The sequence below is a fragment of the Simochromis diagramma genome, unplaced genomic scaffold (assembly GCF_900408965.1).
Source record: "Simochromis diagramma unplaced genomic scaffold, fSimDia1.1 OVJJ01000630.1, whole genome shotgun sequence".
NCBI lineage: Eukaryota > Metazoa > Chordata > Actinopteri > Cichliformes > Cichlidae > Simochromis > Simochromis diagramma.
The window spans coordinates 258,749-388,537 of NW_024386927.1; the positions used below are offsets into that span (position 1 = coordinate 258,749).

At 42.6% G+C, this 129,789-nt stretch overlaps 5 protein-coding genes and 1 long non-coding RNA gene across 11 annotated transcripts in view; 2 read left to right on the top strand and 4 right to left on the bottom strand.

Annotated features, from left to right (window-relative positions):
• Positions 1 to 6,805, top strand: part of LOC120736685 (cadherin-6-like) — a 54,088-nt gene extending 47,283 nt beyond the window's left edge. The window contains exon 11 of the mRNA XM_040036949.1: positions 3,726 to 6,805. Within this exon, the coding sequence (XP_039892883.1) occupies positions 3,726 to 4,270 (545 nt within the window). The 3' untranslated portion in view covers positions 4,271 to 6,805. The remainder of the gene's footprint in view (positions 1 to 3,725) is intronic.
• A 9,001-nt stretch (positions 6,806 to 15,806) lies between these two features.
• Positions 15,807 to 31,827, top strand: cunh5orf22 (chromosome unknown C5orf22 homolog). Of its 2 annotated transcripts, none has more exons than XM_040036961.1 (10): positions 15,807 to 16,062; positions 18,079 to 18,224; positions 21,941 to 22,090; positions 22,175 to 22,308; positions 22,833 to 23,146; positions 25,676 to 25,738; positions 28,694 to 28,815; positions 31,019 to 31,085; positions 31,208 to 31,347; positions 31,435 to 31,827. In XM_040036961.1, the coding sequence occupies exons 1-10, from the start codon at positions 15,994 to 15,996 to the stop codon at positions 31,589 to 31,591; spliced, it is 1,362 nt and encodes a 453-aa protein (XP_039892895.1). In that variant the 5' UTR covers positions 15,807 to 15,993; the 3' UTR covers positions 31,592 to 31,827. The 2 variants fall into 2 exon arrangements, with proteins under 2 accessions (XP_039892895.1, XP_039892896.1); XM_040036962.1 differs by lacking the exon at positions 15,807 to 16,062 and adding an exon at positions 18,503 to 18,613 and having other exon boundaries at positions 18,107 to 18,224.
• A 6,875-nt stretch (positions 31,828 to 38,702) lies between these two features.
• On the bottom strand, positions 38,703 to 42,184 carry tmem70 (transmembrane protein 70). Of its 3 annotated transcripts, none has more exons than XM_040037012.1 (3): positions 41,885 to 42,184; positions 40,074 to 40,173; positions 38,703 to 39,299 (listed from the first exon to the last, which is right to left on the bottom strand). In XM_040037012.1, the coding sequence occupies exons 1-3, from the start codon at positions 42,065 to 42,067 to the stop codon at positions 38,854 to 38,856; spliced, it is 729 nt and encodes a 242-aa protein (XP_039892946.1). In that variant the 5' UTR covers positions 42,068 to 42,184; the 3' UTR covers positions 38,703 to 38,853. The 3 variants fall into 3 exon arrangements, with proteins under 3 accessions (XP_039892946.1, XP_039892947.1, XP_039892948.1); XM_040037013.1 differs by having other exon boundaries at positions 41,900 to 42,181; XM_040037014.1 differs by having other exon boundaries at positions 42,007 to 42,129.
• A 17,415-nt stretch (positions 42,185 to 59,599) lies between these two features.
• LOC120736680 (gastrula zinc finger protein XlCGF57.1-like) lies at positions 59,600 to 82,963 on the bottom strand. 2 transcript variants are annotated; one of them, XM_040036941.1, is made up of 4 exons: positions 82,687 to 82,801; positions 68,167 to 68,242; positions 66,869 to 67,219; positions 59,600 to 65,496 (listed from the first exon to the last, which is right to left on the bottom strand). In XM_040036941.1, exons 3-4 carry the CDS (start codon positions 67,035 to 67,037, stop codon positions 63,971 to 63,973), a joined length of 1,695 nt encoding a protein of 564 aa, XP_039892875.1. In that variant the 5' UTR covers positions 67,038 to 67,219; positions 68,167 to 68,242; positions 82,687 to 82,801; the 3' UTR covers positions 59,600 to 63,970. The 2 variants fall into 2 exon arrangements, with proteins under 2 accessions (XP_039892875.1, XP_039892874.1); XM_040036940.1 differs by lacking the exon at positions 68,167 to 68,242 and having other exon boundaries at positions 82,687 to 82,963.
• Positions 82,964 to 91,123: 8,160 nt separating this feature from the next.
• LOC120736682 (zinc finger protein OZF-like) lies at positions 91,124 to 102,435 on the bottom strand. Of its 2 annotated transcripts, XM_040036942.1 has the most exons (5): positions 102,425 to 102,435; positions 99,246 to 99,510; positions 97,032 to 97,178; positions 96,765 to 96,914; positions 91,124 to 93,004 (listed from the first exon to the last, which is right to left on the bottom strand). In XM_040036942.1, the coding sequence occupies exons 2-5, from the start codon at positions 99,415 to 99,417 to the stop codon at positions 91,908 to 91,910; spliced, it is 1,566 nt and encodes a 521-aa protein (XP_039892876.1). In that variant the 5' UTR covers positions 99,418 to 99,510; positions 102,425 to 102,435; the 3' UTR covers positions 91,124 to 91,907. The 2 variants fall into 2 exon arrangements, with proteins under 2 accessions (XP_039892876.1, XP_039892877.1); XM_040036943.1 differs by lacking the exons at positions 99,246 to 99,510; positions 102,425 to 102,435 and adding an exon at positions 98,834 to 99,239.
• A 22,379-nt stretch (positions 102,436 to 124,814) lies between these two features.
• Positions 124,815 to 126,331, bottom strand: LOC120736738. Its single transcript, XR_005696598.1, has 3 exons — positions 125,786 to 126,331; positions 125,476 to 125,641; positions 124,815 to 125,323 (listed from the first exon to the last, which is right to left on the bottom strand). It is a non-coding gene; the product is annotated as an uncharacterized LOC120736738 (long non-coding RNA).
• Between the last annotated feature and the right edge of the window lie 3,458 nt (positions 126,332 to 129,789).

Sequence of the window (129,789 nt, forward strand, 5' to 3'; positions counted from 1 at the left end):
CCTCTCTCCGATCTCTTCTCTCTCGCTCTTCTCTCTATGCTCTCTCTCTCTCTCTCTCTCTCTCTCTTCGCTCTCTCTCTTCTCTCTCTCTCTTCTCCTCTCTTATCTTCTCTATCTTCCCCCTTTCTCTCTCTCTCTTCTCCTCTTCTCTCTCTCCCCCTCTCTCTCCCCCTCTCTCTCTCTGTACTTCAACAACAGTTTCCCGTCTAAAAATCTGTTTTCTGCATTATTCGCTTGCTTGTTACGCACAAGTCTACCGTTGTTTACAGCGCTGTCGGCCGACGGTTTTTTATTTTATTTTATATACTTCCGAAAAGAAAACCTAATTTCTGCCGTTCAACACTGAACAAATTTAAACTTTTTAAAATTATGCAAAATGCAAAACGCTGTGTCTGTAATAAAACCGCTGTAACTTCAGAGGTGATGTTCATATGCTGATTAATGGTTGTCTTTCATTTTTGATGTACTGCAGAATATTTTTATAAAATCCAGGCCAGGAAAATCTCCTTCATGTTTTTCTGTGTTTTATCTTCAGCTGCTTTGACACAAAGGCCTCGCTGTGATGCTCACACCTTTGATAAAGTCGCACAGCACCGGCGCTCCATCTGTTGTAAGTCCAACAAGTTTGTCCCAGGACAGTTTCATGTCGTTACACTTTGACATACGTTTTAAAAAATGTCTTTTCCTGTCGTTGTCCCGTGCATCGATTTAATGTTCAATATTTCCTCTCCACGGATGAAGATGGTCAGCTGTGCAATGTCCATCATGTCTACTTTCATCCACAGCAAGAGAGCATGCAGTGAAGTTTTTGCTTCTTTCACACAACTGTGTTCTTAAATCAGTGGCCATCTCACAAACCCGATCAGCAATCGTATTTCTGCTCAGGCTCACATTTGCCTAAATCTGGGTTTTGTCTGGACGGAAGACGTCGCACAGCTTCATCCTGCAGCTCTTCAGAGTGGTACCGGGCTGATTTGGCTCCTCTGCTACAATAAAACTTGCTTTCACAACAGCTTCACTTTGTGATTTTGCTCTGGTGACAAACGTCTGCTGAAATGTTAGATTCTTCTTTAGCTCTTCTACTTCCTGTAGTTTCTGCATTTAGGTTTTTCAGCTTATCCTGACGTTTTGTCTCGTAGTGCCGTCTTAAACTAAATTCCTTAACTACAGCCACATTAGCTCCACTAATAAGACACACGGGTTTACCAGCATGTCTGTAAACACATATTCAGTCACCCACTGGCGCTGAAAGGCTCTGCTTTCAGAATCAACTTTTCTCTCCACCATTGTGAGCCGCTAGCTTCGCAATCCGGTCGTTAAGTGATGACGTGACGAATCCTGCTTCCGGGCCTAAAGTAGTCTGCGTTTAATATGGCTTTTGTGTTGTTAACATGTTTAATGTTTTGTATTTTCTTCTATTTGATCTCAAAAAGCTCCTAAAAACAGTCAGTGATCACTGTTGACCTCCCTCGGCTTTTATTACCGCTAATCATTTATTTAAGCTCAGTTTTTAAAACCTTAGGATGTAGCTACAGCCCAGCCCATGCAGCAGTATATGAATGACTAACCTCGTATTGTGGATGGATTATCTCAGTTGTTCTCCTGGCTGAAGTTTGGTCCTTTTACAGCATCATGCCATGCGATTACATTTGTTCCTGACCACCGAGAACACTCACGTTAACTTTTATCGAGTGGAAAAAAAGTTAGCTTGTTTATATTATGCTAACATAGCTGTGTCGCTAGCGGTCACGTAGCACATCATTATATACCAGCTAGCCAAACTTCAGTAACCCTACAAACGTCACTGCTGTTTAGTTTTCTGTCTTCATTTATGCTGGAAGTGATAACAGAGCTGTACGTTTTAATTTGTTTGCAAAACCCCGCAGTCAGGACATGCTATATTGTATTTAGATAGAAGCTAGCGAGCTAACTTCCTGCTAACTTCTAACTCCGTTAAATGTCATAAATTCCGTTTTCATGGATGCCTGGATGTTAAACTCAATTGTTACACCTGGTAGAGCAGAACGCTGATCATTTTATTAAAGATGAAAGACTTTAGACAGTTTTTCAACTCTCAGTAATGCCATAGTGATCGTTTGATATATGGACCTGCAGCGGAGTTTAGGCCCAGACACGGCTAGTGACGTCAGACTTAACGACCGGATAACAGAAGTTTGACTTGACTGAGGTGGGAATGTTCCCAGTTAGCCTAGCGGTCAGCAAGGAGGCTGCAGTGCTGCATTATGGGATCTGTAGTTTGTATATTATTAGCGCCTCATATCGCCGGGCCATGCATAACAATAATAGTACATCTATATAAAATGATCTCGCGGGCCGGATATAAATGTACGCCGGGCTTGGATGTGGCCCACGGGCCTTGACTTTGACACATGTGTTCTAGCCCATTTTAACTCTGTGTGAATGATGACAGGTATATCCTGTTTAACTGCTCACTTCCTTGTTTAAATCACACCCAGCGTTGGGAAGGTTACTTTTAAAATGTATTCCATTACAGAATACAGAATACATGCCCCAAAATGTATTCTGTAACGTATTCCGTTACGTTACTCAATGACAGTAACGTATTCTGAATACTTTGGATTACTTAATATATTATCATGCTTTTTACAACAACGTGAATGTACTATTGCTGTGTGATTTATTACTGTTACTGAAGGTCCACGGCTCCGAACTATAGTAAAGGGACCTCTGACTAATACGGCGGGGTCCCTGTCGGCTCATAGCCGAAAAATAGCTTTACTTTGTTGTGTGGGTCAACTTTTCTTGCAAGAGACAGAGACAGGCGTTGAAAGACTGCTCCAACGGAACTTATTGTTTTCGGAGGAAAACATGAACACGGTGTACAGTCGAGTCTTAATAGCTTACTTACAACTGGGCTCGTCAGGCACTCTTCTTGGCTGCAGTGGTTATTATTATATTTACATGCTTCCAGCTCCCGTTTTTCCTCGCTGACAACTCGTACCTTTCCACTCCCCTTTTTCTCCCTCCTCGCTCACAGACCCATAACGTGTATGGCAGTCCATTCTCCCTGCAGCACGGACTACACTGCCCATGATGCTACATTCTTTAGAGCTATGCTTGTAGCATTCTGCCTGTTAGCTTAGCACAACAACAACAACAACAACGAAACACACAGTCGCAGAGAGAGAGAGAGCGTCGCCCTGTAACCATGGCAACCGTAACGCTGCCGCCTGGAACAACAGAACGTAGCTGTCAAACAAAACCAAACAGTCCTGACCCGCGACAAAATGAAACAGGAAAGTACCGCAGTGTAATCCATTTATTTCAGCAAAGTAACTGTATTCTGAATACCACCTTTTTAAACGGTAACTGTAACGGAATACAGTTACTCGTATTTTGTATTTTAAATACGTAACGGCGGTACATGTATTCCGTTACTCCCCAACACTGATCACACCCAACTGCTTTAGGACTGTGAGAGGCAACAGGGTGCCTACCACATAACAGAGTCTGATTTTACCAGTAGATAAAGGGCTTCATTTGTTCCCAGATCTCAGCAACTATTGTGAACCATGTTCATCATAGGGCATAACAAAGAAACACAAAGTGACCAAAAATGAGATCGTTTAATTAAGCAGCAGTGGTCCTTATATCTGTTATCTATGGTGGCTGGTTGTTTAAATTCATGCTCCACTGGGACACGATTATAATCTAATCCTGCATCGTTGTTCTCTTTTCTACAGTGGTTGTGGTTCTATTCACAGCATTAAGACACCAAAGGAAGCAGGAACCTCTTATTATCTCCAAAGAAGATGTCAGGGACAACGTGGTTAGCTACAATGATGAGGGTGGTGGCGAGGAGGACACCCAGGCTTTTGATATTGGTGCCCTGCGACACCCAGCTGCTGCAGCTGCCTCTGATGAGGGTGCTAAACAGAGGCGTGACATCATCCCTACTGATACTCTGCTGTATCCAACAACTCGCCACCCTGCCCCAGCTCCCTCCAGCCTGCTTATGCCTCCAATACGCATGGCTGCACGTGATAATGGGGATGTATGCGAGTTCATCAACCAGAGAGTGATGGAGAATGACTATAGCCCCACAGCGCCACCGTACGACTCACTGGCCACGTATGCCTATGAAGGAGTGGGGTCAGTGGCCGAGTCGCTCAGTTCGCTGGGCTCGGCTTCATCTGAGGCTGAACAGGACTACAACTACCTGAGTGACTGGGGGCCCCGTTTCAGGAAACTAGCTGACCTGTACGAGGCTGAGGACAGTGACTTCTAACAGCTACATCGTCTGTGTCAAAGATGAGTTCAGGTGACATTTAGACCATTGCAGATCTGAGGATAGCAACATTCAAGCTACTAAACTGAGAGAGTTGCCTCTTAAAATTGCTTTAAGAAAATGTGAGCACTTGAGCACACATAGACTTCATATAGGACCCAACAGATGTGCTGGTAGGTGCGAATGCCTATAAATAAAATTTGAGATCACCAGCTAAGCTTTGATCTGTCCTCACTGCACACCCGTCCAGAAACAGTTTACCAAGTCATTTTCAAAGGTGATAAAAGTCTTAAATCTCTATTTTTGGAATCTTATGTAGAAATGTTAATCAACTATCACAACGGTGAAGCCCAAATATCTTCAGCTCTAATCATAGGAAACTTTCAAAGACTCGTGGGAGGCCTAAATGAGGTTTGAGTTCTTTTGCCTTCATTCTTTCTTTCAGCTAAGTGCCCTTCTGCTGCCCTGCAAACAGAACAGTGGACGCCTGTTGGCTGGCTGAGAATGGAGGGGTCGACTTACTCCTACATGATTGTTTGTCTTTTTTGCTTTCTTGTTCTGGTGGCAGAACTGTGGTTGAACTCATTATACTGGAACTATAATCAGTTGCGTCTTTAATTTCTCCAGAGTCTTTTCCTATTACAAAATACAAGTTTATATAACAAAAACAGTTGTCGAGTAATGTTTTCTTTGACAGTATGCTTTATAGTTTCCATCATGTACATGGAGAGTCCATGCCTTCACAGCAGGGGTGTCACTCTTCATGCCACGATGGAGAGAATGATTGAAATCAAACAAAGCTGCATTCACCATATTTTACATGTAATGTTAAACATCAAATCTCCAGGAAAATAATCATAAAGTATGGCTACAGACAGGCGCGTTCAGCAGTCCTGTACATCTCTCTCAGGAGCTGGTGAAGACTCGGACACTCTTAACATCAAGACACAGTTGAACATAAACCCTGCGTTACCAACTGTATGCTAACACATCCACAGCACCATAGTGCCGGAGTTACTAATACATGCTCATACGAGTAACCCCGGCACTATGGTGCTGTAACCCAGAACTCTTCAGCGTTTTTTTCCTGGAGACTTCCATCACGTTTCGATCAACGACTGTAGAAGGTTTCGATATTCACTGGTGATCACAGCGACAGCAGCCGCTCCTCTGCAGCCTGTATTTGGATTTTAGCCACAAAGCAAACAATGGTAGAAAATCTATGTAGCGTGGTATAAGCCACCAAGTAACCACTGTGGGCCTCTCTTATGACTAGTACGAACTTTCAGACCAAAAAAACTCTCACAGGATCGAATCCAGAATAAACAGGACAAGAGGGTCAATATCAGTAAAAGATGTTCAACAATTTATTAACATGACAAGACACCAAAGTTTTGAGAAAAAGAAAAAAAAACCTAAAACATCGCTACAACAAAAAAACATAGTAGCGGTGCAACCTTGCCAGCAACGAAGCTATCACCTGAGGGTTTGTTCCTCCTTGGCGGTCCCAGGTGCTCGTCACTCTAAAAGAGACAAATCCACCTCAAACATAAAAAGGCCCAACCGAACACTTATAGCATGCACTAAGTGCTAGTTCAGGCAATAGACGGTGGTAATACAAAAGCACTCTTAATAAACCTTAATCACGGCAAATCCACACACAGAGCACCACTAAAAAATCCTCATTCCCCCGAGGTATGAGCCCCACTCAGGGATTGCACGTTGCCCGCTTAGTATTGCACCAACCCAATAAAAATAAACAAAACCCGAAATAAAACAACAAAAATAATTAAAAACGGTGACCTGCTAAAACCAAAAAACACAACCATACAGAGAAGGAGGAAAAAAAACAGTGACAAGTTCGCATGTGCAGCCTGCCCTCGAGTAGGCAACTGTATTTGCTGCACACCTGATTTGTCTTGGCCTTTTCTTCCACAGAAATCACTTGAACCTCATCTATAGAGGTTTAAAACCACAGTTTGCGTCGTAGGCGATTAAACTTCTCGGCTCTTCACCTACTCACGCATCCATTACTCACAGCCGCTTGTCAGTAGGAATCATCAGCACCTGTTACTACGCCCTCTTTTATGCCCTCCATTGAGTCCCCTGGGTCCTAAAGCCTTCCCCATTACATCTATAACAGCAGCCTCCTGCAAGCTTCACCTTTAACCACCTCAACCAGATGGAAGTATCCGACTAACATCTAGTTACCATTTGAAAGCATGCACCAGAAGGAAGCGTGTTGATGTAAATTCTTAACGAACCCATTAGCATGCATTAGCAGAATGCTATTGATTTTGAGCAAAAATCACTTATAAGAGTAATGAAAGTACGTGAGTCATTCTGATGTGAACAGAGAATTTAAAATGGGGGCTAATATTTAGAATCAGAGGTAAATAACAAATTATGCTCCAATTAGCTTCAGTGAGAACCATGTTGGGAGCTCCTGCTTCTGTACCCTGACTGAGCTGAAAGCCAGTTTCTGTAAAGAGGAACAACCAGGAACTCAAGACTCCAACTTTTCTTTACATGGGCCAAAACAGCAGGGAAACAGCCTTACAGTAACATCAAGAAATTCAACGTAAGCATTTAGCTTGTCACCAAAGTGTCAGTGAGACAGCACAAATGAACGAATTTCACTTTACGGGGTTTGTTAGACTTGTATTCAAATCAATGGTAACAAACTGTTCCAGGTGAATTTGGTTCAAAGGTGAAAAGCAGCCCTGCTTCAGTCAACAAAGCCCTCGTGGGTTTTTTGGTGACTGGTTACCTTGTTTTCAGTTTCATATCTGTTGTCGTCTCCTCTGTAGTTCATAGTTTGATTATGATCAAAATGTTTTTGCCCAAAAGTCTTGTGGCACAGATTTCACCCACTGGTTTTTGTGGATGAGAAAAAGGAAACCAGTTTGCCTCCTTCACTGGTTTATCTGCTTGCTTCTTCAGCTTTTGTTTTTAAATGCTGTAATTAATAGGGGTGCAACGATACACAAAATTCACGGTTCGATACAAAAAAATGTTCATGCCTTTTTAATTTGTCATTTATTAAAATTATAAATATATATTTTAACTCAAAAGTACAGTTTTTAAATTTAATGTTGCTGAAACAACAAAATAATTTAAAAAAAATAAATCTATCTGATGGAGAAATCACTCATCTTTGGAAAAGAGAGTTTATTACAGAGAAATGGCTCTTTTCAAAATAAAAGCTATACTATACGCTTCTTCTGGGCTATATTCTCAGCAGCATATTAAACATATCAGGTCCCCATAAGGAGAATCATGTGCTAACGGCTGTCTAAATGACTCGGGTAAAGTTTGTAGCATGCGTGCTTGTTGTTTTTGTCTGCTTCCACTTGTCTTTGCACTAGGATGATGTCGGAGTAAATGTGCAGTCATATTCGTTGTGTTCCTACTAGTGCTGTCAGCGTTAATCTGAAATGACGTTAACGCCACAACACGGCAAATCTCCGTTAACGAGCTACCGCGGATCGCCCCGTACGTGGGGCTGGACGGCCAACACGTTAACGAGCTAACTGCGCTAACGCACTAGTTCCCACCCATGTAATTGAGCATTGCGTGGCACATCCAACATACTGTTTTACTTTAGTCCATGATGCGCTTACCTTCAGGGTCATACCTCACATGAAAACCAAAATTAGTTCCAAACACCAGATCTGAATGAGGGTGGGGGAGGTTCAGTTTGCCATGTTGCAAGGAGAGCTTAACTTCTGTCTTGCTAGCTTGCGCTGCACTCAGTGGATCTGCACTCAACAGTGCAGCCTAGGCGGATAAGTCGAACGCAGATCCACTGAGCGCTCAACACAGACAGCATCGTCAGAAGGTAAGTTGATAAAATAAATTTAAAAATTTGTATTGTTCGATACATATGCGTACCGAACCGAAAGCACTGTATCGAACGGTTCAATATCGATACGAGTATCGTTGCACCCCTAGTAATTAAGTAAAACTGGGGCAGTGAATTTGTCATTAGCTTTAGTCACACTAATTAATGAAGCTGAAGGTGAAATCACAACCGCCAACCTCAGTGATACATGTCATGATTTTATATCAGGGGTTTTGTATTGTGTGTCTCACTAAAAGTATCAGTTTGTTCCAGCTGTGTTTCGTGACCCTGCTCTGCTCTGAAGGCTTAAAACGAAAATGTCCACTTGTTTTTCCTTTGGCTCCGTATATTTACAGGACACGATGATGATATTCTGAGAAGGGAAAAACCTCAAACGCCACCCAGCTTCACTGTCTGAAACTCACTGAGGGCAGTCTCTCTATATACGATGATGTATTACTGCTTTTTTAATTTGATGAAAATAAACTTTTGTATTGAAGCTTTGGTCTCTGTCTTACACTCCAGTAATTTCGATGCATGATTACTACAGTCGTTTTACTAAACACTGCTCTAATGCAACAGGAAAGTCCTGCCGCAGACATTTCTTCCAAAACATTTCTTCTGGAAAGCAGGACAGCCGCCGTAAGCGGAGAGTCACACCTCAGTGTTTGGACAATTATGACATTTTTGTATTGAGATTTTGAATAAAAGTGGCTGTAACTCCTGAACAGTTTATGCAATACTTTTGTTAGACTTCCTAAATTTAAGTTGAAAGTCTGTACTTTATATATTCTTTAAAATCCACTGAGGTTATCATCAACTTATGGACGGACTCTGCAATGTTTATAAAAAGTGATTCTAATGAGCATGGATATCAGGAAAGTGATCAGACTCGGATGTAGTGATGGGAGATTTGCTACAGTTTAATGGTGCACAGAGCGCTGTTTCAGGAAGGATGTTCAACAGAGTGGCTTTATTTTAAGCTCTGAGCTGATGAACTCTGAGGACAGCTGGGCTCTGTACGATGAGGCAAGTTCAACCCACCCAGGTTATCTGTTAGCTGCTTCCACAGGAAAAGGAGGCATGGAAACTTTGGGATGTTTCTGGAACTTTTAATTAACTTTTTCTTGTCGCTTCTACAGGCGGTTAAAATGTTCTTGCAACCTGAAGTGTAAACCGCGGTAAAACCCAAACGTCCCACGAACGCACAACACAATCACTTTACCCTCCTGACAGGGAAACAGAATGGCACATACCACCTAAATAAATCTGCCATTTCTAAAAGCATATTGAAAAAAGCAGTTACCTTCTTTTAACAGCTGAGTGTAACAGAGAGCTTGTGCTACGTCTTTGACCTTTTCACTTTCGCAGAAACAAGAGCAAGCTGGGCTCCTGTGGCCAGATTTGGAGAAAGTGGAGTAGTGTGCTCTGCCAGCCCCTAATGGTTGTACCAGCACTGACCTCAGAGGCTGCTGACAACATTACCCAGTCCCCAAGGCCACTCACACCGTCCTCATGAAAAACATACACCGTCTGTGAAGACCACTCCGCCTCTCCATCAGTGCAGGACAGATGGGTGCCTGCAAACCTACCTGTCATCCCACAACAAAAGACACTGGACCTGGCAGCCACTGTGAGCCACTGTTAAAGTTTTTGACATTCACAAAGTCTCTGGCATGAAGGTCACATCCAGTGTTGGTCAAGTTACTTGAAAAAAGTAATCAGTAACTAATTACTTCCCCCAAAAAGTAATCCCGTTACGTTACTGATTACTTATTTTCAAAAGTAATTAATTACTTAGTTACTTTTTAAAAACACGATTTACAACCTGAAGAGGTGATAAAGTGATAGATCTTTCAGCCCAATTTTACTTTTTCTGCATAATCCATCATACAAAATGTAATCAAATGGAAAAGTCTCTTTTTAAAACTTGTTTTATTAGTTTTAATCTTTTAACTTTATGCATCGAGCAAACGAATTATTTGCAACATTCTCTGACTGGAAGAAATTTGTTTAACATTTAAACTTTCCAGCACATAAAATATTTTTTTTTTTTTTGTGTTTACACTCAGTCTTTCAAATAGATGCAAGTAAAACACAGCAGAAAATAAATAAAGTCACAGACTAGCGGTCCTGTTGCTCTATTTTCACCTGTATAGCAGGCGGTGTCACGGTTTGTGGAGATAGACCGTGCGGAGATGTGTGTGGTGGACCCAGGTGCGAACACAAGTGAGGATACGGGAGTGAACTTAAACAAAAGGGAGCCTTTTATTGTGGCTGATGATCACGAAAGAAACAAACAAGAATGAGGGCAGCACAAGAGCAGTAACTAAACAAACCTAAACTGGGAACAAACTATGCTATGGCTGGGGATACAAAAGACTGGGCATGGAAACACGGAGGGTGGGCACCCAGACGACGCGACACAGACTGTATGAAACACAGAGACTAAATACAGATGAGGGATGATCAGGGGAAGTGGCCACACATGGGAGCACAGCTGACACAAATGAACCTAACGACAGGACAGGAGAAGTGAAACTGAATACACTGACAATGAATACAGACTTTCAAAGTAAAACAGGAAACATGGAGATTAGACATGACATGAACTAAACACAACCACGCAGACCTGACGCATGAACCAGGGAGACTTAGTACAGGGGGAGATGACATAAACAACTAAGGAACAAGGACTAAACAGCAATCTCAAAATAAACTAGATGAGCTAAACTAAACACAAATGAATACAAAAGATACATAAAACTCAAACACTGGGTCACAGACCCAGCCCATGACAGGCGGAGGTTTACCCTGGTGCAGGTGTGCTGCGGTCAGTGGAAGAATCCGCGAGTGTCTCTGTGAGTTTCCCATTACGTCGTAGCTACTCGGTGCTTGTTTGGAAGTTTAGGGGGGTTTTTCGCTGTAAAAAGAAGTTTTCTTCCCACGCACAGCGGACACTAATGTTTTTGTCACTTTTTATGGAATCAAACTCAAAGTAAGGTCAGTACTTCCACGCTTTAAACGCCGCACGCTCATACTCTCTCCTGCACTCGATATATGATCCACTGTTGATCTGCACACAGCCGTTGTCACGAACGTCGCACTCGCTTACGTCACTGTCGTGAGACATTCTCGCAAAAAAAATCACGGCTTTAGTAATGCAGTAACGCAGCGTTCCTACAGGAAAGTAACGGTAATCTAATTACCGTTTTTGCAATAGTAATCCCTTACTTTACTCGTTATCTGAAAAAAGTAATCAGATTACAGTAACGCGTTACAAGTAACGTGTTACTGCCCATCTCTGGTCACATCTCACTTTGTGACTGGGCTCCCACATCTGGGTAAAGGAGGTCCCCATCAGCAGCTCAGCTGGGGTCAGACCTGTGGCTGCATGATGTCTAATCTGATACTCAAAGGAAAACAGTAAAGTTTCTGTTCTAGTGAAAACGTTCCTCCACCTTTTTTCACAGTGTCTCCACTGCATCATTCTGCCATTGGAAGCAGGCAGGATGTGCTACATCAGTTGGACATCAGTCGTGCCTGGACTGTGATCTTTGGCACGATGTGATCTTCCAGACATTTTGAATGTCAGTCCACAAACAGGAGGAACATGTGTGTCATGTGTAGAAGGTGAGGACCCAGAGCAGACAGTCAGGCAGGTTTGGCTTAAACAGAGAATGAGCCGATTTAATGAAGCTGATGACCAGTACACAAACAACACAGAATAAAAAAGGAAAACTGAAAACTTGATACTGTGAGACATGAGGCCAGTTAAAAAATTCCTGATCCATTTATACATTTTTCCTTTAATACCAATCTGATGCAGCTTGATCAGGAGTCCTTCTTTCCACATCATCACTCTGAGTTACTCTTACTATCAGGATTGTTTGTTAATATGGGTCCTGGGCCCTCGATTTTATTCTATTTTATTGTTTTTCTTAGGTTTTGCTGCTCGTAACTTTGTGCTGTCCACTTTCTGCCATGGCCAAACTCTTTTCCATGTGTGGGACTCATAAAGGTTCATCTTATCTTATGCTGTGAATCAAGTCAGTTCAATTCAATTCAAATGTTATTTTTAAAATGCCAAACCACAACGAGTTGCCTCCAGGTGCTTTATTTTGTACGATAAAGCTCCGAGAATAATGCAGAGAAAACCCCAACAATCAGACCAAGCACGTGACGACAATAAACTCTGTTTAACAGGAAAAACCTCCACCAGGATCATCTGCTGCGGCCAGTTTGTGGGTGATGGGAGGAACACAAGATAAAAGACTCACTGTGGAAGAGAGACAGAGGTTAATAATAAATGATTTAATGCACAGTGTTGTATAAACACAGAGTGAGTAAAAACAGTGAGGCTTTGATGCTGTGCCATTTCATGACGTTGGAACAGCTGGATTTCCAGTTTTTACCATGGATGTGTTATTGTAAACTCATGACAGCACCATAAAACAAACAGCATCTCTTACTGGTCTTGCCATTTTGTCATTGTAAAGACCGAAAAAGTAAACACTGGTGTTTTTAATTTTACTGAGGAAAATCCTCGGCATAGTCTTTGCACCAGGTGATACAAGTGCACTTGCAGTATTCTCACTAGAACTCAAAATAGAGTACCGTAACATCATGTTATCATTAGAGATGGCCAGATACCACTTTATGTCTGATACTGATACCGATAAATTTGGATATCTGCCGATACCGATATGAATCTGATATAGTGTATTCTTTGATCAATAAAATCGTTTTTTAAATATCTTGCTGCATTTTGTATAAGTTCATACTCAAGTTAAAAAAACAAAAACAAAAAAAACTAAAGCTATTCTGTTAAACCTGTATGCAAAAAATACACTGCACCTAAAATATTTCATAGTTCAACAAAACTGATCAATCTAATAAATTTAAACCTGCTCCATCCTCCCTATTCTGGTATTTTAAAGAGTACTTAGCAGAAATATTAAGCAGCCTAACTAACAGGGTTGCAAACTCCCAGCAAAAAGAAAAAAAGGGAACCACGCCCCGCCCTCCACCTCATGATGCTTAATCGACGTAATCAACTTTAATTTAATGTATGTGCAAAAAAATGCACAGAAATCAATTATTTTTCTACAATAATTAAATAGATTCAACATCTTCCTTCAACAGAATTGCAGACTGCACAGATGGTACCCAAAGGAAAAAGTATGATAGCTTACTAAGTTAAAAATTTGACTTAATAGTTCCGATATATAATAATGGACTTCTATACATTTTATATCAGATGAAAACTTTGGTTGTAAGATTCAGATAATTATTTATTAAAAGCTCGACATTTTAAATGAGAATAAGAAAGAAAAGTATGTCTTTGTGCCCCCTTTTCCCTGTTAATGCCCTATCGGCCCCCCTGGCTAAACTTTGCTAGATCCGCCCCTGCACAGTTACCAGCCGTCAGCTGCGTAGAAAAAGATCCTGGTGTAGAAAGTAATATTAAATAAATTCTAACAACAGATTATCAAGCTTAAACGTGCTGCTGTTGTTTATCTGCTGGGATAGTGAAAACTTCTGTTTACGTTTGTTAGTCACTTGGTTATGATAGTAAACAGTAGACACTGATGTAGCTTACTGGATCTTCTGGACTGTGTTCAGCACAATATTAATTAGTCATTGTCAGTTGTTGATTTGTCCTGTTCTCATTGTATGACAAATTATGATGGCAGTTTGTTAGCCGTTTGCATACTATGCATACTCTCTCTCTCTTCATATATATGTGTACCGGGGTGGCGGGGGCGCCAGAGGGAGTGTTTCCCCGAGGGGCACCAAACAGGCTAGGACCTCCACTGGCAAAGGGCCTTTGTGACATTCATTAGTGCCCTCACTGACACACAAAACAAAACAACAACTACACGACAGGCTAACTGTACACTCCACGCCAAACGTCACAAATCTCCCACATCTAAAAACTCTCTCTCTCGCTCTGTCTCGCTGTCTTTACCGTCACTCCCAAAACTTTCCCCTCTTCCTAAACAACCAAATCCCACGTGTTGACTTTTTTAAAAATTGGTTGACATGGTCCACTTTTCCACCGATAGAAGACAGGTGGCATTTTTTCTTTCTTTACTGTTGTCGAGCTGTCCTTAGAAAACGCTTTAAAAAAAAAATCAAAAGTATTTTTTAAAAAAAGCGTGGCTTATATATATATATATATATTTTTTAATCATAACTCTGGATTTACTGGCCTGTAATTAAAATTTAAAAACTTTCAACACGGGTTGAAAGACTCTGTGTGGCTGCAGCTTGTTGCCATGTCAGCTTAAATCAATCATGTGATTTGGAGGTGCAGCGTGTCCGTGGACCCCAGAGGGTTAATAACACTCACCTTCCTTCCATTTCCAGAGTGCAACAACTAACCACCTGTGTGAAATCTGAAATTCCTATGGTGTTGTTCAAAATGTGCTCTGGCACAGTCATAGGAATCGCTGGCTACTGAAAACAGGAAAAAAGCCGGTCCTGCTATGGGCTGAACCATTTGTTAATGGTAGAGGGGGGAACACTATGCAATATTTTCAGTTTTAGCATTTATATTCATCATTCACATATATTCATTTATATTTATATTACAGTGTGTATGTGTGTGTGAATGGGTGGATGACTGAATGTGTAAAGTGCTTTGGGGTCCTTAGGGACTAATTAAAGCGCTATACAAATACAGACCATTTACCATTTATATTCACTGTTAACAGTAACTCCGCTCAAAGTGTTAATGCTATCTTATTTTAATAAACAACACTGTCATATACAAAACTAGGGTGGCACGTGGGGTGGCAAGAGATCATTTTAGGGGGGCACTTGCCACCCCATGCCACCCTTCTAGATCTGCCCCTGCTGCGATAGCTTCCTTGGAGATGAAATGCTGGTTTGGTAGCGCCCCAGATGCTCAACTAGACCACCGACAGGCACTCCACAGCCACTCTATCACGTGATGCATACTGCTCCGACGTGCTAAGGTCATGAGCTGGCCAGCTTTTGTGATATTTAATGGATCGGATTACATTCTTTTAATCAGAAAATGATGGTTTTGTTTAGAGCTCTGTCTAAACTTTGGTGCATGCAGTTTGAAGCCAAGCACAATTTATTTTAAAGACACATTCAGTTTGTCACTTAAAAAAATGTGTCAAAATTATGAGCTTTTAAATAAAAGGTTCAAAGTGACACTAAGGACATGCTCAGTCCTCCACTCTTGTTAGTGTGGGGTCATTGAAAAGCAGATGTCCTGTAGGACAACTTGAGGTAGCTTTGAACATGACTTTCACTCATCCCACTTCTGTGTCTCACAGTGTGGATGTGTGTGTCCAGACTTTGCTACGTTTGTAAGGAAAAGTCACATTATTTCTTTGAAAGTCGTGTACTTTGATTACCATTTTTATGCCTAAGCAATATTTAAAAAAACAGCAAAATAATATAAACTGATTACAGTGGCTGACTCTTCTGTTTTATGACAAGCTTTGAGACTAGTGAGCTGTATTTGAGCCCACGGTACAACAACGTGGATGATGTGTTCAGTAAACTGTAAGGCAGGCATTTTGTGAACTGATCCTCTTGCGTTTGTGTTTCTGGGAGTTCCTTTTCAATAAAAACAAACTTTTAATGTTTTCTCCTCCGTTCGTCGCTGAATTTCTATATGCCGACTGGAATCGTTGCTCTATTGACTTGTTTCTACACGGACATATAAACAGTGCTGGTACGAGTTCCGCTGGTTCTGAGTCATAACTTGTTACTCGGTGGGAATTTCATACATTTCAAACCACCGTTTTCAGACTATGTGCTGGAAACTAACGCAGTGCTAGCGACCTCCAATGAACCTACATACCGAGGGTTCAGACGTTAGCTCCCCGCGGCCAGAATGAGCTCTGTGCCGCTGAAGAGGACCTACAAGCAGCTGCCTGTTTGTGTTGTGGAGGACCACCACGACGTAAGCCTTCTCCGTGTGAACACAGCAGCGAAACACAACCACATAGTTCTGCTAAAGCTAACGAACGAGACGTTAGCGTTAGCCGGCGTCTCGTTCTTATAACAGTGGACCTCCGTTTGTATATGAACGAGATAAATCCTCCCAGTGTTCAGAAACAGATTAATGTTGATTATATCATATTACAGTCAGACAAATGGTGAGCTGATGAACTCAGTGATAGATTTGTGTTTCTTATCAGACTTTTAGTCACTGTCAGGTCCGTCCACGTGACACTCATGACGTCACTGGAGTAAAAACTGAAGTTGTTATAGAGAATTTTTATTATTGTGTATTTTATAACTTTACACAAGTTTATCTAGTTTACTTTGTCTTAACTGCTAAAACACTGAATCCCATTCTATGAACGAAATAGTGATTTGTCCATTTATTGAGCTGGTTACTCCTTTGGCAAAACCTTAAATATATTTTTTGGAGTTGAGCACAGTCTCATCTGCTCTTGTAGCAAACGTCCGAGCTCGCTCACTCAGATTCCGGGTGAAGCACTTTGTCATCTGCAGGAAATAGGATTGTTCAACATAACAGGTTACTGCAAACCCATCACACCATCTGCAGACGCAGGTTTCTCACTGAAGCTCGATCAGCAGTCGTAACAGCATGTCTCCACATTGCTGCACATCACTACCAGTATGAAGGAATCCACTCAGTGACATAATGTGGGATATGAATGTCTAAACCAAAACAAAGAATAAGGGCTGTTTTTTGTAGTTGTTGGTTGTTTGTTGTGTTCTGGTCCTTCACACAGACACAGTCTGTTTTTTACGCTGGGTTCTCCTCTCCTTAACAGACTCATGGTGAACATGGACGGTATATCCTTGGTTTTTAACATAGCCATAGCAACAACAGCTTGACACCTCCTCCTCACACTGTTCAGCCAGTGTGGTCTAAATCTACTGCCCAGGTTTATGTTTTGTACTCCTTGTTGAAAAACACACACAAGGAAACTGTAACATATAGCTGAGTGAGCCGAACACTTTTTCACTGATCTCACACTGGAATGTTTTTACAGTTAGTATATTGGCATCGGTTATCATCATTGACAACAATAATCTCGTGACTGCTTGTAGACAAAGCTAAGCAGAGTGCGTATGGGAATTTCTTGCATATTCAAGAAGAAACAGATTTTATCTGTTTTGATTTTATATACTGTTTTGTTTGTTTGTTTGTTTGTTAAGTGGGTTTAGAGCTCTGGGTAGCTCCCCAGCTGGGTCTAGAGAGTATTTTAAATTCAGGGAATTTAAAATAGAAAGTAGCTCGTCCACAGAAGGACTGGTAGCTCCCCTTACGATAAGGGTTCAGATCGCGCGAACAGGTGTGAAATGTGTGTGTTTAGTTAGTTTGTTTGTTTGCTTGTTTTAATCAATTTTAAATCATGCTTTTTATTTGTTTTTGTTTCTAATGTCTCTGTAAAGCACTTTGAATCACCTTGTTGTTGAATTGTGCTATACAAATAAATTTGCCTTGCCTTGCCTTCAGTCAGCTTTGAAATGATCACAGTGGTTCTTACTGACTCACACTGCGCCAAGAATGTGAAGCAGTCGTGTAGTGAGTCAGGTTTGTCCATTGGCTGGCATCAGTCAGCGAGGGCTAGAACAGAAAAGGAAACATCCTGTAATCAGCCCAGGCTCATTATATGAACCTCTGTAATAATCCTACGTTACTTATTTGACTACATTTTCATCTCATTGTGCTTGAAGCAGGATAAGTTCGGCCACAGCAGGACTGACCCGAGGCACATCATTTTGAGGGGTTGCAAAGTTAAACGTGTAAATGATTCCATGCTTTGCTAATGTTTCTCATGTTCAGCAGTGTAATCTGATCCTGTAACGTAGAAATGTTCACGATTGATGTCAGTCATGTTGAAATCCTTTCCAAAGAAGATTTTGTGCTTTTAATGATAATATTAAAATTATCGTTCACATTAGCTTCACAATGCTAATCTTACTGTTTCTCAACCAGGTGGTGTGTCACATCTACCGGGCCATAGCTTCGAGGCATCTCCCAATGAAGAACATAAAGATGATTCATTTGGACTCCCACCCTGACCTCCTCATCCCTGTCAACATGTCTGCTGACACAGTGTTTGAGAAGGAGAAGCTGTTCGGGTACGTTATGGGTCAAACTGTGGCTTGTGTTGGTCAAAGCTCCTCGTAGGTGAGAGCTGGAAGAAAGTATGAGACGTAAACATTAACTCAGTAAAATGTGTTTATAGTAACACACACTGTTACGACGTGCTTCAGGTGATGACGTGATATTAGTCTCTGCACATGTTACAACAAGATGTGAAGGAAGGCGACTTCTAAAAGAGGCGCAGTCGTGTTCTCAGCACTTGACTAATGTTGGCTGTGAGTGTGACTAAGTGACGGCTACGATCTACCTACAGTTTCCTCCCACAAGGAGTCCAGAGTCCCTCAGATGGGGACTGAAAATGCTCCAAACATGGAAACAAACCAACCGGACCACAGAAGGCGCGACAATCTGCTCGTTCTTTCAGGTCAGCATTGTGGAAGTGTTCAGGGTGAGGGTCCAGGATTAGACTGATGCAGATATATAACTACATGCAGCCTTTCAGTAGGAAGTACATCTGTGTGAGTTGGGCCATGTTTATATGTATAAAGCACAAAGTCTTGGTTAATATTGTAGCGGTTTGATCCATATGCTGAGCTCTGACAGCCAATGAAAGGTCCCTGTTAGGTGGTGTGGAGGAGTGTTTGCCTCCTCATCTCCTCTGCTGGTGCCTCATGACAATAGTCACACTTAGCATTGTGAGGTATGTCATTACCAGTGTTGGGTAAGTTACTTTAAAATAGTAACTTAGTTACATTACTAGTTACTTCTCTCAAAAGTAACTCAGTTACTTCAAGTTACTCGTTACTTTCAAAGTAACTAGTTACTAGGGAAAGTAACTTTGGTTTTACTCAGAATTCTCTTGTTAATGTGTTGCTTCCATAACTTTGCCAGTCTTCTAGCTTGCTTACTTGCCACAGTGCACTGTGCCACCTACCAATAGAAAGGAAAAGATAATGTGCATATTTCCACGAGAGAAATCCCACGCCTGGATCGTCGTTGACTGCTGCCATGATTCTAGCCTACGTCACAGTGTCATGTGTGCTTTTTACATCCAACACAAAAACTGCAGTCGTGGTGCTTTGATTGTACTCAGAACTCGGAAATTCTGCCTTCTGAATAGGAAGATGTAGGTAACACCAGACTGCAGATGAGCTGCATTACAGGGCTGGACTGGGACAGAAAAATCGTCCCGGGCATTTTGACTAGAGACCGGCCCACCATTATAGGAAAAATCATAAAGCCTTTGAATGAAAATAAACACTGTTGTGACAGTGATGTTCACTGTTCTGATGGTATATACGCATCAATCGTTTGTTGTAAGATTCAGATAATTATTTAATAAAAGCGAGACATTTTAAATGAGAATAAGAAAGTATTTCTTTGTGCCCCACCTCTCCCTGTTAATACCCTACCTGCCCCCTGGCCACACTTTGCTAGACCCGCCCCTGCACAGTTACCAGCTGTCAGCTACTTAGAAAAGGATCCTGGTGTTATTTGTCTCTCAGAAACAGTTCATAACTTCAACTCATTCATGTCACCTAAAAGGTAAACCAGTTTCTCCATCACCAGTTCAGCTCTGATGATCCAGTAAGGACATCTCCTGGTTTCATCTTCATGTTTCCCTCTCACCACATAACCAAACCATATCATGACCAGCAGCTTTACAGCTGTGGCTCCAGCAAACATCAGCTGATACTAGAAATTACTATTAAATAAATTCTAACAACAGCTGATCAAGCTTAAACGTGCTGCTGCTGTTTAGCGCGACATCCGCTGGTTTCCTCTTTCTGGCACAAAGTGAGCGATAAACAAACAAGAGAGCCGATCAGCTGATCATGGATCAGTTTCATGATTGAAGTAGAAACAGGAGAGGGAGGGGGGAGAATGTAAGAAGAGGCAGCTGTGCAGCGTAAACACAGAATAACTCCAGCTTTGTGTCTTTTTCATTGTAGCTGAATTACGGGACAAACTGTTCCTTTTCACCTCAATAAGAAACGCGTAATATTTTCTCTGAATACCAGACGGGACGGTTGACAACTCTAATAACTTATGAACAAAATAAAGTTCAACATCATTAACTTCATAGCACCACCCAGCTGTATAGAAACTCCGTCATGCTAGCTAGCACGCAGTACGGAAAAAGTCAGCATAACGAAAATAAACTCCACCTAAACTTGGTTCATATCTGACCCAGAGAGACTGCAGGTCATAACTTCTTACCTGAAGTTCACACTTGGACCGGCGGCCGCCTCGGGTCTCTTTTCCTTCTGCGTCCCTTTTCCTTCATCCACCTGCTGGCCTCCACCACTTGCTAATGTTACTGAATCTGTGGAAGCTCCGCGATAGCCACCACACGAAGTAACGAGTAACGAGCCTATCTAAATCCCAGTAACGAGTAACGCGTTCCTGATTTTGGCATAATAACTAGTTACCGTGCTCGTTACCACAATAATAACGTAGTTACTGTAACGCGTTACTTAATAACGCGTTAGTCCCAACACTGGTCATTACTGCCAACAGCTCCTGGAAAAGGATGGAAAATACCAGTAAATGCCTGCACATGTAAGTGTGACTGTGGGTATATGTGCAGGCACGGGGGGTTAAATTCAGGTGTTTGAACAGAAAACAAGACGCTTCCTCTGGTCACCAGTCTGTCACTGGGACAACCACCAGTGACCTTAGTCTTTGACTGTGGGACAGAACCACCACAGCACGAGTCACGGCCAGCACCTTGTTGCAGTGAGGCAGTAGTGCGAACCACTGCACCACTTGTTCTCTGTGTTTTTGCAGCAGGAGTGTTGGTGGGAGCTCTTCAAACAACACGTCACACGTCGTGGTGGTGAATGAATGAGCCTGATATGCATGTAAAATGATTTAATCAATAAATTAGTCAATCATTCGTAATGAACAATCTTATTTATTGTTCTGTTAAAACAAAGTGAAATCGACTTTTTGCCTGGATATAAACTTGTAAGACTCGCTTCCACAGACAGTTTTGCAGTGAAAAGTTCAGCTTACAAATGCTCACATTACAGATGTGTTGCTCAAATTCATTGTTGGAAATAGAAGCTACAGACGTTTGGAAACCAGGTTAGGAATAGGAGAGACGATCAGTCTGCAGCAGTATGGAGCGCAGTCGTGATGACGTGTAGAGAAGGTCTTCTTTGGATAAGCAGTAAACGTATCATATGGTGCCAAGAGAGGAGCCGTTGTACTGTATGAGGTGGTCAGGAGTGAGGGTGGTGTGGGACGTGTATGAGGACAACCTCCGTGGAGCCGCTGCGAGGTGTCAAGGATGATCTGTGACAGCAGGGTAGCAACAAGAGTGACAGGGAAGCTTCACAACACGCTATGATGCTATGTGATGGAGGAGGATGTTGGGTGTAGAGCAGGGGTAGGCAACTCCAGGCCTGGAGGCCCGGTGTCCTGCAGGTTTTAGATCGCACCCTGGGTCAACACACCTGAATCACATGATTAGTTCATTACCAGGCCTCTGGAGAACTTCAGATATGCCGAGGAGTCATTTAGCCCTTTAAATCAGCTGTGATGGATCACGGACACATCTAAAACCTGCAGGACACCGGCACTCGAGGCCTGGAGTTGCCCACCCCTGGTATAGAGTATGAGCTACAGCGACACCTGCAGGGAGCAGCTGAGAGACGTGAGCCCACTGCAGCCGTGGACTGTGTGGGTGGATGTGGGTGAACTGATATTTATGTCACCCCAATCTTGCATGTTTTCCTTTTTTCAGTGAACTGAGTATAGAAAACTGGATAATGCCGATGGTGTACGCCGGTCACGTGTCCTCTGTGGTGTGGCTGCATCCATACTGGGCCCAGCAGATTAGAGAGGGAGAACACAGCATGACTGTGGGCAGAGACTCATCCACCACCACCATCAGGTAGGACAGGAAGAAGGACGGTACAGCAAGAGACATCTCTGTCCCTCGTTGATCTCCTGTCTTCGTCCTCTCCTGTCTCTGCAGAGTGACCAGTACAGACAACTACTTCCTCAGCGATGGTCTTTATGTGTGCGAGGAGCAGCTGGAGAACCCAAAGCATTTCAGCCTGAGCGTGATCCGAGTCGATCCCGTCAGACCAGGTCACGGCTCGCTGACAGGTACTGAGTGTGATGGCGGCGACACATCTCAAAAAAGTTGCAACAGAGGCAGCAAAAGGCTGGAAAATGAAGTAGTACTAAAACGATGCAGCTGGAGGTGCTGGGTGACACGACCGGGGAGAGCAGAGGTTCACCAGTCTGGGAGAAACTGTTTGGAATAATGTTCGTCTACATAAAATCACAAAGACTGTCTTATAATACTGTCGAAATACTGTGAGGATCTGCAGAAGTGGCTGATCTTTGGGCCTTCAGGCACCTCTGCATTAAACCAGGCCTGATTCAGAAATGTCTCCTCTGGGCTGCCGCTCATTTATAATGGGATGAGACAAATCAAACTGTGTCATTCTGACTGGAAAACCCTGCATTCCTTAAACTAAACATCAAAGAGACCATCTGAGCTCGTGTTTGGATATGTTTACTTTGCTCTTGATGAGATTTGGAGTTTGCATGAGGTAACAGCAGAGGGCGCTGCTATTGTCCATTTGAACCTTTCTTCTACTTTTTGATCTGACATTTAATTTCAGAGCAGAGAACAGAAAAGGACACAGAGGAATGTTCAGTCAAAAGAGCGAGAGCAGAGCGGAGGAAGTCCGGAGAATCCAGCAGCTCACAGCCTCCGTCAGCAAACACTGACTCGCTGCAACCAGCAGAGGGCAGCACAGCCGAGGATGGAGCTGACGGCGATGGCGCAGGAGGAGACGGTGTCGACGATGAAGGATCAACCAGCTACATCGTGAAGAGAATATCTTCATTTGTAAGTGAGACGGAGCCGTACATTCTGGACGTCGACCTGGATTTCTTCTCCTGTAAGAACCCGTTCAAAGAACTGTACACACAGGTACGCTTCCACTCTGCTGCTTCCTCGGGGACTGAATGAAACGCTGTTTCAGCTTCTGCTCATAAGCTCGTTTTACTGTGAAACATTGTTATTAGTCTGTTGAATTAAATTCGTCTCTTAAACAACAACATCAGTTTAAACAATAGCAAATATGAAACGAGCTCATGGGTTAAGATTGTAAACAACAATAATGATGATAAAAGATTTTACAGGGGGAAAGGTATGTTCTGGCCTCCAGTTTGGATTCCAGTAAGATTAGACTATGTGAGACAGATGAGAGTGTGCCGGGCGTCTATGACGCGTGTCTGTATCTGAGTGGATTGAACTACAGTGGAACCCGACTTACGAAATAAATTCGTTCCAGAGGGTCTTTCATAAGTCAGAATTTTTGTAAGTCGAGGCACCTTTTCCCATCGCCTTTTGAGTGAGGCGATGCTGGCTGAAGACGAAGTTCTTGGTGGAGGAGGACCTCGCTCACATTTATCAATTTCTCTTTGTTTCCATCGAGAGCACTTCACGCTTCTTCTTTTCACTCCAATCACTTGATGAAGTTTTTTCAGCCCCATTATGAATGAACGATAGGCTAATTGCAAACGTAAAGCACACGAAATAGCGCTGCAACAACAATACGTCTTTCACGTGGAACAGCAAGTACGAAAGCCACGGGGTTATCACATGATTTGGAAGGCATCGTGGGCATTGTGCTGCACCACGGGCAGCAATATTGCCGTTAGGTGCCTTCGTAACTTGAATTTTTCGTTAAATGGGGTCTTTGTAAGCCGGGGTTCCACTGCATTAGACGTTTGTCCGGCTTTAGAATCACTGTCATTGCTGTCGATTGGCACGCCTTCTGCTGTTTTCCAGAGCACAGACAGAGTTAGCCTCTGAAGAAGTGCTTTTTTGGCTTTTTGGTTCTTAGTGTAAATCTTTAAGGCGTGATAAATGTACGGTATTTATCCCCAAAGCTGGAAAACATAGTGTCACACGCCTACGGTAACAAACATAAGTCAGCCTGAGTAAAGCAGAATCGTTCAATAAAATAAATAGAACCTGAAAAAGTTCAGTGAGATGAAGCTGAGGCAGAATCAGGAGTACAGTTAAATAAAAGAATAAAATTGCATAGTTAACAGAATAAAGAGTTATAGATGCAGGTGTTCTGATTTTCTGTCTTCGTATCAGTGGAGGTGAAACATGTTTTAGAGTTGAGCTGCATGTAGGCGGTGCAGACGGAGCAATATATCCATCCATGTGATGGGTCACATGTTGCTAGCACCACCCTCTGTAACTTAACTCAGCGTCTCAGTGTGGTGTGATTGTCCTGACTGAGTACTCCCAGAGTGTTTTAGTTGGTTTAATATCAGTTACTGATGTCCCTGTATCGATATCTGCATACAGAATATCACAGTGCTGTCCGGACTTACTGCCTCAGGGTTTCATGGAGCAGCTGATCTAGGGGGCGCTGTGTTCCCGACGCTCCGTGCTTCGTCCTGGATCCTCACCCTCGTTCTTTCTGTGGCTCGTACAGCTTCAGGCTGCTGGGTGTCAGGTGGACATCCGTCCATCTCCTCTTGTGGTCAGCTATGGAGGCCGTAGTTTTAAACCCCACAGCAGACCGAGTCCAATAGTAGCAACAATCCCACTGCTGAGGCATTTTTAGAATGATCTCTCTTCTAGCCAAGCAGCTACTGGTAGCAGGAGAAAGCTTTGTGAATACAGGCCAGACGTTAGCACTGAACTAATACTGAAAGAAGCTGTTTTAGTGGGAGACGTCCTCATCTTGTGTCTGTTGGTGAAAAAAACAAATGGTCCTGATGTTGATTCTGGGCAGGATGAGGCAGAAGTGTCTGATTTTTATTTTCTTGTTTTTATTTGTGTGGTTCGCACTGCTGCCCCAGAGCAAGAAGGTCCTGAGCTTCTCCTGTTGTCCGTGTTTGTGTGGGTTCTCTCCGGCTTCCTCCCAGAGAGCAGAGACATGCAGTTAGTGGGGTTGGGTTAACTGGTGATTGTAGATCATGAATGGTCGTCTGTGTCGTAGCCCTGTGACAGACTGTACCCGTTTATGCTCCATCCGAGTTAAGACTTCTTCATGGGGCTGCATGAAAACCATTTCTAAATATATAGATTTAATGAATGCAACCTGGAGCCAGAAGAAGCAGCAGAAGAGTTCATTAATTAACCAATAAAAATGAACGTGTGGTACAAACCCTGTTAATGCGTTAAGCAGCCTCCTGCAGCACAGTCCACACACACTGGATCCATTCTGTCATGTAATGTGTTACACTGGCTGGGGCGGCTGTAGCTCAGGAGGTAGAGCCCACCTACTGATCGCAAGGTCGGTGGTTCGATCCCTGGCTCCTCCAGTCTGCATATCCTTGGGTAAGATACTAACCCCAAGTTGCTCTCCGATGCATCCATCGAGTGTGAGAATGGGTGTGATGGGTGAATGTGTATATAAGAATCAGTCCATTTAAAATATCTGTTCATCTTCATTACACAGTCACCTCAGCTACATGCTGTCTGTTTGTCCAGGAGGAGTACGCCATCCTCCAGGAGCTCTACAGCTTCAGAGGGCCCCGCCTGGATGCTGATGAGGTGAAAAATCCTTTGAGTCACAACATTTCTCCACCAAGCATCCATACAGTCCATAGATATTTGTGAATGACACAGAAGAGAGTGAAACACAGACTTTAAACTTTAATTTAAGGGAATTAATAATAGTGTTAAAGAGGAATGTAAATTAGTACAGAACACACGTGTGAGTGAGGAAGACACCAGAGCTGATTCCAAAAGTGTGTTTGTTAGCTGTTGCTGTGGAGGAGTGGAGTGTGACGCTCCACTCATGTACAAATACACTTAACATCATCAACGACAGCACCGCGATGAATCCTGACCTGCTGCAGCTGATGCACGGCCGTAATGATGTCCCCACCTGTGACATGGACGATGCAACCATGAGTAAAAAGGTCCCTAAGAGACACTTAGGAGAAGCAGTAGCAATGTCTGCTGTATCCAGCAGGGGGAGCAGTGTGGAGGCGCATTCATTTACAGGCTTGCTGCGTTGTATAGTTCTAACTTTAACTTTGTTCAGGGATTCTGATTATGACAGCTATTGGTGTAGAAATGTTTGCAGCAAATAAAACACAGCGTGCGCACTGAAAGTGATGACGTCCTCTGATCATTGCTGACTCGTGTTTCTGAGCTTGCAAAGATTCAGCTGTAGCTGTCGACACTTTCTAATGATCGAAGAGTCGTACAGACAAGCATGAAGCCCGTCTCTGCCTGCCTGGAACACGTCCTCAGCCATCGATGTGTTTTACACTTTAATAAAATGAATCACAAAATTAAATTTTTGCGTTACTGTTAAAATCCCATTTTTAAAAGAATGCAGTACAAGTTATCACAGTTTGCTGCTTCAGTGCAAACAGTCGGTATTTGCAGTGTTGGCCCCACCTCTGCAGTCTGCCCTGTCGATCAGCGTCTGACTCCTGACTGAGGTGATCCGTTCTTTAATCGAGGCTTGGAGTTCGTCACAGTTAGTGGGTCTTCGTTGTCTACCTGCCTCTGGAGGACTGGCCCAAAGTTTTCCGTTGGATTAAGGTCTGGGGAGTTTCCTGGGCCTGGACCAAACATTCAGTGTTTTATTCCCCGAGCCACTTGGTTATCACGTTGGCCTCACGGCCCCGCCATGTTTAAACAGGCTGTGTGTTCTTCGGCAGACTGTTCTTGGAAGAAGTTGCTGTGGGAGGATGTTTTGGTCCCGTTCTTTATTCATGGCTGTGTTTTTTGGCAAAATTGTGAGCGAGCCCACACATGAACGGTCTCAGGATGCTTTACTGTTGGCATGAGACAGGACTGATGGTGGCGCTCACCTCTTCTTCTCCAGACAATCCTTTTTCCAGCTGCCCCGAACAATCAGAAAGCTGCGTCATCTGAGAAAAGGACTTTAGCCCAGTCCTCAGCAGCCCACTCGCTGGACCTTTTGCAGACTGTCAGTCTGTCCCTGATGGGCTTTTGGAGAGAAGTGGCTTCTTTGCTGCCCTCCTTGACACCAGGCATCCTCCAAAAGTCTTCACCTCACTGTGCGTGCAGATGCACTCACACCTGCCTGCTGCCATTCCTGAGCAAGCTCTGCACTGGTGGCACTCTCATCCCATCTTTAGGAGACGGTCCTGGCGCCTGCTGGACTTTCTTGGGCTCTTTTTATGCAACACAGTGATGGCTGCACATGTTTATTTGCAGGTAACCATGGTTAACAGGAAGAACAATGATTTTGAGCATCACCCTCATTTTAGTGATAGCAGTCAGCATGACATAAGGATCTCCAGCCTGGTGCTCGTTAGTCTCAGCAGGTCCTTTTATGCAGTGCAGTGGAGATGGCTTTGTTGGTTCATTTTCATGGCAAAGAAAGACTTTGTGTTTCTCTGACCTCTCTTCATCACATTCTGCAGGATATGCAAATTGCATCATAAAGACTGAAGCAGCAAACTGAAAACTCATTTTTGCGTCATTCTCAAAACTTCTGACCACGACTGTCGTAGAGACTCGTTTTTAGTTTCTTTTTTTAATCTTCTAATGTCCCGTTTTCCTGAAGGCACCATGAGGTTTGCTCACATTTCCAAACACCCAGCCTGCCCACATGAAACGCAGTGCACATCTATCAAGCTAACGCTGCTGAAAGAACATTACCTCTAAGGTTCGAGGACAGGACTGAATGATTTAAAAAGCAGTCAGTGTCCGTAGAACGACTGTGAGATGCCTCCATAAAGCCCAGACAGAAGGTTTGTATGCAAAACACAGAGAATTATGGGTCGCTGAAGACTTTTGCACAGTGTGCACAATAAAATCTAAAGAATAATGAAGGATGTGTTTATAATTCAAACAGAGGCCTGAAGAAGTAACGACCCAGCAAACATCTGACATGAAAATGAAATTCTACCAGGCTCAGAAATAACTTCCACATCTGGTTTGGCATCTACGAGGAATATTATTATTAAACTGTAAATAGTTTTGGTGATCTGAGCTGTAACTGTCTGAACGGTCAAACTGACAGTAAAGTTTGATCCATTTATTTCACATTTTCAAAACGTAACTGGAAGTTTTGATGGGCGACGAGGTTTACGGTGAACGCTATCCAAATTCAGTGCAGGTTTGTTTACATAGCACCAAATCACAGCAGCACTCATTGCACTTTATATTACAAGACAGCGCGTACAGTTATACTGAGAAAATCATCTATAGCTGACTCTTGGTGACACTCTGCAAAGCAGATGTGCCCCAAGGCAACTCCAGCAGCTGGCGGCTGCAGCTTTGAGCGGCTGTATCTGTACAAAGACATCCGAATACTTCAGCTAATTGTAGAAATGCAGAGTAGAAGGAGAAACGGAGAACGTACCTGAACACTGACCAGCACAGGTAACGCTGCGTTCCTTAAAGATGTTGTGCTTTTAGTAAAGTCTCTTGTGTTGTTATTGAACAGAAATCTTAAAGCTGTGCTTTCATTAAAGGCAAAACAAATAAACACTGAATGTGTGTTTGTGTGCTTTTAAGGAGGAGCTCGGTGAGTGTGTAGATCATCGTATACGCCAGTTAGAAGACCTGGAAGCAGCATTTGCTGATCTACTGGATGATGATGGAGAAGAGACGGTTACACGCTGGGCCACAAACCCTGGGTAAATCAATCTTCTGTAACAGAGACTTGAAAGTTAGAGGCGTAACAAAGGAGGAATGAAAGCTGGGAAACTTTGTGCGTTGGTCAAACACTGAGCTGTTTGAAGGTAAAGCTGAAAAGCTGTGAATGTGTTTTTTATAATGTCCCAGCTGGCTGTCCCTGTGCTTTATGCTCATGAGAATAAGAAGTACTTTCTTTATCCCTGATTTTGTTCCAGCGGGTGAAACGTTCATAAAATACTAATCTGATAATCCGACAGACGTCTCTGTGCCAGCAGAGGATGAGTCGTGTTGAAGGTTTTCTCTGTCTGTGAGACGGGGCTGGAACCGTCTGTTAGAGAAGCTGCTGGGGTCGTGTCCATGGTGGAAACAGAGAGGAACAGAAGTGTCCTCATAACCACAGATCAGCCTTATGGCTTATTTAATCTGTTGGTCTCATGAGTTTCATGGCTGCGCCCCACCAGACCACACTTACCTCTGCTGATGGGACATGATTCTGCTGCAGACACTGAAGGACCTCACGCTCCCTCATAAACAGCCTTTTTTGTATGTAGCATCTTTGCTGTTGAGGAACATGTTCATCCATGTTCATCCATGTTCATCCATGCTCTCCAAAAACGGTATAAAAATTTAAATTAATGTGACCATAGAGCAGTTTTCTAGTTTGCTGCAGACCATCTTATATAACCTTTTTTCCACATGTGATGGCATTTGTAGTTCACATGTGGCCTTTTCTTTGCATGATAACCTGTATTTGTATGTGACACAGTGAACTCTGTGCACAGGCACTAAGTATAAGCACGCAGTGATTTCCATAATAGAATCAGGCCTGTGTTAGTTTAGGGTTGTTGCCACTTTGGAGAGTAGAAATCACCATGAAACAGAATCAGTCCATTTCCCATTAAATACCATCATTTTTACTGTTTACACCAGGGGTCGGCTCTTTAGTCCTTATACTGCGGCTCCGCGTGGTTTGGGAAAATAAATTAAAGTATTTAGCTGAAGTGTATTTTATTTATATTAGTTCTTTTTTAACTTGTAGTTCTAAACTGGAAGATTATTGTGATATTGAAATATAAAAATAAAATTATATATATATATATTTTTTTCATCGCTCAAAATAAGCGTCACACTCGCAGAAGCCGGTGTGCCCGCCGAAACGGCGTGCATTTATCGAGACTTTCAACCCCAGGTAGGCCAATTATGGATCTTCTGATCCACATTATGTCAGCAGCTCCACCGTGAACTATGTTAAAGACGAACACGCTGACGCCTCACAGACGACAGCTTACAGTCCTGCGTGAAGATGAAAGTGACTCGTACAGCCCCGACCTGCAGACGCTGTGCGCAGAGGTTCAGGAGCAGAAGTCTCATTGTAAACATATCACGGCAGACCTGATGATGTTTGCATGAACACGCTTTACAGCTTCTCTTTATTGACCACTTTTCACACACGGTTGCTGTGCGCACACAGCCGGCTGTAGCTTTGCAGCTCACAGCCCGACACACACCAACACAACAGCACAGACGTAAAGGCGGCGAGGCGTGTTTTCTTTTGCGTGGAAACCGGCTCCAAATGGCTCTTTGGGTGTTAAAGGTTGCAGACCCCTGGTCTACACAGATTAAATCATGGTTGTATTTAAGCTGAACACTGAGTCAGATACAAAGTCTGAGAAATTAGTTAGAAACTGTGAGTGAGGAGTAAAGAGATGATAGATGACAGAAAAGTGAAGTTTTGCAGCTGTGATGGACGCGGCGTGAGGCAGGAGCAGACACGGCCTCTAAGGGGGCGGGGTATGGGGCTGCAGAGAGGCGTGGAAATGTTTGCATCGCTATCCCGAACAGATCTGGTCTGTGTGTTTGTTCTACAGCTGTGCCAACATTTCCACGCGCTGTGTGTTGGCATTCGCTCTGAAGCTCGTCCTCTCCACAAATTCAGAACGAATCTTCAGAGGAGCGCGGCTCTGTCCTGATTATTGTCGGCACAAGCTTCGATCATCACAGCCCCACCTGTGTCACCCATTCGAATGTAGACCAGCCTTTTGAAAGCTTTTGAGCCAGCTCCACCTTAAATTTCTTTGACGCAACAAACACCCCTGTGATCAGTTGTTTAACCAGTGAGTGAAAGAATCTGTTTGCCTGGGATGAGCTAGTGTGCCTCTATGAGCAGCCCTCACATCGTCTTACTGTTTCTGTGTTTTTCAGCATGGATTCACTACCTCAACTGGTTTCCAGTCTAAAGGCAAGAAATTCATGCCCTGACTATGAAATGGTAATAATAATTGTATATAATAATCAGAAATAATAGCAATAAAGTTATATTTAGTGAATGGGAACATATAAATGAATATGAATAAAGTCTGTTCCCGTCCCGCCTCATCACTCCTCCCTCAGGTTCACCAGGCAGGGTTAACCTGCGACACAGTCGAGCTTCCTCATCACATCAGCTCTGATGAAGAGATTGGCAGACTTATCTCAGCTGTGCAGCTCTTCCTGAAGGTCCTTCCCAAACCCACACTGGTGACATTGTCCAGGTAAATCCGCTCCACAGATGGTTAAATGTCCTTTAACAGTGTAGTGACACAGAATGAGGGTCTAACTATCTTCATGTGTGTTTTCAGGTCCAGTTTGGATGAATACTGCCCAGTGGAGCAGGTGGATTCAATCCAGAGGAGAGTACTGGCTATGCTGGAGGGCCTGTATGGAGCACTGGACGTACACAAAGACTATGACAACAGCAGCACAGAGACTGGAGAGCAGTTGCCACAAGGATCCTAACAGATACACAAAACCACATCTCTCATTGGGATGATTTTATCAAGATAAACACAGCAGATAAAAACTAACACATCAGCATGTTAGTGTTGGAAACAGGACAAATAGTTTGGAGATTTCCTCCCACATTGTTTATAAGTAGGGTCTGGATCCTTTGGGAATTCCCCGGGACAGTGCAGGAGAGCCTTGTTGTGACTGAATTCCTTCTTGCAAGAATAAACTCTCAAATATAACTCTAACAGCGTGACTTCTTTTATTTAATGCACTGAATTTCCACAACAGTTTGGTGCCAGGAAGTAAGAGTGACCAGCAGATCACACAGGGCGGAGTGAATGGGTGATCGTTACAGAAGCTGATTCTGGCTTTGGAGAGAAACGGGGATCGCCGCGCTGTCCTGAGCCGTCGCTGTGTGACTGTTGCTTATCTTCGGCATCACTTGTCTGAGGACTGATACAGCTTATCATGACCGTCCAACTGTGCTGAATACAAGTGATTCTTATACCCAGATTGTGTGCATGGACGTGACTCGTTTTCGATCTTGGCAGATTAGTGAAAGATGAGGAATGTGTCACCAACTCAACATTATACATGATTCTGAATAAGAGTAATGTTACCAAACGCTCAGAAAGAAAAAGGTTTTCTTTGCACTTGAAGTAATACAGGTCTGTTACAGTGAAGGTTCATGTGAAAGTGTGCTAAAGACAAACTGAAGTAGAAAGAAACATGTTTCCTACATTAGAGATAACAAGGAAAACCCAGTGAAGTGATTTTAAAGTTTCAACTTGGTGTTGAATCATGTAAATCAGATGGAGAGATGGATAAGGTGAGGGTGGACAGTGGACGATAAGACAACTTGTGAGACTTGGGGTTCTTCCCTTTTGTCTTCTTCGAGATGAGCAGTCCAGATTTGATCCAAGACGTTCACAGTTAAAAACTGCAGCCCAACCTGTGGCTGTGCAAACTGGTTTGGTAATTTTGGGCTTTTCATCTGCTCATGTTAGAGGCTTCATTCAGAAGGATTTCCATCATACTTCCACTGAATGTGGCGCAGAGATAAGTGCATCTTCATATTTGGTCGTGCCGTCCTTTCTCCAACATCACCAAAGATGGAAACAAAGTCAACATCAGGTCAGAGGGATTTAAGTAATGTTTGCAGATTATTTGATTCGCTCTTACTTTGGACCTGCCTAAATGTTTTAATAAAACTTCCTGAAATTAAAGTCTAAATTATGGACATTCAATGTGAATGCATGTGTTTCGTGGACTTGGAGAAGGTATTCGACGGTGTCCCTCAAAGTGTTCTGTGGAAGGTGTTTCAGGAGTACGGGGTCAGTTACGAGCCACAGCTGTTGCAAGAGCTTGGCCCACCTAGCAGGCAATAAGTTGGACTGTGCCAGGGCTGCCTTTCGTCACTGATTCTATTCATGATTGTTATGAACAGAATCTCCAGACACAGTTAGGTGGCAGAAGGCTTCCACTGAGGCGGTCCCAGGATCTCTCAATGATGTGGTTCTGTTGGCTTCATCAGGTGGTAACCTCCAGCTCGATACGGAGGGGTTCACAGCCGAGTGTGAAGCAGCAGGAATGAGAATCAGCACCGCCATGGTCCTCACCCAGAAAGGGGGAGGAGTGCCCAGTCTGGGTCAGGGACGAGTTCCTGCCCCAAGTATCTCAGGTTCATGGGTGAAGGGAGATCGACAGACGGATCGGTGCTGCGGCTGCAGTGATGTGGAAGCTGCACCACTCCGTCGTGGTGAAGAGGGAGCTGAAGCGCTCCATTTACCGGCTGATCTACATCCCTGCCCTGCAGAAACGTTTTGCCTGCCACAGCCTTGTGTGCACTCAGAAGCTCAAGTTATTGCAGCACATCCAACATCTGCAACAGGTTTTTTCATGTTAATGTGATGTTAATTTATATACAACAATAATGTTAAAGACATTATTATTTAAAATGCTACAAATAATTCATTTTTAGGTGTCCTAATAAGGTATTGGAACCCCATTCTTTCAAAAAATATAAACTTTTTTGATGGGGAAGTGTTTCTGTATATATTTTTGGCTGCTGGGAAATGAATGAGGTGAGCTGATGTGAGTAGTCAGCCTTGTGTGCATACACCTGCCATGTTTACTCTAACTAAAAACAAAACCACAAATCGTGTATTTGCTCCAAGGAAAGAAAAGAAACAGCAGTTTTGTGTGCCAGACTGTAAATATGGTGTTAATGGTTCTTTATTAGACAGTGACAGTGAATAAGATCACAGGGGGTTAGCTCAGTGTTGGAGCCAACAGAGAACATCTCCACAGTTTTTGGCATTTTTACTTTCAAGCTTATTTTTTCAGCCCCAGCTGGTCAACTGGGATTCATTTGCTCCCTCCTCCCTCGCTCTAAGGCAGAAGAAAACAAAGTCACCCAAATCCCCGACAACCATGTACAGCATAACACGGCTAGCAGGTGGTCTGTAGGTGACGTGCATTCAGGTTTCCCTTAATGTTGTCAGCTATCTGTATCTCTTTTAAAGCCTTTCAAGAATCCTGTCACTCCCAAGGTCTCAAAGACTTTGGAGTCAGACCTGTTACAGATCGTCAACTTTTCTTTAATGTCAGGTGTGTTTCCAGAACCACTAAAAACTGCTGTAATAAAACCTGTACTGAAAAAGGACAATCTTCACAAGACACAAATGAACAACTACAGGCTGATCTCAAATGTCCCATTTTTAAGTAAGATCATTGAAAAAGCAGTTTCTCAACAGCTCAGTTACTTCTTAAAACAGAATAACTGCTACGATGCCTTCCAGTCAGGTTTTAGACAGAACCACAGCACTGAAACCGCTCTGACCAAAGTGTTTAATGACATATGTCTGAACACAGACAGTGGAACAATGTCAGTCTTAGTTTTACTGGATCTCAGTGCAGCATTTGACACAGTCGACCACAACATATTACTCAAACGACTGGAGAACTGGGCAGGTCTTTCAGGAACTGTGCTAAACTTGTGGGCGACCGTGGCTCAGGGGGTTGGGAATCGCATCTGTAACTGGAAGGTCGCCGGTTCGATCACTGGGCTCTCTGTCCTGGTCGTTGTGTCCCTGGGCAAGACACTTTACTCTACTTGCCTACTGGTGTTGGCCAGAGGGGCCGATGGTGCGATATGGCAGCCTCGCTTCTGTCAGTCTGCCCCAGGGCAGCTGTGGCTACAACTGTAGCTGCCTCCACCAGTGTATGAATGTGAGAGTGAATGAATAGTGGTATTGTAAAGCGCTTTGGGTGCCTTGAAAAGCGCTATATAAATCCAATCCATTATTATTATTATAAACTGGTTCAAAACATACTTAGAAAACAGGAAATACTTTGTATCAATAGGTAACTTCACATCCGAGCAGACAAGTATCACATGTGGAGTTCCCCAAGGTTCCATCTTGGGACCCCCTCTGTTTAACATTTACATGCTCCCACTGGCACAGATGATAAAGAACAACAAAATAAACTATCACAGCTATGCAGATGACACACAAATATATATCACAATGGCACCAGGAGCCCGAGGCCCTGTACAGGCTCTTGGTAAATGCATTGAGGAAATTAATGACTGGTTGTGCCACAATTTTCTCCAGCTAAACAAAAACAAAACTGAGGTAATAGTCTTTGGCGCCAAAGAAAAACGATTACAGGTCACCAGAGAACTTCAATCTATACACCTAAAAACCACAAACCAGGCGAGAAATTTGGGTGTAGTGATGGATGCAGACCTAAACTTAGAAAAACACATTAAGACAATAACAAAGTCAGCTTACTATCACCTCAAGAATATCTCAAGGATAAAAGATCTGGGGCCCGTTCTCCGTACATCGCTTACTACATCCAAGATCAAATGACACATCCAAGACCAAATCATCGCGCTAACCGTGAGCTCGCTAATCCGGTTCTCCGAACACACCTGCTGTTGACGATCAGTACAGCTGGATGAAGTAATGTGAGATCACTGGGTGTCGTAAAAGGGGCTACGCATCGATAGTAGAAACATTGATCGGCAACCCTCTGATTGGTCGGCGAAAATGTCGAAGGAGCGCGCTCGGTATTTTTCGGCAGCAGAGCAAGAACTCTTGATTGAGGGATTTCAGGAGTTTCAGAGTTTAATCAGAACGCAAGGGAACACTGCAAAGGCTGCAAAAGCAAGGAGAGAGGGCTGGCAGAAAGTTGCTGACAAATTAAACTCGTAAGTAATTTAATAATAACAATAATAATGGAGTGGATTGATATAGCGCTTTTCAAGGCACCCAAAGCGCATGACAATGCCACTATTCAGTCACTCTCACATCCACACACTGGTGGAGGCAGCTACAGGTGTAGCCACAGCTGCCCTGGGACAGACTGACAGAAGCCAGGCTGCCATATCGCGCCATCGGCCCCTCTGGCCAACACCAGTAGGTGGTAGGGTAAATTTATCATATCACACTATATTATCCAATATTATATTACATTATATTATATTATGTTATATTATATCCCCTTTCACATTAGAGCCACAACAGGACCCACTAGAACATGGGAACAAGTAAAAGTGGAATATAAGAATATTCTACAGAATGGTAATATTTATCACTTATATTGCTTTTCGTCTCTTGGAAAGAGACCCTGAAATAATCTGTTTGTTTGTTTATAACAGCAACCAAGAAAAGGGCAGAGCACAAAAAGACAGGTGGTGGTCCTGCACCCCCTTGTCAACAAGTTGGTTAAGTGAATAATACCCTCACGGGAATATCGATATCTCTCAATGAGCACACTGTCGCGCTGAGCTAAAGGATCCTGTCTGTCCCGCAATATACGCTGGATTCTGAAAACTCTCCTTATCAATCTTGCACCTTCCACAATGGGCTGCTCGCGTAAACGGACAGGACATGGCTGCAACAGGCTTCCCAAATCCACCTTCCCTTTTATAGCCGTGGTCTCCCATCTTGATTACACGAAGTAATTTGCAATTACTACTCTGAAATATGAATTACATTTGTAATAATCACATACATGTAATAGAATGTTAATAGTACATTTCCCTTTTTTAGGAAATGACCTGTATGTATCTGTGTGACATCAATAACAAGATCAAGTGCTGCATTATCTTTAGTTACATTGATAATATTTATTTATGGTGAAACAGTGGTGGAATATCGCTGTTGCTTTCGTATAACTGAAGCGGACATACCTGCGTGGCCGCGATCTAATCCTGTTTACATAAAGTAAACCTGCTCCCGAGCAGGTTTACGCTTACGGATCTGTTACTATGACAGCAAGTCCCGGATGAGCTTCGGAGAACCGAACGATCCAAGATCACGCGAAATCGTCAACAATCAAATCCAGCTAACTTACTTAGCGAGGTACGAAGAACGGGCCCCTGATGTCTCAACAGGACCTGGTAAAACTAGTCCATGCATTCATTTTTAGTAGGCTTGATTACTGTAACAGCATCTTTACAGGTCTACCTAAAAACATCAGTCAGACAACTACAGCTCATTCAGAACTCTGCTGCTCGAGTCCTCACTAAGACCAAAAAAGTGGACCACATCAGTCCAGCTCTGAGGTCTTTACACTGGCTGCCTGTCCGTCACAGGATAGACATTAAAGTCCTGATGCTGGTCTATAAAGCTCTGAATGGTTTAGGACCAAAATACATCAATGACCTCCTGACCCAGTATGAACCTTCCAGATCCCTCAGGTCATCTGGATCCGGTCTTTTATCAGTTCCCAGAGTCAGAACCAGACACGGAGAAGCTGCATTCAGCTTTTATGCTCCATATATCTGGAACAAACTCCCAGAAAGCCTCAGATCAGCTGAAACACTCCGTTTATTTAAATCCAGGTTGAAGACTCACCTGTTCTCAGCTGCATTTGAATAAAGCACCAAATCCACACTTTTAAGCTTAAACTTCAAAACTAACATTTTAACTACTGATTTTATCTGTTTTGATTTTATATACTGTTTTGTTTGTTTGTTAATTAGTTAGTTTGCTTGTTTTAATCAATTTTAAATCATGCTTTTTATTTGTTTTTGTTTCTAATGTCTCTGTAAAGCACTTTGAATCACCTTGTTGTTGAATTGTGCTATACAAATAAACTTGCCTTGCCTATCAGATCCTAATTCTTTTTGTCCTGCACAGGTGAGAGAATTATCCTGCAGACATAAATCTCCTGAAAAAAGTCATATCAATTCACAAATTGAACTGTGAGTAAAAACAAACAACCTGTGCTCGGGACTGTTTGAAGATTTTGGAGAGTCCTGGATTCTGCCTGGACTTTGTGGAAGCCTCGAGGAAACTGGACCATCACAGCTGTTTGTGAACTGTGTTTAATATGGACTGCAGACACATGCACTGTTGTCACTTGGTCCTGCGTTTGAGTCCTGCTTTTACATCGGTCACTTGGAAAGCTGATGACAGTGATGTAGTGAGTAGAAGAGGCTCTAGTGATAACACGAGCAGCTGAATTCTGGACAGGAGAGGCAGACAGTATCTAGCGATGCTAACGAGCTCTAGATTTATTTTTGCAATACTTATATATAAAACTATGTTAGTTTGTCCAATTAATTTTAATCCTCTGAAAATATAAGACTAGGTAATAAAAAAGGTGTAATTCTTAAACAGTTAATGCAGTGGTCTTGTTTAACCCTTTGATTAAGTCTGCACACATGGACCTGACAGTACAGAGTACATACTGGAGAGTAGCAAACCAGTACAATATGATAGAAGACCCAAACTTGAAGGCCATTAAATGTTCTGCATTTGTATATTGATGTTGTCCCAGTCCTGTTCTAGGACACACAGCTTGACAGCAAGCGTGAGCCCAACCCAGCAGACACAGAGGACGGCCCCCAGGTAAAGCCTGAGAGAACGAGAAACCGTTCTCAACCAAACATGATAAAAGAAACTAAAACAAAAACGAATCTGACAATGTTCAAACAATCAAACTGGTGGTAGAAACAAACGAAAATTAAACGTGAGCTAACATGATGATAGCTGTGGATGTAAGTCTGGTCTCAGCCCTGGAACAGAGCATCCAGCTCTATGACTTTACTCTTGATAACTGACATCATTGCTCACAGCTTCAGAAAGGCAACACACACAAGTCAGGATAATAAAGTTAGAATTTTATTTTATTAGCACTTATTATAGTGAAGACAAACGTGGGAGCATTTTGTCCGTGGATGTTTGTCTCTGGCAGAGTCTGAGCTGTGCACTCAGGTTTACTCGGTCAACAACATTCTGCCTCCTTAAGTCTCAGCTCTTGTCAGGTTGCTCCATGTCATCTGCTCTGAAACTGAACGGTTTATCGTAGCCCATCAGATGATTGTAGTCGTGCGGGACGGGGAAAATGTCCGGGTTTACCAGGAACCCCACCTTCCCGGCGTAGAAAGTCGTGAACATCTTACTGACAGCCGGGATCCTCACCTGGCTCTGGTGGAACACGCTCTTTTTCTCGGTGAGGAACACGCTGTAGGTGACTGCTGTGTAGACATCTTTGTCTGGGTTGTGGTACAGGCGGATTATGTAACCCTTGGTGATGATGTGAAGAAGGATGGGGGTAAGGAAGGTAAAAACGCCAATGACTCCACAGAAAGCTGCCTGCAAGGCAAAACTCTGGACTCCGAGTCCAGTTTTCAGGAGTATTTGTGGCATGAGGAAGAGACTGGCTGCACTAGTGCTGTACGAGAACATCTTCACCCCTGCCAAAAAACAAGAGTCACACAACCCGTGTTACTTCCAACAACAGTCCACACGTCAATGTCTAAGTAAAGCATGCCCCACTATCAGAGCCATGTTACATAGTTACTTTCACAATTCAGTTTTATTAGTGTGCTACTATTGTGAATTACTGTAAAGACCCTACAGAAGACAGACGGCAGACAGACAGCCCAATCTGGACAAGCATTCAGACACAGCGGGCAGAAAGAACTCCCTGATAGGAGTCTTGTTCAATGCGTCCCCTCTTTGTCAGCATCTGTGCCAACACTTCCAACACAACAAACAATAGTGCGTATGCACTGTGTATACAACAGAATCAAGGCGTGCTCAGCAAAGGTCCTGTAGGAGCTGACCAATCAGAGCAGAGTGGACTTTTTAGTAGGTGTCCACCTGGTTTGTTTCTTTTTTTAAAGAAAACATCTGGATTAAGATTTTAAAATAAATCTCAAGCTCTTCACCAGCAAACTCACAGGCATCCAGTTACCTGTGAGTTTGTTGCAACAGCTTATATAACTCGATGTCATGGTTTCCTGGAGTAAATGAGGAAAAGTCAGTCTTATTATCCTTTCTGACATTAGTCACAATGATGAAACATCCACACCAAGACTCAAACTTTGCCTAATGAGGGCTTGAAGTTTAACTGTGTTTGCTTTTGTCTACAGGCTTACAGTTATTGGACGCACTGTCACTGAGACCTGTGGTGAACAACAGCTGTTGTTGTTATGATATTTCACAACAAGATGCAAGTGACTGACCCCGAACAGCTAAACCCAGGCTGCCAGCATAAATGAGGTTTCCGTGCTCGGAGGGCGGTGTTGTGGAGATGACACGGGTGGACGGACCGTGGGACTGCATCTGGTCAAAAACAACAAAAGGAACAAAATGTGTTTGGCACTGGGAGACGACTTTACAACTACAATTCCTCCAAAAACGGGACGTCGTGCAAGATGTAAATAAAACCAGAATGCAATGTTTTGCAAAACTCATAGCCACATATCACATCCACAATAGTACATAAAATGTTTAAGATTAGAGAAATGTTTCATTTTATGAATAAAAAGTCATTTTGAATTTGAGGACAGTAACACATCTCAGAAAAGAAGTCGGCCGGTCCCTTACACACAGGTCTGTGCAGACCGTCAGAACCATCTGAGCTCTTTGTCCAACTTTACTTCTGAGAAACTCATTTTATAGGTTTATTTTTTTTTTAATATATTAAAATATATATATATATATATATGTACACTGCCAGTCAAAAGGTTGGACACACCTTCTCATTTAATGTTTTTCTTTATTTTTACAACTTTCTACATTGTAGATACAAACTGAAGACTTAAACATATTTAGAGTTACTTACCATTGTTTTCTTTGCTCCATAGTTCCATATATACTTACTTACTTCATATATTTGATGATTCCACCCTTTGCTTTGTTGACAGCGCTGCAAACCGTCGGCCTTCTCTCAGTGAGCTTCCTGACACAGTCACCTGAAATGGTTTCACCTCACAGGTGTGCCTGTCAGGGTTCATCTGTGGACCCCAAACACACCTCCAGGCTGTGTCAGGGCTAACTGACCAAGAAGGAGAGTGATGCAGTGCTGCGCCTCCACAGTCACCTGACCTAATCCCAGTGGAGATGGTTTGGGATGAGATGGAGCGCAGAGTGAAGGCAAAGGACCAACAAGTGCTCAGCATCTCTGAACTCCTTCAAGACTGTTGGAAACCGTTTCAGGTGACGACCTCATGAAGCTCATGGAGAGAACGCATATATATATACACACACATGAAAATACACATAATATATCTTGCTTGATATATTTGATGTCTTCAGGTTGTATCTACAATGTACAAAGTAGTGAAAATAAAGAAAAACCATTAAATAGAAAGGTGTGTCCAAACATTTGACTGATCGTGTACACACACACACACTCTCCATTTAAACGTCTGATATATTTTCTATGTTGTACTGTCAATAAAACATTTATGACGTATCGAAACCGCCACTTGTCTTTCTGTCCATTTTTTATTCGAGCCTGGATTATACTTGTGTGTAAATGTTTGCACTTCATTAAAGAGCCAAAACACATCAAAGTATTTTCTACAGGCGACGGTCAAATACGATGATCTTCAAGAACAACACAACTCTGCAGTTCCAACCAACGAACGAAGGATCCTAACATGTATCAGCTGAGTCTGTAAATCTGTAACGACGTGGTTACGGATGCTCAGACATGTTCATGTCACCGTTTATCTATTTATTGATGAGTGGAGTATCCACGTGCTTTTGTCTGTTATGACCTCTGTAAATGTTCACGTCAGACAATCTGTCACATGCTTCTGTTACCATCCAGCTGACATTACCCTCCCTGGGACCGCCCACGTCACTGTTCGGCTCAGCTGACACATTTACGTCACTCACTCAAAATGACGCTTAAACTTTCAGAACAGCAGTGCGCATGTCACTGTAGAAACGCCGGTTAGCTGTTAGCTGGAGCAGTGCAGCATTGTTACTCATGACATCATCAGCGTATGCAGTAAAGCGTCGCGATGCTGACGCTCATGTGTACCTGACGGTTAAATACCTCGTTGAGAGCCAGGAGCGAGTGCCTGAGAGTTAGCTGCTTCCTCCTCACTGCGCTCACACAGCACACGGAGAATGGCGCGCGATGCTGCGCGAAATTAAACTGACCGTTACTGAAAATCCGGGGAAGAGCTCGAGACCGTAACCGCAGGAAACGCGCAGACAGCATCTTTGACTTTTTCTTTACTTTCTTTGTTATTACTGCTGAAAGCGGCTCTGACTCTCTGACCTACTAACTCCACACACGCTGCAAATCTCGCCTCGCGTTTCTTCTTTGTGTTTAACGGCGGTTGGCAACCAACGTAAAGGAGCATTACCGCCTCCTACTGTTCCGGAGTATGGGTCAGACAGTGAGTTTACAATTTGTATAAAAAAAAACCCTACACTCTTTCATAAACACCTGTATCCTTCAGAAACCCCACCAGTTCCCTCACCTGTGCCCTACTACCCTCCAACACACTCTTCAGATTAAATTCCCTGCTCTGTCAACCTATTCTGCAGAACTGACCTCTCCACATCATAACCCTTGCACCGCAGTATTACATGCTCTACTGTCTCCACCTCCTCCTGGCACACTCCACAAAGCCCCGTCTCATGGGTCGTGTCCAAATTCATGGGCTGCATCCTCCTGAGGACCCGGCCTTCGCGGTCTAAGTGGGCCGGGTCCTCAGAAGGTCGGGTAGGCCGGAAGTAAACGGCCGTGAAATTGGACGGTCTCGCCTTCAGATTAGCGTCACTGCTGTCTCGGTGGAGTTTAATAAACTTGGCCGTCTGCTCCTTGCTATCTAAAATATAACAAGTCACTGGCGTAAATTCTCGACTGTCTCATACTTCTGTTTAATCAGTTTTCTGTTTGACGTTTAGTCAGCTGTGTAAAAACCAAGGAGGAACCCACCCGGGGGATTAATAAAGTTTTATTTTATCTAATCTAATCTAATAACTTTAATCTCAGCCAAACCGATTTACTCACGAACAAACAAAACACTGAAAAAAGCCAAACAATGACATTTTTAGGTTGTCTAAGTCAGCGGTCCCCAACCCCCGGGCCTCGGACCGGTACCGGTCCGTGAGTCGTTTGGTACCGGGCCGCGAGAGTTGAGGCTCAGGTGTGAAATGTCTGGTTTTCAGGGTTTTTATCGGTTTTCAGCGTTATTTTGTTATCGTTTTTATCGTTTACTCGGTTTTCCTGGGTCTTTTCACGTGTGTTATGAATAAATCTTCTTTTTTCCGGTACCGGTACTAGTTTTATTTTGTTGTATTTATCCGCGACACCTTAAAGGCCGGTCCGTGAAAATATTGTCAGGCATAAACCGGTCCGTGGCGCAAAAAAGGTTGGGGACCGCTGGTCTAAGTGACTTATATATTACTTTTAACATGAGTAGCGAAAGTCCGCGGTGATCTGAAAATGATGTGCCGGGAGTTGTGCCGTTCTCGGCCGCATCAGTAACCCTCGAGCTCCCGGCTAGCTATCGAGCTGGTGGGTAACAGCCGTCTCCGAAAACGTCGAAGCACTTTTGCAAATATGCGATATCTTGATAAACCGAGCAGATATTTGAGGTTTACACACCCACATTCTCGCCTGAAAATATGTTAAAAGTTTATTTTGTGACCCAGAAAGATTAGTATGAGTAATTTTAAAACTTAGTAGCGGCCGCCATTGTTGGAAACTGGAGTTTGGCTGGGCCGCGCTATGAATTCTGGGATATGGTAGGCCACGAAGGACACACCCGACCCATCCTTCAAATTCGGGGAAAAGGAGGACGCATTTGTCGGCTGCATTCGGAGGAGTCTACGAATTTGGACAGCCTTCGGCGCGTCGCTGTGACGTAATCGGTCTACAAATGCGGCCTCAGGAGGATGCAGCCCATGAATTTGGACACGACCATGGCTGTATCCCAATTCAGGGTCTGCAGCCTTAAAGTACGCAGCCTCAACGATCCTCAAGGGCCACGTACTTAAAGACCGCTAAGGCCAGAAGTGCGAGGCTGGTGAAATGGGACGGTCTAGCCTCCGTTGCGCTGCCCAGGTTGCCTAGCAACCATGATACTAACAGCTGGAAACGTGTCATACAGCTTTGTTTGACAGAAATGAAGGAGAAAATCATTTGTTTGTTTGTTTCTACATGAGCTTTGATCATTCTCTGTAAGATTAAGCTCAGCTATTGAACGGCGTATATTTTAAAGTAAAGGCTTTAAAACCAAGTTAGTACAAACGTCACTAATGTCACATAACTTTGCCGACATGTGGCCAACAGTAATGTTTTCATGTTCTTCGTTAGTAAACATTTGCACATAAATAAGTGACATCATATTCAGTACTTACTTAAAGTTTACTCTTCGGCCGCCCCTCATCCGCCGTTTTTTTTCGGCAAAATTATCCACACCCACCGCCGCGCTATGCATTCTGGGATATGTTGGGCCACGAAGTCTACACTGCCACGTCCTTAAAATTCAGGGAAATGAAGGACGCATTTGAGGACTGCATTTCGAGCAGCCTTCGTCGCGTCGCTGTGACGTAATCGGCCTTAAAATGCGGCCTTTAAGGCTGCAGACCCTGGATTGGGATACAGCCTATGTCTCCTTCTTTGTGGTTATCACAGTAAACACAGAAGCCTTTTCTCGATATATTTTCTTTCATAAATTGGTTTGTTGTTCAAATACAGATTTACTAACAAACTGAAGCAGCTTCATGTGTGTTAACACAACACTTCATCACATTCACAGCTTGTTGTCTAACATTCTCAAACTTTTCTCAAAGATGCTCTCAGATGTAATTAGCAGTTCTCAATATGCTGATTTGGGTTCAAGTGGTCCCCTTTCTTATAAGTTTGATACTAATTACTAACATGTGAAAGTGATACACAGCAAGAAGAATGGTTAATTGATTCAGGAGCATCAAAACATATGACATGGAATAAAGAAGCTCTACAAAACTACCAAGAGTTTTCAGAACCACGAACAGTGAAACTCGGTGATGGCAGAGTAGTTGAGGCTTTAGGTCTGGGCAACATAACAATGAAAATGTCATTCAGAGTTAGTGATGGAAAAGATGTCACAATGTATGATGTGCTGTATGTTCCCAAATTATCAATGAACTTTTTCTCAGTGGGAGCTGCTGCCAAGAAGGGAAACAGTGAAGTTCAAAAGGACTCATTGCTACATAAGAGGAAAGAATGGAGCTCTCCATGGAATGGGAACACAGAGATCTGACGGCTTGTATCAGCTGGATATTGAGGGAAACTGCACAACTTGTCATGGAGCGTCAACTGCATCAGTTCCAGCAAGTATGTGGCATCAGCGCCTAGATCACACTACAAATCTGAAAAAAGTCAAAAACTTGGTAAAAGGAGTTAGCTTTACAAAAGAAGAGGAGGACATTTTTTGTGAAGCTTGTGTTGAGGGCAAATTATCAAGAAAGCCTTACAAATCAGTGGAAATACGATCGAAACGCAAGTTGCAATTAGTGCATAGTGACGTTTGTGGTCCTTTTCAAACTGAGTCACTACACCGTTAAAAAAAAATCCTAGAAAAACAGTAATAGCTGGGACGCCAAAATAACACCAGAAAATAACAGAAAATAACTTTCTCACAAAACTACGGTTATTTTCAGTAATGACAATACAGTTTGTTGCCCTAATTTTACATGGGATTTTGCCTTTTTCAAGTGCTTTTAAACATTAAATTAGGAACATGTTAATGTGATTAAACAATGAAATTACCTATAAACAAGGTCAATGAATGCGGCAATATGAATAATAATACTTAAATGTACAGAAATATTCAGTTAACAGTTGGTTTAAATAATAATAATGGATTACATTTATATAGCGCTTTTCGGGACCCCCAAAGCACTTTACAGTTCCACTATTCATTCACTCTCACATTCACACACTGGTGGAGGCAGCTACAGTTGTAGCCACAGCTGCCCTGGGGCAGACTGACAGAGGCGAGGCTGCCATATCGCACCATCGGCCCCTCTGGCCAACACCAGTAGGTGAAGTGTCTTGCCCAAGGACACAACGACCGAGACTGGCCGAGCCGGGGCTCAAACCGGCAACCTTCTAATTACAAGGCGAACTCCCAACTCTTGAGCCACGATCGCCCTAAGTAACAACGATAATAATAATTATTTGATGTAAAAAAAGTTTATGAGAATCATTTTATATATTTTTCCATTGCATTACATTTGAATTTAACAGTTCAATCTTTCAAATAACGGACAAATATTTGTGCAATTATGATACATTTGTGAATGTACAGACAAATACATTTAAAAAACAAGAAAATTATGTTTTATTACATTTACAGAGATTTTACGTTAATTTACACTTGAAATGTAAAATCACAGTCTATTTATGTAAATTTAATGATATTCTAGAAAAACAGTACAAAACTTTAAAATACACAGTAAAATACTTTTATATTGCAATTTTTTTGTACAGTGTAGGAGGAAAAAAGTACTTTGTAACTTTCATTGATGACTACTCCAGATGTTGTAAAGTCTATTTCATAAGAGAAAAAACGGAAGTCCTGAGCAAGTTCAAAGAGTTTGAAAGAACCTTCTCAAATGAATGTGGACAGGAAGTAATAAGACTCAGAACTGACAATGGTGGGGAATACACATCTAAAGAGTTTCAAGAATATTAGAAAGCTCAAGGCATCCACCATGAAATGACTGAAATGACACCACAGCAAAACGGTGTTGCAGAGAGAAAAAACAGAACTCTAGTGCAATCAGCTAGAAGTATGCTGTCACATGCAAAGTTGCCAAACACATACTGGGCAGAATAGAATAGAATAGAATTCAACTTTATTGTCATTGCACATGCACAGGTACAGGGCAACGAAATGCAGTTTGCATCCATCCAGAAGTGCTTTAGTGATATAGATATATTACAATATATATTAGCAATAATATAGATATGTGAGTATATTACAGAAATGGGTCTATTATGTTATAATGTACACGGTATGAAGTATGTTGTGAATATTCTATAACTATAAGTATGTACAGGCTGTAGTGAGTACAAAGCTATGTACAGGCTATGAACAGGATATAAATATGAAAAACTATACAGAATATGAAATAAATAACTTTACAGAATCTGAGATATACAGCTATACAGAAATGGGAACTATGCAAGTTGTAAACAGTTGTAGGATTAAAGATTATCGAATGTACAGAATGATTATTTACACAGAGCTATACAGTAGTGCAGTTAAGATAAGTGAGGGTGTAGATAGTTTCTACAGAGGCTATATAAAGTGCTAGTGGTTGTGAGTGGTGGTTCAGTCCATGTTATTATTGTGTGTTTGAGGGTACAGTTGTCCATTGTGGGTGTGTGTATGTTCAGTTCAGTCCAAGCTGTTGCTACTGCAGCTTACATACAGAATAGGCTCCCAACATCTGCTTTAAAGAACGAAACACCCTATCAGAGATGGTATGGAAAAAAAACAGACATTAGCCATATGAAAGTATTTGGATGTGTTGCTTATGCTCATGTTCCAGACACAGAGAGAAAGAAGCTGGACAAAAAGGCAGTGAAAGTTCCTGGGATATGCAACCAATGCAAAAGGCTACCGACTGTGGGATGAGGAGAAAAGAAAAATACTGATTCGACGAGATGTGGTCTTCAATGAAACAGATTTTCAATACAAACAAAGTGAAAATGATCTCTGTTTGGGGAATGAGGTGACACTACACACGGGTTAAAGACAAACAAGTACTGAGGAGACTGTCGCCAGTGAGGCTGCAAAAGGAGATCAGCGGATCAGAAGACCTCCAAACAGATATGGATTTGAGGAATTTGCTGACGTAGTTACAGTTGACCATTATGCAAACATCTGTTGTGTCACAGAACCAAATACACTGGAAGAGGCAATGTCAAGTCCAAATGCAAAGGAGTGGAAAGAAGCAGCTGGTTTGCAATATGATTCACTGCTGGAAAATGCCACATGGGATTTAGTGGATCTACCAAACGATCGCAAAGCAGTTGGATCAAAATGGGTCTTTAAAGTTAAGTAGCACAGTGATGGACAAGTGGAAAGGTACAAGTGCAGACTTGTTGCCAAAGCCTATTCACAGATTTATGGTGCAGACTATGATGAAACATTCTCTCCAGTCGTACGATTTGGTTCAATTGAATTGAATTGAATTGAATTGAATTGAATGAATGCTTTATTGGCCATATGCAGGTTGCCCCGCAGAGGAATAGGACCCCCCCAGACTTACACACACATCAAAGACATCACATGGGAATACAGTCGGAGATCGGCAGCGTTGCAGAGAAAACACTGAAAAATTACACAACAATGGGAAAAAGTACAAGAGGAAAAAAAGAGACCTCTTCTCAGGCTGGGCACCTATGGGAGGACAGCATGAGAACAGGAAACCAAAAAAACTCCTCTGCACAGAGAGCACATTAATGTCCACATCACAACATTAGAGCACGTGACAAGCCACAGGGGTGGATAGGGGGGTGGGGGGTAATCCGAAGGAACACAGCAGTCGTCCTGCACAGCGCTACCATTTCAGCGCGGCACGCAGACCCACCGTCTTCCCCCGCAGGAAACAAGCATCGAAGGCGTTTGGAAAGGGAGGGGGATGAGTGCGTGCTTATCAGTGTAAGTGTGTGTGTATGCGTGTCCAGAGTTCAGCGGAGACAGTGTCCTTCGCCCTATCAGGCTAAGTAAACAGTCTGCCAGCCAACCCAGGTGGCCTTGTATGGGATGGGAAGAATAGTCATCACACAGTCGTTATCAGGGAGTTGTTTTGGTGGGCTCCAGCCTTGGGCCTGAACAGCTGGCGCCGTGGTGTCCATATGTTGAATATTGTTGATTTCTCCTTTATGCGAGCAGCTCCGAATTTAGCCCTCCGACACTGGTCCCTCGATCTCCCGTTGGAGAGCCGCGAGCCTCCCCATGATGGTATCAAACTTCTGTTCCGTGGTGTTGTCATTCTTTTGATTCTGAGACCCCACAGCTGCAGTGAGCCGTTCTGCGATGTGATCCAACTTTCGCTCAAGGGTGTCATTGTGAGCAGGCCCCTCTCTGATGTATCCCATCATACGCTCAATGGTGTTAGTTTGAGTCTTCACGGCAGCTGTAAGCGTCTCCAAGGTGTTAACCATGCTGCGTTTGTTGTGAGAGGTCGCGCCTCGTCCCGTCGCTTCAATTCCAGCGGTCAGCCTTGGGGGGGTTTGAACAGCTGGTTCCGCTCTCTTATTTCTCCGATAAGTCAGGGCCAAGCCAGCTCCGATCAGCAAGAACCCTGTTATCATGGTTCCGAATAGGTAGATGTCTTCAGCGTCCTCGATAGACAGTCCCGCCAGGCACAAGATCCTCCAGGTCTGCCACCCATCCATCGTGTATCCGGCAGGGAAAGTCCCTCCAGGGCACTCAGGCTCTCCCGAGCCCAGATTTCTCGTTGAGAAGAGGGTGTCAATAGCATTCAGAGACCAGTTGATCAAATCCATAATTCTCTTTTAGGTTTTAGAGAACGACAGTGAGAGACTGTTCCAGGGAAAGTAATGCACACGAGACAAGACAAGGACACAAGAGGCTAAGCAGGGAAGATAAGGGGAAGGAGGAGAGGAGAAAAAGTTCGTACACTGTTGTCATTTGCTGTGCAAAACAATCTAAATGTGCATCAAATGGATGTTGTGACTGCATTCTTGAATGGACACCTGGAAGAGGAAATCTACATGGAGCAGCCAGAGGGTTACATCAAACCTGGGCAGGAACATCTAGTGTGCAAACTAAACAAGTCAATATATGGACTGAAGCAGTCTCCACGTTGCTGGAGCAAAGCTTTTACAGAGTTCATGAAAAGCATTGGTTTTACACAGAGTACTTCAGATCAGTGTGTGTTTGTTAGAACAGGTCAGGAGTTGGAAATATTGGCTGTGTATGTTGATGATCTGATTTTGATTACAGAATCAGCAGAGAGCACGAAGAACTTAAAGGGCACTCTGAAGAAACACTACAAAATGAAGGACATGGGTGAGCTATCCTACATTCTGGGCATCTCACTGGTCCAAGACAAGGACAAAAACCATGTTGTGCTTCATCAGAGACAGTATATTGAAAACATACTACAAACGTATGGAATGGACAGTGCCAATCCAGTAGCAACTCCAGCTGACACAAATGTCAAATTAAGAAAGAGTGATGATGTCAGTCAACCTGTAAACCCAAGCATGCATCAGTACATGGTTGGACGTTTATTGTATGCAGCCATGGCCACACGACCAGATATTGCACAAGCAGTGAGTGTGGTGTCAAGGTTCAATGCAAACCCAAACACTACACACCTGACAGCTGTGAAAAGAATCCTGAGATATTTGAAAGAAACTCTAAACCTGGGACTCAAATATCAAAGGACAGAAACAGGAACCTTGGTTGGGTATTCAGATGCTGATCCGGCAGGTGATCAGGACGATCGACGTTCTACAACTGGAAACATCTTTCTACTTGCAGGAGGTGCGGTCAGTTGGCTTAGCAAGAAACAAGCAACAGTTGCACTTTTAACTGCAGAGGCTGAGTATATTGCTTTGAGCCAAGCTGCACAAGAAGGAATTTGGTTAAGACGACTACTAACTGAGCTTGGACTGGAGACCACAGCAACAGTGATCCTGGAGGACAATCAAGGAGCAGTTGCAATCGCAAAAAATCCAGTTGATCATGCAAGAACAAAGCACATAGACATTCATTACCACTACTTTCGTGAATGTGTGCAAAATGGACAAATCCAGCTGAAGTATTGCTGTACAGAAAACATGAAGGCTGACATCTTAACCAAACCACTGTCTAGACAAAAGTTTGAGTATCTCAGAGAGAAGATTGGACTGTGTTCAGTTTAAAAAGGGCTATCATATGCTTAAGCATATGCCTATATTATGCTTATGCTTATGTTAAGATGTCAAGCATATCTACACCGCATTCATTACTCCAAGGCAAGACTGGCCAAAATATTTCGAAACATAGATGCAAGCTGTGAGAGATGTAGAAATCCCTCTGCAGATTTAACACATATGTTTTGGTCATGTCCAACTTTAAAAGCCTACTGGTCAACAATTTTCAAAACATTGTCTGAAGCATTGAATGTTGAGCTTCAACCCAATGCAGCTATGGGTATATTTAGTGTCACAGATAGACGACATAGAACATTAAGGAAGAGTCATAAAAACATAATCGCTTTCACTACACTGCTTGCACTCAAGAAGGATATTATTGCATTGGAAGTCAAAAAAGCCACCCAAAGTGGCTTTGTTGTTTAGTGACCTGACACAATTTATACAGTTGGAAAAGATAAAGTACGCTCTCAAGGGTTCGAAGGAGAGATTCTTTGCCGTTTGGGATACATTGCTAAAACATTTAGAGAAAATTAAAACCATACCCACCTGATAGATGCTTGACAGCTGCCGTACATCCTTTTTCTGTATGATTGTGATTAATTTTGTGCAAATTATTGCCCTTTAAGTGCACATCTTCAAATATGGTGAATTTCCTTGTACGTCGTTTAAATTCACTTTATTCATTTATTTATTTTAATTTGTTTCCCTTCTGGATCGGCGTCCAACATGTTCTTGGGGTGGGGTAAATATATAAAAAGGAGCATTGTGGCCTTGCTACATGTATATCTTTGTACTACCATTGTTGATGCTCAATAAAAAAAATGTCAGGCATATTGTAATGCAGAATAATAGTTTTGTCTAAGATGGACACAGTACATTTTTTTCTTTTGTGTGAGTTCAAAACAAAAGAGAAAATGTTTTATTTTCTAGTAACACTGTGATATAGGTGCATATTTTTTGGGGGAAAGAAATAAACAATGCCAGTGAAGTAAGTGAACTCCATGGTAAAATTAAGTGGGAGTGTTGTAATAGTAATTTTACAATGTATGTTGAAGGGATATTACTGCCCTCTGTTGGTGTGTCTGTGCATTACATGCAATAAAAGGTGTTCGTTAAAAACATCAAACGCAACCATCGTCGGCCTGATCACTGCTGGAGAGGAGACGGCTTACAGGGAAGAGATGGCTCAGCTGGTGTCCTGGAGCCTGGAAAATAATCTCTCCTTAAATGCTGAGAGGACTAAGGAGATGATTATTGACACAAGAATGAGGAAAGACCAGCACGCCCCACTATGCATTAACGGGACTCAGGTGGGTGAAGACATTCAAACTCCTCGGCACCCACATCAGTGAGGATTTCACCTGGACTCATAACACACGGTAGATCATCAAATAGGCTCAACAACGACTCTTCTTCCTAAGGAAGCTGAGAAAATTTGGACTCACCTCAAAACTTCTCAGTAACTTTTACAGATGCACAGTGGAGAGTATCCTGACAAACTCCATCATAGTGTGGTACAGGAACAGCATCACTCAGGACAGGAAGGCTCTCTTAGCGTGTTGGCAAAACTCATCTGTGGAGTACCACTCCCACCACTACAGGACATTTACAACACTCCTACCATCTAGCAGACGCTACAGGAGTGTGAAAGCAAGGACAACCAGACTAAAAAACAGTTTCTATCCACAGGCCATCAGGCTACTGAATCACTGACTATGTCAAACTGTTTATCCATAACTGTAAATTTGCACTTTTGCACACTTATACACAACATAATACAACTGTAATTACCCCTAACCTGTAAATTTGCAATTCTGTACATATCTCTACATATATACTGTTGGGATTAAGTAATTTGCAGTGCCTCAATAATGCTATACTTTTTATTAATAAGTGTTATAAAGTTATATAGTGTAGTATTAAGTGGACACAGCCCTGAAAAATAAAGGTATGAGACCATGTGTCGCTCACGCTTTCCTGGGAAAATGTACATAAGAGGGGAGCATCTCTAGTGGAAAGTTACTGAGACACTGTTGTTCAGACTAGAATGAGAGAGCTTCTGTAATAAAACTGTTAAGCGCGCGTCACCATTTTGAGATCCGCGGCAACGTGTCATGCAGGACGCATCTCCCTCCTAGAAGTAATGTGAAAGAGAAATAAAGTGTTAAATGGTCTAGTGAGCAGTGTTTTGTCTTTCATCGGATGCCTCTGAGGAATCAAAAGAACTCGGTGAAGTGTTGATATTTAACAACACCTTAATATTGCATACTCTGTATAAATTATCACTGTGACATTGTTGCAGCCATTGCTGGACTGGTCATCGGGCATACCGGGCATTTATCAAGGAAGGTTTTGAGGAAATTGGGCCTTGCATCTTATTTTTAATGAATTTATCATTGTTAGTGGGCTGTGTCCCGACTGCTTTTAAACATGCGGTAGTGCACCCTGTTCTTAAAAAAAGTAATTTCGATCAGAAAGACCCTGCCAATTATAGGCCAATCTCGAAGCTTCCGTTTTTATCACAATTTTAGAGAAAGCCGTCTTTCTCCAAATACAGGCTTGCTTAGTTGCAAATAATATTACTGACAAATACCAGTCTGGCTTTAAGCCACACCATAGCACTGAAACGGCCCTGCTAAGAGTCTATAATGATCTTCTTGTATTTGCTGACTCTGGTCGCCCTGCCGTTTTAGTTTTATTGGATCTGTCTTCAGCCTTTGACATGGTTGATCATAATATACTCTTGAGGAGGCTAGAGCACATTGTAGGCATCAAGTGTTCTGCCCTTAACTGGTTTAATTCTTACCTCACAGATAGATCCTTCTCTGTTGTGATGGGAGGATACTCTTCCTCTGTTGCCCCTCTCTGTTGTGGTGTGCCCCAGGGGTCTGTATTGGGCCCTTTATTATTCTCTTTGTATATGCTACCCTTGGGCTCCATATTTGAAAAATACAATATTTCTTATCACTTTTTACGCTGATGACATTCAAATCTATTGTCAACTGACTGATGATTTGGCAGCATCACTGAACTCCCTGAACGATTGCCTGAGAGAGGTTAAAGATTGGCTGCCAGAAAATTCTCTCGTTTTAAATGAGAAAAAAACTGAAGTTATGGTGTTTGACAGCCATGTTCCTCGAGACCAGCTTGTTGCCCTGTTGAGGCCCCTTGCTAACTCTCTCCCTGATTCTATGCGTAACCTGGGTGTCTATTTGGATAGCTCCTTTAAGCTCGATAAGCAAGTATCATCTGTAGTTAAATCTGGGTTTTTTTTCAACTTCAAATTTCTAAAGCTAAGCATTATATACCACACAGGGACCTGGAAAAACGTATCCACGCTTTTGTGACCTCCAGGTTAGATTATTGTAATTCTCTCTACTGTGGTCTCCAAGCCTTCTCTCTTCGAAGGCTGCAAGTTGTTCAGAATGCTGCGGCTCGCCTTCTTACTGGAGCTAGGAAATTTGACCCTATTACTCCGGCTCTTGTTGATCTACACTGGTTACCAATCAAATATCGCATTGAGTTTAAAATCTTGCTACTCACTTTTAAAATCCTGAATAACATTGCGCCCAGCTACCTCACTGACCTCCTCAATTTGTACACTCCTTGTTGCGCATTAAGATCATCAGGTGAATTACTCCTGGCCCAACCTAAGTTTAGACTGAAGACCAGAGGCTATCGTGCCTTTGCTTCAGCTGCACCCAACCTTTGGAACAGCCTCCCTGCTTCTATTCGAGCTTCGGACTCTATCCAGTCCTTTAAATCAAGATTGAAAGCATATCTATTTGACTTGGCTTTCCTGACTAGTTAATACCCTTTTAAATCTTTTAAATTTTAAACTTCTAAATCTTTTATTAAATTTATTATTTTATTATTAATTTTACTGCTGTTTTTGCCTTCGTAGCATATTTTGTATTTATCTAACTCTCCTGGTCTGTTAGTGCCTCTATCCTGTCTGTGCTTGTGCCCGATTTGTACCCTGTTATTGACTTATGGTGACTCTCCATATTACTGTGAAGCACTTTGGTGTGCCTTCGGGTTTTTAAATGTGCTATATCAATCAATCAATCAATCTTTATTTATAAAGCACTTTTCATACAGAAAAAATGTAGCACAAAGTGCTTTACATAGTTAAAAGCAGCCCACCCCACCCTCCAACGCACTCCCCACACTCTCAATACACATATATCCCCCCACCCACACACACATACACACACGCGCACACTTAAAGAGTAAAAATTGGGCTGGGCTCGCATGAGCCAAGTGAGGAAACATTATAACAGAGAGCCATCTGCATAAATAAAACTGTATTGTATTGTATTTGCCCGGTGGGCCGATGTGATTTTTCATTTTTATGGGCCGATGATTTGTTTTTGTTTGTTTGTTTGTTGTTTTGGGTTTTTTTTATAACAGTATAAACAATGAAAGGTGGTGGATTGGCCAGATGCTGGCCGATGTGTAAAAATAACTTGTTTGGTGGTGGCTATGGCGGAGCTTCCACAGAGGCAGCAGGTGGATGAGAGAAAGGGGAGGCAGGAGGAGGAGAGGCCCGAGGCAGCCGCCGGTCTGAGTATCAGGTGAACTGAACTTCAGGTAAGAAGTTATGACCTGCAGTCTATCTGGGTCAGATATAAACCAAGTTTAGGTGGAGTTTATTTTCGTTGTGCTGACTTTTTACTGTCAGTTACAATAACTCGTACTGCTACTAGCTAGCATGACGGAGTTTCTATACAGCTGGGTGGGTGCTATGATGTTACTGACAGTGAACTTTATTTTATTCATAAGGTTAGTTAGTAGAGTTGCCAAATGTTCCGTAAAAAATGGAATCGTCTCGTATTGAGAGAAAATATTACGCGTTTCATGTTGAGCTGAGAAAGAAACACAGTTTGTCCCGGACTTCAGCTGAAAAAGACACAAAGCTGGATTTATTCTGTCGTTACGCTGCACAGCTGCCTCTTCTTCTCTCATTCTCCCCCCTCCCTCTCCTGTTGCTACTTCAATCATGAAACTGATCAATGATCAGCTGATCGGCTTTTCTCTCTTGTTTGTTTATCGCCCACTTTGCGACAGAAAGAGGAAACCAGCGGATGTCGCGCTAAACAACAGCAGCACGTTTAAGCTTGATCAGCTGTTGTTAGAATTTATTTAATATTAATTTCTAGTATCAGCTGATGTTTGCTGGAGCCACAGCTGTAAAGCTGCTGGTCATGATGTCGGTTTGGATATGTGGTGAGAGGGAAACATGAAGATGAAACCAGGAGATGTCCTTACTGAACCATCAGAGCTGAACAGGTGATGAAGAAACAGGTTTACCTTTTAGGTGACATGAATGAGTTGAAGTTATGAACTGTTTCTGAGAGACAAATAACACCAGGATCCTTTTTTTATGTAGCTGACAGCTGGTAACTGTGCAGGGGCGGGTCTAGCAAGGTTTTGCCATGGGGCAGGTAGGGCATTAACAGGGAAAGGGGGGCACAAAGTAATACTTTTCTTTCTTATTCTCATTTAAAATGTCTCGCTTTTATTAAATAATTATCTGAATCTTACAACCAAAGTTTTTCTCTGATGTAAAATTTATAGAAATCACACATATACCAACAAGACTGTACATCACTGTCACAACAGCGTCTGTTTTCCAGAGGTGTGGACTCGAGTCACATGACTTGGACTCGAGTCAGACTCGAGTCATTAATTTTATGACTTTAGACTTGACTTGAAAAAATGTTCTAAGACTTGTGACTTGACTTGGACTTTTACACCAATGACTTGGGACTTGAATTGGACTTGAACCGGTTTACTTGAAAAGACTTGATATTTTACCCCAAATATAAAATTTAACATGCATATTATATAGAGATTGAAAATGTGACGTCATTCACGGGTAGAACCGCAAAGGATTCTGGGAACTCGTGGCAAGCGGTACTAGCGCACGCAGGCTTTCAATTAAAATCAGTTATACAGCGATAAAAAGAAACACAAAAATGTCAAGAAGCTGTTGTATTATTAACTGCAATAGCCGGTCGCATGACAGCCACGGCAAGCCGACGGGTAAAGAGATCGGTTGTTATCGGATTACGTCGTTGAAGAGAAATTGTTCAGCCATGTTTCCGAAGTAACAAAGAGGCGACTGGATTGCAGCCATTCAAAGACCAAATATAACGTCCCAGAACACTCCAGCTCACAGGTTAGTCTGCTCCAAGCATTTCCACACAGGTCAGTCTGCTGTTGTAGTTAATGCGTCATTTTCATAACATAATTGGTGATATAGGTTACAAGCAAGTCTGGCGCTGAACAGAAATTGTCGCGCTATGCTCCTTTGTTTATTGTGCATAAATAGTGAATTGTCCTGACACAATATTGCGTTTCGCTTCTGTTATTATGGTACATTGACAAAAACATATACTTTTATTCACAGGGTAAAACAGTTGTTTTGTATCACTAATTGCCCAGTACGATTACAGCATACAATATTATTGTCACTGCTACATTTCTGTGATGCTACCAGAAATTATTTCCACTGCTAATTAATTACCGTTGAGCTCAAAGGTCCTATTAATAAACGGTTAACGAATGTGTATTTATGACGACGATTTGTGAGACTGGTAAACTTATGATACGTACGATGGTCTTTACTTTCTACACGGTGCATTTCAAGGTCCTGTACCCATCCGTCGGTAAACTGTACCTGGGCTTGTTGCAGTGACCGGAAGTTACTAAACTTCATGAGTGTATGCGCTCACTCCAAGAACCGTATGATTATAAATATGCATATAAATATGCTACGATGAGATAGCTGACTTCATCTAACCAGCAAATGTTTTCCAGGCTACGTTGGTGATGCAGTTTTTTTTTCAATGTGTATGATATTTTTGTCATGCGATTTTAAAGCCGGTCCTACAACCGCATCCAAGAATAACATGCAGCTTATCTCAGAACTGTCGGTGAAAATTATTCTTGGAGCTAGGTTTAATTGAGCTGCATTTTAAAGAGGTGCAATTTCACAATTTGTGTATATTTTCTAAGTTCACTATTTTGTCATGTGTTGAGAAAAACACAGATTTAAAAATTACATGGTCTAATATTTACATTTAGCATATAACTGCAACATGCTTTTTTTCGTTTTTTTTTTAAAGACTCGAAAGGACTTGAAATTCAAAATTTCAGACTTGTGACTTTACTTGGACTTTTACACCAGTGACTTGAGACTCGACTCTGACTTGCCTGACATTACTTGAGACTTGACTTGAGACTTGAGGATAAAGACTTGAGACTTACTTGAGACTTGCAAAACAATGACTTGGTCCCACCTCTGCTGTTTTCATTCAAAGGCTTTATGGCTTTTCCTATAATACCTCGTCAAAATGCCCGGGCTGTTTTTTTGTCCCAGTCCAGCCCTGCGCACGACACGCAGTGAATTAATCTGAGAAGGTGCATTAATAAAATAAATGGCCATCGCAAATTAGCTTGCATAGACACATTAGTTGTGCCGCTTCTTAATGACAGTATCTTAGCAACCCCAACTACCAGATTCAACTTGTAATTGGCTAAAATTAACTTAGCCTACCGGTGAGAGGGACGTTGCTAGCTGGCAGTTTTTTCAAGCGGTTGAAATTTTCATATTCCAACACTTCAAATGCTTCAGGAGCATCCATCAGCATGCCATCAGTTAACCCTTCGCATGCCACAGCTGGCACGCGTGCCCAGTCCTGTCCTGGACCATGGTGGTGACACTCACCAGTCTCCGGCCTCCTTCCTTAGCGTACAGCCTCAGGGTGCTGGACTTGGGGTGAAACCCTCCATGCATGGTTAGGAGTTTCCTGATCTTGATGTCAGCGGCTTTTATCTCTTCCTTTGGCCAACTTATTATCCCAGCAGGGTACCTGATCATGTGCAGGGCGTAGGTGTTGATGGCCCGGATCTTGTTCTTACCGTTCAGCTGACTTGTCAGGACTTGCCTGACCCTCTGCAGGTACTTAGTGGTTGCAGCTTTTCTAGCGACCTCTTCATGGTTCCCATTCACCTGCGGGATCCCCAGGTACTTGTAACTGTCCTCTATGTCTGCAATGTTGCCTTCTGGTAGTTCGATTCCCTCAGTTCTGACTACCTTCCCTCTCTTTGTTACCATCCGACTACACTTCTCCAGCCCGAACGACATTCTGATGTCATTGCTGTATATCCTGGTAGTGTGGATCAGTGAATCGATGTCTCGTTCACTCTTGGCATACAGCTTGATGTCATCCATGTACAGGAGGTGGCTGACAACTGCTTCATTCCATAGTCGGTACCCGTAACCAGTCTTGTTAAGGATCTCACTGAGGGGGTTCAGGCCTATGCAGAACAGCAGTGGGGACATTGCATGTCCTTGGTAGATCCCGCACTTGATGGTGACTTGTGCTATGGGTCTTGAAGATTCCATAGGTCCCTCATCCTATTAATGACTGTGCCACATTGCAACAATAATGTTGCAAATTCTGTTTATTCAAAGTGTCTATACTGCCTTCTTCTTAAATGAGAAAAAACATCTGCTGTTACAGATGAGAAAGCACTTGTTTTAACCAACACCTCGCACAATGTCTCAAGACATCTTACGATTGCTCACTTTGAGACCAAGAGTTTAATGAAATGAACCAAATTTATTCTATAATACTGTCTGGAACGTAACCTTTCAGAAGGTGAGTCGTGATATTAAAAAGTCCCTGCATGTTATAAATGAACTGTTCCTCATTTTAAAAAGAATTTGAATGTCCCTGTCTGGGACCCATTGAAGACTAATTGCTTGCAGCTTCAAAATGTAGTATGTTCTTATTTATAGTATGATATCGTATAATATAGTATGTTATTCTTACATAATTTCTTTATGAATATTTATTGTTAGAATACATATTTTGGATCACAAAAACAAGTACTGAACACTTACTATATCATCATTTAGTTATGATGATGCTCATTGTTACAATAGTCATTTTCATATACATTTCCTAAACATCATTTTGAATTCGTATTGGTAAGACTCATTTTGGAAAGCCTTGTAAAAAAAAGCAAAAAAACATTTGTACTTCACTTATATAGCACGCTTGACAATACTGCAGATAATGTTTACACATCTTCAGTATGCTAGCCTCACACTGAAACACAGTTTATATAATTGAACAGATACAAAATGAAACAGGTTCTAAAACATTAAAGTCTAGTTATCAGGGAGAAGTCTATGGTTTTTTTTGCATCATAATTCAAACACTACTGAGGTAGAAAGAAAATTTCCAGATTTAGACAGTTACATCTCTGATATGTATTGACAAAAAATACACTTCTGGAATTTTTTACATGCCATCTTTCAATAAAAATAACATTTAAAAAGTTTGTTTTGCTCTCATAAAGAAAACAAATGCTATATGTCATGCAGTCATGCAGATGCATGCCACAAGCTGAAGAACTCTCACTCTTTTCTCAATTTTATTATACAGCCAAATTTCCATCATTACTGAAAAAAAATCAAAAAAAATTGGGGGTCATTAACTCCAGGACTTACATTGCCGGTAACCTGGTAATAGATTATAGTAGCGAAAACAAGCCCAAGGTTTAAATCGTTGAATCTAGGACAACATTTTAAGTTAAAGTTTAGACCTGTTAAGACACACACACACACACACACACACACACACACACACAAGCTTCTTTATATTTTGTTTACAAGTAAGGCAAAAACAAAGTCTTTAGGAAAAGTCCTCCAGGCTGCTTGAACAGCTTTCAAAAGCTTTTCTTTTGATGTTGGCTGCCTTTTGTTTCATTTGCTGTCAACACAATCCCTGGATTCTGGGATTGTGCTCCACTGTGTGCTAACCAGGTATGGTTTTATTGGTTTATTCACTGGTTTGGAATCACCGAGCCTCATTTACAAACAGTGCAAATGCACAATTTTTTACAGGAAAATCTGTGATTTATCAATATTTTCATAACTGAATTTCTTTGTATTTTGCAAACAAATGTTGTAACCCCTCTGACCATGGATAACAAACAAATCACAGCCTGGCTGCAGTAGGAATTTGAATTTGCTACAAAAAACAATACCCCCCCCCCCCCCAATTATTATAGCCTTATTTACAGTTTTCCAAATGATCATATACCACAAAATAAATAGCACAGGTAAAGAAAACAAAAACACTAAATGAAAACAGTGTATTCAGCGCATGTATAAACTGACAGCTTAGAGTACTCAGCCTTCTTGGAGTACCTGGGTGTGGTGCTTGAGGGTCGTCCTACTGCGAGACTGCAATGCTCATGTGAGCAACGAAAGTGAGACCTGGAGGGGCGTGACTGGGAGGAATGGCCTGCCAGATCTGAACCTGAGCGGTGTTCAATTCAATTAAATTCAATTTTATTTATACAGCGCCAAAACACAACAGTCACCTCAAAGTGTTTCATATTCCAAGGTAGACTCTACAATAAGTGTTGTGTTGACTTCTGTGCAAATAACAATTTGTCCATAACAAACACAATGTTTGAACATAAGGACAGACTGTGGCACCAGGACACCCTAGGCCGCAGGTCGATGATTGACTTTGTAATCCTATCATCAGGGTGGCTGTAGCTCAGGCAGTAGAGCAGGTCATCTACTGATCGGAAGGTTGGTGGTTTGATTCCTGGCTGCCAAATATCCTTGGGCAAGATACTAACCTTCATACGCCGATGGATTCATCAGTGTATGAAGGTGTGTGTGAATGTTAGTTAGAAAGCACTTAGAAAATGTGTTTGTGTGAATGCTTTACAAGTTGAGTCCTTGGAAGAGTAGAAAAGCGCTATATAAGAACCAGCCCATTTACCATCTTTGGCTATATGTTCTGGACACTCAGGTGAAGAGAGGCGCTGATCACCACCTGGTGAGTTGGATCAAGTGGTGGAGGAGATCTGTGGGGCACATGAATATATAGTGATGTTGTGCTGGGAATGCCACATCTTCAACTCCCACATTGGGCAGAACTTTGACAGCATTCCAAAGGATGCTGGGGAGAAGAAGGAGGAGTCCTATTGGGATTGATTACCCTGTGGGACTTTGGATTTAATTTTTTTGATTGATTCGTACCAACGGGCCAAGTGGAAAAACTGGACCAGTTCTTTATCCTCTCAAGGATACTTGAGGGTGCATGGGAGTTTTCCCAGTCTACATGTGTTTTGTGGACCTGGAGAAGGCATTTGACTGTTTCTTAGTGTTGTGTGGGAGGTGCTTCAGGAATAAGCGGTGTCTGGCCTGTTGCTATTAGCCATTCAGTCCTTATACGACTTGCAATTGCGCGGTCCACATTGCCGGCAATAAATCAGACTTGTTCTCTCCAAGGAGAGAAGTATTGAAGTCTTGGGGAGAGGGGAAAATGAGATTGACAGACAGATTGGTGCTGCGGCTGCAGTGATGTGGACGCTGTACCGGTTCGTAATGGTCTGCGTCCCTAACCCTCAACTATGGTCACAAGCTTTGATGGCGGAATAAGCTTTCTCCAAAGGGTGGCTGGCTTCTCCCTTAGAGAAAGGGTGAAGAGTCTGGCCATCCGGGAGGGACTCAGAGTAAAGCTGCTACACCTCCATATTGAAAGGTGGCAGTTCAGGTGGTAAGGGCAGCTGACAAGAATGCCCCCTGGGCGCCTCCTTGGTGAGGCAGAGGGGCAGACCCAGGAATCCTAAAGAGATTAGGAGGAGGTGGCTGGGGAGAGGGAGCTGCTGCCCCCCGCGACCCCGGATAAGCGCAAACAAACAAACAAAAAATATATGGATGCAAAGAGGTGTGGGAGTCAACCTTCATCCACTCATTTTCTTCCACTTATGTGGGACAGGGTCATGGGGCAGAGGCCTAAGGAGAGCAGCCTAGACCTCCCTCAATCCTGCTACCTCCTCCAGCTTATTTGAGGGAACATCAAACCTGTCTTTACCACAACAGAGTGGCGGGCAGCATCCACAGCCTCATCTATTAATTTAAAAATATTCCATTAATCTGTGTTTTATTGTTTCTTAAATGTTCTTATTTTTCCACTGAAAATGACTTCTACCATTGCTGGATGTGATCATTTACAATATATATGTTTTTGGTACTACACCCTTGATGCTGAAGAATCTGGATTTTCTGTTTTCATTGCAGTGAGCTTCTCATATGAGGCTGACAGATTACTCCATGTGGTCCTTGTCCTCCGTCTGTTAGTCATAGCGCCTTTTTCAAATCTTCTTTCTTACTTGAGCGAAAATAAGTGTTTCAGGGGAAATGAACTCCTGCATTTCAGACTCAGTATCGCTTTTTATTTATTTTTAAAAAGTCATCACTCCTGTGGAAACACTTTGGAAAGCTTCCACCTTGGACCTCAGACATTATTATTTAATTTTGTGCAGTCACACTTTCTCCTTATTTCCTGCCTAGAGGTGCAGGCTTCTCTCTTTACCACATCATCACCACTTTCTCCACTTCATCTGGAGGGAAATGTGTCCTTATGTAGAAAATTGGGGCGGGTCAGTCTGCAGATAGTACGCAAACTGTATGGAGATTCTACAAGGTTGTTGATTCTGAACACTTCAGATTTATTAAAATAAGCAGTAAGAACTAAATAGGCCGGTTGTATGTTTTATAAATCCAACAATAATTTTGCTTGGGAACAATTTTTTTTTTTTTTGTTACACAGAGTAATTCTACGTAAACATTAGTAAATGAGGCCCAGTGTCATGCTGACACTTTACAGCTTTACAGATGCACAGACACTTCTTTAATAGGTTCATAATTTCATCAGTTTTGATAAGACTGCCAACATCAGTGGCTGAAATGCAGCCCCAAACCAAAACAGAGTCCCCACTGTGTTTAACGATGGCTGTAAAACACTCACCGTTGTCTCTTCTTGACCTTCTTCATACACACTGAATTTTTTACATTTGGACCTATCGCTCCATAAGATGTGGAGGATTTTCTCCCCGCTTCCCTTCCATTGGCTTCTTGACACATTTCCTGTTTTTGACGATGCATCTCTCCCCGACCATTTCTTAATAACATGTGACATAATTATTTGAATACAATTTCTCTTTGCCATGTGATTTGTATCAATGTTTCAGTGACAATTACTTTGACATCTTCCACATTTTGCAGTTTTATATGCTTTGACAATGGTGGCATTAAACCTCATGGAATGAACCTCTTCTTGCAGGTTTTACAAACATTCTTCCTCTCACTTGTGCAACTTCTTGTGTACACTGTCAGTCACTACTTTGACCACATCTTGTTGTAGTTTCGCTAAATTTCACCCCCTCACCCATGTGGATTCTTGTGTGATCCGTCACAGAACTGAAACCTTTGCCAGGAGATTTGCAAAGGTGCTGCCTCTCAGCTGTGTGATTTTTCACGTGAACACTCCCACCACTTTGAGTAAAAACTTCTCCAAATGTTTTGCAAGAACTCTCACTTGTGTGAGACCCCATGTGGACAGTCAAATGACTATTTTGACTGAAAGTCTTACCACAAGTTTTGCAAGAATATGGCCTCTCACCTGTGTGAGTTCTCATGTGGACATTCAAATGACTGTTCTGACTGAAGCTCTTACCACAGGTTACACAGGAGTAGGGCTTATCACCTGTGTGAGTCCTTATGTGGACAGTTAAATCCCTCATTTGGCCAAAACCTTTTCCACATGTTTTACAAGAATACGGCTTCTCACCTGTGTGAGTTCTTGTGTGCCTTTGCAACTTTGATAAGCAGGTAAATTTTTTCCCACATGTGTTGCATTGATAAGGCTTTATACGTGTGTGAGTTTTCATGTGGGCAGTCAAATTACCGCTTTGTGTAAATCTTTTTCCACACGTGGCACAAGAATATGGCTTCTCACCTGTGTGAAACCTAACATGACGTATCAAATTTGAAGCGTCCCTAAACGGTTTCCCACAGATCTTGCAGGGATAGGGCTTTTCACCTGTGTGGGTTCTCATGTGGTTCAGTACTTTGTCACGTCTTCTGAAATTTTTCCCACATGCTTCACAAGAATATGGCTTTTCACCCGTGTGAATGCTTATGTGGCTCTTCAACTTTTCCAAGCGGATAAATCTTTTTCCACAAGTGTTGCAGTGGTAAGGTTTTATACCTGTATGCGTCGCCATGTGCACCGTTAAATTGCCTTTATGATAAAATCGCTTCCCACAAGTATCGCAAGAATGTCGCTTCTCACCTGTGTGATATCTAACGTGACATATCAGATTTGATCTGTCACTAAATGCTTTCCCACAGATGTTACAGGCAAAAGGCTTTTCACCGGTGTGAGTTCTTATATGGACCAACAAGTTATCCTTTCTCCTGAATTTTTTCCCACATGCGTCGCAAGAGAAAGGCTTCTCACCTGTGTGAATGCTCGTGTGTACTTTCAATGTTGACACGTATTTAAATCTCTTCCCACAGGTGTTACAAGAATATGGTTTCTCATCTGCTCTTCCCTGGCATAGAGAGTCGTGAGAAAGGAGCTGGCTGTTTGGCTCTTCTTTACAGGAACTCTGTTCCTCAAAAACTGAAGAGATCATGAAGGGATTGGTTTGCTGCTCCAGTACAAGCTGCTCTCCCTCCAGCACAAGCTGCTCTCCCTCCAGCACAAGCTGCTCTCCCTCCTGATTTGTGAAGAGTTCCTCCTCTTCCTCTTTTATTTGTAGAAGGCCTAGGTCCTGCTGGTTCAGACCAGATTTATTCTCCAGGTTAAAGAGCCATTTGTCATCGAAAATGTCCTCCTTGCATGCATAGTGGTCTAAAGGAATAAAGGGACACATAAAAACATTACTACTGTGATGAGAGGTAAATACATTTTTCAACACCAATAATGACCTTAGACATTGTTGTATTTGGTGTATGATATTGTGACTTTTTCCTATCAGTTCACCATCTAAATGTATTTGCTTCCACCAATTTGTGTGTGTGCAGGTGAGGCTGACAGCCGAGGCTTGTGCGTTAATAAAGACAAGCCTGCAGTCTGCGAGTCCTCTGTTGGGATAGTATGAGTACTATGAGGTAATTAAGATATAATGGGGCCTGATGATTCAAGACTTCGTAGGTGAGAAGAAGGATTTTAAATTCAATTATGGATTTAATAGGTAGTCAGTAAGGACAACCCAGCATGGGAGAAATAGTTCCCATTTCTAGTTCCTGTTAGTGCTGCTGTACATTTGCTGTAGTGTCTTAGATCCACTTATGCTTTTCTGGGAGCCTTTAAAATAGCCAACAACAAGGAGTCAATATAGTTCAGCCTTGAAGTAACAAATGTGTGGTGTAGTTTTTCACCATCACCATTAACTCGGACGTTAAAGGACATATGCTGGTTAAAAATGACTCCGAGACTCTTCAGTGTTTCTGGAGTCGTTGTGTTAAACCAGAGTAAAAGTCATGTTTCTAAAGCTCCATTTTGTCTGAATTTAGGAGAAAAACAATTACTGGACATGCAGACCGTTATGTCTTTCAGACAAACCTGCAGTTTAACTGATTTCTGTTATCAGGTCTCATTTTTAAAAAATAAATAGGTAGGCTGGAAATCAATCTGTAATGACCTGAGGCAGCTTTATCAACTAAACGCTTTGAAAGTAATGATTAATTTACAGCAGCATAAAAACCCGTGGTACATAATGTTTTTAACACTGATAAAATTATCACTTTTAATATCAATGCATTGTATTTCTATTGTGTCGAATAGACACACTGATGGTTTGGAGAGACTGAAAGAAGCAGTTTAAATAAAAATCAGTGGATGTTTAAGTTGAATACTTGAAGATGGATCTCATGGAAGGATGTGATCGTTTCCTCTCTTGAATGGCTAAATTCTTTTGCTTGTGAAGAATTTTATGAAGTCATGACTACTTAAAGTTAATAGGTTATTGGGCTGTGCAGAGCTCTGACTGTCAGCATAGCTACGGTGCAGAAAAGAGGATGGTTTTTATTAGTGAGCGAGTTTTTTTTAGAAAGGAACAAACTATTTTTCCAGGACAAACTCTAAGTTAGAGTTATCTCCATGAAAGCATGTGTTGGTGAGTTATATGAAGGAAATATCAGCCAAACTGCTTTGATTTGCCATTTTCTTTTTTTTTCAGTAGTAATGTTACATTCACTCTGACGAATGGGAACATTGTAACCTTTGTTTCTGTGTTGTCTCTTCTTTGGCTTCAGCTTTGTGCTGGTGTCCACACGGTTGTCTACTTCCTGGTAATGATTCTTAGATCCAGGAGAGCTGTGACAGATGAACTGGTCAGAACGTATTTTGGGTTCATTATCATCACTTTCCTCATTAGTGCAAGGCACCATGAAGGTGTCAGTTTCCTGCTTCAGTAAAAGCTGCTCTTCATTCTCAGTGAAGCAGTGTTCCTCGTGTTCCTCTTTAATCGGCAGAGGAACCGTTTCCTCCTGGTCCAAACTGGAGATGCTCTCCTCATTGCAGAGCTGCTGGTCTGTGAGAACGTCCGTATTGTAGACATGTTGTGGGAGATCTTCAGAAAAAAAGAAATAAAAAGGTACACATGACAAAGGTTACTCCTGTGATCATTGGACATTCAAGTTAGTGACAGAAACAGGTTTCTTTGTGATAAAACAACAATAAAAATGCTAAATTTAAGGTTCTACAGTGAGAGCATGCTGCTCACACTGTTTCATCATTTGTTGGACAGCTTTAATTGAAGCGGCTTTTTAAAAATGTACATTAACCATCCATTTCTGTTCTCAAACTGATCTCCTTGTTGGAGCTCAGTGTGGGGGGAGTTATTTTTTCTCCTTGTCTTTTCTTCATGTTGTGCATTTTCTATGGTTTCGGTTTGGGTCGCTGCTCATGTGGTCGAGCAGCCAGTGCTACCAAGCCTGACCTGTCTCCCCAATGTGATGTTTGTGTATTGTATGTATGGTCAGCAAGGTATCATCTACCTTAATTGCCCCTTGGGGATAAATAAAGTCTCTCTGACTGAAATACAGATCTTTTTGTTCTTGTCCTCCATTTTTAGCCTAAATTAATTGGACAAATTTTCAAGAAATCTTTTTGATACTTGATGAAAATCGTTTGCAGTGGATGTCTAAAGTCCAAGAACTTCTCAAAGGACTACGAATTCACAAACAGGCTGCTCCTGGTTCCAGGTATTAGCCTTAGCACCAGTCTGCAGCATGCATCAATCATAACGCACAGCACGATGTGCCACACGCTTCAAATGCTATTTGTTGTCATATTTTAGTAATATGCAAACATCTTTTGTAGTAACATGTTTTCATGTTTGACATCAGTTTATTGTGTGTTTTTCCTCTTGGGTGTCTGTCTGCAGTATAGTGTGTAATGCTCATAATGCACAATGCCAGGTATGAAGAATGTGATTAGTTGTTCAAATGTTATTAGTTTTTGGCATGTTTACTTAACGGTTTTTCAAATGTAACATAATATCTGAGTGTTTCTTACTTTTAGACGAGTTAGTCTGTTTTTCTTTTCTTAATCGCCTAAGACGTCAGGAACATCCCTGGCTTCCAGTGGAGAGCTGTGTTTATGAAAAATCCAATATCACTCTTATTACCGTGGTGTGTTTCTGACTCTCCTCAGAGCACACGCTCCTCTTACAATTTGTTTCAACAAAATTGTAAATCAAGTAGGAAAATTACATTTATGGAATTGACAGAGTCTAGACATTATTTTATCGGCAGTCCTCTAATGACCCGTTTTCTGAAAGGCACCATGTGGTTGCTTTGTTTAGTGCCATGTCGCACATTCACAGCTCCCACAAAGCTCACCCTGAACTCACCACACAACAGCTGATTAAAGTCACCCACCCATATCTACACTGCTCTAATACACTTCACATTTGGATGGCTGCTAGGTTAAAACAGGGTTTGGAAAAACATTCCTCTTCTGGTACAGCATTGGACTGAAAATGATTTTAAAATCAGCCAGTGGCCAAAGAACAAAAAAATATATCGCAGTAGGTGAAACTGTGGCCTCTCCTATGCAAAGTATATATAAACCCTGAGCAGGTTAAGACTTTTGCACAATATTGAGTTTTTATACTTTACCAGTCTTGGTAGCTGGGAATCGGTCCGCCAGGACCTTCGATCCTGGCCGCCGCCTAACTCACATTGCACCAGACCCCTATGGTGTCTCCTGCGGGTGGTGGGCCTGCAGGAAGATGAGCCCATGTCCCCTTTTCGGGCTGTGTCCGGCCGGGCCACCAGACGCTCGCCCTCGGGCACCCTCCCCCCCCAGGGCTGGGCCCCGGTAACCCTATCCCGGGCAGGGTGAACTCTTCCCTCAATGGTCTTTTCATAGGGGTCTTCTGAATCGCTCTTTGTCTGGAGTGCCCACTCCGGGTCAGGCATGAGTTCCTGCCCCAAGTGGAGGAGTTTAAGTATCTCGGGGTCTTGTTCACAAGTGATGGGAGAAGAGAGCGGGAGATCGACAGACGGATTGGTGCTGCGGCCGCAGTGATGCGGACGCTGCACCGGTCCGTCGTGGTGAAGAGAGAGCTGAGCGTAAAAGCGAAGCTCTCAATTTACCGGTCGATCTATGCCCTTACCCTCACCTATGGTCACGAGCTGTGGGTAGTGACCGAAAGAACGAGATCGCGGATACAAGCAGCGGAAATGAGCTTCCTCCGAAGGGTGGCTGGCCTCTCCCTTAGAGATAGGGTGAGAAGTTCGGCCATTCAGGAGGGGCTCAGAGTAGAGCCGCTGCTCCTCCACATCGAAAGGAGCCAGCCGAGTAGTTTGGGCATCTGACAAGGATGGCTCCTGGGCGCCACCTGGGCGAGGTTTTCCGAGCATGTCCCACCGGAAGGAGGCCCCGGGGCAGACCCAGGACACGCTGGAAAGATTATATCTCTCAGCTGGCCTGGGAACGCCTTGGTGTTCCCCAGATAAGCTGGAGGAAGTGGCTGGGGAGAGGGAGGTCTGGGCTTCTCTGCTTAGGCTGCTGCTCCCGCGACCCGGCTCCGGATAAGCGGAAGAAGATGGATGGATATATTTTACCAGGTGAAAATATTTAAGAATGAAAGCTCTCAAAGAGAACATCCCAACAATCATCCTCCATGGAGCAAGCATTTAGGTATTCGTGCACTACACGAGTAGTTACCTGCACGAGTAGGTTTTTTTGAAGAAAGCACCATCTGTTGTTGACACTCAGCAAAGCGGTGTGTTTATAGTGGACACTGAGCTGCAGCCACCCACTGAGTAATTGTATTAACTCAATTATAAAACATCATCGTTGCAAACTCTTTGCTTCAGTGCTTCATTTAATGCATAACTCTGTAGCACTCACCCATATCTTCAACTGAAAATAGACCTGCAGGGCTCTAGAGTGCAACCAAATCTCTGATTGTTCGCATTTGGGGGGTTAGCGTCCAGAGATAGTCAGGGATGGGACCTCTGCGATTGGCCGTGGTCCTGTAATTGTCCCTTAGTCCTTCGCATGGACATTTGAAAGTGCAGGCACATAGAGAGAGGTGAGTAGCTTGAAAGCGATATCAATTCATGAAATCCTGAATCGACTTTTAAATATAAATATATTTTGCCAGAAACGCCGGAATCTCACGTTAAAGCTCACAAAACTATTTCAACAAACAGGAAATGAGAGCAGGAAAACGGATTCTGCACAAAGCCATAAACACAGAGCGGACCCGACACATCAGAATCAGCTTTCTCTTTCTCGGCTTTCTCACCCGACGGCACGTACACGAACACGCCGTCGGGGCTGAAAGCAGACAGCTCACTGACTCTGAGATTTAAGATTCCTTAAATAATGTTTTATTAATAAAAGAAATCCTGTCCACCCAACACCAACATATCTCAGACATCTTCAGGCTCTCTGCCCTTGGTGTGTTTTGGACCAGCACCTGTGACATCAGTACTTGGTAATGTTCCCTGTAATGTTTCATGTGTCTGAGCGAACACACCAACTCCCTGAGCGTCCCTTGGACCACTGTGAGCAAGAGCAGACGTGTGCACTGTGGTCACACCAGCATCGAATCCATCCAAGTTACATGGTTTATTAAAATAATCAAATTACAGCATTTACATTTATGTTAGACTACTTTTAATTAACTGCTTTAGCCCACTTACAGTGAAAATTAAAAAAATCTTGTCCATGTCCTGTGTAGTATGTTAACACTATTGAAAGTAAAAATAACTTGAACTCCAATTTTGAAAACACAACTTTCTTTTTTTTTTTAAAAATAAAGCTCTGACTTGTATTATGAGTATGAGTCTGTGGTCTGGGAGAGAGTCTGTAACTCTCTGGCTGTGTCCCAATTCAGGGTCTGCACGCTTGAAGTACGCATTTTAAGTGCAATTACGTCACCGCCACGCGATGACGGCTGTCCCAATTCGAAGTGAACTTCAAATGCGTACTCCAAATGCGCCGTCGATTTCCCCAAATATCAAGCGTGGTCCGGTGCACGCTTCGTGGTCCCATATATCCCACAATTCATAGCGCGGCGGTGGGTGTGGATAATTTTGCCGCAAAATACGGCAGAAGGCAGAAGGGAGCGGCCGAAGAGTGAACTGTCAAAAGTAAGTACTGAATATGATGTCACTTATTTATTATGTGTGAATGTTTAATAACGAAGAAAATTAAAACATTACTGTTGGCCACATGTCGGCAAAGTTATGTGACATTAGTGATGTTTGTACTTTCAGCGTTTACTTTGTTTTAAAGCCTCTATTTCTAAATATATATATATAGTCGACCTTAATCTTACAGAGAATGTGATGATTTTATGGATAATTAAAGTCAGTCATATATCCACAAACACAACAAGCTGAAAGTCAGGGATGCTGCTCGGTTTGCAGTCCTGAATATCACGGCACAAGCAGGATTCACTGCACTGTTAATGTTAGCTATGTTATATTGCTGCCTCTGTTCGGTGGTGTCGAGCCAAACGGACGTTAACGTGTGTTTGAACGAGCTGACGGTTCACTCGTTAAGCTGAAAGAAAGATGCTTTAATCACAGCAGTCACACATGTGTCCACTGTACCATCTGGGAACTCTTCTTGTTTAGCACTCGTAATAACACAAACACTAAATCCTCCTTCTCTGGTGCTATTGTGTAGCAGTGTGTACACCTGACACTGTCACCTGTCTGTCTGTCCTGCACTCTCTCTCTGTTTCTTTCTCTCTGATTGTGGAATAAAAGTATGAACATGTGTTTATAAGTTACACTTGTGTTTGAATCCTGCAGCTTATCACACATTTGATTTCCATGTGTGACGACTGCAAGTGTCCAGAGTGAGGACAGACTGAGGGACCTACTGCTGCACATCATCTGTGAGGCTTTGCACCCCTGATGATCCACCAGGACAAACTCAGCAGTGTGTGAGGAAGAGGAGGAGGAAGAGCCAGCAGCAGCTGACAGATGGAGAGAATAGACAGACTGTTCCCTGTTTGTGAAGGACTGCTAGGAAAGTTTAACATAACTGTCTGTCCTGAATCAGTCTTATTAGGTAATGTTCACATAATGTTATCATCCCAGTGTTTTCAGTGTGGGAGAAAGTACTCAGGGCCTTCAAGTTACACACTATGAAAGGCAGCAACAAGTTTAATGTTCAGAAACCTAAAGTATGTATCAGCAGCAGAATGGACCTAAAAATAAATGTTTGTTTCAGTTCTATGAAGCTTTGAGTATTTTGGATCAGTAGCACTGCTGTGTTTGTTGCATCATATTGCTGTAATTGTTTATATGCTTTATATATTCTGAGGTAAGTTGATCTATAGTGTTACATCATATTCTATAAGGATGTTATGTGTTTGTAGACTTTCTGCCCAGTTTGACCCATTTAGCAGAAGTCAGCCTGTTTAAGGCTCTGATATCTATTCTGTATGACTTAAAGCAGTTATGACATGGTCTGATTTTCTCACCCAATAAAGAAATATTTCATATATCAGTCTACTCTTCATTCTATCAGACACAGTTTTCACAGCTCGTACATTTTCTTTTTACACATATATGTAAACATTGAGCCAAATTTAGTAATGCCAACATACTGAAGGAACAACATTTGTCTCTTATGTATAATACATCTGTATATACACTTTTGAGTGAAGATTAAAGGTGATTGGAAATATATATAACTGCAACTTGAATCTTTGACCCAGAGTTCAAGCTCACTGCTGTAATATACCCCCCTCTTCCGGGGGGGGGTGGGGGGGTATATATTACACTAGTAGTAGTGGGCTACTGGAACAAGAAGGCATCGGTGGGCAAGAGACGAAAACAGGGCGTTGTTGGAATGCTACTACGCAAGTAACCCTGGCGGAAGGGGCTACACGAATAGGATGAGGGACCTATGGATTCTTCGATACCCAGCATCCACAATGACGGCGAAACAACTAGTAGCTCAGTGTTCCAACATTCGAAAGAAGGGACTGCTATCACAGCTAGTGATTGACGAGATACAACATAAATGCTACGGCAAGGAGGAGTCAGGACGCCAGGTCAGGGGGGAGATATCATCACCCCTACCCGAGATTGGGTACATAGCCCCAAGTGCGATAGGAGAAGGATCGTTGAGTGCGAGAGGAACTGACCTGAAAAATAGGATCATGGCCAAGCTTGAAACCTGGATCCCCGTAGCCGGTTACCAAGATTACGTGAAGTACCTTCAGAAGGTCTGCTAGATGATGTTAATGCAGCACTACGGACGATACCTACAACCACGATTACCGACACTAACAAGCTGATCTAGAATACGGCAGCAGTGATCAGTGAGATGCTTGGCTACAAGTTGAACAGCCACAAGGGGCAGTACCCTCCATGGAGAAGGAGGCTAGAGGGCAAGATCAAAGTAGCACGGAGGGAGGTTAGCCAACTAACGGAGTTGCAGAAAGGTGCGACAAAGAAGGTGCATAAGAAATACAGCAAGCTGTCCATACCTGAGGCCTTGGAAACTGCCAAGCAAAGACTCACAGCCTTGGCCAGCCGCTTGAGGAGGTACACCAGAGAGATAGAAGGCAGGAGAATAAACCAGCTGTTCTCCACAGAACCAGCAAAGGTGTACTCTCAGTGGCAAGGGAACAATAATAATAAGAGAACAGCACCATCAAGGCTGGAGACGGAGCAATACTGGAAGAGCATATGGGAGAAGGACGCAACCCATAACGGCAATGCTCAGTGGCTAGTGGATCTGAGGGCAGACCATAGCGACCTCCCTGAACAGGGTCCAGTAACCATCACAGTGGCAGATATCCAAGAAAGGGTCTCCAGTATGAAGTGTTGGACAGCACCAGGGCCCGACATGGTTCACGCCTACTGGCTGAAGAAGCTGACTGTACTCCACAAGCGTCTGGCAGCACAAATGAACCAGCTGCTAGTTAACGAGAGACACCCGGAATGGCTAACCGAAGGTCGAACGGTCCTGATCCCCAAGGACCCCAAGAAGGGACCGGTCCCATCCAACTACCAACCAATAACCTGCCTCAGTACTACATGGAAGCTCCTGTCAGGCATCATATCGGCTAAGATGAAAAGGCACATGGGTCAATACATGAGCGGGGCACAGAAAGGGATTGGCAAGAATACGAGAGGCGCAAAACACCAGCTACTGGTAGACAGAACAGTCAGCCGAGACTGCAAGACCAGACTGACCAACCTGTGCACTGCCTGGATTGATTACAAGAAGGCCTATGACTCAATGCCCCACAGCTGGATACTGGAATGCTTAGAATTGTACAAGATCAAAAGGACCCTAAGAGCCTTCATCAGGAACTCAATGGGGATGTGGCGTACAACACTAGAGGCCAACTCCAAGCCCATAGCACAAGTCACCATCAAGTGCGGGATCTACCAAGGAGATGCTCTGTCCCCACTGCTGTTCTGCATAGGCCTGAACCCCCTCAGTGAGATCATTAACAAGACTGGCTACGGATACAGACTACGGAATGGAGCAGTTGTCAGCCACCTCCTGTACATGGATGACATCAAGCTGTATGCCAAGAGTGAACGAGACATCGATTCACTGATCCACACTACCAGGATATACAGCAATGACATTGGAATGTCGTTCAGACTGGGGAAGTGTAGTCGAATGGTAACAAAGAGAGGGAAGGTAGTCAGAACTGAGGGGATTGAACTACCAGAAGGCAACATTGCAGACATAGAGGACAGTTACAAGTACCTGGGGATCCCGCAGGCAAATGGGAACCATGAAGAGGCCGCTAGAAAGGCTGCAACCACCAAGTACCTGCAGAGGGTCAGGCAAGTCCTGAGGAGTCAGCTGAATGGTAAGAACAAGATCCGGGCCATCAACACCTACGCCCTGCCCGTGATCAGGTACCCTGCTGGGATAATAGGCTGGCCAAAGGAGGAGATAGAAACCACTGACATAAAGACAAGAAAGCTCCTTACCATGCATGGAGGGTTTCACCCCAAGTCCAGCACCCTGAGGCTGTACGCTAAGCGGAACGAAGGGGGCCGGGGACTGGTGAGTGTCAGCACCACAGTCCAGGATGAGACAACGAACATCCAAGAATACATTGGGAAGATGGCCCCAACTGACCGAGTGCTCAGTGAATACCTCAGGCAGCAGAAACCCAAGAAAGAGGAGGGAGACGAGGAACCATCATGGAAGGACAGGGCCCTGCACGGTATGTACCACCGGCAGATAGAGGAGGTGGCTGATATCCAGAAATCCTACCAGTGGCTGGACAAAGCTGGACTGAAAGACAGCACAGAGGCACTAATCATGGCAGCACAAGAACAAGCTCTGAGTACAAGATCCATAGAGGCTGGGGTCTATCACACCAGGCAAGACCCCAGGTGCAGGCTGTGTAAAGATGCCCCAGAGACAATCCAGCACATAACAGCAGGGTGCAAGATGCTAGCAGGCAAGGCATACATGGAACGCCATAACCAAGTGGCCGGCATAGTGTACAGGAACATCTGTGCCGAGTATAACCTGGAAGTCCCAAGGTCAAAATGGGAGATGCCCCCAAGGGTGGTGGAGAATGACCGAGCTAAGATCCTGTGGGACTTCCAGATACAGACGGACAAAATGGTGGTGGCTAACCAACCGGACATAGTGGTGGTAGACAAACAGAAGAAGACGGCCGTAGTGATCGATGTAGCGGTTCCGAATGACAGCAATATCAGGAAGAAGGAACACGAGAAGCTGGAGAAATACCAAGGGTTCAGAGAAGAGCTCGAGAGGATGTGGAGGGTGAAGGTAACAGTGGTCCCCGTGGTAATCGGAGCACTAGGTGCGGTGACTCCCAAGCTAGGCGAGTGGCTCCAGCAGATCCCGGGAACAACATCGGAGATCTCTGTCCAGAAGAGCGCAGTCCTGGGAACAGCTAAGATACTGCGCAGGACCCTCAAGCTCCCAGGCCTCTGGTAGAGAACCCGAGCTTGAAGGATAAACTGCCCGCAGGGGCGTGCTGGGTGTTTTTATATATATATATATATATATATATATATATATGTACATATATATACACATATATACTAGGGGTGCAACGATATTCGTATCGATATTGAACCGTTCGATACAGTGCTTTCGGTTCGGTACGCATATGTATCGAACAATACAACATTTGTAATTTATTTTATCAACTTTCCTTCTGAGGATGCTGTCTGTGTTGAGCGCTCAGTGAATCTGCGTTCGACTACTCCGCCTAGGCTGCACTGTCGAGCGCAGATCCACTGAGCGCTCAACACAGACAGCATAGTCAGAAGGAAGAGCGCAGGGCAAGCTAGCAAGACAGAAGTTAAGCTGTCTTTGCAACATGGACCTCATTCAGATCTGGCGTTTGGAATTATTTTGGTTTTCATGTGACGTATGACCCTGAAGGTAAGCGAGTCATGGACTAAAGTAAAACAGTATGTTGGATGTGCCATGCAATGCTCAATTACATGGGTGGGAACTAGTGTGTTAGCGCAGTTAGCTCGTTAACGTGTTGGCCGTCTAGCCCCATGCACGGGGCGATCGGCGGTAGCTCGTTAACGGAGATTTGCCGTGTTGTGGCGTTAAGGTCATTTCAACGAGATTAACCTGAAAGCACTAGTGGGAACACAACGAATATGACTGCACATTTACGCCGACATCATCCTAGTGCAAAGACAAAAATAACAAGCATGCTACTAACTTTAGCCGAGTCATTTAGACAGCTGTTAGCACATGATTCTCCTTATGCTGCTGAGAATATAGCCCAGAAGAAGCGGATAGTATAGCTTTTATTTTGGAAAGAGACATTTCTCTGTAATAAACTCTCTTTTCCAAAGATGAGTGATTCCTCAATCAGATACAGGGCTTGCAATATCGCTAGCCCGACGTCCTGGAGCTAGCGATTTTTTCAGTGGGCTACCAAAATCTATCTCTTCCCTGCCCGTCGGGCTATTGTAGGAATATATGTCAATACTTTTGCATTCTTTCAGAAATGTAGCTGGGTAATTATGTCATTGGCATCGGTGAGCCACTGTCAATATGTGACATATTGAAATCGCGTTTGAATTTGCGCTTGTTTTTTGCTTTCACTTTGCAATCGTGTGAACTGTGTATAGAGAGCGACAGCACTGATCTGTGAGTGATGATAATTTGTGCACCAATTCCTCTGACATCGTCTTATTAATCGTTAGCTTACTATGCAAACATGACAAGTGAAATCTCCTGCAGCAAGCTTAAACATGTGAGAGGTTGATCGCGCAGAGAATCGCTGAGCTTATGTGAGTGCGTGTGTAAAACCAGCAGCATATATATTTTAGTTCTGCTGAGCCAAATAAGACAGGTCAGGGTGAAGAAGTGACAGCCAAAGAAAAGCTTACCACAAAACGGAGAAGTTATGACAAAATCAGACTATAAGGCAAAAAGAAAGTGCAGCTTTATGGTTTCATGGACAAAATAATTTCTGTGGCTGCAATATGACGAGCTAAATAACCAGGGCTGCACATAAGTGGTCCGCAGGTGCGCATTCGCTGTCAAAATAAAAAACACGCACAAGGGTTAGGGTTAAATTTAAAAACTGTACCTTTGAGTTAAAATATATATTTATAATTTTAATAAATGACAAATTAAAAAGGCATGAACATTTTTTTTGTATCGAAAAAATATCGAACCGTGACACCAAAGTATCGAACCGAACCGAACCGTGAATTTTGTGTATCGTTGCACCCCTAATATATACATATATATGTCAAACCGTTTTTTTAATATATTTAACTCCTTGTCCGCTGTAGTCAGAAGCTGTTCTAGGTTTTTACCTGAGCAATACAGAGTGGTATCATCAGCAAACAATACACATTTTAACAGTTTGGAAATGCTACATATGTCATTTATATATAATATAAATAATTTAGGGCCCAGCACAGAGCCCTGAGGAACGCCACAAATTACCTTCAACTGCTTAGATTTTACATTATTGAATTCGACATATTGATATCTGTCATCCAGGTAACTTTTCATCCACTTGTATGCTAACCCTCTTATGCCATATCTCTCTAGTTTATTCATTAATATAGAATGATCAATTGTATGAAAAGCCTTTTTTAAGTCTATAAAAACACCAACAGTATATTCCTTATTATCTATAGCATTAGATATCCCTTCTACAAGTTCCATCACTGCCATCGAAGTGGACCTTTTCACTCTAAAGCCATATTGGTTATCACTTAGGAGATTATGCTTCTCAATATATTAATAAAGTCTATTAACAAATAACTTTTCTAAAAGTGTTGTACAGTGCATTTGCTGTCATGGAGTTCTTGTTATGGATAAAAAGTGTCTTTTTTTGTTTCAAAACAGCTGATAACTATTCGCTGATAGCTGCCAACATCTGCAAACAAATATAATTCTATAAAGTGGTTCTATATATTGTGTAACTGTTCATATAGAGCGTTATTAAATTTATTGCTAATGCAATCATATGGCACACTGACTTCTGAGGAAATTTTAAATGGCACTCATCATCAGAAAGGTTGCCTACCCCTGCTGTAGATTATTTATTATAAGCCTATTTTTACTTTGCTTACCAACACAATTTAAAAACTGGTTTATAGTATGAAGTTCGCATAGTCGACAAAAGTCCTGAATCGGTCATGTGCTTTGGAGCACAGGCACATCCATCAACTCTACAAGGTTAACTCTGTAATCATCAAAGCTTGTTACGTTCAAACTGAGGGCTATCTTCCAATGTACACACACTAACAGTCCAGCAAAGGTTTGAGCTGTCTGAACATCATGCCAAAAATAGAATAGAATAGAATAATCCTTTAATTGTCCAACAAGGGGAAATTTGGTTGTAACAGCAGCCAAAAAGACACATATACAAACAAAGACTACACAGGACACAGAACAGAAACATACACAATTTTCTTACATATTTACATTAAGGACATAGAGAAAAAAGGACTCCGTCAGATCGCAGCTGCTGATACTGGCTGCAAGCTTGGAGTGGCGCCGGAAGTCATATATAAATAACCAAAGACATTTAAACTTGAGAAAAATAACTTTTGTTGCTCACAAATCAGGAGATGGCTATAAGTTATTACAGCGTTTCCAGGTTTAAAGAATTGGAATTAGAAGCAACATCAAGAAATATAAAGTGTGTCACACAATACAGAAAATGCCTGAAGAAAGATCCAGCGGTCTAAAGACCCAGAACAGCTGCCGAGACACTAGAGTGAATGACTTAGCCACGTTGTGAAAAGTAGATTCAAAGAATACAATCACTAAAACCCAGACAATGGACTGCAACGTTACTGACCAACAAAAAAATCTCCCTCACCCTCAAGCCAGAATAAAGTACACTAAGGACAACCTGGAGAAAGATTGTGCATATTGGAAATACCTCCTGTGGGCAGATGACATGAAACTAGAGCTCTTTGGCCGTAGAGACGCCGCTTATGTTTGGAGAAAGCAAGGAGTGCATACAACCCAAAGAACACTGTCCCCACAGTGAAACACAGAAACACAGAGAAAAACAGAAACAGTGAAACACAGTGAAACAAATACACACAGTGAAACACAGTGAAACAAAGACACACAGTGAAACACAAAAACACAGAGAAACAGAGAGAAACACAGAAACAGTGCAACACAGAAACACAGAGAAACACGGAAACAGTGGAACAAAGTGAAACACAGAAACAGTGAAACACAGTGAAACAGAAACAGTGAAACACAGTGAAACAGAAACAGTGAAACACAGTGAAACAGAAACAGTGAAACACAGAGAAACACGGAAACACAGTGAAACACAGAGAAACACGGAAACACAGTGAAACACAGTGCAACATGGAAACACCGAGAAACAGAGAAACACAAAGAGAAACACAAGAAACACAGAAACGGTGCAACACAGAAACACAGAGAACCAGAGAAACACAGTGAAACACAGAAACACAGAGAAACACGGAAACAGTGGAACAAAGTGAAACAGAAACAGTGAAACACAGAAAAACACAGAAACAGTGAAACACAGTGAAACACAGAAAACGTGAAACACAGAAACACAGCGGAACACAGTGAAACACAGAAACACAGTGAAACACAGAGAAACACAGTGGAAAAACAGAGAAACACGGAAACAGTGAAACACAGTGAAAGTTAGTTCAGGGGATATGTGTTAGCCTTGTTAAAAACACAGGCCACCACAACACAGTCACGTCCATGTATGCCTGCTGTTAGGGCACAGGAAGCTGCTGGAGTGTTGTCCTCAACAACATGTGTCAGACAATACGAGCACATAAGCACTGACACAGGAAGTGCTTTTGTGTGTGTGTGTGTGCCTGTGTTTAATTGTGTAATTTCCGTAACTGTGAGATATGTGCTGCTACCTATCTTGGCAGGTCTCCCTTGAAAAAGAGGTTTTTAATCTCAATGGGATCTTCCTGGTTAAATTAAAAATAGAGGAAGGGAAGAAGTTAAAAACTGGACATAGAGACATCTGAGTGTTTGTGTCTCTGTGTAATCTGTAAAGCTCTGAGCTTCTGTACTCATACATCAATAAAACAACCATAAAACCAACACAGTCGTACATGTCTGCACCACAACAGCTTATCTTCCATTATTACCAACTTAGCCTGACTCGACTCCGTTACTGTTGTTTTTAATTACTACTAAATACCACCTCAATGTGTGTCGGACGTCATAGCAACGCAACTGCAAGTCCTGTGATGTCATTTGTATGTGACACAACCACAACAACAGAGGACGCTGCGGCAGTATAGCTGATGCCCAGACACACAGACCACTACCTCCTCTTTGACTCCCACCACCGTCTGGAACACAAACTTGGACCCTACAACACTGGGACAGAAAACACGCCCAGGGCAGGAGGCAAAGAAATGGAACACACACGTAAACAAAGCTTTCAAAATATGTGGTTATCCCAGCTGGGCCTTCATCCAACCAGCACAGATGCAGAGTAAAGAAGGTCAGACACCAATGAGCCACACACTCATACACAAACTGGTTCATCCCAAACACAAGCTAAGCAACACAGTGTATGCTGTGGAGTGCAACTAGGAGAGCTCAGACCTCTGCAGTGAAGAAATTAAACAGCCACTGCATAAATGCATGGCACAGCATAGAAGAGCCACCTTGACAGGACAAGACTCGGCTGTACATCTGCATCTAAAGGTCAAAGGTCACTCTTTGAGGATGCCAATGTCCACATTTTGGACAGTGAAAACAGATGGTTTGAAAGAGGAGTGAAAGAAACCATCCTTGAACAGAGGGCAGGGCTTACGACACCAACTGTCTGCTACCTACATCCCAGTTTTGAGATCCCTTCCCAGGCACCTCAACCCCTACTCACATCTTGCGTCAGTTGATCTAAATAAGTCACATGATAGGGCGAGGAGAGGTCCCACAATGGCTTCACCCGAAGTCTCTGCCGATAGCGACCTACACCCTTTTTTGACACCTTGGCTCACATGATGAATAGACATCATAGACACCTCACCCTTACTACTGGAACTTCAACATTATGCACTCCATACTGTACATTAATGCCACTTGTTTTGCACATGTTCAACTACCAACCTCTGTATAGTTTATACATTTTATTTATTGTTTACTCTATTTAATTTGTAAAATATGTATACACACACACGTAGAAAAACATATTTAGTATACACATCCAGTAATGCATATACTATTATATATTGTACATATATTTATTACTCTCAGATTTAGCCATTCTTATATTTTGCTTGTTTTATGTTATGGTATGTTTTGCACACCTCTGTTGCTTGTGAAGCTCACACACAAGAATTTCACTCGCATGTACTGGACCAGTGTACCTGCACATGTGATGTGACAATAAAAGTGATTTGATTTGGATTTAATTTGAATAGTGGGTCAACGACCCTCTTAAGGGACACCTGGGACCTGAACAAACTGAGTACCGTGTACTGATTGCATGAATACAGTTGAAGTTTCAGAGCAGTCGTGTTAGAAATAAACACACTACTGCACTGGGAAAATATAACTGGGATAATACTGTGTTTCCTGCTCGCTGTGCTTGTTTCTGCTGCTCCTTGAATGTCTCCATTGTCCATGAGCTTTATAATTTCTCCAGATTTCTCAACGCAGCTAACACAAAGACAACTTGAAAGGACAGATGTAGTAGTATCCCACAGAGAGAATGGGGGGTGGGGTTATATAAATCAGTATGTGGCCAAAAGCAGAGACACAAAGAGACACGCACTGCTAACAAAAGAAACGCGTTATGTGATCGATATCAAACTATAAAGTAACCTTCTTTATGCTACAGCCACGCCTGAAATGTGAATCAATTTCCCACGCCATCTGGAACCTGCAGTTAACCGTTTCAGGTATGCGCTCCTTCACAATAACCCGAAGGCATCAATTTATTTTCAGTGAAGTTTACAGCAGCATTTCCGTGACCTCGTTACATCTACCTGTCCGGTTCACCGCTTTAAATGAGTGCTACTGATCCACTAGTTCACAGCTTTATCATGCAGCGGTGGTTTTGTTACGTACCTATTCTCTGTAACTTTATTTTGGGGAACTTAACGGTGATATCCCGGAGTATGCGCTGCCTGGCATCGGCCTCATTCTGGACGATCGTTTTTACAAAGGCTCCGAATATCTCTTCAGCAGCAGCCGTTAGTCGCTCATTAACAAAGTCTCTCAAATACTCGACTGAACACATCGTTACTTCAGCAGCTCAAATATTTATCTGCTATAAAGTACACAACCGTTTTCAGCTTCGACTACCGAGCAGAGCCAGAAACGTTCTACGCATGTGCAAAAGAACTTCTTCCTGTTCCTTCCTTTCACAATAAAACCCATCGACATTTTTAACAAGCTTTATTTAAAAATGACAACCTATGCACCACTGACTATAGAAAGGGCTGTTATCCAGTGATGTTCATACAGCCAGTGGTGCATACAAAGAAACTTAATGCCATAACAGGAAATGAGTGTGTACAAAATAATAATACAAAATGACTAGTTTTAAACTCAGTGTTTGCAAATAATGTAAATTATTATTTGGGAGTAACAGGCAGAAGTTAGACAAAACATTCACAAAGAAGATGAAGATGAAGAGGCTTGGATGGAGCTCTGAGTAACATGTGAGAGGCTGAGATGAGGAAGAGCCGGTCTGCACGAAAGACTGCCAGGGCCGGATAGAAAGATAATTGGACTAGACCAGTGATGTCAGCAGTGAGCTTGACAGGAAAGTGGAAGTGATGAAAAGGATAGATTGGCCAACAAACACAGACAGATCTGCGATACAGATTTTTCTTTATTGAACCATGTGTAAGCTTCATTTCAATAAGCAGAGATTTTTAGGATGAACGGAACATGATTTATTGATAAACAGAAAGCAATCAAATAATTCCACAATTTTATTGTAACAATAATTCTATTCTATTCTAAGCTTAGAAGTGGATTGTGGTAAATGAGACACAGAGCGAGCAGAGTAAAAGGGCCATCGGTGGCCAGAAGAGCGTTACGGAGCTGAGACAGAGCTCATGATCTGTGATAGAGATCAAGGCCAGTGAAGGCTAGGAGAGAAAGCAGAGAGCCTGCAAGAGGCTGAGCGCTAGCAAAGGACAGACGAAGGAGAGAGCCTGCATTAAGGCTCAATTCAATTCAGTTTTATTTATACATCGCCAAATCACATCGACAGTCACCTCAAAGCACTTTATACTGTAATGTAGACCCTACAATAATAGATACAGAGAAAAACCCAACAATCGTATGAGCCCCTATGAGCAAGCACTTTGGCAACAGTGGGAAGGGAAATCTCACTTTTAACAGGAAGAAACTTCCAGCAGAAACAGAGGGGCGGTTATCTACCGCAACCGGTTAGGCTGAGGCCAGGAAGACGGGACAAAAACATGCTGTGGAGGCCAAAATGGGCCAGTGAAGGAGATCGGAGTCTGCAATAAGCTGTAATATGCTATAATAATAGAACCTGCTAATTTTTGGTTGGAATGCTTTAGTGATAAACTATAGTGGTGAAAAGACAAATTGGAAAAGATAATGTCATATTTTGGATTGAATAGATTAGAAGAGGAAGTAAATTCACTGAACCTTAAAAACCCTTAAAAAGCTAAAACGAATATGCAATCCAAAAGACATTCAACATAGAACTAAACATGCCTTTGCAAAGACAAATTGGTATCTTATGAAGAATCGATAAGGTTATTGGTTCTGGACTCTTTCAGTCCAGAACTGGAAGAGTAACCTTTGCTATACCTTTATCCAGAAGTTAAATAGAAGATTTGAAAAAAAAACTTGGTAACCCTGGATCGTGACATCTAGCACCGAACTGTATTCCAGAAATTAAAATTTCAGTATAAGAAACTCCTCAGCCATATGCTGCCAATGTGCTGGAAAGGAGAGTTCATTTGTTAGTCCTGGGATACAGCAGGAACTATAAGGTTTTTGTCTCCAGAATGTGAACTGATGCGAATGAGAATTAGCACCTCAAAATCTGAGGCCATGGTCCTCAGCTGGAAAAGAGTGGAGTAGCTCACTCTAGGCCCCAAGTGAAGGAATGTAAGTATGGGGGTCTTGTGCATGAGTGAGGGGAGCAAGAGGTTGACAAATGGATTGGGGTGGCAGTGTTGCAGACACTGTTCCAGTCAGTCGTGGTGAAGAGAGAGCTAAACACAAAACAGGCCCCTCTTCTGTGGAACCAGCTTCCAGTTTGGATTCAGGAGACAGACACTATCTCTACTTTCAAGATTAGGCTTCAAACTTTCCTTTTTGCTAAAGCATATAGTTAGGGCTGGACCAGGTGACCCTGAATCCTCCCTTAGTTATGCTACAATAGACGTAGGCTGCTGGGGAATTCCCATGATGCATTGAGTTTTTCCTTTCCAGTCACCTTTCTCGCTCACTATGTGTTAACAGACCTCTCTGCATTGAATCATATCTGTTATTAACCTCTGTCTCTCTTCCACAGCATGTCTTTATCCTGTCTTCCTTCTCTCACCCCAACCAATCACAGCAGATGGCCCCGCCCCTCCCTGAGCCTGGTTCTGCCGGAGGTTTCTTCCTGTTAAAAGGGAGTTTTTCCTTCCCACTGTCGCCAAAGTGCTGCTCATAGGGGGTCATATGATTGTTGGGTTTTTCTCTGTATCTATGAAGCGCCTTGAGGCGACTTTTGTTGTGATTTGGCGCTATATAAATAAAATTGAATTGAATTGAAATTGAAAAACCTAAGCTGGTCAGTGTACATGCCTTCCCTTACCTATGGTCATGAGCTCCTGGTAGGAAAGGGTTGTTTCTTGTGAAGCGTAGCGACGGAAAGAATTCAGTCAGAGGTGGACTCGCTGGTCTGTTGTGGATCGTTGTCCTGGTGCAGAACCCAAGTGCTACAGGCCAGAAACAGATGGCTGCACATTCTCCTTCAGGATGTTTTGGCAGACAGAGGAATTCATGCTTCTATTTACCACAGCTTTGTGCTAAATAAGTGTGTATGCAGCGCTATGACTAAGTGAGGCAGCAAAACAGACTCAGACCATCAGACTACCACCACCACGTTTGACTGTTGGTGTGATGTTCCTTTTCTGAAATGCTGTGTTACATTTACACCACATGTAATGGGACAACTTCCAAAAATGTAACTTTTGTCTCGCCTTGGGTATCATCAAGATGTTTTTGGCAAAACCGAGATGAGCCTTTATGTTCCTTTTTGCTCTCACTATGGTTCCCCACAGCTTTAGAAATGGCGTTATAACCTTATCCAGACTGAGAGATCTCAGTTACTGTGTTTCTCTAGGATCTTTAAGTCTACTCCACTTTGTCAGGCAGGTCCTATTTAAATGATGTCACATATGACAGCATTTGTAACAGGCCATATATAATTTATAGAAAAACTTTATATATATCTTTTTTCTTCTTCTTGAAGCTTAATAAGGAATAAGGAAGATATGTAATCACTCATCTGCCTGCTTTTCTGGGTGTTAGTTTGGTTTTCTGTTCTCTGCACCACTACCATTTCCCACTCTGTCAATCTTAATACTGCCATTGCTACTTTAGTTGTTGAAAAGCTGTTAATATAACAATATCCACTTCTTAAGTCTGAGGTCCAAACCAACGACTGTCCAAACTTTCAAACAAAAACTGTGTCATCACAGAGAATTAAAAATGGTCCAAATTCTTTCACGTTCAATAAAATGATCAGTGTGGCTCTTCTCCCAGATGTAAAGTTTAACATCCAGGCATCCATGAAAAAGAGGATAAACTACAAAGTCCTGTAGCTGAACGAATTGGCTTCATGTGTGACCATGACGAGCCACTGCCACTTGGTAAATATGCAGATAAAGTAAAACAAAGAAGCTTACGCTATACAAATGTGGCACAATTTACATTCAGCTGTCCTGTGTATTACTACTGTACTGAGAAATGTCTCTTAAGTAAAAAGTGTAAAGGGCAGTGAAAAGTTACACATTTAAAATGCACCAGAATGTATCTGTAAATAAATGTCAGTATTTCTTTCTTCACTTGAAGAAACATACGGTCAAGGTTAGGTGACCTCCACCTACTCTGTGTCCAGCAATGCCTCTGATCGAACCAGGGTTTGGTTGACTAGGGTCTGCGTGCTGCCTGAGTCCACCAAAGCATATACCCCTGTAAATGATTCAAACACCACACGACGTTAATTGGCTGTTTTGCCACTTTTATTCAGGCACACACACACGATATGCTTCAGCACTGAAAAGGGAAGATAGCTCATCAACCTAACTACCTCCACCTGCAGCTCAGCCTCCCCTTGAGCCCACTGCACCACCCCTCCACTGCAGCAGAGCCAAAGATCACACCCCTGCCACAACCCCCTTGGCACCTTATCGGAACGTTGTATGTCCCTCCTGGACCAGTGGTAGGTGTTGGGAGGCTGTGTCCCAAACGCCCACACCTCCAACACACCTGGAGTCTGTGTGAGCCAGGTCATGGGGAGAGGAAACAGGAAGGAAAGGGTCATTACTTGTTAGTAAATTAACCCACGATGTTGCCTGACTCTCAGTACACAAGCATCATGTCCATATGCACCATACGGGCGATCGTGGCTCAAGAGTTGGGAGTTCGCCTTGTAATCGGAAGGTTGCTGGTTCGAGCCCCGGCTTGGACAGTCTCGCTGTCGGCAAGACACTTCACCCATTGCATACTGGTGGTGGTCAGAGGGCCTGGTAGTCCGGCAGCCTCGCCTCTGTCAGTGCGCCCCAGGGTGGCTGTGGCTACAATGTAGCTGCCATCACCAGTGTGTGAATGGGTGGATGACTGGATGTGTAAAGCACTTTGGGGTCCTTAGGGACTAGTAAAGCGCTATACAAATACAGACCATAATTAACATAACATTAACTTTTCCAAAAAATAAAGATATCATTATCTGGATCAAATACATAAATACAAATAAACTAACATTTTGGATTGAAATAAATTTAAATTCTCAACGATAAAATTATGTACATTTTTTTTTTACAGCTTAAACATTTTTACTTTTAAAATTAAGTTTAGGAAAAATGTAACTTTGGACATCAATTTTTAAAGTAGAGCCAAGAGAAATGTGTCTGTCTTCTGAGACAGAGTGGACCTCAAACAGTTGTGGCTGTTTTAGCCCACTGAAGGCTCTCTCATCACATGCAAGTCATGGGCAGAGTGCAACATATACAGAGAGCAATGCACACTTCTCCAGAAACGCTTTGTTGATGCGGGATGCAGTGATAAGTTATTATTTACAAATAAACAATATCTAGAATCAAAACAACTTTCCCACTCACCTACTCCTCCAGATATCAGTGGGGCTGGTTCAGTGTCAGGAATGTGGGTGTGGGGAGATGGGAGTGGGACAGCTAAGCTGACCCAGAAGCTTGATCTTTTTTTGCCTGGCACCGAGTCGGCAGATGCAGGGAAAGGTGATATACACATGCACACAGTGTTTGCCTGCATTGATTAGATGTTCAGCGAAATAACAAAGAGACACATTAAGTAATCTAACTAATATTAAATTAAAATATTAAATATAAAAGTCACAGATTTTCTTTCATGTGGACGTGGCTATGAGTTTCACTTCTATCACCCACAGACAAGGCCAACCTTTTTTGGTAAAAATAAATAAATAAATAAAATTGTGTCATCCTCTCTTTTGTCTTTTCTTTGGAACCCCAACTTTACTTTTCATGGTCCCATCCTACAGTGTCGTTCTGGATAAGTGGTAGAAGCTGACTGGATTTTATTCTTTTTTGCCAAAAAGAAAAACAAATTAATGCTAAGAAAAAAAATTATAAGTAATAAGAGTATAACACTCTTTTATGGCAGTAGGTTTGCACCTTTTGTACAAAAACGGACTGATTGACTGTTCTCCTATTTTGTCAGTCATTGACCATTAGAGTCATCATCACTTTACTCATCACTTAAGAGTCATCCTAGTTAGTTCAGGGTAAAAGTGATCGACCGCAGGGGCTCATCCACCAAAGAGTTAACCACAACAACCCAAGAGTTGTTTTCACCTCAGTGAAACCTTGTACCCTCTACAGACGATGTGTCAGTTTGGTTAAGGAGGTTTTAAAGGATTCCTTCCACTGCCCTCAGTTGAATTTAGCAGCACCTGGACTATATACCATGTGGGGGGAGAGCACGGCTTTACCCTCCTGAATTGCCTGAAGTTTTGTTCAAAATGCTTCAAGGCAGACCAAAAGTCTTTGTCCATGGCCTCACTGAACTCCTCCCAAGCCCAAGTTTTGCTTTAGCCATTGCCCGAGCTGCGGTTCGCTTGGCCTGCTGGTGCCCATGAGCTGTCTCCGAAGTCCTTTCACTTCACACTTGATGGCTCCTTTCACTTGCGGTCTCCACCATCTGGTTCGGGGATAACCACCAGGCTCCAACCACCTCTGCAGCTCCTTGCAGCAGCCTCAGCAATGGAGGGTTAGAAAACTGGTCCTTTCGGACTCAGTGTCCCCAGCCTCCCTCGGAATGCTGTTGAAGTCCTGGGAGTTAAAGAATTTTATGGGCATTTCCAGCATACCCTCACTATAGCTTTAGGTGTGCCAGGCCTGTCCGGCATTTTATCCCCACCAACTGATCTAACTGAGCACCAGGTGGTAATTATTTGATGGCTCACAAGGCCACAGATCAGATGATACAACTGCAAAATTCATCATCAACCAAAAATAATTTCAAACTTGTGCACCCAAATCTGTTTTGGAAAGTAGGTAGTCCTTCCACTCTAGAAAAAGAACTCATTAAATGAAATGAAAAAAAAAATCCCAAATTACCATTTATGTCCTATACCTTTTTTTAGTTCTCAGCATAAGAGCAGTGTGGCTGGGGGTGGGGTGCTTTGGATAACTGTTTTTGTCATGTAATTGGATTGCACTTTGTCAGGCCTCTAACATAAAATCCTGACCATCTGCATGTCCCACCTGAAGGCTAAGCTTCTGCTGGTCTAGCTTTCAGGGTCACTGAGGCTTGCAAACCCCGATCATGTTAAGGCGGCAATCCATCCATCCATCCATCCAATTCGCTTCCGCTTATCCTTTTCAGGGTCGCGGGGGGCGCTGGAGCCTATCCCAGCTGTCATAGGGCGAGAGGCGGGGTACGCTCTGGACAGGTCGCCAGTCTGTCACAGAGCCAAGGCGGCAAATCCCTCAGGGTAAAACTGAAAAATAAAAACACAAAAACTAAAACAAAATATTCTTCATCAGATTATCACAACTAAAAAACATGTACTTAAGTGGATGGCTTCTTCGAATATATTCAAACCCAATATTAACAAAACTAAAAGGGCCAAGTTATAAAAATAAAGTCAATTCACCAAGTCTTGAAAAATAAACAGAAAAATAAAACAAAACTATCATCCAGACCTTTACAACCAACAATATAAAATTTATCTTGGGTGGCCTAATTCCTCAAATAAATGTGCAAAATAAAGTAAGAATAAAATAGGATTAAATAAAATTTCGAATCACCATGTCTCTTCCATATCCAAGTTATATGTCATGGACTTGTCATGGGTCAAGATCACCCAATTCCTCTTCCTTGTATGTAACATGGTGTGACGACAGGGATTTAGGACCTTAACTTCCCTTTGTGAGCTGCTGGAAGTGTGTGTGTGATTACTGTGATTACTTTAGTATATGAAATGAGGGAACTGTTGATTGCAGAGCTGAAAGCTGGGCGGCTTTGTGTCGGGTCTGTGCAGCAGACAGGCTCACAGAGAGAAACACGTCTGTACTGAAACAATAGTCACACACTGTACAAACATAGATGTAATTTTTAGTTAATTATCTCACGAGACGACAGAGATTTGCTGCTTCATTTTGCTCTAGCCTGCCTACTGAGAAACCTGACACAGGCTCATTTGCATACTGACAGTGATTGGATGCTTAGCTGGGGGGAGGGATCTCTGCTGAGTGCTGTGTGAGCCTGCACACAGAGTACGGAGGAAAAGAGCGAACGAGAGCTACTGTAGTAAATGTACTAAATCTTGTCCATATTCAGTTTGTGGGAAATCTATTATTGTCCTTCAACGTCTAAAAGTTTGACTTAACGGGGCAGGATGTTTGTTTAAGGGGCCGCTGCCCCCTCTTGCCCCAGCGTAGAGCCGGCCCTAATCACAAAGTATGCACGTACACATCTGTACGTACCCCACCTCCTCCTTAACGGCTGGGCCAATCTGAACGAAGATTTGCACAAACATGGTCACACATATGGGGTTTATTTCAGGATGATTTATTATAAATCCCAGTTTGCTTGATTTTCCTACATAGTGTTTATTTTTGTTGGACCCCCGTGAACGTTACGTTTTCCGTTTGCATTAGTATCAGTGTACGTTTACCGTACAGAACCTAATGGTCACATGAATTTGTATCCAGTGTTGTTTTGAAACACAGAAAGAAAGATTTGAAATCAGTCCATCAGAAAAGGAAGTAAATATTGAAACCTCGTTGACAAAAGGAAGTTAGTTTAAAAGGCAGTTTTGACACAAATCAAGTTTTAATGTTATACTCAAAGTGGGACAAAAAGGTTCAGAACTCACCAAAAAACAGAAACAAAAGGTTTTCAACAGATAAATGTTTCCAAGACTCACACACTTTTCAGTTAGTGTTTGAATACAAATTTAGCACACAGTGACAACTCACACTATGACCTACACTGGGACCAATACAGTACATGTACCATACTGGTATATACATATGTATATACAGATGTATATACATATTTACATATACACTGAAGCCATGTTTTAAAAGGTTTATAAGATGATCCCACACAAGATCCCTTACACCACTGGCTGAAATGCAGCTCCAAATCACCACAGAGCCTCCACCATGTTTTACATACGGCTTTTGTTACCCTCTCCTGTATGCATGTATGACTTTTGACCCAAGGTTTGGAGTCTCACCCCAAATGTCCTGCTGCTGCTGATTTTCAGTCTAGTTCTTGGGTAAGTTAGCATCCTTGACGTGTTCCTTTCTAAGAATGGCTGCTTGACAGTCACCCTATTACTAACACACTTTCTTGTGTAGTTTCAAGTTATTTAAGGACACACTGCACACTATGCTACTTTTTTAGCTAATAGCTCCTTGTTGGTACAAAATACTCTTTTATGCCTGTCAAACTCTGCTGTCATTGGCATGTTCCACAGATTCAAGTAAAGAAGCTAACGGTGTAGAGATCCAGTTTAATGTGATTCTTTGCCAACTGCTGACATGAAACTGAAACTTTTGCAAAGACGCTGCCTCTCAGCTGTGTGAGTTCTCATTTTGACTAAAAGTTTTTGCAAATGTTTTGCAAGAACTCTCACTTGTGTGAGACCCCATGTGGACAGTCAAATGACTATTTTGACTGAAAGTCTTACCACAAGTTTTGCAAGAATATGGCCTCTCACCTGTGTGAGTTCTCATGTGGACATTCAAATGACTGTTCTGACTGAAGCTTTTACCACAGGTTACACAGGAGTAGGGCTTCTCACCCGTGTGAGTCCTTATGTGCACGGTCAAATCCCTCATTTGAATGAAACTTTTCCCACATGTTTTACAGGAATACGGCTTCTCGCCTGTGTGGATTCTTGTGTGGAATTTCAGATTTGTACTCTGACTAAAAGTTTTGCCACATGTCGCACAAGAATATGGCTTCTCACCCGTATGAGTCCTTGCATGAATTTTCAAGTTTGCTAAGCAAGCAAATCTTTTTCCACAAATCTTGCAGTGGTAAGGTTTTATACCTGTGTGCGTCGCCATGTGCACCGTCAAATTGCCTTTATGATAAAATCTTTTCCCACATGTTTCACACGAGTATCGCTTCTCACCTGTGTGAAATCTAATGTGATATATCAGATTTGAGCTGTCTCTAAACGCTTTCCCACAAATGCTGCAGGAATATGGCTTTTCACCGGTGTGAGTTCTTATATGGACCAACAAGTTATCCTTTCTCCTGAATGTTTTCCCACATGCGTCACACGAGAATGGCTTCTCACCTGTGTGAATGCTCGTGTGTATTTTTAGCTTTGATGCATATTTAAATCTTTTCCCACAAGTGTTGCAAGAATATGGTTTCTCATCTGTGGACGTTCTTTTTTGATGTAGAGAGTTGTGAGAGAGGAGCAGGTGACTGCTTGGTTTCGGCTGGCAGTAGTTTTTTTCCTCATAAATTACTGTTAATGGATTGGTTTCCTGGTCAATTACAAGCTCCTGTCTCTCCTGACTTGTGCAAAGTTCCGTCCATTCTTCCTTAATCTTAGCCGATCCAACGTCCTGTTGATCCAGACCAGAGTTCTCCAGGTTAAAGAGGTACAAGTCCTCGAGAACCTCCTCCTTGCAGACATATTGCTGGAGCTGGTCTGGAGAGACAAAGTGGCACATAAAACAGTCAGTGCTGTATTCATATACAAATGAAGATCTAAGCAAATTTTGTGACGGCCAACGGATTGTTAACACCAGTGGGTTCAGGTTTCACTTCAGCTGAAGCTGTTTGGTGTGCAGCATGTTGTAGGTCCAGGTTAGGGTAGATGTTTTAGTGCGAACTTCAGCGCTCTAATGTGTAGCTGTCATTTTAAAAATAAACAGCAGGATTAACACAATCAACTTGAGTTGAAATACTTATTTTACTGCTTCGCGCTCAAAATCCCAAGATGAAAGACTCCCTGCAGAATGAATTTTCTCTTATTTGCAACACATTTTTTATATTCTGTACAGATCTTTAATCAACATTTTATTATTTTCATCTGATAAAGTTTCTGATTGGAGTAATCTGTGTATGAAACACCTCATTTTATGTGAGCGCACACGAAGCCTGAAGCAGAAAGCCAGGCCGGACAAAGAAAGTTTAACTATTATCAGCTGGTCACATGTAAACAAATGAATTCTGGCTAACTGTAGTCCATTTTATATTCTTCACACTGGCTCCCAATAGATGATAAAATTCTTGTTTTAACATACAGAGCACTAAATGGCCCCAGATTATTTATCCAAGCTTCTTATAAAATACTCTGCTGCTCGTTGTCTTCGCTCACAGGCTCAGAGTTTGTTGGTTTCTCCCCGAACACGACTGAAGACGAAAGGGGGCGGAGCCTTTCAGTCGTACCACCACAGTTACGTTTGGTTGACTCTGTGGAATCCTTTAAAAAGCAGTTAAAACTTTATTATTTAAACAGGCCTTCTGTTAATCAACACTTCTGAATTGTTTTGAATTTGCATTGTTTATATTGTCTATTTTGTTACTTAATGTTTTCTTTATTTTAACCTTTGTGTACAGCGCTTCGTGACTGCCTGTTAGGGCTGCTCGATTATGGCAAAAATGATAATCACGATTATTTTCACTGAAATTGAGATCTCGATTATTTGACGATATTTATTTAACCCTTTAAGACCTACCATAGAACCAAGTCCGTCAGAGCTTATATTATATTTTTACATGCTGTGGAGCCATTTGTGGGAGTATTTCAAGTTGCTATACATCAATACAACTGTTATAGCCCATATTTTAATAATATGTATGCATTAAGTCCATAGTAACTACATTAATTGCAAAAAAGTGCAATAAACTACAAAAACATTGAAAATCGTTTTTGGTTTTTTTACATATATTTCTACTTGGAGAAATGTGTCATAAAACTATGAGTGTCTTCATAGTTTTATTTTGGAGATACAGATATTTTTATATACTGCAGGAAAAACGAAAAAACAATCCTATGATGCAAATTTGCAAAGAAAACAGCATGTGCATCAAAATAAACTATTTCCAGCTGTGCAATTCGAGTTCTAAGCATCCCAGCAACTATTCAGAAAAGTCTAACATGACCAGTATAGACTTTTAAGGCCTACAAGTAAAAAACGTCATTTTCGTCACTTCCGGTTTCGGGCAGGAAATGGCGGATATGCGATAGTTCGCGCTGACGTCTGTTTCACTGTGGGAAGTGTTATGAACAGCTGATCGGATCAGCAAAGCGTGTTTCTGGAATATTATGTTTTTGTTCCTGCAAGCGCTTTTTATGCAATATTTGCAAAGCTTTATGTGGAAGGAAACCGTGAGCGAGGACAAGCTGATGGCATAAGATGTAAGTACAACTCCTCCGGTTTCATATGCAAAACAAATTATTGCGCTAGCTTACGCGGTTCAGGTTCTACAGGGATTTAAAAATAGTTACACAAAACGGAGCGTGCTGCTCTGACCGGCTTTAAAGGGTTAACAATTACAATGTGTTGAATAATGACTTTAAAAAATAATATAAAATAGTGCAAATACTGATAACAGTGCAAATGTTTGCAACATAAGAAATAAATGAAAAATGTAAACATCTATGTTTAGTGAACTTTGCAGTGTTGCTCTGTGGTGCAGCTACGACACTGTAGCAAAGTTTACACACTGTGTCTACTTGATCCACGTCTGACTCCGTAAACCCATAATGTTTCCACACCACTGAAGTTTTTTTTACCTCTCTTTTCAACCAACGGCCGTCACTCTCCTCTCCAAACAGTGTTGCCAACTCCTCAGTAAGGAAAATCGCTATTGGCTGTCCTAAAAGTCGCTAGAAGTTGCTAAATGACGTCATCGCCTAATTTGCATAATTGGTCATGCTAATCTAATTGTAACCCATGTTGTTGAGAGAGAAATAACATCATGGAAGAGACATAAAGTGAGTAAAAAACGTCCTAAATGCATTTAGAGTTTATTTAGAGCTACAAATTAAATTTCTTTTAGCAATTATTGTTTTTTTCAATGTCACAATTCCAACCCTGCTCCTTTACCCGGGCTTGGACCGGCAAAAGTGACCCAAAATAGGCGCTCTGGTGGAGTTACTTTGTGTGTGTGTGTGTGTTTATAAGTAGTTTTAATTTTAAACATTGTGATCCACAAAACAGCATAAGAGTAAAAGAGTAAAAGAAGAACTGACTGCGTTACAGCACCCGCTGCTTGTTGAGAGTAAAAGCGATACGCGCTTTCACGTCTTTTTTTAGCGACTTTTTTTTAGAGAAAAAGTCGCTAAGGGGTCTGAAAACTCGCTAAATATAGCGACAAAGTCGCTAAGTTGGCAACACTGTCTCCAAATAACTTCTGCTTAGCTTTCCTCGGGTCCTCTTAATTGTTGTGACGCCTGTTCGAAATGCAGAGAGGTGCGCTCGATTTGCCACACGGAGCAGCGGCAGAGTAAAGCACGAGGGAGGGGCTAATAATCGGCTCAGTCATTTTTAATGATCGTTAAAAGCCCAGATCGTAATCGTGATTAAAATTCGATTAATTGAGCAGCCCTACTGCCTGTCTACGAAAAGCGCTTAATAAATAAACCTCACTTACTTACTACTTACAAAGAGACACAAAGAGTGAACAGTGGACAGAAATTTGAACATGAACCTACAACAAACCACAAGATGGGTTTTCAAGATGGCTGCCAGTGTTTTCCAACTAGCTTTTCTCTGCGTGCGAAGGGGCTCAAATGTCCTTCCTGAATCAACACATTTTTGTTGAACCATCCACTTAAAATTTGAATACTGCTGAGAGTACGGTGATGTTATAATTCTACTTTTGACCATTTGGGGTTTCTGGGAAGCGTATGGTGACGTGGTGGCTACAGAGAAATGTTCCTCTAACCCCGACTTAATATTGTAGATATTTTGTTTTCTCTGACTGAAAAACAAACATGTCTGAGAAACCAAGACGTGAGCTTCTTAGTTGTGGTCAGCACAGTGTAAACCAGCAGGTTAACCTCATGAGCCTAACGGAGGAGGCCACAGTCAAAGGGATCAGTAGACTGAACTGAACAAAGGATTGATGAACAATATTCCCGTTCAATAATCCTGATGATCTTATTCTCACTGGGTTGGACACACTGCAGCTATGCCAGGGCTACAGCTGGTGATGAGGACGCAGCATTTAGAGAGAAACATGACAGGAACAAGTCGTCCAATTCTTGAACAGCAAGAACATTTGTTTAGAAAAGCACTAAATGTCTAATTGCTACACTCTGGCTGATTTTCATCTAGGCACCAAAGACACTTAATACTTGATATTTTAAAAGTTGAGCTTAAACATGGTTATAATCCTGCTGCTGCTTGTCCGGGGCCGGGCCTTGGGAGCGATCGTTATATGTACAGATTTCTTACCTGTGTCCATGTTACAGTGACTCCCTGACATGGGAGAGATGTCCACATTGTAATTTTTGGTTCTGTGACATTTCTTCTTTGGCTTCAGCTCCTCATTGGTGGTTGATCCCATTTCTACATGTTTAGTTCCTTGCTGGTCTCTGGTGTCCACTACAGGAGAAGTTTGAGAGAGGAACTGGTTAACGTTTGGGTCGGGTTCATCAACCACTCCTATTTAGTTAAAGTCACCATAAAGGTGCTGGTCTCCTGTTAATACAAGCAGCTTACTGGAACAGTCTTCCTCTTGCTCCTCTTTTATCAGGAGAGGCTCTGCTTCCTCCTGGACCAATCTGGAGTTCCTCTCCTGGTTACAGTGCTGCTGCTGCTCTATAAGAGCCTCATCTTTATTATTAATGACAAGTTGTTGTGGGAGGTCTATCGAGACAAAGGGACAAAACAAGGTTACATGTGTGATGACAGAAAAACACTCATACTTAGTACTGAAACACTGATCTATACTGATAAGGAGTATAGAGTGTTAGGACCAAGAGGATCCACATCGTGTGATAGAAATGAAAATGATCAGCCTGGGGTTGGGCAATTGGACAATATATCGACTATTGACGATAGTGTTTACAAGGGCGATTTATTTATTTATTTTCCCATGACTAGGTTTGCTAATCATGATGGAGCTCATAGAAGTCAACAGAAAAAAAATAATAGCGCTGTTTTAACAGCACCCTCTTTGATCTGCGAGCAAATGCCCCTCCTCAGAGAGCTGCAGAAGCTGGTGATAGCCTAGCATACTCAGCCGGATGGTGGACATGTACATGCTCATGCCAGTTAGTCGTGTTTGAGAGCTTTACTCGCACTATACGTCTGCACAAGCGGCACACCACTTTGGTTACATCCTTAGGTTTACCTCTTTTATTTGGTTTAAAGCCAAAGAAATCCCAAATTGGGGACTTTATATTTTTTTAGTGCTGTCAGCGTTAATGTGCCGTCATCACAACTAACGCATTTAACAATTAACCCATATGGAGCGCAGACTGAGTCTATATCCCTGAAATGTCTCTGTCAATGCATTTCGGGCAGTTTGTCCAAATTCTGTTAATTCTGGGGGTTGAGAGCGTTACAAATTTAAATCGTGAGGATGATTGAAGATTAAGAAATCTTGTTCTTAGAGTAATGTCAAAAAGATAGAAACCACTGCATGGTAGTGTTAGTGGTCAGTGACAGTGATGGGATGAATCTGAGTGTCTGTGATACTCATCATATTAGCGATCCTAACTAAAAAGTGGTGTGTAATGTGTGGCCCTTTAAAGAGTTGATTTCGGGTTTGTGGCCCCACCTTATCCCAAGATAAAACAAGGACTAACTTAACCATGCTGTGTTTTAGTTGAATGTGCTCTCATCCTGCATAGAGCAACAAATAACAAGACTGACAGTGAATGGAGAAACACTCACCCAGTTTCTGTTCTGTTTTTGTCATGCTTATATCATACAACCTGAACATATCAGCAGGATGTCCCGTTTCCCCTTTCTCTTTGTTTAAAACATATAAAACAAGTCCATGCAATTCGAACTCAAAATTGTGTTTTCACCTTGCAAGTTAACTGATACTTGATAAATGTTTGCTGCTATTTTTGGTCAACTGCCATTTTTGACTTCCCTCTGCAAGCGTCCAGCTGCAAGGGGAGAGATGAAGGACTACGATTCATCAAGCAATGTGATCATAAATAATCCTCGACACTAATTTTTTTATGCCTGCGTTTAGATTGCATATAGATTTTGACCATACTTGAGATTATTTATATTTTTTTGCATTTAAGAAAATGTTTTCTTTCAACAATTGTTTTTATTAAATATGGCACGTACAAATAGATGTATGTAGTTTAAAACATTGCAATTTCAAAAATGGAACCAATGAGGAGTTTATTCTATTCATTTTTGTTTCTCTTTTGAATATTTATAACTGCTCATTAATAAGACAGAAGTATTTCTTATCAGATTACTCAATTAATTGATGGTATAATCATTAGAAAATAATCAATAGCTGCAGGCTTAATAATGTAGGAAGTTAACATTACCGTTGTGACTCAGCCCATGGCTGTGGTGAATCATCACAGGACACTGAAACATCTCAATTTTCTCCAATAAAAGTCATAAAATAAAGATTTTCTCTATTTCTGTCGAGCATGCTGGTCACCAAGGGTGTAACAGGTACTGTCACGGTTGCTAGGCAACAGGAGGCGCGCGTCTTAGGTTAGACCTACAGAAGCCGCTAACTTCCGGTCTTCCCGGCCTTCGTGCACGGGCAGGCCGGGTCCTTTAAAGGATGCAGCCCCTGAATTTGGACACACCCCAAACCTCACTAACGCTTACCTAAGAATCACATCACAGACGTGAGCATGCTCGGTAGCGCCGTCCATCAGCTCACCAGTACTCAAACACATAGCAGTACCACTCTGGGTTCATTAACACCATCGGAGCGTTACCTACCGATTCTGTGTAACTTTATTTTGGGGAACTTCACAGTGATATCCTGCAGTCTGCGCTGACTGATCTCGGCCTCATTCTGGACCATCGTTTTAACAAAGACGCCGAATATCTCTTCAGCAGCAGCCGTTAGTCTCTCGCTAACAAACTCTCGCAAATACTCAACGGAACACATCGTTACTTTGACAGCTCAAATATTTCTCTGTTATACGCGAATGCAACCGTTTTCCAGCTTCAACAAGCGGCTAACTTAGACGTAGCGCCAGGACTGTTTCCTCTGTGTGTCACATTATAAAGTTCCGGCTATAAAAGCAGGTGAACTTTTTGTTCCGTTATATATATCAGTGTATGGATCTATTCCAGGGGTCGGCAACCTTTCTGGTGATGAGTGCATCTAAAATTTCCTCAGAAGTCAGTGTGCCATATGATTGCATTAGCAATAGATGTAATAACGCTCTATATTAACAGTTACACACTATATAGAAAAACTTTACAGAATTATATTTGTTCACAGATGTTGGCAGCTGTCAGCGAATAGTTATCAGCTGTTTGGAAACAAAAAAAGACACGTTTTATCCATAACAGCAAATGAACTGTACAACAGAAAATCCAAATGCTATTTATGGTCTCCTCACAACAATAAGGTAACGATAAGAAAAATAAACTGGGCCAATATGGCATATTTGTTAATACAGGGATACACATGTTAATGTGACCTCTGGTCTCCCACTCAGAGACACAGGTCTCCCAGTGTCCAGCATTCAGACGGCTACCTGAGGACTCATGTGAGAGAAAGTCTGCTCACACAGACATGTAGAGCCAAACACTGTCAATAAGGCCTCTGCAATGTTCTGAAGACAGTTAAAGTTGTCAGGTAGTGATGTCCAGCAGGTGAACATGCAGCTCCATGAACACGCACAGCTGTGGATTCCAGCTGCGTCCGTAATTCTACAAACTTTGACCCCACAGAGTCGAGCTTTTCAGTTCAATCAGCTGCATTTCGATGTCCTCTGTGTCCAACCAGTTAATGCGAGACAAATCCAGCTGCTCATTAAAGCTTTCTGGTTTGATCAGAAAAGAAAACATTGATCCAAACACCTGAAAGCCCCGAAAACCCATTGTGAATTCTGTCCTGAGTCTACGGATGTATCCGTGTATTTCCATGGTGCTGATGCTGCGCTGAGCAGATAGCTCCTGAAGCTTTTGAAGTGTCGGAATGTGGAAATTTCAACATCGCTTGAAAAGACTACCAGCTAGCAACGTCCCTCTCACCGGTAGGCTAAGTTATTTTTTAGCCAATTACAAGTTGAATCTGGTAGTTGGGGTTGTTAGCTAAGATACTGTCATTAAGAAGCGGCACAACTAATGTGCGATGTGCACCGCTGGCCCGCTCATTTATTTTTTAATGCACTTTCTCAGATTAATTCACTGCCTGTCGTGCCCAGGGCTGGACTGGGACAAAAAATCGGCCCGGGCATTTTGACGAGAGACCGGCCCCCCAGGTATTAAAGCCATAAAGCCTTTGAATGAAAACGCTGTTGTGACAGTGATGTACAGTCTTGTTGGTATATGTGTGATTTCTATACATTTTATATCAGATAAAAACTTTGGTTGTAAGATTCAGATAATTATTTATTAAAAGCTAGATATTTTAAATGAGAATAAAAAATAAAAGTTTGTGCCCCCCTCTCCCTGTTAATGCCCTACCTGCCCCCCTGGCAGAACTAGACCCGCCCCTGCACAGTTACCAGCTGTCAGCTACTTAGAAAAGGATCCTGGTGTTATTTGTCTCTCAGAAACAGTTCATAACTTCCCTTCAACTCATTCATGTCACCTAAAAGGTAAACCTGTTTCTCCATCACCTGTTCAGCTCTGATGATCCAGTAAGGACATCTCCTGGTTTCATCTTCATGTTTCCCTCTCACCACATATCCAAACCGACATCATGACCAGCAGCTTTACAGCTGTGGCTCCAGCAAACATCAGCTGATACTAGAAAGTAATATTAAATAAATTCTAACAACAGCTGATCAAGCTTAAACGTGCTGCTGTTGTTTAGCGCGACATCCGCTGGTTTCCTCTTTCTCGGCTGGTGATAGTGTTTGGAACCATACAGTCAGACAGTCAGCATACCGTCCTGCTGATGATAGAGTACAGGACCAAATCAAATCCAAATCAAATCACTTTTATTGTCACATCACATGTGCAGGTACACTGGTACAGTACATGCGAGTGAAATTCTTGAGTGCGAGCTTCACAGCAACAGAGGTGTGCAAAAAATACAATAACATAAAACAAGCAAAAATATAAGATTGGCTAAATCTGAGAGTAATAAATATATGTACAATATAAGAGTGTATGCATTACTGGATGTGTATACTAAATATGTTTTTCTACGTGTGTGTGTGTGTATACATATTTTACAAATTAAATAGAGTAAACAATAAAATAAAATATATATAAAATATACAGAGGTTGGTAGTTGGATATTGTTCAAAACAAGTGGCATTTATATGCAGTGTGGAGTGCATAATGTTGAAGCTCTAGTAGTGAAGCTGAGGTGTCTATGACGTGTTCAGCAGTCTGATGGCCTGATGGAAAAAGCTGTCTCTCAGTCTGCTGGTATGGGACCGGATGCTGCAGAACGTCCTGATGGAAGCAGTCTGAACAGTTTATGGCTGGGGTGACTGGAGTCCTTGATGATCCTCCCCGCTTTCCTCAGGCACCGCTTCCTGTAGATGTCTTGGAGGGAGGGAAGCTCACCTCCAATTATCCGTTCAGAGCACCGCACTACTCGCTGGAGAGCTTTGTGGTTGTAAGCGGTGCTGTTGCCATACCAGGTGGTGATGCATCCAGTGAGGATGCTCTCAATGGCACAGCGATAGAAGGTTCTGAGGATGCGGGGGCTCATGCCAAATCTTTTCAGTCTCCTGAGAAAGAAGAGGCGCTGCTGCGCCTTCTTCACTGTTTTGTTTGAGTGTACTGACCACGTAAGATCCTCAGCCAGATGTACTCCAAGGAACCGGAAGCTGCTCACTCTCTCCACAGCAGCGCCGTTGATGGTGATGGGGGTGTGTACTTCTCTGCACCTCCGGAAGTCCACTATCAACTCCTTTGTCTTTGCGACGTTGAGGGTGAGATGGTTGTCTTCCCATTGAAACGATGGGAAGAGGCGTTAAAACGATGGGAAGAGGCGTGAGTTTCTCAAAATGGGCTCATTGAGTGCAGCACGGATAAGATCTTTGAGAGGCTTACGACTGCCGTGAATACTCATAATAAGATCTCTGAGTGCAGACTGGATTACATCTCGGGGAGGCTCACTGCGGTCGTGAGTTCTCAGAATTGGCTCTCTGAGCACAAGAATGACAACATCACAGAGCGCAAGTTTGATAACATCATGGAGAAGCTCGCGGCTCTCCAACGGGAGATTGAGAGACCAGTGTTGGACTGTTAGAACTGCTTTGAAATTCATATGAGTTGTTCGCACTAAAGTAAAAACCATCATCACTTCATGCGGATACCCTTTTGGCGCCAGCTGCGGTCGCAAGGCTGAAGCCGAACAACAACTCCCTGATAACAACTGTGTTTAGACTGTTCTTCCCATTCCATGCAAGGCCACCGGGGTTGGCTGGAAGACTGTTTACTTAGGCTAGCAGGGCGAAGGACACTGTCTCAGCTGAACTCTGGACACGCACACACAGACATATACACTGATATGCATACATTCATCCCCCCTCCCTTTCCAAACGCCTTCGATGCTTGTTCCCTCCATGGGAACACGGCGGGTCTGAGCCCGCGCTGGAATGGGCAGGATGGCTGCTGTGTTTGCTTCAGATTACTCCTCACCCCCCACCCGACCCTGTGGCTTGTCACGTGCTCCATAATGTTGTGCTGTGGACATTTATGTGCTTTTCTGTGCAGAGGAGTTTTTTTGTTTCCTGTTCTCATGCTGTCCTCCCAGGAGCCCGGCATGAGTAGAGGTCTCTTTTTTTCCTCTTGTACTTTCCCATTGTAGTGTATATTTCAGTGTTTGTTTTCTATAACGCTACCAATCTCCGATCTGTATCCCCATGTGATGTCTGTGTTGTGTGTGTAAGGTCGGGGTGGGGGGGGGGGGGGGGGGGGGGTCCTATTTCACTGCAGGGCAACCTGCATGTGGCGAATAAAGCCTTGATTGATTGATTGACACCTGTAAGCCGTCTCATCACCGTTGGTGATAAGACCCACCACTGTAGTGTCGTCCGCAAACTTCACAATGATGTTGGAGTTGTTAGTGGCTGTGCAGTCGTAGGTGTAGAGTGAGTACAGGTGAGGGCTCAGTACACACCCCTGTGGAGCACCAGTGTTCAGTGTGATGGGGGATGAGGTGATGCTGCCCAGTCTGACCACTTGGCGTCTGCCAGACAGGAAGCTAAGGATCCAGCTGCAGAGGGAGCTGCTCAGTCCTAGATCCTGCAGTTTCCTGTCCAGCTTCGAGGGAACGATGGTATTGAATGCTGAGCTGTAATCTACAAACAGCATTCTCACATACGTGTCTCTCTTCTCCAGGTGTGACAGGGCAGTGTGTAGTGTCAGGGCTATGGCATCATCAGTGGACCTGTTGTGACGGTATGCAAACTGTAGAGGGTCCAGTGAGTTGGGTAGTGCAGAGCAGATGAAGTCCCTGACCAGCTTCTCGAAGCATTTGCTTACGATGGGGGTCAGGGCTACAGGTCGCCAGTCGTTCAATGAGGAGATGGTGGAGGATTTGGGTGCAGGGACGATGGTGGCCATTTTGAAGCAGGCTGGGACTACAGACAGAGAGAGGGAAAGGTTGAAGATGTGTGTAAACACTCCAGCCAGCTGGGCGGCGCATGACTTGAGGACGCGGCCGGGAATCCCGTCTGGACCAGTAACTTTGCGTGCGTTCACCTTCCTGAAGCACTTCCGCACATCCTCCTCAGACACAGTGTGCGCAATGATGTCATCCGCGGTGCGCACCAAGGACCAAGGATCTGTTCTGAGGCATCTGTGTGTAGCAAGAAAGGTAAGTGGAAGTCTGGGTGGGCTAAGACTGGAGGATGGGTGAGTATGTCAGTGTGTTGCTGGTGTTCACCAGCCCATTCCACTCCTGTGGAATGGGCTGGAGTACCAGAGGACAGCTGACTGCCTTTGGGTTTCTTCTGGTGAGGTTGTGCTAGTTACATGCTAGAGAAGTTCATGCACAGGCTTTGGAAGCCCAAGAGTCCCACATCAGCACCAGTCTGAGGAGTTTTGGCCTTGAGTAACTGCACAGAAACAATTCACATTTTTCAGGCCTTAGCTTCAATTCGTGATGCTGGAGTGATTCAAAACTTTGTGAAGACCCCCAAAATGCTCCTCACAGGTTTTGGCATAACAGGGGATGTCGTTCAAATAGGGAATGCAGCATTCATCCCTGAATGCATCCAACATCTCTTCCATGCGCCTCTTAAAGGCCGCAGGCACACTGGAGAGGCCAATGGTATTCTAACCCACTTATACGACCCCCAGGGAGTTACAAAGCCTGCAAGATGCCTTGAAACCTTTGTGTTAAATCACAGGTGGTAAGCCTTTCCTTGATCAAGAATACTGAACCAGGAATGGTCCCCCAGTGTGTCAATCAGGTTTTGGATACAGGGCAGTGGGTGCCTATCAGGGTTTGGTTTTCTGGTTTATTGCACAATAGGCAATGCAATAAACAGCAGGCATTATGTGCCATGTAAACACATACAACAGGGGCAGCATAAGGAGACTTTGATGTGATGATTCAGCCCTTACCTAGTAGGTTGTGAATACACTCCTTTACTTCACTAAACAACAGCTTTGCGACTAAGCTGTAGACTTTTTGAATAGGAATGTCGTCTTCAAGGTTTAGTGACAGCTGTAGACTTAGAATATAGCCAATATCATTAGCATCCTTTGCAAAAGCAGCTAAATCCAGTTACAGCCAATGTTCCCTCTAATGTTTCACGTGTCTGAGCGAACACACAAACTCCCTGAGCGTCCCTTGGACCACTTGAGCAACAGCAGACGTGTGCACTGTGGTCACGCCAGCATCGAATCCATCCAAGTTACATTGTTTATTAAAATAATCACAGCATTTATGTTAGACAACTTTTAACTGCTTTAGCCCACTTACAATGAAAATAAAAAAAAATCTTGCTCATGACCTGTGTAGCATGTTAACACTATTGGAAGTAAAATAACTTGAACTCCAATTTTGAAAACACAACTTTCTTTTTAAAATAAATAAATAAATAAATAAAGCTCTGACTGTATTATGAGTCTGTGGTCTGGGAGAGAGTCTGTAACTTTGTCTGCAAGTACAGTAAATAATGACCAATGTTGGGCAGTTAATTATATAGTTACTTCTTCAAAAAAGTAACTGAGTTTTGCAAACAAAGTTTTTTGCAGCTGTTTACCTAAAAATGCAGCCAAGGTGTTTTTTAAACAAACATTTCAAACTATTTACAGAACAATCAGCTGTTCTGCATCAAATCTGATGCCACACAAATTATTTGTGTCACAAAAAATAATTTCTGTCCACTATGAGATGAAGGAGAACAACAGCCTGATACCTGCAGGCCTGACAGCAGCAGATGTATCACTGCTGTAACACCTGTAACACTCAGCAGTCGCCTCATTGTTCTGACACACACAACAAAAACTACACTACACACTAACTACACAAGATTTGCGTTAAACGTCGAAAATCTCTCACATCTCAAAACACAGCCGTCACTCCTAAAACTTCCGCCTGTTTCTTAACAACTAAATGGCATGTTTTGATTGCTCGATTTTTCGACCAATGGGAAAGGGTGGGGGGTGTTTTGGTTTTGTCTTTGCTCACACGCTTTCGAGCGTTTTCCTTATAAAACGCCGTTTTTACCGTTTCTCCCGCAGTAAATATAAACGACGACAGTATTCAGGAAGAAAACCAAACATTGCAGATATTTTTATCATAACTCTGGTTTTACGTGGCCGATCAACACAATTTAAAAACTGGTATAAAGTCCTCACTTTTCCCGTCAGTTGTTCCGTCTGTCCTGCTCACATCTCCAATGGTTGTACACGTTGTCATTAATGTGGCTTCACTCCACATCAGCCACGGCGCTTTGCTAGTTAAAACGCCGGTGTCGGTACATAAGGATGCTGTCATAGCCTGTCAATGACATTGATTAGCTGCGTATGTACGAATGTGAATCGCGTGATTGGCTGGACTATGGGATAAGATGGCATCGTTCTAATCCCATATGGGAGCAGCCAGTCACTCACTGACTAACACTGCAAAACAGAATTGTTAACATATTTACTTTAAATTTTTTTTGTGTGCGCAATGCAGATTTTTTCTGCGCAGAGACCGTGCCAGCAGTGCGCAATTGCGCACGCGTGCAGCTTAGAGGGAACATTGGTTACAGCCTTAGAGAGGAGTAGCATTCCCTCCAGCTCCGCTCTGAGGTAAACAATGTGGTGTAGGTGGGGAAGTGGTGGCACTCTGAATCTTTGTCTCTGTTTGGGAGTGAGTCAGTTTTAACCGTTTTCTAATGGGCTGGATACTGCCAATCAAAGATTTTCAAGGCAGATTAATGTCATGTTTTGTCTGGTTTCCTAAAGGCAGGTTCACATTCAGCCATGAGAGCAGTTCCTTCTTCTGAATGTTTGAACACTGAGCTAATAGTTGTTTACCATCAGTCTGGATGCTGGGTATTGAAGATTCCATTGGTCCCTATTCATGTAGCCCCTTCCACTGGGATTCCTTGCGCAGTACCATTCTAACAGCGCCCTGTTTTCATGTCTTGCCTGATACTATCGTGTTCCAAGAAAAGCTCCTTTAAGCACACTACCTGTTGGGGTCCCCTTGTCTGGAAATGTCTGTCTGTGTCTCAGAATGAGGTGGAGCCTTGTTTGGTGGAACTCGTAGATGTAAGTTGTGCCGTGGCTTGTGAGGTAGATTATGAGGATTTGAGCAAAAAGCTCTTCTAACTGATGCACATTACTAACAGCATCCTTTGGATATTCTCTGGTGAAACTGACATTTTTAGTTATGATTAGCTGGGCATTTGTTGTTACAGGGGTGGCTACATTTACATCATCAGTAAATAGTACATCAGTGGTAGCAGGCAGGTTAGGCAAGCCCAATAAGTGGGACAGTGACAAGTGGGGATGCTGGCTTTGCATTTACACTCAATTCTGCAGGTAAGAATTCACACATCAAATCACACTCTCCATAGTTATAGCATCACTTCAGTCACCAGTGTGGGATATATGTGTCATGGTCTGCGTCATTTGACCCAGCATTTTGAGTTTTCTTGTGTTTTTGTCATTTTGTCTTCTGATTTATGTACAAGTTCACCTTTTTAGTTTTACGTTTATTCTTTTGTGCCTAGTTATCCTGTTTTGAGTTTCTTATATTCCCTGTTTAGTTGCTTGATTACTTAGTGTTTTCCCCTTGTGTCTTTGCCCTCTGTGAGTCTGTGCTTATGTGCTTGTATAAGTTCTTGTGACCTCCTTGGGTTTCAGTCCACCATGTTTATCCATGTTTCCCCAGCCCGGCATGTCTTCCCTCTCCCTCATATTCCCTTGCTCCGTCTCTTCTGCCTTTCCTCCACCCCTCTGTCAAACTCATGTGTCAGTCTTGTGTTCCTCTGTTTGCAGTTTTATTGTGAAGGTCTCGTGTTTCCGTGTTCAGCATGTCTTGTTTTGCTTCCTCTATGGCGTCAGCTGTGTTCCCTGTGTGATCTCTCTTCCCTCATTATCCTCATGTGTATTTAGGTCAGAGTCTCCCTCCGTCCGGTGTTGCATTCTCCCTCATGGCTGTGTGTTTCCCTGTGTGCCTCTACCTGTATCAGTTTATATATGTCCTGGTCTAGTTTTGTATTGTTTTGCCATTCAGCAAATTAAGCTGACTTTTTTTTTAGTTTACTTTTTGCCTCCGTTTGAGTCCTTTCCTTCCTGCACTCAGTCAAATTCATGACAATATGGAGGACCAGAAGAGCAACGTGCATCAATATAAAGAATTTTCTGCTTCAATATTGGTTTGTGCAATAAAACTTGCCAATTAATTTGCTCATTTAAATGCATTTATGAGTTCATTTTTTTTCTCCATTTTTTATGAGTGAGGCCCTCTGTGAGAAAGAGTATTATGGGTGGTGTTGTGGATAGGCATAGCTTTGGGTCACGTGGTGTCGGTAATAGTAATAGTGATTGCTATATCACCTGTTCATGGCCTGAGGGAATTTTTGTGAATGAGTGGGTGATGGGGGAAGTCGACTTTTGCTGACCGCTCAAGCTTGGAATGTTTTGATCACTGTTTTTCTACGGATTTTAAGGATTTGATAACAAATAAAGGAGTTTTAACCTGGAACTTTGACTAATGTTTTAAACAGCGGGCGCGTCAACATTATTCCCCTATTCAGCTGCTCGGCGACTCAAAGGCTTGACAGTCGCCAACATTTGTCAGCAAAAAGTGCGACGGCAATGGACCGTCCCGCAATCAGCGCTGAATAAACGCCGACGCGAGCCCACACACCGCCGCCACTACACCCGTAAAAGCGGCTAGACCGACAGATAAGGAGAAGACGACGGTGGTATGTAAACTGTGTTTTTGTGCTGCGTATTGTTTGTTTGAACGCAGTTTGGATTCTGACCATACGAAGATGTTTTTGTGACACGCCCACCGCTACGTTTGCTGTTGGATTTGGTGTGTGTGTGTGTGTGTGTGTGTGTGTGTGTGTGTTGTGGCTCTGCAGGCGTTCAACTGAGTTTGAAGGAATTGCTGTTGCCTTTGTTTCGGATTTTGGCATGCTACTTATGTTGAATGCTTAAAATGAGTGGATCACAGGCTGCATCTGTTGTTGGAAAAACTGAAAAGGATAAAAGAATAATTTCCCTCACTGAGAAAGCTCTTGCAAACAAAATTGAAACCATCCAAACAGATCGGAAAAGGCATGTAAACAAAATGAAAAGTGTTATTATGTCTCTTAAAGAGCTAATGAAAAATGATAAAAATCATTCACAAGTCAAAAAACAGTTTGATGAGTTAACACACCTGTTTAAGGATGCCAGTGCATTGCATGAATCTTTACTTTCTCTAATCTCATTTGATGAGAAAGCTAAACAAAATACATGGTTCTCAAGCATCGCTAAATACAATAAAGGGTTTATGGAGGATGTTAAGATATGGCTTTCTGAAACTGATAAACGTTCGGGGAGGCCATCATCTGACAAAGCACAGTCACAGGAAACTTCCCTGGGAGGAGAAGTGGAGGTGCAAGAGCACACTGGAAAAGAACCTCAATCATCTCTTAATCCTCAGAATGATGTTAATGATGACGTGTTGCCATCCGACAGTGTGTCAAATCAAGGCAGTAGGTCAAGCTCAAGAGTATCATCTACTTCATCTGCACTTCTCAGGGCAGAAGCTGAAATGGCTGCCTTGCTCGCATGTCAACATATGCTGAAAGAAAAACACTCTCTTGAAGAACAAGAGGAACAATTGAGGAGAAAGAAAGAACAACTTCAGCTTGAAGCAGATATAGCTGCAAATGTTGCAAAGGTGAACGTGCTGAGAACTGGATCCACTAAGCGGAGCGTCGCTACACGGAAATCTAATGGAATGGAATCATATTTTAAAACAAAGGGAAACAGCCTTGAAATTCTTAATGCGGATGCAGAGACTTTTGTTCCTCAGACGCTTACAAAAGGAAATGCAATCACTGGGAATGCAGAGCTTCAAGTAAAAACAGTGCAACAGAATATGAAAAGGGAAAGGCCTGCACCAGCTCTTATGGGGCCTTCTGACGCTTTTGGATCAATTCCACCTTTGCCTAAGCCACAAGCTGCTCTTCCAGTAGCCAATGAAAATCTGTTGTCCATTATGGAAAAACAAAATGAATTAACTTGTATGTTGGTCCATCAGCAAAGTCTTTCTTCACTGCCCAAAAGGGAGATTCAAACCTTTGATGGTGACCCTTTACATTTTCAGGCTTTTATGCGCTCGTTTGAACAGGTCATAGAAACAAAGACTGGCGATGCTGGCGACTGCCTGCATTATCTTGCACAGTACACCAAGGGAAAGCCCAATGAACTTGTTAAAAGCTGTCAACATATGTCTGGAAGTGCTGGATATGTAAAGGCAAAGACTCTGCTGTATGAGCACTTTGGGAATGGACATGTGATTGCATCTGCTTATTTGAACAAAGTTCACTCATGGCCACTGATTAGATCGGAAGATGGAAAGGCTCTTCAGGCATATTGTTTGTTCTTACATGGATGCTGCAATGCAATGGAAGAGATTAATGATCTCTCTGAATTAAATACACCTGCCAATATGCTTGCTGTGATTAGAAGACTGCCATATAAGTTAAAAGACAAATGGCGAACATTAGCATGTGACATTCAGGAGAGGCAACATTGCAGAGCCGCATTCATTGACATTGTTTCCTTCCTTGAGCATCAAGTTAAAATTGCAACAGATCCCGTCTTTGGAAATCTATGTGACGTTCCAGCAACACATCTAGCAGCCAAGGGCAGCAATGGAGGGAAACGTTCTCCACATCTAAGAGCTAAAGGAAGTAGCTTTGCCACAACAGTCTCTGATGTCGAGAGACAGAATCAGACAGGGGCTCAATATCGTCACAGCACTGTGAAGGCTTGCTTTTTCTGCAAAGGCGGACACACACTGGCGTCATGTGCTCTGCTTGATAAGAAACCTCATAATGAGAAGATTTCTTTTCTTAAAAAGAACAGCATTTGTTTTGGCTGTTTGTGTACTGGGCACATAAGTAAAGAATGCAGAAAACGCCTTTCATGTAAAATCTGTGGCCTCCGACATGCAAGTATACTCCATATTCACCACAAAGAGAAGAATGAAGTCAAACCTAATAATGAGGCAGATAACATTCCTGTTACGATCCAGACTAGTGGTCTTACTGGGGCCGGTGAACAGGACTGTAAGCTTGCCATTGTGCCAGTTAAAGTAAAATCAAAGAGAGGTCAAAGAATAGTGGAAACGTATGCCTTTCTGGACCAAGGGAGTTCAGCATCCTTTTGTACAGCGGGTCTTATGGACAAGCTGAATATTGCTGGGAGGAGGACAAAGATTCTCCTGCGCACCATGGGACAGGAGAAAGTGGTGGACAGTTTCATTGTACCTGAACTTGAAGTTGCTGGATTGGACAGTGACATGTACTGTGATATGCCTAACCTCTTCACTCAGCATAAAATGCCTGTAGATATTGGCAACATCCCAAATCAACAGGACCTGGATGACTGGCCACATTTGAAGCATGTTCATTTGCCAGAAATTAAGGCCAATGTTGAGCTTTTGATTGGCATGAATATGCCCAGAGCTCTAGAACCTTTGGAGGTCATCCGGAGTGTAGGTGATGGTCCTTTTGCCATTAGGACTGTGCTCGGCTGGACTGTGAATGGGCCACTTAATCGAGAATGCTGTGGAAGGCCAGGATGTTTGGCAACAGTTACTGCCAACAGAGTTTCTGCTGTCACACTGGACAAGCTATGGAAACAGCAGTTCAAGATGGACTTTCCTGAGAGCAGCGATGATGAACAGATGGGGCTGTCAAAGGAAGACTTCAAGTTCCTGGAATTGGCCAGCAAGACGGTGACTTTGGGGGATGGGCACTACAGCATTGCCCTGCCACTGAAAGACCGAGACATAAGAATGCCTGACAACCGTGCAATTGCTGAGCAACGAGCCTTAGGTTTGAAGAAAAGGTTCATCAGAGATAAAGACTTTCACAAGGACTACACTGCCTTCATGACAGATCTTATATCTAGAGGATATGCAAAGAGAGTCCCAGTCGCAGAATTAGAGCGCAGTGATGGGAAGCTTTGGTATATCCCTCACCATGGGGTTTACCATCCTACCAAGAGGAAGATGCGCGTCGTCTTTGACTGTGCAGCATCATTCCAGGGTGTCTCTCTTAATGCGCAGCTCCTGAGTGGTCCTGACTTAACAAACAGTTTGGTTGGCGTACTGACGAGGTTCAGAAAAGAGCCCATTGTTTTGATGTCTGACATCGAGGCTATGTTTCACCAGGTGCATGTGCCAGAGGAAGATGCTGACCTTTTGAGGTTTCTTTGGTGGCCCGGTGGTGACATCAGTCAGAGCATGCAGGAGTACAGGATGGGTGTTCATTTGTTTGGGGCAACGTCCTCTCCGAGCTGTGCTAACTACTACCTGCGGAAATGCGCAGAGGACAACAAAGCATACTTCAGCCAGCAGGTGATTGACACCATTCTGTATAGTTTTTATGTCAATGACTGCCTTGCTTCAATATGCTCTGAAGAAGAAGCCATCAATCTTTACTCAGACCTCAGAGACATTTGCGCCAAAGGTGGTTTCCACTTAACAAAGTGGATCAGCAATAGCCGCAGTGTTTTGGCAGTTATACCTGAGGAGGAAAGAGCAAATGAAGTTAAGGAGCTAGACCTGGATTGTGACCTTTTACCTGTTGAGCGGGCATTGGGAGTGAAGTGGTGCCTGCAGTCAGATGCATTTAAGTTCTGCATATCTATCCCAAACAGACCATTGACTCGGAGAGCAATCCTATCCACAGTAAGCTCCTTCTATGACCCTCTGGGGTTCCTTGCTCCTGTTATCTTCACAGCCAAGAGAATCCTTCAAGATCTGTGCCAGAGGGGGATAGGATGGGATGATGCTATACTATCAGCAGTTGCTCAAGAGTGGAAAAGCTGGGTAGAAGAATTGCATCTGTTGAACAACATCAGCATCGGACGATGTTTAAAACCTTCTGATTTTGGACAGACGACCACTGCTCAGTTGCATCATTTTGCAGATGCGAGTGAGAAGGGCTATGGGGCTGTTACCTACCTGTTGCTGCACAACAGTCGCTCACAGACGCACAGTTCCTTTATAATGGGAAAATCCAGGGTGGCACCTTTAAAACCAGTCACAATCCCTCGCATGGAATTGACGGCAGCAGTGGTAGCGGTTCGCATGGATAGAATGTGGAGGAGGGAACTGAGACTACCTCTCCTAAACTCTGTCTTTTGGACGGACAGCACCGCAGTGTTGAAATATATAAACAATGAGACTTCCAGGTTCCGTGTTTTTGTGGCGAACAGAGTGTCAGAAATCCTCAAGGCTTCTAGTGCCTCCCAATGGAGGTATGTGAACACCACACATAACCCTGCGGACCTTGCCTCCAGAGGTATGAAGGCAGAGACCTTTTTACGTGACACTGAATGGATATCTGGTCCTGCATTTCTTACACAGCCAGCGAACAATTGGCCTGTGAACCCAGAAAACTTGCAAGAACTTCCACATGAAGATCCTGAAGTTAAGGTGTCTGCTGCCATCGAGGTCTTACAAGCACACGATGATGATCATCCTCTGACCCTTTTAATCCATTGTGCCTCATCCTGGACTCGTCTCATCAGGGTGATGGGTTGGATTTTGAGGTTCAAGACATTGCTTTTGCATCGCAAGAAGAAACATTTCCAGTCTGCATCTGATGCAATTCAGTCTGAAGATGCCCAACATAAGGTTGATTTCCGGCATGGCTTTCTTTCATTGGGAGAGATTGAGGATGCTGAGATGCAAATAATTAAGTTCTGTCAGAGGAAAAGATATGCCGAAGAAATTTCTCGTCTCCAAATCATCATGTCGAGGTGTGTGACCTGCAGAAGATTTCATGGAGCTGCAGGCCAGCAGCAGATGGCTGAGTTGCCTGAAAGCAGAGGGACCCCTGAGAAACCCCCATTTAGCTTTGTTGGAGTGGACTATTTTGGTCCATTTGAAGTGAAGCGCGGGAGAAGTCTTGTGAAGTGGTATGGTGTTATTTTTACTTGTTTGGCAATTAGAGCAGTACATATTGAGGTTGCCTCATCTCTTGACACCGATTCTTTTATTAACGCCTTACGACGTTCCATCGCAAGACGAGGTCAGGTACAAGAACTGCGCTCGGACAATGGAACTAACTTTGTGGGCACAGAGCGCGAGCTGAGACGAGCTATGGAACAGTGGAATCAGGAAAAGATCTCTGATGCTGTGTCTTTGAAGGGAGTGAAATGGATCTTTAATCCTCCAACTGGATCGCATCATGGCGGAGCATGGGAGCGGTTGATTCGTTCTGTCAGAAAGGTCCTTAATTCCACTCTCCAAACACAGCATTTGGACGAGGAAGGGCTCCAAACTGCTCTTTGTGAAGTGGAGTCAATCCTCAACAGTAGACCCATTACGCTGGAATCCACCGATCCAAATGATTTGGAAGCCTTAACACCAAACCATCTCCTTCTTCTCAAGTCCAACCCGTCTTTACCACCTGGCCTGTTCCGGAGGGATGATCTCTACGCACGTAAACGATGGAGGCAAGTTCAATACATATCTGACCTGTTTTGGAAAAGATGGGCTAAAGAGTACTTGCCACAACTTCAGCAGCGCCAGAAATGGGGAAGGATTAAACGCAACTTCGTTCCTGGAGATGTGGTCCTTATAGTGGATGATTCTGCACCTCGTGGTTCCTGGATCATTGGGAGAGTCACCGGAGCTGCACCAGATGAAAAGGGGCTTGTGCGTCAGGTCTGGATTAAGACCCCAACCAGCCATGTGTGCAGACCCGTCACAAAGATATGCCTTCTTCAGGAGGCCTCTGACCCATGACGATGACATTTTTGACACAGTGTGACATAACTAACTTTGAATTGACTTTAATGTTATGAGATGTACATCACAGACTGACTATATTTAGGCTAAGTGCTGGTAACCTCTGGCCTATGACTGACTGATCATGTGCAGACAGAAGAGAAGACATGAGAAAATAACTTTGGTGGACTTTTGAGTATGTTATGTTGTCTCACTGGGTGTCTGTGATATGATGAAGTGTGTGTCGTGAGTTATGGTGTTGGATGTGTAATTATTACTGTAAAAATGTAATAATTAGGGGCCGGAATGTTGTGGATAGGCGTAGCTTTGGGTCACGTGGTGTCGGTAATAGTAATAGTGATTGCTATATCACCTGTTCATGGCCCGAGGGAATTTTTGTGAATGAGTGGGTGATGGGGGAAGTCGACTTTTGCTGACCGCTCAAGCTTGGAATGTTTTGATCACTGTTTTTCTACGGATTTTAAGGATTTGATAACAAATAAAGGAGTTTTAACTTGGAACTTTGACTAACGTTTTAAACAGCGGGCGCGTCAACATTATTCCCCTATTCAGCTGCTCGGCGACTCAAAGGCTTGACAGTCGCCAACAGGTGGTAATAAGGAAATATCATTAGAAGGAATTGAACATGATTCACTGATGTATAGAATTCAATTTGAGGTATTTGGTATTTAGATATTTACACGCTGACCCAGCGGTGATAGTGATGAGGGCATGACCCCCTGGAGTGAGGAGGGAGAATGAATTTCACCTCTAGGAAATAAAAAGATGCAATAATAACAAAACAAAACCAAAGGATGTGCCCAAAACAGCATCTGCTGCAGGTGTTTCGCTCAACTTGACCGGACTGAAACAATCAACACTGACCACTGAACAGAGGCTCTAGCTGGCAACAGTCAGATCCTGGAAATAACAATAGATATAGCATGTTGTTTTATTCTAATTTGGAGTCAGTAGCAAAATAGTGCCAAATGCTGCTTACCCCAGAATTAAGGACACTATATTGAACTGCTGCTAAAAGTGCAGGTGCCCTATCCACAACAGCTGAAAATAAGTGAATCAGGGCTGAGAATAAGCCACCGTACTGCTCATTAAATGTAGCTGTAGATAATGAGTAAAGAGGTGATGGCACTAGTGGAGCCCAACCCAGAAGAAAGTCAATGGGGAGCCTGGGATGAGAGCCAAACAAGAAAAATGGCAACTCCCTTGTGCCCTGATGGGGTGTGCTGGTATAACAAAAGAGCATGTGTGCATAAACGCACAGACTAATCCCGTTTCTGGGATGATGGAAGGGTGTGCAAGATGTTATGAAGGGTTCTATTAAACCATTCACACTGTCCATTATTCACTGGATGATATGGAATTGCACGAGACTTTGCTACCTGGTATAATTCACACAACTGGTGCATCAACAAACTCTAAATTCCTGCCTTGGTCAGAGTAGATGCGGCTAGGAACACCACTCTGTCAGAGGAACCTGGGCTACAGTAGAAGTCCGCTGATCTCGAGTAAGGACTTCAACGGTGTATTTGCTGAAAACATCAGTCATAACCAGGACATTCTCAAGTCCACTGCTGGAGGATTACAAATGGCCCATATAGCTATGTGATACCAGCCCCGAATCCTTTGCAATTTGACAATGCTCATAAACCTGAACGTACTGCTTGATATCAGAGGACATCCTTGGCCAGTAACAGTACTTGTTGGGTCTGCGCTTGCAGGCCCCGCTGGTGCAGAGACTTATCACCCGTGAACAAAGCAAGACAAACATTTTAACTTGCAACTCTGCACCTGTACTCAAACGACTCCGGCTCCCAGCCTTCCCTGCAGCCTTTTATTCTGTGAATACACAAGCACAATACACAAGCTCCTGATCCAGCTGTCTCAGAGTCTCTGACTTCAGAGCCTCTGGGAGGACAAGTTGGAGCACTTCCTCGCCCCCATCAGGAAGTGAGATCCGGCAATAGAGTATCCCATCTTTCTCTACCAAATGGTAACACTGACATAGCAAATCCCACAGCAGTGGATCAGCCTCCTGTAGGGTACAAATATCTCCAAGAGAATGTGATGGGAAGGCCCTGGTTTCTCTGAGTTGCAGGTGGCACCGGTCCTGGACATGATTCCTGCTGATGCGGGATTGGAACAAAAGTCCTGAGCAACACACATTCTGCCAATCTGGAGCTAGACTCATGCTGTCAAGAAAGAGCAGCTGCATTTTCTTCTGGTTACTACGGCATGACTGATATCTCATTTCAAAGATGAATGCCACCAGTTGAGATGCCCACCTCTGCTCTGTGGCACCTAGCTTGGCCAAAGAAAGGAAGCTTAGTGAATTGTTGTCTGTAAAGACACACAGTTGACCACTCTGCATAAGCCGGCAGTGATTTTTAACAACCAGCTTGACAGCGTGAGAAAGTGGATTTTTCTGCCAAGACCTGGGAAGCAGCAGATGTGTGACTTCAGATCTTCGTTATTGAACTGAGGCATGAGCTAAATTTCAATAAGGACAGATCTGTCATGGTTCTGGGTCATTTAGGCCCCTGTGTTGTCATTATGTTTCATTCGAGTCAGCTGTGTCCTCATGTCGCCACTTCCTCTGATCACCTCATGTGTGTATTTAGGTCCTCAGTCTTCCTGTTCAGCGTCGTGTTGTCTGTTTCCTCGTTTCATGTATTCATAGTTCCTCTGGATCGTCTCTGTTATCTTAGTTTTTCCCAATGTAGGTTCAGTTAGCTCTCTCCCATGTTTGCCTTCGTTTGAGTTGTATTCATGTTTTCAGCCACAATAAAGGATCTGGTTTGCAACTCAAGTTCCGTCTCCTCGCCTCTGTCTGCTTTTGGGTCGACCTCGCTCACTTCACTCGGTCTGCCCCGGGATGGTGACAAGATCATTAGAAGGAAGTGAAGATAATTTATTGATGTACAGAACTCAATTTGAGGTATTTGGCAGTCTGATGGCCCATCGAAGCAGAACAGAATCCCAGTAGTGATAAGGATTAGGGTAGGACCCCCAAAGAAAAGAAAAGCAATCTTACCATGGGAGGAAGTTCCTATTTTTAAATTTTTTTTAATTTAATTTAATTTAATATTTTAAGTTATTACAAATTGGACAGACAATTAGACAGAAAGGGAGAAAGAGAAACAGAGGGGAAGGGGGGACAGTAAGATATAATATTTAAATACTAACTATTGAATGTTATTATTCAGACCCAGAGCCTGAAGCAGACATTGAGGACACTCAGGCCCGGACATCCACAGGCCCCTCAGATTGCGAAAGCCCAAGGAGGACCAACGGAGAAGCAACTGTGCCACCTTCCCGGAAAGAGCTGAGGAGAGCCTCAGACGTGGGGTCACCCAGCAGCCACGGTGCAGACGCCACAGCGGGCTGCACTGATGAGCCCGCGGGGTCTGCTGGCAGCCAGTCCCGCCAGAGAGAATCGAGCCCCAGTCCCAGAAGCCCGAAGTCTGAGGGCACCCCACCCCCGGACGGGGCCCAACCCAGCCACGGGCACCAGGCCCCGCTAAGCTGCCGCAGGGAGTGAGCCGGGTACATACCTGAGCGCCCAGCCCCGGACACCGAGAACCACCAACGCACCGACAGCTGTGGGTGACAGCCACCGGCAGGGAGTGTGATGGGTGGAGACAGGCCTCCACACCTTGGGAAGGCCCAAGATGGTGGAGACTCAACCTGAAACATAGACAAATGGCAGGAAATTTTGACCTATAGGTATGGAACCCATGAATGTTAGCAGTATTACAAGAGGTCTGGAAAGCAAAGGGGTAGTTCAAAGCAGAGTAGAGATCGCAAAAAGGCTCAAGGGCCATTGGAGGCCAGGAGGGCACAGAGACACTGAGATAAAACATTAAAACAGGCTGAAGTTAAGAGAGAGAAGGAGAGCCTTTGATAGATTCAAAGCTGATGTGCAAGGAGTGAGAAGAGCCTGCTCTAATGTGCAGGCTGCTGATTGCCAGCACAGAGCAGAGAGCCCGTGATAGGGCTGAGAGTTTGGCAAAGGTCAGGAGAGAAAGGAGTGTCTGTATTAAAGTTCAAGGCCTCTGAAGGCCAAGACAAAGCCAGAACATGGAATGAGGGAGAGTAGAGGGCCTACTTTAAGACAGAGTTGCAAAATAGAATAAAATAGAATGCATTTATTATCACTCTACAGATGTACAATGAAAAACTCCAATGGTTGATTCTGTTCATCTGGATGTAGCGATTCTGTCCAGATGAACAGAATCAGCCTTTGGAGATTTACTTACCTGGATGATTGTGAATGCATCAAGACGATACAATGAGAAACAACAATCTGGAGAAAAAAAGGAAATAAATACTTAAATAAATAGTGTTGTGTATTTCCAGTTTGGGTTATTGCACATAAAATCACATGGGGAAGACAGGTCAGAGAGGTATAACAATGGAAAATGCACCACACGAGGAAAGATAAGGAGAAAAAAATAACTCCCCCCAGACTGAGCTCCAACAGGGAGATCAGTTTGAGAACAGAAAAAAACACCTCTGCACATGAAAAAACTCTTAATACACCAAAGAAACACATGACAAGCAACAGGGGGGGGGGTAAAGGGTGAGAGACAGCCGAATTAGACAGTACATCTGGGCCTGCAGCCTGTGTGCTGGTCTCCTTAATCCACCGTCAGCATCGGAAGGGAATAAGCGTCGAAGGCGTTTGGAGGGGGGATGAGTGCACATCTGCATGTGTATATATATGTATGTGTGTGCGTGTCCAGAGTTCAGCTGAGACAGTGTCCTTCGCCCTGCCAGGCTAAGTAAACAGTCTTCCAGCCAACCCAGGTGGCCTTGCATGGAATGGGAAGAACAGTCTAAACACAGTCGTTATCAGGGTGTTGTTCCACGCTCCGTCTGCCTTAGTGCAGCTGCCGTACCATACTGTGATGCAGTATGTCAGCAGGCTCTCAATGGATGAGCGGTAGAAAGTCAGCAACAGGTTGAGGTCCAGTTTGTACATCGTGAGGACCATCAGGAAGTACAGCAGCTGTTGGACCTTCTTGATGACTGCTGTGATGTTGTCTGTCCAGGAGATGTCAGCGGAGATGAGGACACCAAAGAACCAGAAGGTGTGGACCCTCTCCACACAGTTTTAGATTTGAGTGAGCTAGAATATAACTTAAAACTGGACTGAGATGCTTGTAAAGCTCCTGAGGCAGCAGCTACCTACCTATTTAGTGTCGAGCTTTGAAACTCCACCATGCTTAACAAACACAAGTACAGCTTTAAAGCTGATTACATTGATTACTTTCATTTTCATATTTCTGTGAATACACTTTTTTTTTACAGTATTTCATAAAGCACTCAGTTGAATGAACAGTACAGATAGCGATTCACTAGTTATAATTACAAACCCTTTTAAAGATGCATCTTTAGTCCACATTCAATGAAGAGAAGTGTAACTGCATTTTGTCAACGGTGGGTGAATTACGGTGGCCCTGAGAGGCCCAACGGACTACAACTTAAGAAAACACAAGCAATAAGAAAAACGCTGCAAAAGTGCACAAAACACAACTGATATAGGAAAAAACAGATTTCCAAAAGCACAAAGGAAGTGTTTCTGGGGAGACAATAACCAGATGGACCAGTTGCAGGAACCAAAACATGCTAACAATTGCGCTGGGAGACACATAAAAGAAAGGGAGGATCTATTGGTTTTGTGAGGAAAGAAAAGATGAGAGGTAAGTGTGTTAGCCTGACTATTAGCCTAAAAATCTGTCATCAGTATTATATGAATCATGATAAAACACACCTGCCATGTTTGGGTTCCTGCAACTGGTCCGTCGGCGTATTGTCTTTGTCATAGAAATCTAAAATGAAGACAACACTGTATATGTCACGGTTTGCCGGGGCAAGCCGTGTGGAGTTGTAGAAAGGACCCAAAAGGCGGCAGCTCTGGTGCAGGTGAAGGAAGGAACCTTTTAAAAAAACAAAAAACAAGCGCGTCCATGCTCACAGGTGTACACACGGGTGATCACACACACAAACTACACCCTTTTTGGCTCCTACCTCAAAGCACACTGTGTTCTGTTGATCTTATGTGCTGCACAATAATGTTTAACATTTAGTATTTACTGTCATATTCCCATATATCATTGTGATGTTGTTTATTCTATTACTCTTGTTCTCTTCTGCTTGCTTTCTTTTTTCTTTCTCAGCAGGTGATCCAGGTGATTGATATATGCATTTTTTTTTCTCTGCCCGTTCTGTTGGTTTTTGTCTTTTGCCCTTCTCCCCCGTCCCTCTTCTCAGCTGTTTCTCTTTCCCTCTTTCTTTCTCCCCTTCTTTCCCCCAGTCAAGTCTGTCCCGTATTCAGTAAGTGAAAATAAAATAAACAATAAAAGGTGAATCAAATGGACCATTATGGCAAGGCTGGGATGGTCAGTTTGGTAAAGTAAATCCGTTGGGCATCTTTCTTTGCCTTTAGACAACAATTCTGATGGCAAAAGAGCCAAACGGGACAGGCAAAAAAAAAAAAAAAAAAAAAAAAAAAGAAATCTAAAATGAAGACAACACTGTATATGTCACGGTTTGCCGGGGCAAGCCGTGTGGAGTTGGAGAAAGGACCCAAAAGGCGGCAGCTCTGGTGCAGGTGAGTATTTATTTACAGGAGTGGGAACAAACAGCAATGGTGGGTGAACATGAAACCAGAAACCTAAACTGGGTAAAACTAGCAAAACAAACCAGAAACGAAGATGCAGGGAGGTCCGGGAAATACATACGGAGAGACGCAGGGAGACCAAGGGGAAACAACACAGACAAACCAGCAACTACCATGACAGAAGACACAACTTAAATACACTCAGAGAACACAGGGAGATTACACACAGGTGGGGAACACAGCTGGGAGTGATTACGTGACGAGAGTAGGGAGACAAACTGAAAACACTCACATAAGACGCAGACCTTCACAATAAAACAGGAAACACATACACGCAATGACATAACACACCAACTTAACCAGACTGGGGGACACAGAACATAGGAACATGAACCATGAAACAGAAGAGTACAAACACCCAAGGTAACCAAAACCACAGAATACTAATAAACTAAACATAAACACGGAGTCGCAGACTCCGGACCATGACAGTATATATTATTTCTTTTTACCTTTATGCTTTGTGTGAACAACTAAAGTAAGTGAGTAAAGTTTATTTATTAAGCGCTTTTCACAGACAGGCAGTCACAAAGTGCTGTACACAAATATTAAAGTAAACAATACAATCAATAGACATTATACACAATGTAAAGGATCAAATGTAAAGAATGTAAAGAATTTAAAATACGTACAACAAAAGGCTTGTTTGAACAGAAACGTTTTTAACTGCTTTTTAAAAGAATCCACAGAGCAACTAAAGTGTGTTGCTTATGAAATCCATGAAGTGCTACAGAGAAAATTACATTTTATTTATGTAATGAACACATTTTGAACTCTTAAAGAAATATAACAAAAGGAAAGCTGAACTAAAATGATCCAGCAAACAAAAACTCTCATATCTCCTTTGGGCTTTTGGAGCCTTGACCTGACTTTTAAAAAGTAATTGAAAAAAAGCTCTATGCTGCTAAAAGAGGAAAAATAGATATTTGCAAAATTCTGCCTAAATATGTATTTTACCTGGTTAATGTGTGTGGCGGGGCGTGGTCTGCAGCGCCGCTGCAGGGGAGGCGGACACACCTGAGCGGCACCCGCAATCACGCCTCGCCGCCTTAAAGTCTGTGCTATCTATGCTGTTGTGTTGGTGTGTGTCGGGCTGTGAGCTGCAAAGCTACAGCCGGCTGTGTGCGCACAGCAACCGTGTGTGTAAAGTGGTCAATAAAGAGATGCTGAAAAGCATGTTCAAAAGATCCATAACTGGCCTACCTGGGGTTGAAAGTCTCGATAAATGCACGCCGTTTCGGCGGCTACACCGGCTTCCGCGAGTGTGACGCTTATTTTGAGCGATGAAAAAATAATAAGATATAATTTTATTTTTATATTTCAATATCACAATAATCTTCCAATTTAGAACTACAAGTTAAAAAGAACTAAACACAAATAAAATACACTTCAGCTAAATACTTCTAATTTATTTTCCCAAACCACGCGGAGCCGCAAAATAAAGACTAAAGAGCCGTGGGTTGCCGACCCCTGCTCTAGACAGAAATCTCGACCCCCCCAATGCTCAGCACAAAGTTACGCTCTTCCCTGGATAAGTAAGGGATAAATAAAAATCACTTGACCCTAAACTGAATGCAGCTGCTAATGTTGTGACAGGAATGTTCTTCCGCTTCAAAATGACTTGATATCATTCATGACCGATTATGGGACAACAAGTTATTTACAATGGTGTAAAAAACTGGACCTGTTCAGGGCTGCAGCAACTTCATTATTGATCTTTTACCTAACTATATTTGTTGATCACATCTAGCTCACTCATGTTATACCAGCCATCATGGCAAAATGTGACCCAGAGATTTAGTCCAAAAAACTGAAAACCCTGGGAAACAGAACCCATCACACACCTTCTTATGCCTGCTTCTTCATTGCTCCAGGTGATGACAATAACATCAGTAGTTCTAAGCAAGGTCCCAATTTTCAGATAAACAAGTCTGGATGGCTCTGAACATTTTGAGTTTCAATGAGAGTAAAACGGAGGTGATTGTATTTAGACCTAACAATATTTAATGCAACCCGCATGGGAATTGTGGTTGGCTTGAGTCTTATATTAAACAAACATATTAGTTTTGTGTTGCAAAAAAAGCTTTTTCCAGTTGAGGCAAATAGCAAAGCGCTAGCCAGTTTAGTCAAGACATGACATGGAGAAGGTAATACATGCCTATATTTTAACTTGGCTGGACTACTGTAATGCACTTTATGTTGGAGTCAGCCAAGGGTCTCCTGCATGTCTTCAGCTCGTTCAAAATGCTGCTGCCCGCCTCTTCACTGGTGACCACAGGCATGAACATGTAACACCTATCCTGTCCTCTCTTCATTGGCTTCCTATTCATGGCAGAATTAATTTCAAAAATTGTAACGCTGGTTTATAAATGCCTTAATGGTCTCCCCCACACCTTTCAGAGTTGCTTCAGCCTTATATTCCTTCATGGACCCTTGGGTCAGCCGACCAGCTGCTGTTGGCCAAAATGTAGAGGAGAACGAGCCTTTTCAATTATGGCTCCCAAACTCTGGAATACGCTGCCTTTAAATATTAGACAGGCATCTTTGTTTAATCACTTTTGAAAATCAGAAGACTTTATTTATCCCCACGGGGCAATTAACAAACAACAGAGCAGCATGACGTTGAAGATAAGGACAATAAGAACAGGCAATAGGAGTGAGATAATAAATACACAAAATATACAGTATATACACAGTTTTAAAATTAAAGTGACTGAATAGGTGAATGAATAACTGTAAGTGACTAAAAGTGAGTAAAGTGTTGGCAGTATAAAAGAGTGTAGAGTAGTTTCTGTTTCTGGTGTGGGAAACGGTCTCATCGGCTGGAGTTTAAAAGCAGAGCTGCTTTGGGGACAAAGGTGGCGCTCCTCCTCCTCTCAGTCCTGCAGGAAATGCAGCGGAGGCGTCGCCCAGAGGGGAGCCATTGAAATGCGGGGTGAAGAATGTGAGAGGGGTCGTTGATGATTTTGGCTGCCTGTCTGAGGACCTGTTGGCTGAAAACCTGCCAGAGTTCTGACAGGCCAATGACTGTACACTGTTAGACATTTTATTGTATTTTTACAGCAACTTACTGGCAACACTATTGCCAGTAAGTTACTGTAATTACTGATCTACAGTATCTTTACTGTTGTGATGTTTTACAGTTCAACCACTTTACTGTAAACATATATTACAGTATAACAGCTTTACTGTAAACGTGGTTTACAGTTAGAAAGACTTACCGTGATTAAGTTTTATAGTATCACTGTACTGCAAATGTGGTTTATGGTATAACACTGTAATTGTGTACAGTATAATTTGTTTAGACTGTAATTGTGTTTTACAGCATATAAAATAATATTAACATTCATATTCAATATAAGAACATTTACAAAAAACAATATAATTCAGTAAAGTAGTCTCAGAATAGTGAATTAAACCAACATTTATTGTTGATATTTTTTTAACAAGAAAAACATTTTTCAACTGAATAAAAACAATGTCAATAACCAAAATAAATAGAAGTGTACATGAAAACTACACAGTCCTTCACCTTTCTGTGTCTGATTTTTTTAAGGAAAACAGTTTTTCATTCCACTAAAAACAGGACAAACCCACCAGCATGAACATTAAATAAACTATTACAATTGTAAAACAAAAATCATTTACAAAATGTAATAATTATCAGTGGGTCCCAGGAAATAGAATGTGACATGGGATTTAGATTTCCGTTACCAGGATGGTCGGGTTCAGCGTAGTCTTTATCACCACCTGTCAAAGACACATCATCAATATTCATGTTTGCTCAGGTTATTCACTTGTTCACATCTGTCTGAGATCATTCATACTGTTGTATGGATGTGTGTTCAGTATGTATATAATTATCAGCTATGTAAAAGATATTATCATCTCTGTATTCTTACCTAGTTGGAAGTTCTCCATTCAAACTCAGAGAGCCGCTGGAGGAAGGTGGTGATCCGAGGGCTGATGCTTGTAACCTTCCTCTTTACGACACGACCTGTCTTGCGGCTTGTACCAAGTTTTGCAGGGCATTTTGTTCCCATGTCTCGATTGATCCTCACAAAGAACCTTTTAACGGAAAAAGGGCTGCTTTAATTTCAAAATTAAAACATACATTACAGCAATCACCTATATGTTTCTGCAACTGTAGTCAAGCTATCACATATATTTCATTCTTAAATGGTGTAAGCTTTAATGGTGTAAAGTATTTACCTCTGTATCATCTCCAGTGTGATGGACGCTGACTCCTGATACTCAAGGTTGAAAACGTAGTATGACGCAAAGAAGACAGCAAGGGTGCTGGCAAAGTCATGCATCTGCTCAGGCTCATAAAATACCTTGCCCTCCAAACTGATCATCCAGCGGCTTGCAGACATGAAATTATTCCCTAAAAACAGACAAGAGTCCAATAAGACAATGTGCTCACCCTTACAAATAAGGTTTCCACAAGAATGCTGGATAGCAGGCCTCACACTGTACAAAAATAGAATCCACACGGTTTGCTGCTGTTTCTCTTATTATTTATTATGTAATGAAAATTATGATCAATTACAGGAAAAAACTGCCTAATGTTTTGGCATTTTGGCCTGTGCTGAAATGTTAGGCTGTTTTTTCCTGTTGGTCATTGTGTATAATAAGAGAAACAGCAGCAAACTGTGTGTATTCTATTTTTATACAATATAAAACAGACAAACCCCTGTTAAGTAAGTTGTTGTGGGTACAAATACCACAATAATTACATAGATTTTTTACAAAAATATTACAAGAGGATTGAAAGTATTTACTTATCAAGCGCTATTACCCTTGGTGTGATGGGTAAGGTCATCTCTCTCTCAACAGACATCTTGGTGGAAAAAGCCTTTAAAACACAAACACTGAGGCTACATCACACTGTCAGCGCAGCCAGCAAGGGCAGGAGGACAGCAATGCACCACACTGGGCGGGAAAAGACAGAGAGACAATTGTTAATTTAATGTTGCATTTATTTAACCCTTGAAAAATATATTTACATAAGTAAATAAAAGAAAAAAAACACACAACCCATCTTTTCAAGAATAATTCAACTAATTGCTCTTTTGACCAACCTAACACAGACGTTACATGGTTTTCCTATGAAAAAGACCCTGGAAGACGTTGTATTAAAGGAAAAAAAACATGCTCCCCTTCCCACTTAAAAAATTAATAAATATTAAACTTAGGTTGGAGTTCCTCGCGCCACCAACCTAATGTTATATTAACTTTATAATGTTGTGTACTGCAGCTCACACAAAATTAAATAAAGCAGGCTAACCTACATGAGCAAGCTCAAAACTGGATAAGATTGTTTTAGCAGTCTCTAAATTTCCAAAAAAAAGTTGTCTTTCTTTATTCTCATTAAATGTGCATTTTTACCTGCTGCTTTAGCTGAAGCTAAATCTCCCACTGTTAGCGTGGCTAGCTTCTCAATAGTCATAGAACAGAAGCGCAGGAGGACAATGCACCACACTCGGCGGGAAAAAGACAAAGACTGTCGTTGCGCCTGTGTTCTTCGCCCCTCCCCGTGGAAAATATATATCTAAATATATATTTATATAAGAAAAGAAAAAAACACACACAACCTATTTTTTCCAGAATAATTCAGCTAATGTGCTATTTCGACCAAGCTAACACCGATTTTAAGCCCCCCCCCCTCCCCCACACACACAAAAAATATACATGCTCTTAAAAATTAATAAACGAGTATGTTAGGTAGGAGAGTCCTTTGCATTACCTTATGACGTCCCGTTTGCAGTTTCCACACAGAAGTCCAACAATAACGAGGTGCAAAATCTTTTGTCCTCTCGAGTTAACAAAGTTGGCCTGTCTTTCCTCTCCTGTCAATCACTGGATCACAGGTCATGTCAGTCAGGATATGGAGTGGTGGTTGGTAGAGGTGGGTAGGTGGGCGGGGCCAGCATGCATTCAGTGTGTGTTTCACTAAGTTGGGTTGACTAGTTCCCAGAAGAGTTCTGTACATGTTGCACGTTCAGTAAATGAGCAATTCAGTTACTGCTTGACTGAGAAGCCTCCGCCAAATTATTACAATATTCTCCACTGACTGAAGTTCGCCTTTGGCAACGCAGTGGCAAGCACACATTTGCAGCAGCTGTGCATGTGCATACAACTGCATGCAGCAGATTAGATGATCAGAATTCTTGAACCTTACACACAGGCAAGTCCCCTAAAAAGTCAAAACCATAATACTTTCACTGGTATCATACTGACAAATGGCATAGGTTGGCAGTGAAAGAGTTAAAATGTAATGCACTATTGCAACCAACCACTGAAAGAGTAAAAATACACAAACAGTATGATGAACCATTCAAATCACATAATACAGTAGCACTACTGCTAATGTGTTAACGGTAGGTATAACTACTACCGCAATTTTAAAAAATACAGTAAGTAAATGTAAATAACCTTAATATACCCATAATGCAAAGCAAATTACAGTAATTAACTGTAGAAATGTTTTCAGGTAAGTTACTGGGCATTTTGTGGTATTTTACTGTGAAAAATACAGCAAAGGTTAACAGTGTAGAGCACACTGATGCAGTGTGCTGCAGTCTGTTCCTGTATGAAGGCTGAGGCAGTGGAACCAGCAGCTGATGGAGAAGGTCATGATGCTTTCCAGGAAAGCATAGTAAAAAGTCATCATGATGGCTGTGCTGACTCCAAAGGAGTTGAGTTTCCTAAGGAGGTATAGCCGTTGGTGGCACCTCCTGAGAATCTCCTCTGTGTTGGCAGAGAATCTCAGGAGGTTGTCAAAGATGGTTCGCAGGTATTTGTACTCCTCAGCTACCTCCACTGGCTTCCCGTGGATGGTGGTGGTGACTGAAGCAGCCAGATCCCTCTGCCTGCTGGAGAAGGTCACCACCTTTGCTCTCGTTCAGTTCAAGTTGGAGCTGTCACACCACTCTACAAACTCCTGCAGAGCGGGCCGTGGTGCTGTGAGGGCCTGACAGCAGTGACAGGAGAACTGTGTCGTCAGCATATTTCACCAGGTGACAGTCGGGCTGTGTGGATCTGCAGTCATCGGTGTAGAGGATGAAGAGCAGGGGGGAGAGCACACAGCCCTGGGGAGAGCCAGTGGAGGTGGAGCTGAGACCGGAAAGAGAGTTGTTGACCCGTCCTGTTGGTCAAAAAGTCCAATATCCACAGGATTAGCTGATCATCCAGGTGAAATCGGGAGGAAAGTTTAGTGGGCAGGATGTGAGGCTGCAGAGTGATGCACGCTGATGAGAAATCAGCAAACAGAAGTCTGGCGGAGGAGTCAGGGAGCTCCAGATGTTTGTGGATGGAGTCCGAGAGGAAGATTGTTGCATCATCGACGCCTCTGCGTGCACGATAAGCAAACTGGAGTGAGTTGATATGTTTATTATATATATTATTGTGTGTTTATGTGTCAGTGTTTTCATCTCGTGTGCTACTCCTTTGTTTCTGTACAGCACTTTGGGCAAACTTTCTGTTTTTAAATGTGATATATAAATAAAATGGATTTGGAAGTCTTTTTTTAGTGAATACATTTGATTTAAAAATAAAAAAGAAGAATAACAGAAGCATTTTTTCAGTGAATCAATACATGTGCATTATGTTTTTTTTTCTTTTGTACTTTGTTTGTTTGATGCTTGTATTCTCTGGTTTTCTGCTTTAATATTGTTTATATGCATCTTGTATTTTATTTGATACAAAATTACACTTGATGCATTTAATACACCTGTATTAACATTAATGGTGTCAGTTTTTGTCTTGTTCAAAAACACCACATCAGGGGTAAGGGGACCAGGGGCTATTTTCTACATTTCTACAAAAAAAAGTCAAATAAATGTGTTCTTTGTTTCATTCATCACTGTATTTCAAAATTAAGTCCAGTTGTAAAATGTAAACACAAAGGTTTGAGCGCACATAATTACACTGATAAATGTCTTAATATTATATCCAAACGGACAACATACATCAAATGAAAGATAACTCAAACTTTGAGTTTTAAACTGTGACACAATTTGTAATAACGCTGGACTACACTCTCTTCTCTTTAATTTGCACAGCTACAGTGAATTAAGTGTTTTATATGGATGTTTTCTATTTATGTGTCTCTTTTATTAAAGTAATATGTATATTTTAGGATTTTCTCCAAAGAAAAATTAACAAGTTTGCATATTAACTCTGTGACTGGCATTCACGTGAAGTGTAACCTC

Bases quoted from the DNA above. Each gene is read 5' to 3' on its own strand.
- LOC120736680 (XM_040036940.1), bottom strand. From the start codon at position 82,858: ATGTGTTCAGTCGAGTATTTGAGAGACTTTGTTAATGAGCGACTAACG. The intron at 67,220-82,686 runs GTACGTAACAAA...TTTTTTCTGAAG, and splicing joins AATAAAGTTACAGAGAATAG to ATCTCCCACAACATGTCTAC. The intron at 65,497-66,868 runs GTTACAATGTTC...TTATTCCTTTAG, and splicing joins GAGACAACACAGAAACAAAG to ACCACTATGCATGCAAGGAG.
- cunh5orf22 (XM_040036961.1), top strand. From the start codon at position 15,994: ATGAGCTCTGTGCCGCTGAAGAGGACCTACAAGCAGCTGCCTGTTTGT. The intron at 25,739-28,693 runs GTGAAAAATCCT...TGTGCTTTTAAG, and splicing joins CCCGCCTGGATGCTGATGAG to GAGGAGCTCGGTGAGTGTGT. The intron at 31,348-31,434 runs GTAAATCCGCTC...GTGTGTTTTCAG, and splicing joins ACACTGGTGACATTGTCCAG to GTCCAGTTTGGATGAATACT.
- LOC120736682 (XM_040036942.1), bottom strand. From the start codon at position 99,417: ATGTGTTCCGTTGAGTATTTGCGAGAGTTTGTTAGCGAGAGACTAACG. The intron at 97,179-99,245 runs GTAGGTAACGCT...TTGTCTCGATAG, and splicing joins AATAAAGTTACACAGAATCG to ACCTCCCACAACAACTTGTC. The intron at 96,915-97,031 runs GTAAGCTGCTTG...CTTCTCCTGTAG, and splicing joins GCAAGAGGAAGACTGTTCCA to TGGACACCAGAGACCAGCAA.
- tmem70 (XM_040037012.1), bottom strand. From the start codon at position 42,067: ATGCTGTCTGCGCGTTTCCTGCGGTTACGGTCTCGAGCTCTTCCCCGG. The intron at 40,174-41,884 runs GTACACATGAGC...GTTTTTGACCAG, and splicing joins ACGAGGTATTTAACCGTCAG to ATGCAGTCCCACGGTCCGTC. The intron at 39,300-40,073 runs GTCAGTCACTTG...GTTTTTTGGCAG, and splicing joins CCTGGGTTTAGCTGTTCGGG to GGGTGAAGATGTTCTCGTAC.